The 144,179-nt window shown below is 44.4% G+C and overlaps 2 protein-coding genes across 3 annotated transcripts; one reads left to right on the top strand and one right to left on the bottom strand.

The window, feature by feature from the left end:
* Nucleotides 1–31,843: 31,843 nt before the first annotated feature.
* efna3b (ephrin-A3b) lies at nt 31,844–86,673 on the bottom strand. The gene is made up of 6 exons (XM_062398360.1): nt 86,321–86,673; nt 85,848–86,074; nt 40,941–41,233; nt 39,184–39,249; nt 38,012–38,089; nt 31,844–32,016 (listed from the first exon to the last, which is right to left on the bottom strand). Exons 2-6 carry the CDS (start codon nt 85,955–85,957, stop codon nt 31,898–31,900), a joined length of 666 nt encoding a protein of 221 aa, XP_062254344.1. The 5' UTR covers nt 85,958–86,074; nt 86,321–86,673; the 3' UTR covers nt 31,844–31,897.
* Nucleotides 86,674–110,750: 24,077 nt separating this feature from the next.
* On the top strand, nt 110,751–142,938 carry si:dkey-246i14.3 (ephrin A4). 2 transcript variants are annotated; one of them, XM_062400307.1, is made up of 5 exons: nt 110,751–111,325; nt 130,473–130,771; nt 134,545–134,613; nt 140,250–140,273; nt 140,955–142,938. In XM_062400307.1, exons 1-5 carry the CDS (start codon nt 111,207–111,209, stop codon nt 141,035–141,037), a joined length of 594 nt encoding a protein of 197 aa, XP_062256291.1. In that variant the 5' UTR covers nt 110,751–111,206; the 3' UTR covers nt 141,038–142,938. The 2 variants fall into 2 exon arrangements, with proteins under 2 accessions (XP_062256291.1, XP_062256290.1); XM_062400306.1 differs by having other exon boundaries at nt 110,756–111,325; nt 140,247–140,273.
* Nucleotides 142,939–144,179: the final 1,241 nt, after the last annotated feature.

Here is a 144,179-nt window from a genome sequence, read left to right as displayed (position 1 = left end):
ATAAAGAACAACAGGGACAAGCAGGCAAATTAAAAAATCCAGACTAAACAAGAATAAGAGTTAATGATATTTTCTCCTTATGCAAAACCTGTTATTCCGATTAAACCGATTCTTGTAACGTTCATCTTCTTTCACTTAGCTCTACTGGCATTAGAAACTGCTCTATACAAATACATTTATTGATTTCCTCTGCGGAATGACTGAGATGCAAATACTGTCGCGGCAGCTTCTAAACTAGCCAGTGATTCACCGGCTTCACATGACCAGCAACAGGATCCACCAGCTCTCACTTGCACACAATACCCAGGCCAAGTGTCAAAGTGTCCCTCGCTGCCAGCACACTTCTGCTGCTCCTACACGGGACGTCCTCACGAAGCGTTTATCTGTCACACGACCAAAGGTGTAGCAGGAGCAGGACATACTTTTGGAAACCACACACACACGCAAACACGCACACACACACACACACACACACCCCTCTCTGCTGCTGCAGCCGAGAGTCGTATGGCTGAGAAATCCCATCACACACACATACATATACACAAACACACAGACAAACATTTAGGTCTTATCTGCAGGCTCTTTTGATCGTGTTGTTGCCAGTAGAGACCACAGACGACTTTCAGAGTTAGACTCTATCCTCCCACACACACACAGACACACACAGACACACAGAGACACACAGAAAGAGAGACACACACACACGGAATACCAGGGGTTTCTGTGAATCACAGTAAAGCAGAGAACACCGGATGGCTCAAAAAAGCAACTCGCAGAAAACTTGTTTGAGCCGATGGAGAGCTTGACAGTTCTAAAAGTGGATTAAAGGAAGTTGGGGAAAGACCTGACAGCCGAACAAACCTTCCAGCAAAACGGTAGCCAGCTTGTTTATTGTCTAGGGAATTTGCTCCGGGCGTCTCAGTGTGTGCTGCGTGTCGGTCAACATGCTTTGGAATCCCCAAATTACATAACTCATGTAATTTAGTCAAAGAAAGCGTTGGTACTACATGTACATGGGAAAGTCTGATTCCACCAAATACAAAAGAATTATTTTAATTGGGGGGACAAAGGAGAGTTTTGAGGAGTGATGAGATCCATAAAACTAAAAACAGATGGCGTCAAAGGGAGAGTATCCGGCCAGATAGAAGACATGGTTTGATAAGAGGGGTTAAGGGTATGTGGGAAAAGAGCCATTTGAAAGAAGACTTGAATCCCCTCAGCCTATTAAATTTTCAGTCCTGCTTCTATAGTCAACTTCTTCCTCTCCAATCTCATCCCGTACACTGTCGGCCCCAGGCAGGGATCAGAGCAGGTCAGGGATCTCTGTGTCAGGATTTACAGGGGTTTTCTTCACACACACAGACATATGAGGCAGGAGTGCTTAACATAGACAGGAGAGAATAAATCAGAAATCAAAACGAGGTGGAGTGAAACTCAAAAGATCACAGTGACAAAAGGATAAAACACGGATGGAAACACTTGGGGCGTCAGCCACGCACCGAAACATAACAAGAACCAAACGTTGATGCTAGAGAAACTGCGAGCGTATATGAACACATCTGCCCAAACACGGGCATGTGCTGGCACAGGTTTCAGACAGGTGGAGTTTTTAAAATGTGCAGCAGGGCTCTGATCCCCGCCGCGTCTCTCCATTGTTGCTGCATTGCGAGGAAATTAGATGTTATCCTGTTGATCGCGTATCTGCCTTCTTTTTCTGGCCTGACTTTATCACGTCATTGCACATCATGCCCTCAAGCCTCTGGCTCAGCTGCTGATTTGCCATTTGTGCTCATCTGCCTAACCTTTTCCACGGAGAGAGCTGCTCCAGCAGGCGTTGGAAAGAAAAGGTCACGTGGATGATCAACATTATGATACAATGATTAGGGATGTAAAGGGGCTTAAAGAGGCTAGATCACTGAAATATGCTCCGTATTGACTTTGGTTAATCATAGACTGCATTTCAAATGCTTGCCTTTTGTCCACCCAACCTCTGTCATTACCGCGAGCTTTGGCTTGTTAACACTTGGCATTGTTTCATCTACACATGGACAGCTTGTCACCCCGCTGCCCTCTGTCCCTTTATCCCCCAGCCCCCTGTGGGCCCTTGGCCCTCTGGCTCATAGCGGCACACTCCGACAAGCTGCTCCTTCTCTGGCACCACAAAGGCATTTCTCCCGGCCTCCATTGATACCCATTCATCTGCATACAGGTGGTCCCACACGTGCAAACACAGGGGGACACACTTTTGCTTAATAGCGCTCCATGTGTCTGGATTTAACCCAGCAGGGGGGGGGGGGGGGGGGGCAAAAAGTGGGTTGTGGTGTCTTTTCCCTGAGCATCCTCTGGAAAGTCGCCATGGAGGGAGGAATTTCCCCACATTAGCAACACATGAGCTATGAGGGGAAATAAACAAAGTGTAAGACATTTTAAACATAGCAGATATAAACAAAACCAAAACAGTGTTGCCTGTGTGTTTCAGCTGGGTGCAAATGAGCCACCTCCTTCTCTCCTGGACCAACACTGTCTCACTATTCAGACCAGAGAAATCATTAACTTGCACAGTCAACAGGCACACTTCACCCGTTCCGTCTCTCCCTGCTGCTTTGTCCTCCGTTCTGTCTCCCAGGGACTGTCACACACACACACACACACACACACACACACACACACACACACACACACACACACACACACACACACACACACACACACACCCACACACCCACACACACACACATACATACACGAAAGCACAAACAAGTCCCAGTGAAATATTTAACCGCGCTCCTTAACTCATGTGGCCTCCACCATCATTTGTTATACTGTTTCTGCCTGTCTGTCTCCCCGCCTGTTCACTCTGCTCATCTGTTGTGTCTGCTGTCATTCCTTCCTTCCCTTTCTTCTGTTCATCTGTTCAGTTATTTCCGTCCCTGGCCAGAATGTACCGAGTTCATCTCTCCCTGATTGCTTTACTTTTTCTTGTTTTCTCTTCACATTCACCAGCTCTCGAGCGTCTGTCTCCCTCCCTTTACTACTTTTTTATCCTCTATTGCTCCCTTTCTGTTCCTGCTTCCTGCGTCTTGGTGTGGTCCAGCTCTCCCCATTCCCCTCACTTTCAATCTTTTCTCATCCCCGCCTCCCTCCTCCTTGCCACAAGTACCTCGGGCAGTGCATTTGTTAGGAGCGAATCCATTATCCTCATCCAACCTTCCACCCTCTGTCCTCTTTATCTCTCCGTCTCGCTCTGCGTCTCCTTCTGTATCCTCGCTCTATCCTCTCCTCACATGCTCCTGGCCCCGGCCCTATATTCATTAACATAGTGTTAATGATCCCAGATGGACTGACATGTACTCTACGGGGGCGAAGTGTGAATGGCTTCTTCCAAGGGTGTGTGTGGGTGGTTGTGTGTGTGTGTGTGTGTGACTGTCTGCGTGTGCATGCAAGGCTGTTGGCTACACGTGTACACGCATAAATGTGTATAAATATGTGCATGAGGGTGTCTACATGTTTGCACGTGTGTGGGTACATGTGTTCATGATCACGTTAGAGTAAGAAAGAGAACACGGGTTTTTCTCCTGGCAGTAAAATGCTCTGTTAATGTGATATTCATCTCGGATTGCCCCTTCTTTTTCAAAGCCAACAACAGTTTATCAGGCTGCAGCTGAGAGAGGATGGAGGTTGAGTCTCTGAATATAATGTGAGTGAAAAGAGTTGTGACATTCCTGTTCTTTAACCACGTAGTGAAATCTGACTTGTGTTTTTGAGAAACAAAATGTTTTATTCATCACTTAATTAGAGGACAATGGCTTTGTCATGCAGATCTGAGTCATATTCATACGTATTGATCGGTGCTTATAGTCAGGTTTCACCCCAATGGGATCATACTAGCCGGATTTTGTGACCAGAATCAGACTGGTTGTTTACCCCTGTTTCCAGCCCTTGTGCTGACCAGCTGATGACCGTAGCTTCATATTGACTGCATACATATGAGAGTGGTATTGATCCTCTCTTCTAACTCTCAGCAAGAAAACAGATGGGCTCTAGGCCATCTTTTAAAAATGTCAAGTGTTCCCTGTAATGGTCTGTCCACTTTAGTTGTGATTCAGGGTAATTATAAGATATTTGACATGTGTCCTATATGTACAATGCTGTTGGGGTATATAACCAACTAGTGTTCCTGTGGCTGGATGGGAGCAAATCCTGGTCCCACAATCTGGTGGTAATCCATTATCCCAGGTCCATATTTTACTTTAATGCTGTGTCCACTTTTGGTGACGTATACTGGTGCAGACGTCACAGTCAATCATACCAGTAAATCAGTGTTTGAGCAAAACCATTTAGTAAATGTACCCTTAGATCCATGAGCATGTATGCTATGTTAAATGTGTCTAAGGATAGGCTCGAAGGATCAACAAGTTAGAAGAGTTTAAAACCCTGCAGCTAACCAAGTTTAGGTCTTGTGGTGCACAGGCATATGCACACACATACACACAAACACACAGCAACATGCACCCACTGCTAAGGTTACACTGTTACAGGTGCAAGGGCAAAGTGCATATATGCGTGTCATGGATACTTTAGCATTCTCTACATGCATACAGACATTTCTTGAACCTCTCCAAGAATAGTTTACTGCGTATACTCACTAGTAGCATATTCCAACATACAGACCATTAAACCAAGTTTCCATTTAAAGTCAGTGCAACAGCAAAACCCAGCAACCGGCCTTGAGTCCTTGTGGTACAGCTTCTTCTCTCTCTGTACTTTCTTTTCTCACTAATTTGTCCGACCACAGTCACGCTGCTCCCTTTGCCTCCTGTTCTGTCTCACTGCTTTTTCCTTTGTCTGTCATTGGCATGGCCGTTTTCATTGCATAATCGCACAGTCGTGAAATTATCAAGAACGCTCAGTCTGGCACTTTCCATCTTCCACTTTTCCCTCTACACGCAAAGACACTCCACAAAAACAGTTGCACACACACACGCAAAATAAATCAAACTGTTCTTTTTTATTGTTGAGGAAATGTGCCAGTAGAAAAACACCTGTAGAGACAATTACAGAAAATAAGCTTCAGATATAACACAGCCAGATCCACCCACACTGAGTCACGCAGATACAGTCTTCATGCTCCTCTGTGCTCTGCTACGTGCACTTCATTTCATGCACTTTGTTCTCCGCGTATTTTGTACTTTCACTTCTTCAGGAAAAGATCCCTGAGATCTCATTGTGTCGATTATGATTAAGAAAGATATGGACCAATTCATGTTCGATCGAACCTGAGATGTGTATTCGTTAGTGTGTTTGTGTATGCACCTCATGGCAAAGATCTGTCACCATGGTGATCTCTGAAACCAGGGTCTCATTAATGACAGTGTGGGCGGTAGCACGTCCAGCTATCACAAAACCCTTTTTTCCCTAGAGAAGCTGTTTATATTGACAATTTTGATCAGATTTACAATATTTTTACAATGTTGGTGATAAATCCTGTTGATGTGATAAAATAATACGCACCAAGTTAATTGCCTACATGTGGGAAGACATTCAAGCGGTTTGATGCCACACACTCATGTCCTTTCTGTCTTTCAAATGTCTTTCAAATCGTCTGTGTGAATTCAAATTATTTAATTATAAAATAGCATGACACTGAGCAACAAATAGACAGTAACCCATTGATCAGCATGAGGTCGGAACGTCCTGATTAGATCAGTGAGCATTCTGGTCTAGTCAGTCCTCACAAGTCTACATGAGTAAAGCCAAACAACACAAAAACACACCCTTTGGAGGTTTGGTTGATCCTTGGCAGAGAGCTACATGCACAACATGCTCCTGAGGGATTTTCCACAGCACGGCAGAACCTGATCAACAAACAGATACAGGCATGTTTCATTCTAATGATTTATCGACCTGCAGGCACCGAAATTATCCATGTAGACCTGGGTGTGGGCAGGATGCGTGTCAATTTTTCTGACAACAGCAGTTGATTGGTTGAGGGAAGGTCAGGTTAGATTTTAGAGGTCATTGGGTGAGGCAACACAGGCAATGAGTTCAGTTGGGACAGTGGTCTCCTCCCAAGCTCTTAACAGCAAACAGATGGTGTCCTCTACCAGCATGGACTAATGGAATCAAAAAACCATGATTCAGTTAGACAGACACACAAACACACATTGATCCTGTGAGGAAAGGGACTCACGGGGATCAGATGGATGTTTTTTAGATCATTCAGCTACAAAAGAAAGGGAGGATCTCTTGCAGTAGCCTTCTCATCAGGGACTTAATTCATTCAAATAAAATGTTCTTTTCTGATGTGGGCTTTTAGAAAACTGTCGGAGACAGAATGTGCTCACGACCGAGACGTCTTTGTCACTGTGGTATGAGGCACAGTCGGTGCCGCCTCAAAAATGAATGTGTTACATTGTAAGAAATGAAGCACGAAGTGTGTCCCTTGATCATAGTGGACTTTGACAACGACAGTGAGGCCAGAAATCAACCAAAAACGAAATTTTGATTGTTAAAGTGCATGCAGGCAAACTTTGGGATGATATTTGGCTTCGATCGCCGCCATCTGCGAGACTTGCTTGCCAAACCTGACGAAAGGTTTGCAGAGTTTTCGCACATGGAAACACAGACGAATACAAGTCCCAGATTCGGGTGTAACTGTGACTTAAGAGTTGGAAAATCAAAATGATTATCCACTTCTTATTCTTCTAGCATTGATTTGAACTTAAAGCCAACGTTACCCTGGTTCACCTGGCCTATCAGTGTCTGAATTGTAGAGCCAGGTAATTTAAGAGGAACCTCTAGGTCAGGTTAGGAGAGGTACACCTGAGGGAAGGTCAGGAGGATGTAACAAAGAACAGCACAGGACAGGATTACATAGCTCCTGAGAGTCTCTATTGTTACTCTTACACGATTAAAACCAATCGCATTACTGTGTCCACGTCTTTGTGGGAGGATAAGGTATGGAGAGGAGATGTAGTAAGTCTGGTTATAACAGGCTTACAGTTAAGGGCTTTGAGCTTCAAAGCACCATGGATCATCACTCCTACCTCGCTCTATTTTCCATTGAATCCATACATACATCACCTAACTTATAAAATCACAAAGCTGCTATTGGTTTGACTTTAACAGGAGAGGATATGGAGAAGCAGGAGGGGAATATTAGAATGAATCCTGTTGCATCCTCAAAGACAGATTTTATGGTCGTCTTGGTTCACGTGGGACCCGTTCCCTCCTTTTACTCCTCTCTGCCAATGGTATAAAAGAGCTAATCTTATTATTGGATATTATACTTGAGTGGGTTAACGTCAGTGGTCGTGCTTAAGACAGGGACATATTTGTGTGTGTGTGTATGTGTGTGTGTGTGAGTGTGTGTGTGTGTGTGTGTGTTGGTGTGGGTGTGGGTGTATGTGTGCTCAGCTCACTCTCCAGACTGCTCTAATATGAATACACTGCAGCGTATATGTCAGTGCATTGGCCTAAATCAGTCAAAGAAAGGTGTCAGATTTGGAAATGATTATGGCAAACAAAAGCCAGCTTATGCTCTCATTAACATCATAGCAAAAACATTGTCTGGAGGCTTGTGTGTTCACAGTGTGTGTGTGTGTGTGTGTGGGGGGGGGGGTGTACTAAATATGTGCATTTCATCAACACAAACTCATTATTGTTTGCCTTTGTGGCTCTGTATGAATATATATAAGGTTATTCTGCAGTTGCGAAGGGTTACATGGTAGATGGTGTCAATAATAACACTAGGGTTGCCTTGAAATTACAGTTTGAAGAAGGCCACTTGACAAAGAGCACTTTCAATCCTACCCTGTTTGTACCAGACCTTCAGTTTTTTTTTAGTTTAGCCTGAGCCAAAATTGCAGGTTTGAAAGTATCCCTGGACCACAGTCTGCAGCAATGGACAAAAACTTAGGCCGACCAAAAGGGTGGTCTCATCAGGGTCAGACTACACCATGATGGTTGTAACACCTGACTGATATTCAAGTGGCAACAGGATTAACAAAGCAAGCCAATTCATATCTTCTGTCTATGCGAATTGAAATACGACTATTGACTTCGCACCAACCAACGGCAAGTACAGGGAGACGCAGCCCACATAGGTGACGCCAACAGGACGTACACATGTCATACAAAAGTCTGAAGACCACCCTCTAAATTACACTGTGAAACCACCACAGACATTGAACCACCACAGACATTGAACCACCACAGACATGAATGATGGACCAGACTTTCAGGCGTGAAAATGCCTCTAGAGAGCAGGTAGCACTGGGCAGAGGAGCACAATAGAGAGGAGTTGTAGATTAAAGTTGTCAGTCAACTGCTTCTGGGCTCCTAAATGGATTTCTAAAATAAAGTGATGAACAAACACGATTAAAAATGTTGGAAATACTGGATGAATAGTGGAAATACTTGATAAGTATAAATAGTGGTTTGAATTGATAGTCAATTGTTTTGGTATGTCTGTGGAATGTGTGACCTTCCTACTTACTGAACAAAATTGTCTCCTAAGAGTTTTATCTCCTCTTTGAAGAAGAACTTCATCACTCTCCCCTGCAAAATATCACTATTGACAATGTTGCCTGTTTTACTTTTGTAAAGAGGTTTCTTAAATCACTGGGAGCCGCAGATGCATTTAGTATCATGTGATCTTGTAAACAACGATGATATGGATTTCAATAAATGTCAGCGTTTCGAAATTGATTCGTACCACTGGCCTCTCCACACTACATTGTGTGTTTTGTGAGCAGAAACTAAATGGAACCAAGTTTGAGATTTTGTGAAAATAAGCCTCCCAGATGATATGAAAGCCAAATTCATCAGTGAACCCTGACGGCTGGGGAGAGCGCTTGAGTCTAACCCTCTCACGGATGTCATTTCCTGCAAGGTGTGTAAGTTTGCTGATAAGCAAGTAAACGCTAAAGCTGTCGGAGAGGTTTGATGTAATATATTTTTATGTTTAAAAAGAGATGAGTGCAGCTTTGCAGGTCCAGCACAAACTGGTTTTGTTTATTTTTTTCAAGTTGTGTGGTCAATATAAGAGTTGACATTTTTCTCTGCTGCTTTCTCACTGTTCTCAGAAAAAAGTCTTAATTGGCGTCCTCCACTGTGGTGAGCTCAGTGCGGTTCAGGGCTGCGCTCACACCACTCTCTCTTTCTGTTGCGCACACACTCGGTCATCGGACGAGTCCCTGTAGTTTTGCATCACCTCTTTGCTGGCCTCCACTCCATCATTACCGCGCTGGAAATAATGACCTGGGTAGAAATGTCTGCCAACAGGGTTGCCGGTTCAAGTCCCACTCCAGCTGTTTGTCCTGTATGCCTGTGTAGAAGCAGGGAGGAGAAATGGCCAAAGATACGCAATAGGTCAGCTCTGACATTTCTAATTACAAAACAGGACGTAGCAGGGAGAGGGCTGTTAATGCGCTGTGGTCCATTCAGACTGACTGCTATAATTACAATCAGGCTGGATTCAGCTTGCCATAGCCAGGCCCCGTCTACAGGGGTGAGGTGCTAAACCACCCGTGGCTCTCATTAGAGGACATGAGCTAATGAGAGCACCCCACACACATACACAGGGAACACACTCAAACACACACATTGTGTCCAGAGTTCACTGTGCTTTTACTGGATTCTGCTGAGCTTAATTTCACACTTTCGGCTCCGGTGACACGCACGGGCACACACACCCTGACAGGGTGTGATTTTAAATAGAGTTATTATGAATGGAGCAGGGAAAGAGCCAATTAAGAGTGTATGATTCTAATTATGCCACTCACTTTACTGTGCGCCAAACCACAAGGGAACCAGAGACCACAGGAAATGAGTGCGAGGGCAAAATTTAAGGAGGAAATAAAATGGTTAAAATAGGTAGGAGATGAAAGTTTCCAAAATGACCAGGAAATTGGGAGATTTTAAATGAGGAACAGGAAAAAAAGAGGAAGGGAGAACGAGAGAGCAGCAACGAGGGATGGGGCGAGGGTGACGGGGGGGAAACCTGATCTCTGTCCTGATATACCCAATTTATTTTGGAGGGTCACAGAAACAGCCCGTGTCACTACGCAGATCTACAGGGCTGGGCAGAGGAGGATCGTCTGAGTGGGGCATTGGGTAACAGGAGGTACAGCAAAGAAAATGTCAGATAAAACAAGACACTGTAGTGATGACAACTGGATGAATTGTTGATGCCAACTCAAAATGTTAAGCGAATGAAATCACTGGGTTTTGTTTTTAGACCTACACCCATTGCACCCTCTTTCATCAGGGTGATGGGTCTCTGGGGTCTGGGTGGTGTATTTCTAAGTGTCTGGGTGGGGTGAATGTGCCTCAGGGCTGAGCCATGGGGTGTTTGACTTGTGGATATAGTCGGTATTGTTGGCACTGTCAATGTTTTACTAGGATTGCTGTTGACTTTTCTGCAGAGACTGACTAAATGTGTTGGCGCAGCCAGAGCAGCATCATTCCGATTGTCTGTCTGGCCCGATAGAGAACAGACTGGATGAAATAAGGGTGCGTACACATACAGTAAGTTTCAGACTTGGCAGTGTCCATCCAAATAGACCGCCCTGACCTACATCTTACTCTCTCCCTAGTTGCACACAGTTAGCTGTAGGCTAAGCCCTACTTAAGAACAACATTACGGACACCTACTGCAGCTTACAGGATGATGGTGCGGTGCCATTAGCGTGACGTTAATACAGCTGTCGGAGAAAAACCAAAGCTGCGCACTTGCAAGTGTGAATTAAACCATAAGACGGTCGAAGGACAAACTGTATTTAGGGCAGTTTTCCTAGAGATTCAGCCCTGATCCCCGTGTCCTAAATGCACCGTCCGGTCCACCGGAGGCTTCATATATTAACCACTCGGACTGCTCGGCCTCTGCGGCTCAGGAGGATCAGACGGATTCAGACGGTCTGATTTTAATTGACAGATCCCTGCGAGACAGCGAGAGAGCAGACAACAAAAACTGCGTCTTACACATCTGTCCGTCAAACAGCCACATTTTCTTGTTTCTGTCAAGTCGGAGCGGTGGGGAGATGAAAAGATATGAGAGAATTATGCAGAGAGAGAGAGAGAGAAAGAAGGATGGATGTGGAGATGGACGGAGGGGGGGGGGTGGAGGTCGGCAGCTTGTGATTAGGTCCTGCTTCTGAATGGCCAGTCGGTGTGTGGGTTACCTTGGCAACAACGGACACAGCTGGGTGGTATTTTGGGATGTTTGGGATGTGGAACTCTCATCACACACAAACACCCGTCAGAATACAGTCAATAGATACTGAAAGATACTCTATGATGTTGAATGTGTTCATTATTAATGGGAGTCATTGTGTACGTGGGTTGTGACTTGCTGCATGTTAACGTGAAGTGTTGTTCAGTCACATGAGTAAGTCTACGTGCACTGGGGCATGTCGAACACTGTATTTATGAGAGCTATTACGTGTGTGTGCGTGTGTATGCACCTTGTTCAAGGAACAGATAAGAAGGTTTTACACAAAGAGATATAAAACAAGAGATATGAGAGCCTGGGGAAAATCATGTGCAAAGTTCACCTCTGTTTCTCAAGAGAGCGGTCTTTGGAAGTCATGTTGTTTTGGCAAAAACAGACGACGTGTATTGTAAACGCTGCAGAAACGTTTCTCACCGTGTGGCTCCGGCTGAAGTGGAATCCATTAAACTCCCACAGAGGCAGGCACGGCGAAGCTCACAAGGCTTACACAGGCACTATTGTCCCTTCATCAGACCACCATTGTCTCGGCGTGCATGCATGTGCATAGTTATTGAATTGTGCACCAGTGTGTGCAATGGTATTTATTAGTGTATACAAGCATGTGGGTGTATGTATGCATGCATGATGGCAAGTGAGAGGAGAGATCATATACTTCAGGGTCAGTAGACTCAACATGCATTGATGTTAGACTGTGTGTGTTTTAACAGGCAGACGGGAGCTGGAGACGCACAGCAAAAACCGAGTGGAAAAAAAAAATGGGAAGAAAGAAAGCAAAAGACGTTGAGACTGAATCAATGTTGATGTGACCAGTGAAATGTTACAAATCCATGTAAAAACAGTCCGAGTTGAAACAGAACCATCTGTCTAAACACAATATAATTCCAGATATCTGTGCCTGTGTGTATGTGGCTCACGTATCTCTATAAATGTTCATCTTATCAGCGTCACACTCACTATGTGTATTGGTTAGGACACATGGAAGTGTAGTGTCCATTTAGGTGCAATTTGGACCTGTAATACTTTCTAGAGTAATATACTTTGAATAAACAGGTGGCTCTATAGCAGTGACAGCTATTACCCATCAACAGTGACGTTGTCAATCATGACAACAGCAAACTAAATGACTCTCCAGTACGTTGCTCTGTGTAGTGAGTAGAGCTTCACTGAACTTTGATCAAGCAGGTGAACGGTGGCTCCAGGGTTCTGTGGACCGGGTCCAGCAGCAGGTCTTTACTTGCCGACAGCTCAATTACTGCAGCTCACCTCAACAGTTACAGAAAAAAAAGAAAGAAAGAAAGATGGCGTTCTCTTGTATTATCAGCCATTAAGCCAGGTGACATCATGCTTGCTGGTAAGGCGGTTCACTGATACTATACTATTTACATCATCCGCAAAACATTACTCCTGTTCTGACTCATAGTCCGGCCCTGGGTGATGGCTTAGTGTGCTCAGCATTATGCCAGGCACTGAAACCTGAAACCTCCCACTTAGCGCTACACTGTGTATGATACTGGATTTGTATCACCCCTCCTGTACGACTTCTAATTGTAGCTTGCCTGCTCTTGTTGGCTTAGATGTTTTTATCGGAGGTTTGATTTGGTTTCAGGAGACGAGCAGACGCAGCTGAGCAAACAGCGAAGCGCAGTAAATCTGTGAAGCCGAAGCTGCTGGGTATCTGACTGAGCAGTGAGAATTTATTTATCATCATAATGTATCTTTTAACCATAACACCCAAGGCCACTGTAACAGCCTTGGTGCGTTTGCAGCATAGAAATATGATTTTATGAACCCACTGATACATATAATACTGAAAATTTAAATAAAAATCTGATACTGCTCTCTTGTCTGTATAATAAAGTGGGTCCTATTATTTGAACATGAAGTCATAGAGCCTTTAATACTAAAACATTCTTCTAACTTGCATCTTTAAAGCAACACAGTCCAACTTTAACCTGAAAAACAGGTTCTAAATTATTTTGTGTGTACACTTACATGGACTAGGGACAATGTTGATTTTCTGTGGTCACAGCTTAAATAATCAGAATCAGGCCCAGCAAGTTCAAGAGTAATGATGAAGTGTTTAACAGTTAAACAATCTTAAGCCTAATATATGTTCAACGTTAGATACAGCTATGTACGGAGCCTGCGTTACCTGATCAGTATTTGTGCACGGCTTTCGAGAGTTTACAGATGAAGACGAAACAGACAAAAAGGAGCAGTACCACCGGATATCGTGGGGGGGCATTGTAGCAAATATTTCATTGAACTCCTGGAAGAAATTTCAACAATGGCGGAACTTTTTGCAAAGACACATCTTTAGGTTGGACGCCTGCTGTTTAACACAAGGCTGCATTCACCTCTTTCGTAAAATGTATATGTTCGTTGTAATCGGACAGTCTTGACTCTGTGCTGCCCTCTATTGGATGCATTGTTAAACCACTAATGCCGACATAAAGGAAGCACGGAAGTGTGTTTCAGCTCACTAATTAAATGCCGGTGTAACAGTTGTCCTTAGTTATCAATCTTCTCATCTAACTTTCATTAATCAAACGTTGTTTTTTTTTCGAAATGTTTACTTTTTCACTGGATTGATATATTTTTCCTCACTTTATTAGTTATTTAAAAGAAAATAGAGATAAGATTTTCAGACTATTTCTGGGTTCAGGTTTGTTAAACATCTGTCTGCTGTAAGTGTGATGCTTCATGGACCAATGTGGCCCAAGCTCTTGATTCTGGGTAAAGAGGGGATCAGAAACTCTTCTCTTCCAGTCCTCGCCATCATTTCTCTCATCCGTCACATGATCTCTGTTCGGCTCTGCTGGCATTTCCCCGTACCGCCGAGCTCCTTGTTTGTTCCTGCTCAGTGACGGATCCGAACAGAATTCTGTTTGTGTCCGAAGGGAAACAATCAGTTCAGTGTATGTGGGCTTGTGTGCAAGGCCTGGTGGGTTTTGTTTACCAACGTGAGAAGAGTGTTCAAGGCCGTCGCTGAATAAACTCATTAACCGGCCATTTGTTACGCCTGAGACAGGACCAAACAAGATTTAACCAAAAAAAAGAGAATAGGTGTGGGAGAAGGAAAAAGGAATTATAAACAGAAAGAGAGAGAAAGTTTGCTTAGGATTAATAATTATTTAACCTTTGCTGATCACTGTGGTGAGTGTGGAAATCCTTTTCTTTTGAGTCAGCGGTCACGACGGATACTCCCACTCACACACATTTACACACACAGATCAGATGCTTGCATAATTTTACAAATAATATGCATGTGATGCTGTACACGATGGAATGAATTGACTTTCGCTCCATATTAATGTCAAATGAACTGTGACAGTAGCCATCAGTGTCTCAGCGTGTTCCCAGAGTCGGCAGCTTCTCAAGCGCACTGTGACTTCCGAAGTGTCGACCATGATGGTAAAACAAATTCATCAACAGAAAAAGAAGATATTCTAATAAAGATTCTCTAATTAAGAGAAAAGTCTTTTTTCAAATTGAGTTGTGCAGCCCACTATAGCCCAAATTTTCGAAACTGCAGATTTATTCTTCTATTTCCCAAAGCATGGAATAAAAAAGTAAAAAAATCAGATGTTTGTACTAGTTAGCTTAGCTTCCACGTTCCTCTTTTCTTTTTGTGAGAACTCCCTAGAATTCTATGATTGGTTATGAACAGGAGACGGCAAGGAGAAAAATTCTAGAGGTTTAACTGAGAACAAGATTGTCAGTATAATGTGTTTCTTGGGGTGGGGGCTCAGGTTCCTTTTACCCTGGGCCCCCAAAGTCCCTTGAAACGCTCCTGAACCTGCTCTTTTTACAGGGCTAAAATATCTGCAGTGACAAAAGAGAAAGGAGAAACTGAATCATACTGTAGCCTGTTCTTTACTTTCTATGACCAATGGATAATAAGAGAAGTTGTGTATATTTCCCTGTTCAGAAGTGAAGATCGAGGCCACTCACCATTTAATCTTTCAATGGATGAACTCTCTGTAGAGAAGAAGAGAAACGCCTCAGTCGACCATGATACAACACAACCACCTTTGATAACTCTCTCTCTCTCCCCACTAAGGAATCGTTGCCGTTCATTATCAACATCCACTTTCACCTCTGCAGTCTGCACTGACATATGAACAAAGGCTAGATATGTCCAGGCATGTTCGCTGAGGGACGGTGAAGGAGGTTATGGGAAATGTAGGCAATGAGTCTGAATTAGTTTAAGGAAACAGAGGGAACAATACAACATTGTGTGAACAAAGCATGAAGACAAAGGGATGTGTTGGAGTCCATGTTTGTGAGAGTGAGACATCACTTCTTTGCTGGCACGTCCAGATGTTTCCAGATAATGATTTTCTCATCCCTCTATCCCTGCCTCTCTCTATCATCCATCATCCTTTGCCCTTCTGTCCGGCCCCACTGACTTACTAGTGTTGATATGTGTAATCCCCACCTTGTATCTCCCCTCTCCCTCCGTCGTGCCCTCATTGTGTATTCATCCGTCCATCACTCTTCCAGTTTAATCTCTTCATGGTTACACATGGTATTTTTGGACTTGTCATGTGTAACTCTTCTGTGGAGGGCACGGGTGTATTTATAGCCTGTAAACTAGAATGGGACCCACCCGCACCCCTCCCATTAGACATGTGTGTTAATATGCTGTTGATGCCATAATGAATCAAGGACAGCCTTCGGGATGTGTGTTAATGAGGTGTTTGGATTCATTCTAGCGTGTTGTAGTGTGTGTGTGTGTGTGTGTGTTGGCACTGTGTTGTCTGTCTATGGGGGTATGTTCGTCCTTAGTGAAGACCTGAGGGAGAAAACAGGATCATATGTCCCCTGGTGCATTCAACCACATCAAGATGTTCTGTACAATTCACATGTTCTTCATGAACACCTCGAAATAGATGTTTTTAAATGTCGATCATGTTGTCCCTGATAAAACCAAAGTTTCAGGGACCTATTTTCATGTAACTTTGGCATTGGCTGACATGTAACATGTGTTGATAGGGAAGGGAACATTGCTCGACATGGATGTTTTCACCCCTGTCTGTTGGATTGTTTGCAGGATTACACAAACACTTCAGGCAGATTGCCATGAAAGTCGGTCGAAGGATGTGCTGTGGGTCAGGGAAGAGCTCATTAGGTTTTGGTGCGGCTCCAGATCAGGGGGCGGATCATGGATTTTTTCAGCTGCTTTCTTTTAACATCACAATGATAGAGAATTTTTCAACATTTTCTCTGATTTCTCCGAGAATAATTCATGGATATGGATTGAAAAAATTAGGCATGTTTAGAGGACTGGTGTTTATGAGTTATGGCTGCAAATTGGTGCAGATCCTAATTAAATTGAGATTTAAATGTGGTTACATAACGGTACTATTTGGCCTTGGCAGAGGTATGCAATCCACTGAAGTGGCACTGGAGCATTTAAAATGAAACTATGCCAAGTTTACAACATAATATACTGCAATACTTATAGTAATAATTTATAGAAGTGATGGGTTTAAGTTAACCCAGTCAGAATATTGCTGATTCATCAAGGAGTCTTACTCCTACATCATCAGTTGTAAGAAGCTTACAATTTTGTCAACTCCTATTAACATGGTGATTGATTACTTTATCAGATTATTGGCTTTAAACATGAAGTCAAGCTGTGGAGTGCAATCATTCGTTTAGTATTTGATCATAGATTAATAAATAAATCACAATTTGGAGCTGGAGATGAAAGTTAAGGTTGTTAGAAATCATCCTGTGAGGCTGCAAACATCATCACAGCGATCCATATAAACCGTCATCCTAATGGTATCAGGGGAAGTCAGGGGATCATTGCAGTTATCAGGATTCATAACGCACGCCTGTACACAATCCCTCTGTGGGATTCACCTGATCGGTGTGGCGATACTTCAGTCTGACAGTCTGACATCCCCACAGCCACACCACATGAGTGCCTCACAAAAACAAGTGGATCCACACCACTTTGATACAGCATCAACAAAAACCATTACACGCTCCACAAACATGTTGTCTGTTGCTGGGCTGTTTTACGGCACTGCACTTGATTATGTGTATCTCAGCGTGCTTCATTCCTTCCCATTTCAAAGATATGAATATACAAAAACCTGACACACAAATATGTATCTCCACAGACAACATCCCTGAGGGCAAATCCCATCTGGCCGCAAACGGAAATTATGTTTCTGGAAAACAATTAAAATATTTATCAGCACGTTAACTGTGTGTAATGATGCACGTGATCCGAGCTTTTAGTGGAAGATGACGACTGACACACAAACCAGATGTGTGGTTCAATCTGAAGTGGCAGCAACATAAAATGTGATTCCATTATCCTGCTGGCTGCCTGTGCTTTATGCAACGTACCTGATTCAAAATGCTGGATTTGGTTAATGACTTTGTTTACGTTGATGCCTAATAAGCTGAAACACTTTGAGCAGTTGCGTAAACCGGCTGTTGTACATAATGATCCATTTTGCACGACTGATGGAGATATCTTTATATAATACAGAATAGTGCTGGGTAACAATGGACAACCAGAGTGGACCTCTGCCAAGGATGATTGGCCACTCTATCACCCTATTGCATATGTATTGAGGTCAGATACATGCACATTGAACTTTGCAAACTGCTTCTGCTCCACTTGTTCATCGGTATTACCACAATGCATTTGCCATATCTTTTTTCTCCCTTAAAGATCTCAGCATTATTTGATGATAAATTCGCAAAGCTGTCAGAAGACCCTTGCAATTAAAAAAAAACTAGATCCCCCCAACTTAATCAAATCTGCTTTAAAGACTAATCCATTCTTCCTTAGCCCATATTCCAGTGTTCAACCAAGTTCCAAGAAAATCAGATCAGTGGTATTTGCATAATCCTGCTTGAAGTCCGATACAGCAAAGAAAACATAAGCTCCTTGGCAGTGGTGAACAGCAGATATCACTGTGTCCAGTGTGACCCCCTGATTTCACATAGTCCTTCTCTCTTTAAATCCAAAATCAGTCAGATTGTGTTTATGTAGCCCATATTCACAAATTACAATCTGAAAGAGAATCAACTTTTAGCTGGGGAAAAAGAAATAGAAACCTCAGAGAGTGCCACATGTGAGGGACAACTCTACCAGGACGGACATAAGTGCAGCATTCATGGAAAAGACAATGTCAAACATAAATAAAGAGGTGTATCAATGTTTAGAGTCTTTGTGCAAAAGAACATGTGAAGCATCGTGCCAGTACAGCATGCAAAAAAACACCACAAGACATTTTACGTATATCTTCTTTTTTTCTGCAGTAGCCTGGAGTTAATTTGCAGGACTAACAGTGGAGGAGGGAAGTCAAACTGTGCTTTACAAATCATGGGCTGCAGATTAGAAACGAATACCTGTGCTTCAGCTGCTGCTCTCTGCACGACTATGAAAGGGAATATTTGCAGATATCCTGTCAGCGGCTGGAGATAAGAAATATGGGTACGAATTACCTCACATTCTCGCACAGTGCACGCGTAAGAGCCGGGGGAGTGATTTGTGTGCGAAGGTTAAACAGACAAGCACAAAACACACAAAATAATTCATGTGACTGTATTTCAAGGCTCTTTTGTTTTTACGAGCTGCTGCTGCTGCTGCTGCTGCTGCCTGCAACAGGTCTGCACCAAACCTGAGGAGGAGAGAGGAACATTATCTCGGATGCTTCACGGTGGAATTGCAGCGGCGGTGTTATGGTGGAGCAGCACTTGTGTGTGGGCAGAAAAAATATCCTCTTGTGCCTCACACAGTCGCCACTTGAATCATGTATAAAGGCTGCTATATTTCATTTGTGACCGGCAGGGAAACGCGGCCTCAGAGCCCAGAGCGGAAATGAGGCAGCATCAGAAGTGTTTCTTTTGATATCACAGCGCCCAAACCACTATGTTAGAATCCTGACAGAGAATCTGACGACCACAGATTGAACGGGGTGTTTTTCGGTGAGGGTTGTGAGTTACGTGCGTCGGGAAACCAATCAACTGCCGCTCACTTGTAAAAAGGATGATTGCACCTGATGATGCTATCAAAATTCACATTCCCAGTGATGAATCCTCCGCTCACTCCATTCAGATTTAATGAGCGACCATTAGGATGAAATGTTCCGCGGGCGGATCAAAGAGGGACCTGAGGCCTCGTCTGGATGCAAACAATTTAAACAGGGTCATGCTTTACAGATTGTGTAGTGGAACACCATTAGGTAAGATATATACATTAGGCAGTGCAGGAGTATTGTAAGCAGTTCATTACTAACTGCTGAAAAAACACAATGCGTCTAATACCTTCGACCTCTGGGTCAGTTGCACTATAGTGGCATCGCATTACTTTAATGAGACAAGAGAAGGATTGGCTCAATCTGTGTTACGAAATGCTGTGACCTGAATGCACCCAGCAGAGGTTACATCAACTGTACTGGCAGAGATTCATCACAATAATAATTGTTATAGTGTTATACAATTGTCATCGTAATACCAGAGCTGTGTGTATTTCTGGCATCGGATTGATGTGAGGGTCAGGGGTCAGGGCAGACTAGGGCAGAGCAGCGGAAAAGCCCACAGGCTGAGTTATGAAACCTAGCTTAATGAGCAACAACACATAACTGGATTCATCAGATCGTAAAAGAAAATTATTTATTTAAATATCTGAAGCTTTACTTGTTGAAATGGTTTGAAAATCAGACCAAAAATATGAACAGGAAAAATATTTTGTGAATTTTCAGTTTTGAGCATCTGCCATTTATCCTCACGTGCCCAAAACAGGTCTTTATTTCAAAAAGTACAAAGGGCACAGATTTTGTTGCTGTTCAAGATAATTCCAGGAATGTTTTTTATAAAGAGTTCATCTGAGGCAATTTACCCCAGTGAGAATGAAGGGTAGCCATGGGAACAGCTTTGAGAGACTCAATGTAAAGCCCCGGCAACCTTAAGCCAATGTTGATTTGTAATAACCCAGAGATGAGGAGATGTTTGGAGGTTTAGTGCACGTCTAAGTGAGACAGTTATTTGTTTTCCTGGAAGAAACCGGATGATCCGTTCATTCTCGACGAGATGGCTGCGCTTGTATCCAGGTTATATTGGTTTAATCTGGATCTGGATAGTGGGTTAGAGCCTGGTAGAGGTTTAGTAGCCAGTGTGTGTGGTGCTGACTGTCAGGCTTCAATCAACATACTTTGATTTGAGATCAGATTTCCCAGGGTGACCCCAGATCAGAGATTTGACATAAAAGGAAATGAATTAAGATTTGAAGAAACAAACCGTAATTAAAACAACAGACATGGAGGAGAGCTGAGGTGAAAATGACAAATGACAGCAGCGCCTCCTCCAAACCGAGCTGACAAACAAGCATCTCCATTCGTTTGTTAGAAGCTGGATTCGATTTAAATGAGCGTTCAATCCATTTTGGGAGAAACAGAGCTTGAGCCCTAAAATCTCTCCTTGCTGCAGAAACTGATACGGTTTGTTAATTAACTCCTGGGACCTGGGGTTCATTTAAAAACTGATTACAGTGCCAGGCATCTTGGATATCTCATGATATGCTAAATGACGGATTTTCAGTTTAGTCACATATTTTTGCGTGCGTTTATACACGTACTTTCCTATTACACATACAGTGTGACATCACTCCACCTCTGATAAGCATCAGTCTAGCTAGAATGTCAATTCAAAGTTCAAAGTTTCTCAACAGTAATCAAACAGATAAAGACTGGATAAGAAAAAATAAGTTATTAAAGGTCAGGACTCTGTTCATATTGGTCAGTGTATCACTGAGTTCTTTAGGGATCAGTGTGTTCTGTTACACACACACACACACACACACACACACACACACACACACACACACACACAGACACATGAATTGTCTCTGTGTCACACTAGCCCGTCACTTTTTTCTATATAATTCCTCCATTTGGCCAGTCGTGCGTACCAATGTGTGTGTGTGTTTGTGTGTGTGTGTGTGTGTGTGTGTGTGTGTTTGTGTGCATGTGAATCAAAGGCTCTGGGCGTAGGCTCTTGTTTAAAGTGGAAATAGGTTAAAAAAAAAAGAAGCTTTTTTTATGCAGGACAGAAAAGTAGACAAGTCAAAATGAGGCACATGAGAGATTAAGAGGAAATCTAGGGACAAAACAGCAGCTAGACGACACACCATATGCCCCATGGCCCATTATCCAGCACTTCAGTCAAGCTTGCACTAACGTGGACCCCATGGATTTTCAAAAGCTCAGCTTGAGCCAAACAACGAGTAAGTAGAACATTAAGCCTTTTATTTTTGCTCCTCACATCCAAATGAATAAATAGGACATGGAGAGCTGGGTTCTGTGAGAACCACCAGTGACACCAAACAGTCCCCCCCTGAAACCACATTTTAATTCAGGATAGAGCCAGATTTTGATTTGGCTCTGCATTGAGCGATCACAGCCACGTCACGTTAACCCTGACCCACTGAGGAGCATCTGCTGCCGGTTCCGTGGCAGCGAGTCATTCCTCTCATCCTGACCTGACATTTGGAAGGTGTTTTTTTTCTTCACGTGTGGCACAGATAAACAAATGAATAATGAATCGGCTGCAGGTGGCTGTACTGTATGTGGGCACATGTGCCGAGTGTGTGAAGACACTCACCACAGTCTGACGACCTCATGTGAGACACAATATGTCCAAACTGATGGCAGCCAAGAGTGTGTGTGCGTGAGTGTGTGTCAGTGTTTGTGTGAATGTGAACTTATGTACAGTAGAGGGTTGTGTGAGGGTGGGTATACGTGGATGAGCTTGTGCGTCAAGTCTCTGACGACCGAAATGATTCAAACAGACTTGTCACATGTTGTTATTTCCTTCTGTGTCCACAGATATTTTTTATATTTTCGCCAACACAGGCCTAATTTGTAGTTTGAATGGATCCATTGAATGTAGTTTTGCATTTGCAACTGAGGCATTTTAATATATTTCAAAACATAAATGTTTTAATTGTTAGTTAAGAGGTCAACATTAAAACTACAGGTCTCTTTGATTGTTTCTCACAAACAACAATCACACAAGTAAACCTTCAACAACAGCAGAAAACAGTAATTATCTCAGCAAAGTCAAATCAAGCTCGACATTGAATCCTGACTTGAAGACTTCTTTCCTGCTTTTACTGATATTTTGCGTTTATTCAGTTTACAGTACTGTTACAGTTCAGAATACTTATTTTAAAGTGTTTCTTTGGTAAAATAACAACGCATTAACTGAAGTTTTTACTTTGTTAGTGTTTCTCTCAGTGGCAGGGAGACCTTTTGTCTACATTGGGGGTCACACTGAGCTTTTAAAGGGATGAAAGATACTTTCTGTTAACTAATAACCGGGACAACAATCAGGACAGACGTCACAGGTGGCAGATACAGCAGCATCCTGCTGACTCTTCCCACACATGTCACGTGAACAGGAAAAGCAACTTATTGTTGTTGTCGTAAGTGAATCACAAACTCCACAGTAAAGACTGGTGGCTGTCAGTCCGGAAATCTCAGGGCAGATAATCCAGTGATTAGAGGATAAGCAACGAGGATGTGAGTGGTCAGAAGGAGAGCTAAACCACACGGCTACAGTACGCTGATTAATCAATTCTTAACTAAATCTATTAGTCTATACGATGCCTGGTCTGACCTCAAGAGAGGCTCAAATATACAGTGTGATACAGCATTAATGCATGCATTGAAATATGCACAGTCACAAACAACACAGGCGTTCCTAATAATCAAGTAACATTAAACTCCCCTCAGGCTCACACACGCTTCAAATGAACACGTAAGGAAACACTGTGTGTCCCGGTGCATCGTACAGTATCTGCATGGGTTGAAGGATTACATTTTCAATTTACATATTTACTCTGGAGTCTCAAGAGTTTTGTTCATGAGCCTCTCATCCAGTGTGCGTTGGATTTCTGCACAGCGTGTAAGTACATGTGCACTGAATGCATGTGTGTGTCAGACAGAAAGACAGAGTAAATATAACCCTCCCATCTGTCAGGGCTGTACAGATGCTGTCTCAGAAAAGAGAGGATTAGTGCTAAACATAGAGAAGAAGGGGACATGTGATGGGGGGACAAGGGTGGGATGGGGGGGGGGGAAAGCCGAGCACTGACTAACACCAAAAACCATAAATCTGAGGGCGTGTGACAGCGTCAGAGCAGCCGTTCAGAGGGAGGAAGAGAGAACGGTGAAGGGGCCGAGCACATTGCACCCATTTGAGGGATAAGAAAACAGGGAGCAGGAAAATCTAAATATGGTTCAGATAGATGGAGAAAATCTCATCAGTCTAAAATGTGTTTGGTTAAAATGTCTCCCTGTGTGGTAAAGTCACAGTCGTGTGATTAGTGGCGTGGAGGCGGAGAATGTGTTGCCATCTCCTTGAATTGGCAAAAAGGATCTCCAGAGATCGAATCACTGATGAACCAGAAATTCACACCAAAAAGTGAGAGAAGATAGGTTTCGGTCAATGAAAAATTAAGAGAATGATCATGCTAGAATAAGTCTGTATATGTAGTGTCGGGGGGTGCTGTGAACTAGTGGTTAGCACTGTTCCCTCATAGCAGGAAGATTAAGACAGTACCATGTGTAAAATCATATTTTTTTCATTGCACTGCCTTTAAACCTCCCAGACTCACAATCTACAAACTATCCCAGTTTCACCTGGGATAGGCTCCACCTCTCCTGTGACCCCCAAAAGATCAGTGGTAAAGATGATGGCCAGCTTGATGGATGGATGGACGTTTTGGATAGTGTAATGCTCTTCAGGCAGTGGAGTTTCTTTAAGTTTTTAGAACATATAATCAAAATACAATTTGTTTTGCACATCAGATGGAGTCATTGCTGTTCACTGGGGAAGGGAAGCAGAGAGGCCCAAAAAGTCTGTTTGCCTTTTCATGGCTGATACTCGGCGACAAAGAGTTCAGCTGTGTCCAAACTCTCGGTCGTGATGCTTGTGGGCTGGTGACATGTTACTGTTAGTGTTAGTGTGCGGCTCACAGTGAGACTGTGAAAGAGGGGCGATGTTTGCACTCTTTAAAACCAAATACATACAACTATCGCAGCCAAATCATTTATCAAGTGTCTTCTAACAAGACAAATATCGTCTGCAGCGAGGTTTAGGAGGAACAAGGTGTTCCCAGTGGAGCTGCAAGCTGAAACTCTGCATCTCTTTTTTCCTTTTCCTTGGATTATTTGTGCTGTAGTTTTTTTCAGTGGCTGTCACAGTGGCTGTCAACACTCATAATTGTTATTCCTTTCATTAATTTCTGTGTTTCTCCCCTGTGTATTTCAAAGAACTGAACGCTGCCTTTTCCATTAACAAAGACATATTGCTTGTCCAACAGATTCCAGGAAGGTGCGCGGCTGAATGAATGTAAAAGGCGAGAAGAAAAGAAAAACATATTCCTAAAGCAGGTTAAGAGTTGATTTAATATGAAAAAGAAAAAAGTGAAATGAATTTACATGAAATATTCTGTATCACTTTAACCTCAAGGCTTTCACCATGAGGTTTTCGTGGGACGGAATGATCAGCATCAGTGATCAGCGATGAAATTGGATCTTTGAAACCCGCTGGGATCCCTGCCAAGCGCCAGGGAGAGCTGTTTTTTTTTACGGCATCAAAATAACAAGGAATTATGGGCCCTACATACAAGTGGGGCTTCTTCTAAGACTTCATAGAGAAAAGAAAGTTTTGCTTTGCCTTTGATACGCATCCAATGAAAAACATGGAAAAACACCAAAATAAAGAAGAGCAGAGATGCTGAGAATAACTGCTGTAGTCCCTCAGTTAATATTAACAATACGATGGGAGGTTTTAACTTAAATCAGTCGCTTGTTCAACCACACCTGAGTTTTATCAGCACGCAGACTGGAGGACTGAGCAGTTGGCTGAGAAACTTTGGCCTCTGCTGCCACAACGTGACATCGGTGAATCACCTTCTGTGGCTCTCACACAAACACACACAAACACACACTCACACACACTCACATGCTCAAATCGTACACGTCACATGCCCACCACATACGTGAGCACCATGTGTGGACATGTTGATGCAGTTGCTCCTTATGTTCAGCGCTCTGACTAGAATATATTATTCAGGTCTCATTAATTACATGAATAATGTTCACGTGGCGGGGGGGCGGGTTGTGAAAACAGGAGACATAAGGCAGAGTAGGTGGGGTTTCCCCTGCCTGCCATGCCAGTCACATGCAGGACTCAGCACCTCACAGAGCGGATGGAGGGGCGGTGGGTGAATGAGTCAATGCAGAGGGATCATCTGTTTCGTATTGTGGTATTTCTGCTTGTATGTCGTTGGGTGTGTTGGAGATGGATGAGTGAAGGGACCTCTGGGAAAGGGTGGTCTTCCAAACTTTCCAGGCCCCAACTCCTGAAGTAAGTGTGCCACGGACAAAGGACCCCATTGTCGGAGGATAAGGCCAGTTCCCCCCCAAAAAATTCCCTATTTTGTGTATAATAGTATGGTGCCATAGATGAACCTGCTTCAAGGTTGCAGGTTGATGAAACATATTTACTTGCTTGGTTTTATCTTAGATTGAACTACTGTTTTATTCCTCTTTACTAACAATTATGGCTCAATATGCTTCGCTATGTTTAATTGATTTAAAATTGTACTTGATTTATGAAAAAAAACTCCCACGGTCTCCTCACCCCTAAATTGGGAACCACTGTTCAAAAGTATTTAGATTGTACATTAGAGTAAATGGACCAATTACAACAGCAAGTGTAGCTGAGGCCATTTGTCGCTTCTAATGACACGGCACTCAACCAAACTATCTTTGAAACAACGTGACCAATAGAAGAAGCACGAGTTGTCACATGATCACACAAGTGTAAACAAACATCTATTTCAGTCCCATTTATCAGGAGGAGACCAGACTGTCCAGTTTAAACCTGGGCCACAGCTGCAGCCTGACTTCTCGTTTCAACTTTGACCTCTTTTACTCGCACTTTCAGTTTTTGGGATAAAAAATTGCCCATTTCATCACACGTTGGTTTTTCCTCATTTTTTCACTTCATTGGGACGAATGCTGTATAATCAATAAGACAAACAGTGTTTATATAACATCAAACTGTTCTTTGCGCGTGAGCGGTAGGACTTGGGCTACACCCCTTCTGTTTATTGCCGTATAAAGTTAATAATACTATATGATTATATGACTGAAGGTTAACTGTGCAGTGGAGACAGTCGGGGTTAATCATAACATTAGACGTCCTTGCAGAGCTTGTTAATGTGTTTTAGACAGTGGTAGAAAGAGCCCATTGAAAACAGCTTCATGTTCACAGGCCTGCCCGTGCATAACGTGGGTTTCTCTGAAAAACCAAGACAATCAGAGAAGGCACAACTCTTTCTCTCAGGTCTGACTCATGGTGAGAAATGAATGCAGACAGACAAACTGCTTTCATGCCACTGACTGGAAAACCTTGAGGTTGAACAGTCATTTGCACAGATCTATTTTCACTGTGAGTGTAAGGTCCTTGGTCTTGCTCAGTGCAAACTAATCCACTACAAACCCGCTCCATGAACCCACCTGCTTACAACTCCTGCAAATAAAACCGTTATATCATAATTCATTGAAATAGATCTGCATGTTTAATCCCAGTGACTGATGTATGTGTTGAGATAAAGGATCACAAGGCAGGGCTGTCAAGGAGCAGCACCTCGCGCTACACCAGAGATGTGACCGAACAGCGGCACCAAGTGGTCAGCGTCGCCTCCTGCAGCAGGGATTTACAGGGAGGCTGTGATTTATGAAATCCACGAATTATCATCAGTGATTACACATTCATGTGTGTGCGGCAAAGAAGTGGGCATTTGATACAATTTGGATTTTCCACGTTAAACACGGGTTGTTCAGAGTTTTGTGGGTTTACATGGATAGAAGTGAAAATAAATGATTCTGACTCTATGACTGGCAATACGTCAGTTCCTCCAGGGTTTGGTTTGAACCCAGTTAGCCTAATGAGGTATGGATTCATAAGAAGGGAGGGGTGTTTGAGTTGTTTTTTGAGTTTTAAATCAATATCTGGGAGCTTGAGGTCATCCTACGGTGAGTCAGGGAGATTCTCGGGAAGTAGACTTTGGCAGAATAAGGTTTGTTGGGCGGTGTCGGTAACATTATTATTCATCCATAAAAAACAATGTTTTCGAATGTTGTTAATGTCTGAATCACTGACTGGATCCTGAGCTGGTGATGCGTTGTCTCCAAAGGGAAATGATGATGCTCTTTATTTTAATAAAACTGTAGATCAGCAGGATGAGAAGAACAACATCAATTCATTGAGCTGTTCATAAAGCAAACAGCTAATACTTCTGTGCCTGATGAAAAGCCAGTGTTTGGACTGGACAAGAAAACGTAAATATAAACGTAATATATCAGATGTCAGGAAAATATAAGACATTTCAAATGTCCTAAAGCACTTTTTGACATTGTTAAAAAAAAAGGTGCTGAAGTGTATTATTAATATTAAATCTCACTTAAACACCTTAACATTACTTTTGTTCTTTAATCAAACAGCATATTTACAATAACAGGTAAAGGAAACCAAGTAATCTTTTGACCTGATGAATATTAAGTAATTTTTCTTAACACAATATCAAGATGGCTGTTATTAGTCGATCATCAAACAGATGAAATTACTATTTTGGGGACTAGATGTTGAACAGACCATAATGCAGATGTTCAGTGGAGGAGTTGTTTGTGCAGTAGCAATGGTTTGATACATTTATTATAAACTTGTTTTGTTGTTTATTTTGAGTATAGGAGTCCAACCTTAGCTTATCTGATGAGCTCCATGAAAAGGTGAAATACCAACCTTTAAAGCCATACACATGTTAAGTGATTGACATTCAAATACATGGATTTTGAGTCATACTTAAATATATTATAACACTGCTCGGTGAAATACTTTGCTACCAGCACCCAGAAGGTATCTTTCATCAGCTATCTTCTAGCATCATCTTCCGCGTCTCAATCTCACGTCTCTCTGCTGACCTCTATCTGTCCATCTTGTTCCCCGTGCCGGCCTGTCAGTCAGTGGAGAATTCGTAACACCAGCTTTATGACAGACCTGTTGCATAAGATCAAAGACAATGAGGCCGGCTTCGCTGTGACATCCGCGGTGGCTTTATCCCTCCATCAGCCGGGCCAGACGTGCAGGTACACACACCGCCGGACTGTCCCATTGTCATTCAAATGTTGGGCCTGGTGATTGAAGCGCTTATCTCTCCTAATCGGAGCGTGTAAAGGTATTACTGCTGTGGGAGAGCGCGTCGCCCCAGCAGCTTTGATATGGAAAAATCACATCTGTGAGCTCACAAACAACATTATCTACAGAGAACTGAATAGCAGGTAAAACCTTCCCTGCCACCCCTCCATCTGTTGTCTTGGATTAGCTCCATGTTTATTGCCTTTTTCCCCCTTGGATGCTCAAAGGCAGACGGAGCAGGGAGGGGGGGGGGGGGGGGGGGGAGCAGATTAGAAATAAAGAGGCAAACACACGTCTTGTTAAAAGTAATATTTGTAAGCTTATTATTTTTGTTATCATGATCATTGTTATAACCTCTGTTATGGTTTGTTCAGTTTACAGTTTATTTTCAAGTTCATTTAAAGTCATTCCAGTCAAAGGTAAACATGATTGTAAATGGTTGTTTCCAACACTATTAAATGCTTTTGTTGTTTTGCCAGACAACAATCGGTCGCACTCGCTCAAACACACACACACACACGCACACACACACAAATGGAAAGAGCAGGAACAAAGACACCGTTTCTCACTGGCTTGCTCATTCATTCATTCATTCATTCATTCACTCACATGAACACACACTGACACCTTCTACACACCATGACACACAGCATCTCATGCTAAAGCTCCTGCACACATGACGTTGCCAAATGAACAGAAATTATGTCAGATTCTCCTCCCGGTCAGACACACACATTCAGATGATGGGCACACACACACACACACATACACTTTCTTGCTCTCGTGTCTAAGTTCTTAAGTGCAACTTCTTGAAGAGTGATTTACCCTCACACACTTCATCCCTTCCCTTTCACACCAGAACCCAAACCCTTCTGACCTCGCCCTCCCACCATGAGCCATACCTACACCTGGACTGGTCCCACTCTGTGCTCTAGTCCAACAACTCAATGATTGTTTACATTGAAGTAAATTATTGTTAGGGCAACAACAGTTAATACATTCTTAGAAATCTAATGGGATTTTGTTGCTGGGTTGCACTTGTCACACATGTTGTGGTTTAAACTGAGAATAACAGGATCATTTGACCCGCTTGTGTAAAAAGGTTAATGATCACATCCTGGACCAAACCTGTTAACCGGTTCTGATAAAGACGTAGCTTGGTTTGAAATGGTTTTCCTTTGAATATTAGTATTGCAAAAGAAACTGATTGAAAAATGATCAAAATTGGTAAAGCCGGCTGAGTAAATACTCCTAAATGTACAAGTAAATGAGCCAAAAAGTTCATGAAACCAAAAAGGCTCTTAGGTAAGAGATCCACAGAGCGCAGCCCAGGTTTACGTATGGCTCCGTAAACCATTTGTTAAACTCCTCCATCTCCCCACCTTAAGAAAACCAATGTTACACCAAAACAAACTCAACAGCATAATCATAAAAAAAACATACAAAAAATAATAAAACCACAAAGAAAACTGAGCCCACAAAGAAAGCTGAGCTTCAAGTTTGTATAAATGCTTACATCACATTTCACCTCGGCAGATTTCAGGATATTGGAATTCCATTCTGTGTCCATTGTGACATTTACACAGGTTCTTGAACGTCTCACGTGGCGTCGGCTCGCAGTACGTCATCATAATCATCACCTCCATCATCGTTATCAGCTACAATGGTAAGCCACGCCCCCTACTAGAGTCTACCATTGGCAAGGTAGGGTAACCATGGTGAATAAGGTGCTAGTTGCTATGGAAACGCTATCCTGAAGCAACCGACTGGTGGAGTTGTTTGAAGTTTGAGTTGCCGTGACTTCCCACCAAAGCACTTGTTTTGTTTGTATTACTTGTTGCTCTAGTTGTGTTCTGGAGGGTTTTTTTTAAGCTTTTTTTTTTTTTTTTTTTTTTTACTATTTAGCATTTTCATACTTAAACAATGTATGTTGATGTGTTTTCAGGCTGTTAGTACCATTTCAAATGTTCTCACTCGCTCTCTGGCACTCGCACGTGGCACGCTCCTACATAAGTTTTCTTTTTTTCTCTCAGGCACAAACAGACTCATTCAGTGACAGAAAAAAAACTGTTGACACGGGGCAACTGAAAAATGAGAAGTGATGAAATGGGCGGAGCAAGCCGCTACACCAACATGAACCAGTAGAGAGCTTCTTAATTGTCCTTTGATGCTCATGTGAGTGACAGTTCTTCCTCCTTCGTCCCTCCTCCCTGCTCTTCTTCTTCTTCTTCTCTGAACCGGTTAAGAGGAGGGGCTGTATTGCTGAGATATCCATGGCTGCTCTGTAGCCATCGTGTGCTTTCTTTTGGGTTGAGATGACGGAGGACGAACCGAACAAAGAGTGTAAACAAAAGTAACGCGAAAACATCGATACATCCTTGCAGTGTCTGTGTCAATGGCACATTTAAAGTTCCTCCTACCCTTCTCCCCCACCCCCTCCCCAGCCCCCAAAACGACATTTAAGTGAATGATTAATTGTTGAAAATGCTCTGAATATCCTCCTGAGCCCCGTCCAGTCCTGCTGCCTTCTAGAGACTGATGGTGAACACAGGATGAGACACGGGGGGGGGGGGGGGGGGGCGGAGATGGCAACTAAAACACTGGTGGTCTGTAGTCCGTGGTGTGTTTGACCTGTCGCCTACTTTGATGCAGGATCAGCCCAGTTTGTCCGCTTGTTCATTTTTTATTCCCTCTGTGGACTGGGACAAGTGCCCAGCATCAAGATCAACAAAGATAACATCAATGCAAAAAAGAAAAAAAGGCATTTCAGTTCAATTCTACTGAAATCTATTTCATTCAGTTCATTCAGGAGTTCAGTTTGAAAGCTTGCTGCAAGAAAATATGGCAACTAGCCCTAAGGAAGTGTTTTAGCCAATCAGATCCCGGGTCAAATCTTCATATGTTGCCTCGACGTACCTTTTTTCTTTATTTTATTTTTCTCAAATTAGGATTTCAGTCCCGCCCCGCTACAGTTAAATGCTTGTTTGGCGTGCATGATTCAACAAGCTCAGCCTGTGGCCTGTTCTCTCTCACACACACACACACACACACACACACTCTCAGACACACACACACACACACTCAGTCTACCAAACCTGCATCTGTGTGCACAGGCTGACTTCAATGCAACATAGAGTTCAGTCTGTGACACAGAGCAACCAAAGGTCTTTCAAGTCCAGAAAAACCACAGACCATCAAACACACACACACACAGACTCACACACACGTACAAACACGCACGTACAAACACACAATCACACTTCGATACTTGAAAACTCTCGTTTCAAACTCTCGCTCCTCTATTTGAAGTATCCTAACTCTCCTCTCCTGACCCCCCCCGCCCCCCTCCTCTCCCACCCACTGGTACTGTACAGCCTCCCAAGGCTAGTTGGCATGGTGACGCTGATGGGATGGCCGTTGCTAGGAGATGAAGAGGACGGCCAGGAGGAGCGTCGTCACGGTGAGGAGAAGGCGATCCCTGGACGGACTGCTTCCACTGACGCTCTTCTCCAGCTTGGGAACGAAAGGGTTAAATTCATCTGGAAATACAGAGAGAGAGAGCAGAGTCTTAGTTTTCATTTATCGGCACCTGTTATCATTTCTCGACATGTTGATTGTACCATGAAAGGGTTTACATTTAAAAGAGAAGTTTATCTGAGCCAGCGATTGTGCTGTGATCTGGTCTAAAACATGACAGACTCTGGTTTGAGTGAAGCAGCCGAGGGAACAAGAGGCCGCAGCCATCAGCACAGACAGTCTCACTCCCACTGAAATGTGGTTAGTCTGCTCCAGAGACAAGGCAGCAGCAGAGCCACAGCAGACTGCAGCTGTTATCAGAGGGCTCGCATTGTTTCGAATAAAGTGACACATTCCCCGTCACACACACACACAGACACACACACTCATGCACTTTTCCATACACTGTGAATATACTTAAACACCCCCCCCCCCCCCCTCCCCCTCCTCCCAGTCGAGCTGCATGTGCACCTGGTTGTGTCCCAAAATACTTTGTGGTATTCTGTCACGGGTTACACACAAAGAACATTGAAGTCTAGTCCGAGACACAACTCAGCAGACAGTTCGCTGCATGCCTGCACTCATGAGACACACGTGCGGCCAGACGCACCCTCTGTAGGCACCTGAGTAATGAGACTGGAGACTAGACAGAGGTGCAATTTTCTGTCTGTACAATAGTCAGCTGAAGCGGATTAGGAACTATTCTGAGGGCATCCAAGGATGTTCTCAGTGTTTCCACTGGGCACCATGTACAGTGTCCCAGTGTTTCCAGCTGTTCTGTGGGTCAGACAGCAGAGTAATGACTGGCTGACACCTGGTTTTGGAGATGGCCGCCTCTGGTATGCTCCGCAGGCCGATCTAATGAGGTCTACGCAGTGGCAGCGCTCAGGTTAAATGCTTTGACCGCTCTGTGACCGAGCATGCAGCCGAGGGGTCAGGACGCTGCGCAGCTCCGGCACTGACAGACTGAGGAATGTGGTGACACAAACAGCCGACAGCGGAGGATCTCACGCAACTGGTTCTGAAGTGAGTCTCTACTTAATGTGTCATTACAGACGGACATATGCTGCCCCTCTCTCTTACTACACTGTCACAGATAAACACATAATTATTAGTGTGAACAAGGGGGATATGGCGCATTGTGTGATTATCTGACGTGTGCATGTGTGTGTGAGTGTGTGTATAATACATTTTGGAGCAAGAGCGCAGACTGCATCCACCTGATAATTAAGTTCAGACACTCAAATGAATCTGAGTCATGTTGATAAAGACGATGAAAGTAAAAACCCGATTAAGTTCTAATTATGTCAATGGAAGATTCTGTCTGTGTGCAGTGTACTGTACGTTTGCACTGAACATAAGGTGCAGCTGCATTAGCATATATACACAACATGTGCCTGTGTGTGTGTGTGTGTGTGTGTGTGTGTGTGTGTGTGTGTGTGTGTGTGTGTGTGTGTGTGTGTGTGTGTGTGTGTGTGCAGGTCAGTAGTGGTTTCTGTCTGATCTGAAATGTATGAAAAACAATTGAAAAATATAGAATATAGGTCACTAATATCCAAGATACTATATTTGATAAATGCTGAGTCACCTATTAGACATTTATTGAACATAATTATCTTTAATTGTGTTGACACTCGGTCAGACAAGTGATTATTCGACTGTGTGGTAAACCTCCTTAAAGTTATCATTTGTGATGATTGGAACGTCCTCATTGAAAGGTCATGCAGTAAATTAACAGAGACAGAGGTTTAAATTAGAAAACTCATATGTGAGCGTCTTTCGTTAGATGTTTCCTGAGTGACTGGTGTCTTTCAGTAACAGGACAGAGCCACAGGGCTGAGTAGTTCTCTTTGTGCCAAGTATTTTGAGTTCAGCATTTAAATCAGTGCAGTCAGAGACGTCTCCACCTCCTACTAGTGGCTGGCTGCAGTACAGATCATAAACCCCATCTCCTCCATGTTAGTAGATGGGACATGGGCAGAACTAAAAAGTCAACGTTTTCTTTGTTGGTATATGTCATTTTTGGTAGTTCTTATCACACAGATGTTTATTCATATTTCCATATTTTTCTTGTTTGGTTTTAATTTGTTGCTTGTTGCAGTAAAGCAGGGTGACACGTCTTGATTGACAGCTGAGACTGACTCGCGATTGGTCAAACACCTGTATTGACAGGACCTCGCGACAGCAGCTCCATCCCTGATCGCTAATGTGTGGTGTTCACATCCTGGATATTTTGGCCTAATTTCTGGTCAGAGGGGGTGCAGATGCGTTGTCCATCTTTTCCTGCAGTCTATGACAACGAGCAAGTGTCTGAACTTGGTTGGACGAGCCCTGGTCGCAGCCGAGGACAATTAAATACGGGCTGGTTTTATATTTCTGACCTTATTTCTAAGATAATCTGCACGATATATCTCCAAAGATCAGTTGAGACAGTGCAGCGTTTGTGTAAGTCCTTTTAATTACCGCCTGTGGCAGTAAGCGAATAGATGCAATAGACTGAAGGATATAATTGATAACATTAAATTGATTCTGTGATCCATTCTTTTAGCTTCGTAATGAAAATCTGTCACATTTTTCTATATTGATATATGGGGCTTAGAGATCTATTGTGACATCCCTAATAAGCACGAGGAAGACAACTCATTTAAGAGAGATTTATCTACGAGCCATATAGAAATATATAACAATCAATTAGCACTGTCAGGTATAAATCTTCCTTTAACAGTGATTTAATAGCCTCATTTAGCAGGTGGTATTTAATTAGCACATGAAAAGGGTGTGTATGTAGGATGTGAGGGATCTGTGTTGTCATAACACTGCATAAAATACACAGTTTAGTGATAATGTTTATATTTAAGAGCACAGGCCATAAGATGGGATTTTTTATACTTACTGAATAAATCATATAAACACACATACAACGCAGCTGTTCCTACAGATGTTGAAAAGACAACAGAGTTTGTGTGTGTGTTCTCCGACTGACACCCAACCTGCTGTTGTGCTGGCAGAGTGCAACCAAAACACACGGTCACTTAAAGGAACTGGTAATCGCTACAATAAACCCCATTAAAGGAAAACGCTTCTGATTTCGCCGCTAATGGCCAGACCTGACCGTCAGATGCGGTAACCTGAGCCAACAGGGCTGGTAAATGAGCATCCTCCCACCGACAAGCCATCAGCAATCACATGGCTGCACGGGGAGCTGCTAGCGCCGTTCCATGTTGTAAATGAGATCTAAATGAAATCTAATACTAGAGGCCGTATTCAGGGGGGAACCACTGTTGAGCCGGAGACGCTGATTGAAGGGGGCAGCGGCCAGGAAATAAACTGTGAGCAGTGGAAGGGAAAGAGGGAGAGAGGGAGCGAGGGAGAGAGAGGAGGTGTAGAATATGACTCTGCAACATTGGGCTTAGTTAAACATTTTCAGACGTGGTAATCAGGCAGATTTGAACAGAGCTGCTTTGCAAGTCGTCCCGTGGTCGTGCGAACGCGCTGATGTGAATTCTGAATAACAGTAATTAAAGCTATGATGTGATGAGTCTAATCGGCGGTCGGGAGGACTGAGAACGAGGGAGGGGAATAGCAAGCCGCGCCGCTTCTTTGTTTTCGCTTCATTTCACAGCTCCCCGCTGATTTCCTCACTTCCTCCCGCACCACTCGGGTTATCCAATTAATTTAATTGGCAACACAGCACTACAGGTGGAAATGACCCACAGGAGCTGCGGTGATTTGTGCTCGGCTATTGTGTCAGACGCTCGCTAAATATTTAACAGTATTTGCATGTAGTCTGTTCCTCTTATCTGTTCGAGTGTATTGAATACATCTATTCTTCTGTGGAAATTATCTGTGCTTTTCATGTACCTTGTAATTAGGTGTGTTCTACACGTGATTTGAGTTCAAGTGTATCTTTTATGTTGCCATAATGAGCATCCTTTGCTATTTCTAAGTGTTTACAAGTATTTGCTGTAGAGGAAGGATAGAGTGAGTGATGGGTATACGTGAGGAGAATGTGCATCGCTCAGTGATATAGTGGCAAACAAAAGTATGGGAAACTAACTATAATCGGTTATCGCATGCAAAAAATCCTCATTAATCAACATTCAATCACTAATTTAGAAATTAAATTATGTCTGTTTTTTTAAGACAAGTTTTTTTCCACTGTGATAGCACTGATGCAAACATTATAGGACCTGAACAATTATTTTATTTAGGAAAAAAGAGGTGTAAAAAGTGTCAAAAACTCAATTTCACACATCAAAAGGTGAATAAACTGAGTTTCAGTGGCTTTCCCCTCCACTGCGTTCCTACTGGTGCTCTGGGAGGAAAAATGGAGGATGGGAATTAAAGGGGGGAGGATGAGGAGGGCATGGAGACAGGAGATGGAGGGAGAGAGAAACGAGATGAAAGAACGATGGAGAAAAAAAGAGTGAGGGTAACTCAACAAACTCATAGGACCTGCAGCCATTCACTGCAGCCAGTGATGAGTTTCCTTTTGACAGTTATGAGAACAAACTGTTTTACTCAGGTGTGCACATGCACATGTTTTAACAACAACACCGAGGCAAATCTTTCTGACAGTCTTGGAACAGAGCGTGACCCCGTGAAATGATGGTGATTGATACCCACATGTCCGGTTGTGCAACACGCGGCTAGGCCAAGCTAACTGTACATGTTTATTTGTGCTGCTGCACTGCGTTGTCATAACACTGACACTGAACCACATGATCATCTAAGATCATCCTGTAGTCTGTCACTTATTGATTTACTTTTCAGTTTCTCCCTTAAATCGCTGCCAAATCTCATAAAGCTGCAGGCGGAACCGATTCAGTGTGATTATCCTCACGATAGCAGCAGTTGTGTTTTCCTGACGACAGCAACATAAGGACAAACAACAGGCCCTTAGCAAGATCTAGATGTTAACTACAAGTGATCCCAGCAAGGCCCAACAGTCACCTTCAATTGAATCAAGCTGCACCACATTGCACACACTCGCAAATACCAGTTCCCTAAATGAGCTTGATTTATTTCATCCAGACTTATTATTTTATTTCCTGAGAAATCAGTTAAAATGTTGAAAACAAAAGGTGATGTGAAAGTGAAGGTCTGGATCCGAACCAGATTTTAATTTGTTCTTCCCTGAACCATTCCACATCCTTCCTGGAAATCCGTTCAGCTGCTGGGGTGATAACATAACCTCCTTGGTGGAGGGAAACTGCTGGCCTTGCTCTTGCCTGTCACGCTACGGGCTATCCTGACTCTATGATTGGCCATGATGATCGGAGCTGCCTGCAGCCTGAGGGGAGGCTCTGCAGGAACCAGCAGCAAACAAAATCAAATCACAAATCAAAGACAAGGCGGTAAAGGACAGTGATCATGATATAAAGACTTGATGATTGGTTAAAGATGCAAATACATTATTTACCGCTCGTGTTTTTGTATATTATAGATAATTGTTATTTCCTGTAGAGTTCAATTTTTTCAACAGGGGATCAATTAAGATAATTATTACTTATCTTAATTTATTTGGAACCATTAAATAATGAATGAGTGACCAAATTTAATGATCCATAGGCATTTTCCTTTAAAACAGATGCTTAAAACCAATGTGGATTTATCTCCAGCTGAAAACATTCCCTTAACAAATGAACCGTTAGCTCCCTTTTTGAATGTTTGATTTAGAAAAAGAAACATTATGTCGCAGATTTAAAAGTTTTACTTTTACTTCATCTTCAGAAGACACTAATGGGCTTTGGTGCTGTGTGACAAAGACAAGGAGGGGCGGTTGGAGAATTCTTCTGTGGGATTTGTGGATAATAAAACAGAAAAGAAAATGATTTCAATGGGCCAGCTTAAAAGTAGTGAATCATTTTGATTTCTTCCCTTTGAGACGGATGATCTGAACGACAAACACAAGTCTGGCTTTGTGTTTGTTAAACCCAGACGAGCCGGATGGATCCACACTCACATAACTTACTCACGTGTGCATGAGTAAGTTATGTTAGTGTGCGTATGACTCACCAATATCATCAATTTTTAGGCCTGGTCTGAGTGTGTAGTCTGGTTCTGTGGGCTCTGGCTCATTGTCCACGTCAGAGGCTGAAAGAGAGAGAGAGAGAGAGAGAGAAATAAGTGAGTGAGACAGAAAAGGAGGGCGGGCGAGGGAGCAAGAGGCTAAAACCATTGCTCCGACCGAGAGGATTTTAATTACACTCAACTTGACATCTTGAACGAGAAACGTGCAAAGGAGTGGAGCGGCAAAGGGTGTGAGGGTTCAAGATAGAAAAGAGAAATCCCCCAGAGCGGACAGACTGACAGGCCATAACATCAGCAGCAGCTCCGAGAGGAAGAGCCAGGGAGAATAAACGAATAAGCAAGTGAGAGGGGGGGGGGGAGGGAAGGTGAGGGGAAGCAGATCAAACTGAACAGAGGCAGTGTGTGAAAAGGGATAGAGAGCAACGGAGATGGAGGGGTGGCGGGTGAAAGAGGGAGGAGAGGTTAACACTACAGGGCTGTGGAAGTTAAAAGGACCGGACAGGCCAGGGATCAAAGCCTGTGTGTGAGAGATAGTGTGTGTGTGTCTTTGTGTGTATGTGTGTGTCTGTGAGGGAGGAGTGTGTGTGCGTGTGTGTGTGAGTGGAGTGTGAGAGGGCCAAGAGATTGAAGGATGGCAGGAGTGCGAGCGAGAGGTTAACACTACATATACATAGCCACCCACTGACCGCACACAGGAATAAATGGATTCTGACAGGGAGCGAGGGAGCGAGGGAGCAAGGGAGGGAGGAGAGGAGAGGAGAGGGGAGGAGCGACAAGGGCCTTCGGAGCTGGAGCTGCTCCTTTTCTGCCGCTTACGGAAGGAGAGAGAGAGAGAGAGAGGGAAGGAGCGAGGGAGGTTCTGTTGTGTGAGTGAAAATGCTGCAGGGGAATCTCAGCAGGAGTATTAATAACTCTGCCTCTTTAAGACTGTATTTAGATTGTATATGCATCTGTATGCAGCCGGTGTGTGTGAGTGTGTGTTATAGTGTGTGTAAGTGTGTTTATAGGAGCCCCGGTGGTTCCTGACAGATGGGGAGGGCAATGGTTAGAGCGACTGTAACCAGATGGGTGCAAGCGTCGCATTACAGGTCTCACACACACACACACACACACACACACAGACACACACACACATAAACACAAAGTGAGAGACGTACCCGTGGAGCAGCAGACGTACACTCGTAGTCTCAGGCAGCTGCGGCCGTGGTGATGAGTGGGCGTGGCTGTGAAGCAGAACGCACAACTGAACATCATGTGATTGTTCACAGACACAAAAGTGACACACAAAGTTACTTTTTCCCTCTGTCCAACAGCAGTGACATATTTAAGCTCATCAAGTGTTTTAACTTGATTCCCTTAAATCCGGAGTTAGCTTTAAAAACAGAATACAGGTTGTGAGACTGAGAGCGGAGCTAAGGGTTAACTCTGTTCAGATGACACTCGTTTCTCTCTCCCTCAGGGACACTGGACCCTACAACCCAGATGTTGTGTAGTGACAGGTTGTTCAGTGGTGGGCTTCTCGTGAGCAGCTGGCGAACACGCAGCACAACACAGACACACACACACACATTCTCAGGTTTCCTGCTGAGGGACAGATTTTTTCGTAGATTATATACCAGACTGAACGTATCTGATTCTAGATTTTTTTAGATTCTTTTAACATAAATAATAACAGTCTTGATATTGATCCCTCAGTTTTTGGAGAAAACAAGTTAATACTCAGCAGGAAACTTTTTTTTTCTTTTTAATGTCAGTTTAATGTTCTTCAAATCATTGTTAAAAACTCATCTCTTCCCTTTGGCCTTCTTTTCAAGATTTTATTTTATTTGTATGAATTTTTGTAATCATTAGTATTGAGACATATTACAGATTGCTGTTTTATGTGTTTTATAATATAGAGTTGACATTGACAGCATGAGAACACAGTATAAGGCCACTTAAAGGGAAAATAAATGTGGTTTCGAGAATATCATAGGTAAATAAACAAATAAACAAAAAATAAATAGGTTAATAGAAGTAATCATTTTAGAGTATGCGTCATTTTACAGGGGGAATATCAGATGGTCAGCAAATAACAATTGATGTAATCTTTTGGCTAATCAGCACCATATTATCATAAGGACTCATGGAAGTATCAAGACTGAAGAAAAGATTGTGCAAGAAACTGTGCTTGTTCTGAAGAAGGAAAAACACAGACTTGGAGGAAATGGCCTCTTTAGTTGAGGAAGAAATGTTTTGTGGTTTGGTTTTCGGGCGACTGCGGTCGTTACATCTGCAGGATATTTTTGTAGTTTCTCAGGATTTTGGATTTTGAGTCCAGAAGGAGGAGAACTCAAGATGTCTTTGCTCCTTAAAACGTTTTATACCCCTTCATTCTCACACTGTTAGTTTTTTTTTAAGATATTTTTCTTCAATGTGAAAGTCTGTCTTTGCAGTGAGCTTTCTGCTTCTCTCTGACTATGGTGCTGCAGAACGACTGCTTGCTGGAGACATATCTCATCAATGGATGTAGGTTAAATGAGTACATCACTCATTATACAGTAATTTTATGCAGGAGACATTGGTCTTTAGCATGAAAGGTTTGTTATACTTGTCATACTGGCACATGGCGTAGTGATAACGGATGAGCCCGTCCGACTGCAGGGGGATATGATTAGACGTGAAGCAGCAATTTGTTATCCAGAAATTACCAGACGACAAACTTTGGTTTATCTGGGTTAAACACATTTAACAATAAATACAATACACTGTTTAACATACAGAAGATCACAGCTCTAGTCTCAATATCCTCCTGCAGGATCAAGAATATTCCATCGTTATTTTCCATTCATGTTCTGGGGGTCATACATTACAATCGCACATAAACATAAATATGAATTGACATGATATTAGCTATTGGTTTGATTCCACTCACAGATGTAATAGTACTCCTGTCCCACGTTGAACTCGTAGCCCAGCGAGAAGGCGCTGTAGCGCTGGAACTTCTCAGAGAACTTGATGGGGGCGTGGGGGGCGTGAGGCCGGTTACACTCCCACCTCTTGAAGCCCAGCTGGGGGTCGCAGTTCCTGTAGCCACGGTAGCTGACCATGTAGAGGACGTACTGCTCCCCGGTGCCGACCATGCGCTGGCTGTCGTTGTAATGAGGGCAGTAGATGTCCAGGTAGTCGTTGACGTTCACCTGCATTGTGTGGCCCTCCCTGCGCAAACTGAAAACACACAAAACAAGGCCGGAGTCAATATAATTACAAAGAAGAAACACATACTTAAGAAATTAAATAAAATTCAATTTGTTTGGAACAGTTTCCTTTTCCTTGTTATGTAAAAGCAACATCATCAGTAGGATGATAGTACTTCACACACGTTTACCAGTTAATTTGTGGTGCTTATATTTTACACACATAAACACACACTCTACTCAACATTGTGTTTCAGCTCCTTTCTGCCTGATTGTGCACCCAGGGTCAAACAGATATTTGTTCGAGTTTTATCAAGTTATTAAAAAACACAGCAGGTGAGTGTGTGTGTTTGTGTGGGTCTGTGTGTGTGTTTGCGGCTGCAGGGCTGCTGCATGCAGAGAATGCGGAGCTGACTCTTCAGTAAAGGCTCAAGGGCCCCAGGGCCACAGCTCCTTCGCCTGGTATCAGTGTAGCCTCGTCCCCTAACCCCCGCGCTCGTACATCAACCTGAGAGCAACGTTGCGCTCATGTCAGCCGTCAACGTCCCGGCCACGTTCCTCCCTCCGCCAAAGCTCATATATCAGTGTCAGCCCTAAAAAAGACTCGTCCTGACAGGAAGATAAGGTCTGATTCTGTCTGCCAGTGCATGTGTGTGTCTGTTTGCATGTGTGTGTGTGTGTGTAGTTTGTGTGACAAAGTGAAATAGATGCTTTCCTGACATCCAAAAGCCCTCTTCCTCTCCCCATCACGGACACAGGCCCGTATCCGTGTGACAGAGACAGGTTGCAGTTGTAAATCATGCACACGTCGATGAGCACGTGCACATACTCACACACACACGCGCACTCAAATGTTCTGGCGGTGACACCATATGATCACAAGGGGGCAGCAGTGTGTCGCCCTCAGCCTGGCGCTCCCCCTCTCCCTCTTTGCCAGTTCTAGGTCATGTCTCCAGGGAGATTATTATTCAATTATTAAATGAAGATCGAAACACTGTTCCCAATGTCTCCCTCTCTCCATCATTTCTCTCCACTCTCTTCAAAACCTCTCCTTTTTTTTTTGCTCTCCATTTTCCCTGCTCACTTTATTTCAGAGCAACATGAACGCAGGATTAATTGCTCAACATCCTTTATTCTCTCTCTCTCTCCTCCTCCTCCTCCTCCTCCTCTTCTATCCTCCACTCTCCTCTCATTGCATCATTTACTCGCCTGCAGAGCAGATTTACTTCTCGCCGTCCTGGTGGTGGAGAAACAATTGTAAAAGGCGACGAAGAAACAATGTTTATAGTGAACGCAACAGAGATTGAGAGTGAAAGAAAACGAGGGATGAGTTCCACCAGGGAGTCGTGAATGCAAATAGAGTGGAGGAGCGGGGGGGGGGGGGGGGGGCGGGGGGAGCTGAGAGCGGAGCAGACAAGGAAAAGAAGGCGTTTGGAGTTTTACGCTGCCGAAGAAAAGCACGTTCTCCAAGATGAAGGGATAATGGGGGAAAAGAAAGAGGGAAAAATGAAGGGGAGGGCAACACTTGAGTAATCTTAAAGCAAATGACTTCTCGAAGATAAAAGCCGGCTCCAGGATTCCCACTGTGCATGTGTCTATTGTGTGTGTGTGTGCGTGTGCACCTGCTTTGGCTTGTGTCTGCGAACAAGCATTTGTGTGTGTGCGACATCAAAGCCTGTCACCTCTCTTCCGTCAGGCTTTTATATCTGACAGCGTGACATATTGACGAGGTGTGTCTCCGATAGAGAAATCCAAACACAAAACACAACAAAAGAATGAGTATTCATAAAATGTGAGTTAAACAGCAAATCCACTCTTGTGTAAAAGTGGAATCAGAATCCTTGACTGTTAGGAGAATCAATCAAAGCCCCCATCCGGCTGAAGCTTCTGGGCTGTGGAGAATCAGATGTGTGAGTTCAAGTATAGTTTTTAATCACAGCTCTGCAGGCTCTTTCCTGACAATGACATTGCACGTCCAGGAAGTTGCATCAAACCAAATGCTCCTTCACTGCACCTTCAGCTTTGCATTAAACTCTGCACAGAGGGTTTTTTTTTACAGGTAAACGGGGCAGAAACTAAAATAAATCTGTGTTTCAGACGAGCCGTCAAGTCCAACTCTCGGCTGGGCTGTTATTTTGGCCACAGCGCTGTCATGTGACGTCCCCGGGCCCACAGGAACATTTCGCAGGCCTTGTGCAAAAAGACAGAAGTGGCTACAAACTATGGCTCTGGGTATAAGGAAGGGTTTAAACTACAAGTCATGATTTTCCTCTGTGCCTGTTGACCATTGTACTGAGAGAAGCCAGAGATACAATAAACCGAACAGAAAATGATGCAAATGGATGTATTCACTTCAAGTTAGGAAAGAATGGATAGAGAAAAAAACTACTCTGATCAGTTTGACCAAGTTAGAAACACAGATTCAAACCGGTGCTTTGTATAATCCAGACTATTTCTCAGTATCAAGGGGAAAATTGAGACTGAGCCCTATTTCTACTGTAAATTTAGGATGCATGTGTCAGAGAGGTGTTGATTCTCATTTGCTGTAATTTCTAAGTTTGTTGTTTTTGATTTGTTTTACTGGATTGCAAAATATTGCAAAACATTATGCAATTCAGTTCAACACCACAATTACAACATATTCCAGAAAACTCAACTAATGTGCTGGTCTCAACAAAAACAATTTTTCAATTAATTAAACTTAATTAATTGCACAGAGAGCTGGATTGTATTTCAAGGGAGGGGGGTGTTTTCAGCTCACATTCATGTTTGTATGAATATCACTTCCAAGGTTTTTGATGCAAAATATATGAAATCATCTATTAAAAGCAAAAGTGTTTATGCTCATCACCTAAACTGCCTGTTGGGAATGTGAACTTCTCCTTCGTTGAAACTTTGTGCGACAGTATTCCTTCAGTGTGTTTCAAGACAAAAGATGATGCACAACATTTTGTGATTCAAAACTGTATTTGCCAAAGAGAATTTTTTATTCCCCTTTTATGATATCGGAGTTAATGCTGCCTGAAAATTCAATATAGCAGCTTATGAGAAGTCACAGTGTGCTGTTGTCCTCCGCTCTCCTCTGACTCCTTCCTTCCCTATTCTGTGGAATTACCACTCATTTCCTTCTTCATAACTGATGTCTGCCTTAGTTGAAGCTGCTGGAAGCCGGAGCTGAGATGTGGAGCGGGACGTTTCATCAGCAACACAACTCCGAGAGCAGGCGAACACCAAGGCTCCGACAGGGGGAAGCAGCGCCGGAGCGATGGCAGGAAAACGATAGGAGGATTTATAGGATGAGATGAGGGGTAGTCAGGGTTAAAAGCTGCAGAGTCGGGCCACCAGGGAGTGGAGGGTCAAAGCGGGTGGTGGTGGGGGGGGAGCGAAGAAGAAGCAACAGCTAAGAGCAAGATCAAAGTGGGCCGGGATCAATGTCACTACTATAAAATCACATCAGGGAGGGCGAGGGAGAGCAAAAGACACAGGGAGAGAGTATGTAGCCTATATAAATCAGCTGTATGCAACATAATGCCACAGAGTTACCCCCCCGCCTCACTATTATCTGGCTGGCCTGCCGGTGCGGCGTCTAAATAAAACACTTTGACAGTAACAGCAATCATTCCTTTAGTTCTCCGCTGGGGAGACGGAGGGTTTTGTAAAAGGAGGAGCTGTGACCGCGAGCTCAACAGATTTCAGACGAGGAAGTTACAGAAGTTACAGTTGGTATTGATTTATTCATGCTGACACTACAAAGAGAGCAAAATGGTCAACATGTTTACTTCAGCTGCTTTCAAACTCTGCACATTGTCCTGAAATGATCCGTAAGGGCCCGTATGTGACAACCGCAAACGTCCCAGTCAGCTGCTCTGGATATTTTCAGGAGCTCCCCCCCCCGCCCCGCCCCCCAGGTAACACATCCCAGTGAGACTATGGGAGAATAGAGCTGGAAAATTTGCGGGATATTCACAGCAGGCGAGCGGTGTGTGTTGATGCTTCTAAACCTCAAAGGACTTAAAACCAAAAACACGTGAGAAGCTGACAAAGATCAACAAGATTCAAGCGCTTTTGAGGATGTTTATTTTTATTTCATTGTATGATCACGTAATTGTTGCGTGCAATTTTCTTATGCGCAAGACAAATCGGTAACCACTATTATTTTTAAGTGTTTATTGGTTTCTTTCTTTTGTCGGATTGTAAACTTTATTTTCTCTTAATTTTCCCGGTATTTCAAATATTGCAGCTCTAAATGTCTGTGCTGCTCCCTCTTGCACACGTCCAATAGAGGCTTTCTAGTCTATATATATTTCTAAGTGCCTTTGTTGGTGTAAACAAAAACATGGGATTTCAGAAGAGGAAGTTACACGTCACGTCCTGCCTTCCACATCTCCCTCGCCTGAACGATCCAGATATTTTCCTGGCGTGGTGAAGGCGTCTGACCTCGACAATCCCCTGCGCCATTCTTTACTCGTGAAAAACACTTGTGCCTGAAAGAGCTTTTCAGTCTCACGTGTCCAGACCTTTCTCCACATTGTGTCAGGCCTTCATCTGTGATAAATATGTACAAGACGCCCTGAAAACAGAAGGAGGTCGCTCTTTCTCCCGGAGAATCTTCTGTAGCAGAACTGTAGAGGGCGGCGGGTGGGGAAAGCTTGCAAGATATTCTCAGGTGCTAAATGTTTCTGTTTCCTATCAGGGCCCTTTTTGTACCAAGTGTTATTAAACCCTTTCACCATTACAGGTCGGCAGATACAGCGGAGCGTCCCTTTACAGCAGAATTATTAAATCATCTCATTAGTGACCTTGCACATTGCCATGGAAACCAGAAAGAAAGGTTTAAGGACACTGCGAGAGTCGAGGAGGGAGACTGGACGAGGCTCAATGTCTTAATACCAAGATTGAACTTTTTCTTATTAAAAACTATTTATTTTTTGATGCATAAACTGAGGTAACACAAGTTATTCATTTATTAATGAGCCTCTTTCAACACAGAAGGTGATGTTACTAGAGCTGCTCCTGACAGCAGACATTTTGAATTGTCGAGGTCTGCTGCTGGATTTGTTGGATTATTGGGGAAGTTTACAGCGGCTTCTAATGTTCATCACCTTCATCCCCACCAGGGGGCAAAGGTCACAGTGGAGGGTCGTCCACCAACCAGAAGGTCATTGGTTACTTTTACTGTAAAGCTCTTTGACTGTTTGATAAGACTGGAAAAATGCTATATAAATACAGTGTATTATAAGTATATTTACAATATACTGCACATGCTATTTTTACATTTGCAATCTGCTATCTCAAAAACAATAAATTATTGAAGCCAGCCTTTAAAACAATATTCAAATATGACATTGTTGTCAAATAACACATTTAAATAATCAGCTCAACACTTGCAGGTGCCTCATCAGCAGAGCTTGAATAAAAATAGAAAATACCCACACGCTGTCAAAGTTGTTTGTGGTTGATATGTCGTTTCACTGTAAACAACCTTATTATACGTGAACACAGCGGTTCCATATATATGGCTTCTATAAATGTAGAAGTCTTTTTCATTTTTTGGTTAAATTCTCGTATATTAATATTGGCTTGTGTCTACTTGCGATTCACAAAACTCTCCCTCACAGAGCTTTGTAAGATTAAAAATCCTTAAGACTTGAAAAAAGACCATTACAAGACAAATTGATACTTTAGGTGTCCAGGGTTTGTAGTTCTTTCAGACTACAGCTCCTCAGCGCTGATAAGAACCTGCCGAGGTGAACGTGTGTGTGACCGTGAGCCTCAGCCGACTGCGGAAGACACGCGTGCAGATAAATCAAGGTTAAGGAAATCAAAGGAGACACTTCTGAAGGGCACGAGGTTGTGTTGGATTAATACCTGTCCAGCAGGGTTACAGATGAAAACAGGGGTGTTACAAGTGATTGCCAATCAGGACTTAAAGCACCACGCTGCCTCCTGAGGCCGGAATGCTTAATCCCATCTTGGCTCGAGACAGAGATGCTAACATTGTTGCGGGAGGACTCCAATCAGCCGGCGGAGCGCGGGTTGTAATTGAATAGCTCCCCCACTGAATGGAGACTCCCATAGACCTGTAGCATGACTGAAGTCCATGTCACACACACACACACACCAACTTCCTACTGAATCCTCTACTTTGTAAATCCTCTGCTCAGAATCTCTGTTTTATCTCCACTACCTGCATCTTCTCCCTTGTACGCTGTTTCTAAGTTTGCGAATAGAGAAATCGGGCAAACAAGAGATTAAAAAGAGCACGTGCGTGTGTGTGTGTGTGTGTGTATTTGTGTATTTGTGATGCAATCTAATTCCATATTGGACGGAATTGAAGCGTTTGATAGGCGTGACCAGCGAGTACCATCTTCCTCCTTGCACAGCTCGTCTCTTTGTTCTCTACCTCTGTCTGTCCCTCCATCACGTCCCTCTGGTCTTCAGCAGGAACATGCATGTGTCTGCAGGTGAGTGTATTTGTGTGTGTGTGTGTGTGTGTGTGTGGGAGGGGGGGTGTTTAGTGGTTGAGTAGGTTCTAAATTCTTCCCATTGAAATCAATACCTGTCTAGAGTGTGTCCAACAGACTGGAATATGCTGTCTTCTCTCAAGGCCGCCACACACACACACACGTGCACGGGCACACACACTGTCCTGCCTGTGAAGTGATGGCTCATCATTGGTAATTGATCAAAGTTTTACAGCGTACAGGCCTCACACACACACACACACACACACACACACACACACAAATACACACAGACACACACACTGACTGACATGATCCAACAACACCAGCAGCATTCTCCAAATATCTCTTTCTGCATCGGCCCCTCTTTTCTTCCCTCTTGTTTGCCTCATTTCTCTGCTCCTCTCACTTCTCTATCATGCTCTTAAACACTCTATTTCCCCTCCTCGGCTCCTTCCTCCTTCCTCCATCCATCATCCTCTCCCTTTCTCTCCGCCCGTGGATATTGACCATGTAGTGTGTGAGAGAGAGTGTTCGAGCAGCACCAAGCCTAATGGCAGGCGTTATTAGCCCCTTGAACCGAGCTGTCTTGCCTTCACAAAGAGCAGCGTTCAACAGACACGCTCCCGTGCCATTATGCACGGATACAGCGAGCGTGTTCTCCTGCACACGTGTGTGTTTTTGCGATCAATCACGCGTTCTTGCCTTTTGTGGGTTTGAAAGAGATGGATGGACGCGAGGAGAAGAAAACGAGCAACTGCGTGAAACGGCAGATGTCGAAAGCCGAGGCCGGAACACGTGCAGAGGAAGCGGACGGATAGAAGAAGAAAGAGGAGGCAGAGGAGATCAGAGATGTGGGCAGATGAAAGAATGAACGAGGAGAACAGGAAGGAGGAGAGGCACAACACTTCGATTGAGAAAAATGTTGTTTAAGCTGTGAACGAGTCGGCCACTTGCAGTCTTTACCTTAATTTACGTGTCTATTGATTTTGTCTTCAACTCTAATTTATCGTCAGCAGCATCCCACCCACACGGCCTATTTTCTGCTCCGAGGAGTTTGTCCTCCTCTTCTACTCCTCACACGCCCAAGTGCCATTCACCCACTTTTCTGCCAAAACCAACCAATCGCTCCTCCTTGTTCCATCACTTTGCTCCCATCCCTCCAGCCGGGGGCCGCTCGCTCTATCCCTCCGTTCCCTCTCCCTCCGTCTCTGCGCCCAAAGCCCTTACACGAGCAACGCTGATCCCATCAGACACCGGGCCAGCGGAGGCAAGACGGAGAAGAGAAAGTGAGTGTATGTTCCCTAAGCTCTCCCATGATTGATAGTGATCCTGGCTGATGGCTGTGTATAGACTCAGCACTCAGCGAGACATTACCCTCTGACCCAGCTATTGATTCTTGTATTCGCTGCCCCAAACACCCAACACTGGCCCTGACCCTGTCTGTGCGACAACCACACAGAGAATAACGCATGCACACACACACACACACACACTCGCCCTTGCGTACAGTCCGGCTGATTGATAGTTTGGCGGCGTCCAGTGAAACCTGATCAATCCGCTGCATAACAATGATTTCTCCCCTGCCTTGCTCAGCCCACTTCCTGGCCCCGAGTCACATGGCACCCTGGTCCCGCTGACGGATGTGTTTGGGTCAGGGTCTGGAGGCTTGGGTATCAGGGCCGCGGGGGACAAAGGGCTTCGATGCGAACAACAACATTACTCAGATCTCCGAGGTCCGGGCAGGGAAACGCTGCTCGCCAGGCAGAGGGACGATGCGGAATGAGAAGCAGTGCCATCCATCAGGCCGACCCGGGTTAGATAGAACCTGCAAATTATTCTTTATCTGCATGTGCTCGTTTTAACCTACTTGAACTGCGAGGTGGGTGGGGCCCGCCATACAGAAGAGATTAGCTGCTAAAGGAACCTCACTTTGCTTCTCTTCAGTGCTGCAGCCAACAGTGGGTGTGTATTTGGGTGTGTGTGTGTGTGTGTGTGTGTGTGTGTGGCCGACTTCGCTAATGTAACAAAAATGATCCCCTAAGCAGAACTCGCAAAGAGTGAAACAAAGGCTCACGATGATTTGCCAACCATTATTTGACCCATGTCCAATATCAGTGACAAGTTAAACACGGAGAGGAAAGTCTTCGCCATTGAAAGTCCGGGGAGGCGAAGCCAGAAAGAAAAGCGAGCCGGCGAGCAGAGCCGCCCGAGCCGCGGCCTAATGGGCTCCCAAAACAAAACCACAGCTGGCTTCCAACATTAGTCTCCATGGCGACAGAAGAAGCTTTAGCTGCGCAGCTATTGTAACAAAAAAAAGGGGTGGGTGGGGGGGCTACAGGGGTTCATTGCTTTGTGCGAAAACCCATCTATTCCCCCTTTTATCCACCATCTCTCCCCTGTCTCACTAATGGCTAATTAAGTACCACTTATTACGATTCCACATTATAACTAATCATGGGCTATTACTGTGGCTAACTCTGGTTTGCAGCGTTTTCAGGATCATTTTTTCTTTGTTTTGTTCCGGCCCAGTGAGGCTGCACAGAGAATGAAGGTTAGGAGCAGAACGGGGGGGGGGGAGCGGGGGTGTGTTTCTTATGGCGACAGGCAACATTTTAATAGGTGGCGTTCTGTATGAGAAGCCGGATCCGGAGGTCTGTGGCTAGAGTGGACAATCACAGGTGAAAGGACTAGAACATTTTATTTAAGTTTAGAGACTGTCATTTCAGTTGTTTTGCTTTAAATTGTTAAATAAAGTTCAACTGACCAGAAGCCAAGAGAGAAGTTGGATCTGCCTTGAATAGGTCTTTCCAACCGGTTTCTTTTTGTGCTGCTTTGCTGCTTTCTGACTAAAGTCTGGATATTTTTCAGAAATTTCCCCGAGGACGTAAACCGTATAAATAAGTCAACTGCTCCGAAACTTTCCTGCCCACCTCCAAGTAGATTTTCTGGAAAAATGGCCAAAGCACAGCAGGAAAATGTTGAAAATTTTTTACTAAATCACAGCAAGTAGGTGACATGACATTTCTAACATGTGACCGATGCAATACAAATGGCTCAGGATGAATAAGTGGAGTCACACATGCATAAGTAAAAGACGCAGGGAAAAATATCAAATGTGCAAAAAGGCCAGGAACAGAGCAAAACAGAAGTTCTGTTTATCTCAGGCAAAGACCGATGGACACACACACACACACACACACACACACACAAACACGAGACAGGGAGAGAAGCTGTACACTTGCTGAGACAAGCAGGCTCCAGCCTTAAGTCTTTGAGTGTTTAATCTAAGTATTCTTGTCAGATAGAAGATGACATTGAGCTCTAACATTTCAGGCATTATGGATTTTCTGTTAATGCAACGTGACGAGGGGAATTAATTCAATGTATTCACGTGCACTGGGTCACAAAGGCCTGAAATTAAAGCAGGCAGATTGAGACACATGCTCAATTACCCGTTTAGGGAAATAATTTTGCCGTATTAAATCCCTGGAGTGAAACAATGAAAGAAGAAAAACCCTGTGCATTCGAAAAGAAAAAACAATATTCAGACTCACGCCATTTCAACAGTTTTCTGTTTCTGCTCTTAATCAAAGCGGGACATGAAAGACGAGCGGAGCGCGGATGTTTCAGCGCTGAGGTCTTCCTCAGTGGCAGGATGTTTTGCTCGGTGATGAATGAGCCAAAACTTTATCGATGCCAGATTTGAACTTGTGAAATCCAAAACACAGGCTCAGAAGCGTTGATCCACTCAGAATGGAAACTTTGACTCAGTGCAGTATTTCTCAATAGCTGAGTGCGTGGCGGGGCAGCTGCTGCACATCCAACTGTAAACTCTGCCTCACTCTATCCAATCTGTCCTTCCTCCGACAAATGCAGGGCCTGACAATATCACCAGTCAACCCTGGGCTCTGAGTATCCCCCCCCCCCCCCCCCCCCCCCACCACACTCACTCAATTACCTGTCAGACTCCTACAATCCTGCAAAGCTTGCTACAAACGATAGTAACTAGAAAATAGAGCCGAACACTGATGACATTCCCAAAGAAACACGTTGAGCTTGTGGACAGACGACAGGACACATGTTGCTTCGTGGCAGAGGAAGCTAAAAAGAAGATGAACCGATGTGTGGCTGAGGAAAATGTGATTCCCACATTAAGATCTGCATCCAGCTGATTTCACAAGCCTCAGTATCTGTTGGTTTGTGAGTGTTGGTGTCAGTGCTCTATGATGTGGCCGACTCTCTCCACTGAACATGAGCCGACTCTGTCAGACTCGACAGTCTATCAGTGCAACATCCTTCTCCTGTTTCCCCCCCCCTCTCTCTCTCTCCCCCCTCAGTATCAGCTTGCTCTGCCGTCCTCTCCTCCTCTGTCTCTCCATCCTTATCAGTGTCCTTCCATCTGTCTCTCGTTCAATTTTTCATTTCAGGTTCAATCTTTTTGACGTCCTCGCACTCCTCCTCCTCCTCCTCCTTCTCCGACGGCTCCTCTCCCTCCCTTTCAGTCCTCCTCTGCTGGCTTGTCAATCTGTTGTTCCTGCCCTGCCTCTCTCTTTCCCTCTCACTTTCTTTCCCTTTCTCACTCAAAGTCAATATGCTTCTCCGCGTGGTGGCAACCTGTCCATCATCACATGACAGTCAGTAAAATGTGCTTTCATGTGGACCTTGATTTTGTGTGTGTGTGTGTTTGTGTGTGTGTGTGTGTGTGGCACATGTAGTAAATAAAAATATATCAGAAATAACATCTTCCTGCACATCCAGATGTTCACATATGAAGTTACAGATCGTGTTTTGTTCGCAAGCTGCACAAAGGACAATCACAAACACGTCAACATGTTTCCACGTCCTACGCAAATTTGTGAATAAGTGAAATGACAAGGGACTTCTATCAGACAATATCACAGACTTGAAAAAGTAATTTCACCAAAGCTGATAAATTTGTTTTTTTTCCTGGTCTGTGTTGGTGTGTGGGCGAACTACATGTGTCTCTACACACACTGCAGCTTTGCTGTGACTTACTGCTTTAATTTCCTCTACCAAGGAGGATGTGTTTTCACCACTGTCCCTCTGTGTATTTAGTATTTGTTTTTGTCGGCAGGATAACACAAAAATATTCGACGGATTGACACAAAACTCGACGGAAGGATGGGACATCACCCAGGAAAACCCCCCAGGTCAGATTCCCTAATTTCCCAGGGAATTATTCATCAAATTTGTTGAAAATCTGGCACGTAAAAGTGACTGATATCTGTGTGTGTGCGCAATTTGGTGTGAATCCAAATAAAAATCTGAACCTTGCGGATACAAATGTGTTTTGTCCAAATAGTTGGACAAAACACATACGGTAATACCACCACCGATATGTAGCTGTGCTAAAGTGGATTTAGTGAGGAGCCAGCAGTTTACATGTATCTCTAATAGTTTTAGAACTATGTCCATATACGAACATGACGGATGTGGATTTTAGGAGACTGTTGGGCCGTGGTGGAGGTAGGAGCTCTACTGAGTGCCATTCTAGTTTAAGAGGTAAGTGGTACACATCGACTTCCATTATTTTTTATTATGTTGGCTACATCTTCCACACTAACCGATCAGTGCTTCCTGTTGTTTTCAGCCTGCAGGTTCCATAGGTCTCGCTCTTCTTCTTCTTCTTCTATTAATCTAACCATTGAGCTCTTATCTTTAACTCCCAAAACAAACCTGTGCTGCAGCCGGGAAGCACAGAGAGACATTGGGTTCTGTGGTTGATTCTCCATAAAGAACAGGATATTAAAAACAAACGGCATATAAATGGGAATGGAAAGTAACGAAGTTGGCCTGTATTCATATGAAGCCACCACAGCTTATTACTTCCACTGAGCACATTCCTTTGAGTGACATGCCGACGTGAAGCAGTGACAACAGCAGTGAATCATACGGTGGGTGGCCACGAGGGTCCATTAAAGGTTTGATAGTCTATGGCTGACATTAAGCTTTATGGATATGTAGGTGTGTTTCCGAACTATAATAAGAGTTATTGTATTTATTCGTACTGGGGTATTTATTCAAACGGGACAAAACAGTGGGATGTGAAAATGAGCTCTCATAAAGTCAGCCCACGTCCCAGTGCAACATCCTGGCCGTATAAGCAATGCCTGCTCTGCTCTGGTTTGCTGCTGGAATATGAAATATGCATGGACCATAAAGAGCATATGGACCATCCATCTCAATATCCGCTACACAGGGCCATCAAAAAAGATCATTAAAGGCAACACACACACACGGGCGCGCACGCACAAACATGTACACACAAAATGGCACATAAACATGCACTCCCACGGCGTGCATAATGCTTTATCAGTTTCAGAGCCAACTTTCTGCTGACGGTGCAATAACAGGGAAAGGCGTGTGCTTCTACGCAGACACACGTCCGACAAGCACAATTAGGAAAAAGAAGAGATTTGATAATTATGTGCATTTGCTCGCTTCACAATTTCCAGTCTTAATCTGAATATATTATTAACAGATGACACATGATAACGCAGGGATGTGGTTTTTGCATAGAGAAACATGAACACTTGTCTCACACACACACCTCAAGACTCTGTCACTTTGCTTTACTACACCTCTGTCACTATCAGGCTCTGTGGCCCTCCACTGCAGGGAATTACAGTTTAATATGAAAAGAGAGAGAGAGAGAGAGAGAGAGAGAGAGAGAGAGAGAGAGAGAGAGGGAAGAGAGAGAGAGAGGGAGAGAGAGAGATAGAAATAAATAAAAGACAAATTAACAATAAACAAATAGGGATGGACGGATAGAGATAACAGACAGATAAACACCATGTGAAACTGTTAATAGTGCAGAAGAACAAAGGAAGGAGGGATGAAGGGATGAGAAAGTGAAGAGAGAGGAAGAAGAGGGAGGTGATGAGGAAGAAAAACAGTCAAAGGAAGAGGGTAAACTCTCATTCACTCAGAAGTGAAAACTTAAAACAGATTACTATTGGGTGCACACCACTGTATCCAAATATCCATCGGTCCTCTTTTATCTCTTCTTCTTCTTCTCTCTCTCCCTCTGCCTCCCTGAGCTCCCTCTCTCCTTGCTTCCACATCCCTCTAATCTCCCCCAGTATGTGTCAGCGAGGAGTCTGACACTAAGTCAGCGTCACATTCTATCATCCATGCAGACAGAGACAGGAGCACATGCAAACAGGACAGCTACGAGACGGGCTTCAGCTTTATCTCATCTCTCTTCTACTTCACTCATTCCTTCCGTCTTTCTTTCAACCCCCTCCCCCATCCGCCTTCCCCTAGAAACCTGTCCATGAAGGTGCAGCCATCATCAATCTGCTGATGGCTACTGCTGTCTGGTTACTTCAAACTGCGGCCTAAACATTCCTGTCTGTGAAACGCAAATTTTATTTGTAAAAATTAGGTAAAAACAAAAGTAAGACTGTGAATGTTTTCACCTTCACAGTCGGTGGTAACAATTATTTTTACCATCTGGAATTCAGTCTTTGTTTCCCAGTTCTTCCGGCAGGTATAATAATTCACTACCTTTTGCAGAGAGGTGAAAAGTTGGAGACATTTTTAATTGTGTATTTCTCTCCTGTCAGTTCGTATATTTCCTCAGCACAGAAGAAAATACTGTCAGAGAGAATCGAGCGATGATGTAGATTTATGTTGCTGCGGCCAAGTGTTACAAATGATTCAGGTTCAGTTCTGAGAAAGCCATCAGTTTGAGTTGGCAAGAGGCTCAAAACACTACAGTGCAGTATACAGAGGAAAAAATAAGCCGAGGTGACGAGTTGTTGCAAAACGGATAGGTAAGAATCGAAAAGTAAAGTGCTGAATTTAACTTTAACAAAAAGAAAAGAACATTTCCATCCCACCCGTCATTTGTGTGTATGCGACTACTGCACCGCTTGTGTTTAAATACCAACTGTGTAATTGTCTTTCTCAGAATCTGCAGCTGATAACGTCTTTACATGAACTTTGTTTGTAATTGTTCCGCCTCTAAAATCACACCATGTCTTCACTCCTCATTTTACGGTCACACTAGTAAAGTTCCTCGCACTTTTAACAACTTGCAGAGTTAAATGTTAAGCTCCATGACAGGAGAGTGGAAGTTTTAATTCACTTCTCTCCTGCAGTTATAAGTTCCTGAACTTTTGCACTGATGATTCCACCTCATCCAAAACCATGAGCGCTGTGACTTCTTGAACCATGGATGCCAAAGCTCACCACACTTCTAGATAGATCTGACACCAGCATCGGAAATGCCTCAGATACTGCCAGATCGGGCATTGGCGAGTACGTGAATCTACAAACCACTCACGTCTTAAAGTCTCTTAGTCTCACCAAGATAAAACTGCAAGTTTCTTTTCCAGAAATCATCTCCTCTTTGCTACTCCAACACAGCAGTTGCAATTTAGAAATATTTCATGTTGGAAGGCCCACAAGTAAAAAAGTGATATCTACCACATGCAAGACTTTGGTTGGGGTGGAACAATGATAACAAGTATCACTTCCATACAGGATTAGAAGCCTACAGCTGTTAAAATATGTCATATAACCTCTTGTTTTTTTCAAACACACTGGCATGGGACCAGTAATCCTCAGAATCAATATTGGGAAGGGAAAATGGTAAAGGTAAATTTCTACTTCTAGGGATATAAATCTGCAGTTTGCTCTAATAAACCTCCAGAGTACTGGATGCTGCAAGAACAGACATGAATACACCTACAGTGTACTTGGACTGTCACTGTTATTGTGCCGGTGTGAGGTTTAAAAATACCCAGTTTGAAACCAGATGTGCCACCTGCTCCCCTCGGCTGCCGTGGGACTCCTTTGACAGACTGACTCCCCGCCTCGTTAACAGCACTTTGATTCAGCCAATCTCAGAAATATGAAAAGAGGCTGTTACGTCTTGGGAGGCCGGCGCCGTGCCTCTTTCTTTACGGATGGGGGTGTGGCTGTGTGCAGCTGGCTGAGGATTAATGCTGGATGAGGTGGGACGTGCACGCGTGGACACAAACTGGCACAGCTGACATCACACAGAACACGAGAGACATGAATCGAGTGTTGGCCATTTGACGCTCTCGTCCCCTCTGGCAAGGACTTTCTCCCTCGCTCGCTCGCTGTCCTCACTCTCCTTCAAACACACTGTTTCTCTCTCTCTCTCTCTGTCTGTGTTTGACATCACCTGTTCCTCCGTTCTCCCTCCCTCCCTCTATATCTCTGTCTGCCACTGCCAATCTATCAACCCTGGTGTAAAGTTGTAATCCTTTCCCCTCTTTCTCTCCTGTCGTTTACTTCCCTCTCTATCTTGGTAATTATCTCTCTGCCCTGTCCCCTCGTTTCACCCCCTGTCATCCATCTATCTGCCTCGGTGTTAAATATCTCATCTGCGTTCACTTTCATACTTCATTTTTCATTCCGTGCCCTCCCTTATCTCGGCTGGGCTGACCCCTTCATCTCTCCCCTGCCTCCCTCCATCTTTCTATCTCCCTCTGTCTCATCAGCGCTCTCTTTCTGCCTCGCCTGCCTGCCTCCATCTTTCCATCCGTCCTCCTGCGTCACCGGCAGATTGAAATTCAAACCTGAGCTTTTATTGTCAGCCCATGCGGTCGGTGATTTGCTTAGCGCACATTCCCATCCGAGGCCGTGTGGGTTGTGGGCAGTCTGCCGCGGGGAGTTAGGAGTGAAGATAAAACTTCAGAGGTCTCCTCATCTATCCGTTAGTTTGCAGTAATGCTCGTGATTACCGCTGACCTCTCGGTGGCAGCCGGCAGCTCTCGCTCCTCTGTCTGAACTCTGAACTCCTCCCAGAGGCCGAGTTGCTCTAAATCGTTGGTCTCATGTGCATTAGACTCTCTGTCACTGCCACAACAAAGTGGAGGAGAAGGTCGAGCAGGGGAGGAACTGGTCGGCTGATTGGTGTCGGTCAGGTGAGTGTATGGTTAAAACTGAGCTACAAATGACATATAAATATGTTGACACCAGAAGCTTCCAGGTCAATCAAAATATTTATTCTGAAAATTGCAATACGTTAATTCCCATCCCTTCATTTCTAATCAATATTGACTCTCAGTGGAGTCCCTGTGTAGTCTTCACCCCCCCCCCCCCCGCACAAATCATGATTTTTGGGTCCAATAGGTTCATAAACAATATAAGAAAAGAAAGTATCTGTTCATAAAGGGCCTAGGCAATGCTGAGAGGAAACAAGATACCCAACATTCGTGAGGATTAAGTTTTAAGAAAATTTATCTTATCATTTTTTTAATCATGCTTAACTGCATTACAAACATCAAAGTACATTTAATACTTCTGTGTTCTTTTTTTACTTTTGACAATAATCAGACACCTGGGGCCTGTTGTGAAGACTTCTTTCTCTGGATCAATTTTGTTGTTAAGCACAATTGATCAAGAAAGTAATTTGCATTCTAATTAGTAATAAAAATAATGTGTATTTTAAGCACTAATTTATCTATATCACCCCCCATGTTTACATAGTGTAGAAGATTAAAGCGAGAGGTTGCTACACTGAGCGCCTTCTAAAGCTTTAGTACCCACATCAACTGTTAATAAAGAGATGGTGTGCAGATGTTTATGTGTGTGTGTGTGTTGTAAGGGAAAGTAATGTTTGTGTGTTAACATGTGTCGTGACCAGTAAACATGTTACACATACATTTGCAGGTATCACAGCTGCTCCTGTTGGCAACCACGTCCTCATATATATGAATGCCTGTGTGTGTGTGTGTGTGTGTGTGTGTGACAACATGGTAGCGTCTGGCATGTGCGTGTGTGTTCCCTGCGAGACTGTCAGCATGCACAGGACAGCTGCTTCAAAGATGGCAGCATGAGCTTTTATTCTGTCTCCTCAATCAAAGTGCTCCCCTGCAGCTCGGCTTGCCAGACAAAACCAAAGTCAGCCAACGCCGGGCGTCGAGCTCGGCTCAGTCGGCCGAGAGACAAACAGAGGGGGTGAGGAAAGAAAGAGAGAGACAGGAAGAGAGAGGGAGACCTGCGGGTGAGAGGCCACAAGGTCTGTTTCGGTCTCTGGTGCAATGAGATGAAACCAGCAGGCAGCCAATCAGACGCGGCGATGAGCCAACCAGGGAATAACCTGCAGGTCAGGTAACACACGGACACACACACACACACTCGTGTGCACACCCACTACCACTCGCATGTGCTTGTTTGGATCCCACCATTGTTATCTGAGCTCTGAGCTGAACGTTCCTTGATATCAAGTGTTGCATGTAGAAGGTAATTGGATTGGTTGTAATTGGCTGTGGTCGGCTGGTTTGAATAGCAAATGCTGGCTTTGCATAAACACACAATTTAAATCCTTGTTGGTATCATGTAGACACACTGCTGCTGTGGTTAAAACCGTTAGTATGACGACTGCAAAAAACACAGATCCTGGATACTTTACTGCATGTTGCATGGAGACAGAGACAGAGAGAGAGAGAGAGAGAGAGAGAGAGAGAGAGAGAGAGAGAGAGAGAGAGAGATACTGGTGATGAAACTGTGAAAAAGAAAGGACGGGTGAGAGATGTGTGAAACAAAAGATTGAGAGTGGTCAGGGAGATGGAGGGAGAGAGAAAGAGAGGGAGAGAAAGAGGCCAGAGAGGTCATGAAGAGAATGAGGGGAGGGTGATGTTTCCTGTGGCATAAACCTTCAAGCTTGGCTAATGTTTTGTGTGTGTTTCTGTGTTTATGTGTGTCTGTGTGTGTGACCCTTTGTCTGAGGCAATGCACCATTACAATGAGTCATGCGAGCTGTAACAAGGAACAGATTGCTGTTCATTTATAAGTACCAGGTGTGTCTATGTGTTTGTGTGTGTGTGTGTGTGTGTGTGTCCGTGCACTCTAACACCCCGGTCACTGAGAGGTCCTCTACATGGCAGTGGAGACGCGTGTCCCGTGCGCGCGCGCGCACACACACACACACACACACACACACACACACACACACACACACACACACACACACACACACACACACACACACACACACACACACACACACACACACACACACACACACACACACACACACACACACACACACACACACACACACACACACACACACACACACACACACACACACACACACACACACACACACACACCCTCAGCACTGGTGTGTTATTATGAAAGAGTAAATGAGAAACTTCAGAGGTGTGAGAAACACACAAACACTGTGGACCTCCCACTGAGCACGAATGAGCAGCGTCAGCCTTCATGCCTCTGCCTCCCCTTTATTATCCCCTCGTCTCCCTCCTCTCTCATTCTCCACTTGTTTACTTTCCTCTGCACTTATTCACTACCTCCCTCGCTCCCCTCGTCCTCCCCCACCCGCTTCCTCTCTGTGCAGCCGTTATGGCATCATGTCTCTCCAGTGCAACTTGCGCCTATATGAAGCCATTTGTTACATCGCTCTGCTCCCCTTGCCGTGCCTAGCAAGGGGCTAAACGCACCATTTAACAGTGACATGATGACGATACGATGTGTTGTGTTGAAGTGCAACCAGTGAGAACACACAATCCTATCTTTACATAACCACTGTGCAACGAGCAAAGTGGGACAAGCCAGAGAGACAGAAAAACATTAGGAATGTGTGTTTTTGGTCGTTGTGTGTGTGTGTGTGTGTGTGTGTGTGTGTGTGTGTGTGTGTGTGTGTGTGTGTGTGTGTGTGTGTGTGTGTGTGTGTGTGTGTGTGTGTGTCAGAGGTCAGATTGATGGGGAAAGGTTTCATGGAAACACTGAAGGAAGTGAGCGAGGGAGTCTGGATAGCGAGAGGAGACGGAGGAAGAAGAGGTTTCGTTCTTCATCGGCTCCTTCTTCCAGCAAACAAGAGCCTCTGTTTTCAAGCACATTTTAACTGATTCTCGGGGGGGTGAGGCTTTTTTTAAAGGTAGCCTGCAAAGAGGATGCACAACTCCTTAAAATTCCTCAGGTGACACATACAAAGACACTCGGCGTGGCACTTGAGCAATAAGTGTTACACAGGCTCATCTGTCCTGATCACCTCGTTTCCATTCTTCTTCTGTAAGTGGACAGAACTAGTGAACAAGGAGAGGATGCAAGTGAAAAACATGTGGAGGCCCGATCTGGGAAAATAAGAAACAAGCAGACAGTTTGGTTTAAGGAAAAAAAAGGGTCAATAAACAGTAAGAGAGGAGAGGAGATGGTGGATGTTGTGTAATTGCTTACTGATTATTAGAATTGTCCCTTCCATTGATTAGGAGCTCTGTCTTTCCCAGCCAACTTTATTTCATGTTTTGCAATCAAACCCTCTGTGCACTAATGTCAAGCAACATGAATGCTGAGCATCCATTTGTCGTGCTGGCTAATCTACTGTGAAGATTATAATTATGTTTTAAATTTTTTTTGCAATTATAATTTTCCAGCCATTTCATTATCTGTTTTCTTCTCTACATTTCCACACAGGTCCTGGAATGTCTGGTGAAAATCCACTGATGATGATTTATGTTAGAACAGGTTTCCACCATGTTTTCAGCTTTCTGCAGTCTCTTATTATTTTTTCTAATAACTTTAATTACTTTTCAATCCTTTTGTATCATTGTTATAGCTGAGGTGACAGTGAAGCTGCTTTCAGACATGCACGGCACTCATCGAGGGGCTGTGCATCTTTCAGAAAGTTTCCTGCCTGGCCCCTGGAAAAGGACTAGGAGGAAGATTCACGCAAAAATAACACAAACCCTTAAACCATAAAAATATCTCAGAATGGAAAAGAGGTGCCATGCAGGTGGGAGACGCTGATTGTGACGTCGACTTGGAAAGACAACAAGGTTCCACTCTGGTGACACGGGTCGACGCCGCTGTGGATGTGCCGTGATTTCCTTGGTGGAACTTCCATGTTACGTTCTGCCTCCTGACTGAAGGGCAAAACCCAGGAAATATCTGGATCCCATCTTCTGGACCAGAGATCAGAAGTGAAACCAGATGATTGTGCGGTTGATGTTCTCCTCCCCGACTTTTCCTGTCCAAGTGGCAAAGATTTTTAAGAAGCCTGGGAACCCGACACTGTTTCCATTTTGTGGAGAATGTGGTGGTCGAAGGCATTTGCCTGATTTAAAGTCTCTTTCAAAAAGTACAACACAGAGAATGCCTGTTTTCATCTGTAGCTCTGAGCTCTAATTACCCAAAAGAAGCATCTTGCCTTGGTTTGTTTAAAGATTTGTGTTGCCCGTCTGTTGGGTTGTGATTTTCACGCACGTCGAAGACAAAGAGGAGATTGTTTTTTTTTCCCCCTTAATTCACAATTTATGCATCCCTGCCTTCTTTTGTCTTCTCTCCTCCAGACTCACCATCTTCTTACAGCCTCTGCACATCTATAGTCCACCCACACTGCACTGGTGTGATTAGAAAGGACAATGTGGGTTTGACTGACAGCTTCACTCTCATTCTGCCGCACCTGTTTGGACTTGTTGACCTACCGTCGTTCTTATTGGTATACGTAAGGTGTTTTGTGACAATTCCCACAATGATAAAGTCCAATCAGCCAAAGGAATGAATCAAAAGAACCTTCTCTTTATTTAGAGAGGTGAAAAAGTAGAAACCCCTAATTACGGGTCTAGTTTTAAATGTGTTGTTTGTTCGTGCTTCGTCTAAAATGAGCAGATTTAATGAAAACAAAACCTGAACTTCTCGTTGGCGAAACTCCACATAGCCCAACGTGAGAGTGCTGATGCTACACTTTAAAAAAACAAATAATTATTGGCTTCCCATTCAGACTGACTGATTACTCCCACTGACTGAATAAGATGCCTCCACTGGGCTTTTTCTGTGCTGCTTGTAACTGAATGCGATTTAATGAGCCGGAGAGGTGTGGCGAGAAGTACTTAAAAATGTCTTTAACCATGCATCTTGAAATCGAATCAACAAAGAAGAGATGAAGATGCAAAAATATGAGAAGAGAACACCAATCCGATTGGAATCGCTCTTTAAGGTTAGACTAGGTGAGAATATCTACTGAGTGAGAGCAGAGAAGGATGCACCACCCACATGGTTCATATTGCAGTGGGGTAAATACAAGGGGTTGTGGACAAATTTAGCTTTCTTGACTTTTTGCTCAGAGCAGCAGCATCTGGCGACTCTGTGTGTCAACCAATCAACTACATCCATGTTACAAACAGCAGCTGCTTTCAGACGTGCACCGAACTGCGGATATTCTCCTGAAATGAAATAATATGATGCGTCTTGCTATGTTTTTTCCATCCCTTCCTATTCTTTCCTTCTCGTCTTGAATTCTCCTCTCTGGCTCTCTGCAGTCATTTTTTTTAAATCGCCATCACACATCATGTCCCTCTCTTCTCCGCCATATTTAAACAATTCATTAGGATCATCTTTCAGAAAGTAAAAGTTCAAAGCTGACGAATCGGGATCACACTCTGTGCCATTAGGTGACAGGGAGTGGCAGTCATTAGCCGGAGATATTAATAGACAGGCTATTCACGTAGGACGGAGCTCTGTGACAGACCGTGTTACAGTTACCCCGACTCTCCTTCCTCCGCCTCTCTCTCTCTCCGTTCGGTGCCTTCCCCTTCTCCCCCGACGCTCTGTCGTACCCCTTCGCCCGGCACCAGCTTATCCAGTCTGATTCCCTACCTTCACTCATTTATGCCTCATCTCTCTTCCCTCTACGTGTCTCTCTCACACACACACACGCTCTCTCTCTCTCTCTCTCTCTCTCTCTCACACACCGGACGTTGTCGCTGCAGGCCCAAATCACTTCCCCGTGGCGTTGGCCATCTAATCCTGTTTTCCATCATTCTGCTCTCTCGTCTCTTTCTTCACGCTCACATCGTCGTGCTATTTCTCACCGTAAATTCCCTACCACCTGCACTCCCCCCCCCCCCCCCCTCCCTTTTTTGGTCGCCACGCATCATTTAATAATACACTCTCATCCCCTCCGACCCGTCTTTTCCTGTCTCGCTCTCGCTCGTTCACTTCAGCCATGAACACACTGATGCAGATGTATTAGGAAGAAACAGACTTTGTGTCAATCCGACTTCTGTCCAGCCTTGCGTCTTCAACTTCGCCAGCCAGCCAACAAACAAACGGACAGGAGTGGAAAACCTCCCTAGCGGAGGAATAAGCCGGAGATGATAAGGTATAACGTTGCAGTGAGCTGCTGAGCAGAAGGAAGAAGATGATGTCATGTCCAGGCCCGAGCTGCCTCACTCAGAATCACTGTGGGTGCAGGTTAAATGCTGGAATGACTTGACCCCGGAGACCAGCGTGAAAGCGAGGAGCGTTCCCTCTGCAGCTACGGCTGGAGAATGAGAAACTAACGCTGGACTTGAACCATCTCAGTCGGTCTTTTATGAAATATTTCACCTTGAATATGTTTTATAAAATTGCACTAGACTGACAGGAGAACAACCGACTGCAATACTTCAAAAAGAGAAATCAGTGTGATTATATAGAAAATAAATAAACTTTATTTTTCAGGTGGAAATCATCTACTTGGCAAACGTCAACAAATAAAAAGCAATTCAGGTTGACATAAGTTCAGCCTTTCTCTCCATCCTTTGTCATATACCGCTTCACCCAGACACTCGCTCCCCTCTTTATTCCGCACTAACGACCTCTCTGTCAATCTCTCTATCTTTAACAAATTCCCTCATTTCGTCCCAATCATCTTATCGCCCCGCTTATCGCTCCTCCATTGTGATCTTGTGACCCCCCCCCCAAAGAGAGAGAGAGAGAAAGCGGTTGAGGGAGAGACGGTTCGAGAATGGGGACTAAGAGAGAGGGGGAACCCGGAGAGAGAGCGGCCGAGGGTGAGGTTTCGATTTTGCAGCAGACAAATAGGCTGACTTTACGTAGGTAACCTCTGTAAATGGGTTTTCGATCTCTAATTCTCAACAGATCTCTATAAACGATTACATAAAGAGGCGTGTGAGATAGAGGACAAAAAGAGAGACACAGAGAAGAGGACGAGGAGAGGCAGTAGAGAGAGGGAGAGCCTGAGATGAACAACTACATTAAAATTGACAAATCACCTCCGAATTTCCCGGTGGTTTCTCTCTCTGGTCGATGAATCAGAGAATTTACACTGACTCCTACATTTAACAACACACAAACAGATACACACATATGGTTGACACTAAATATAGTCGGATGTGTGACCCAATTGGTTTCCTATTTTTTTTTACATCTATTTTCAAACAAACTCCAGACAAATATGTGATCTACATTTTCTTTTGAAATGACTCATCTTAATAGGGTGTTCAAACTTTTGAAGGTGAGACACAAAGAGACACTTTCCAAACAGTAACTGGTGTTAACATCCATCCTGAGTGATCCAATCAGACCGGTTTGAATGAGTGGTTTCGGACACGTGTTGCCACCTACAACACAAATACCTCCTGGGCCACATATGAAAGATCGACAACTGACGTCCTCAGACCAGTTTTTAATCAAAAATAATTTTTCGCTTCTCAGTGTCAATAAGTTAGTAACCACTGTGTCAATATCAAGACTGATCACCCTGTAATTACAGATTCTTTTCTGAAATTGGTCAAACTTTTTTCCGACCATCCTGTCTCCTTTTACTGTCTCTCACACACACACTGTCCCACATTTACAAACACAAATGACACACATGATTATTTGCATGTAGAGCAGGAAAGTGAGACTTGACCACAGGTGCCACAGGAGAAACATTCAGGTGAGGACAGATAAACATGCTGTTCACTCGTGACGGATGTTGACAGCAGGTCTGAACAGGGCCTTGGAGCAGACATTCGAAAATATGAAATGTTCACCAGGAGCAAAAAGAAGAGTAGCAGACAGAGGGGGTCAAAACTTGTAGTGTTGAAAACAACTAGCCAGTGGGCACTTGACTGACTTAGAATTTCCCCTCCTATAACACGAGCAGACTCACAATGGATAAAAACAGGATGAAAATCAATGCAGCTGAACCAGAGGTATCGCCCGCCATACCTGCAATGCAACTTTACCAAACCATCATTGATCTATCATCCATTTTTTATGCTTATCCAATGCAGAGCGGTGGGGGGTTGAAGTGCATCACACCATCGATTGCACGTGAGGTGGGCTAAGATTCAAACTGACATCTACGAGCTCAAATAGGAGTTTGCAATTCACCTGAAGCTCTAGGAGACTTGTACACACACTGAAAGGATTTCATTCAGAGAAACAGAAAGTAAAGAATTGATTAGTGTATTTGTTTGAAACACTATCATTTCATGTATTATATATAATACTTTTTAAGATACAGTCGAGAGGACAGAATAATGAGTGTGAAAGCAGGAGCATGAGTGAGGTAGACATGCAGCAAAGGGCCGGGTCGGAAGTGAACACATTTTGAAGCAGGGCGACCCCATTTCTATATTTTTACCGAATCATACATCTGGTGCTGATCTGTCTATGACTAATGAATCCATTTTGGGTTAAAGTAACTAATTAAGCTAAAATGCTAAACATCACCAACAATTTGCCACCTTGGTCTCTGCAAAAGCGCAATGGAATTTTTCGCAATTTTCTATGGTCTTTCTTTACAGTTAATCTAAAAAAGAAAAAGTAATCAAAAGACTGATCAATAATGGAAATAACTACATCTAAAAACTGCAATATGTTCTAGATACACGTCAAAAAACATGCACATTAACACGCAGGTAATCGCTCAGAAACCACCTCTATCTCATTTCAAGGAGAATTTCTCTTTGGTTCGTCAGTGTGTGAATCAGCAGATATAAAGACATAATGACGGAGAGTAGGGAGGAGGTGGAGAGAGGGAGAATGATACAGAGAGGTAGCGATCGCCTTCTTCCCCCTAATAAGCCTGATCAGTACTTTCTGTTTATTCGGTCTCCGTCCCAAATTGCTTCGAGGTGCCGCTTGTTCAAAAAGTAATTCTCCTCCACCATATTTAATTGTTTTATTGTGTCATTACTTCATGTTGCCGGAGCATTAACACGCCGCACATTCCACCGTGCCTATTAAACTGTAATGGCCCTACAAAGCAATATACGTTGTGATCAGATGTACACACGCACACAAACACCGGCACGACGCGCACACGCCATTAAGCGCCAATGGTGCTGGGGATTGATATGAGGCAATATTGCGGGTGAGCAATCTGATGAAGTGTGCAGAAACAGTCATTAGCCGAGTCCTCGTCCCAGCTCAGTTTACCACACACTTAACGTCTTAACAAAAGGAGCCGCGTGGCTTTCACACTGCAGCGGCTTCTAATCATTTGCAGAAACACTATCAGAATTACACCATGCACACTTTGTCACTCACTCACACAACCTGGAACACACAAACACGCCCGGTTGCTCTCGGCTGTGGGGGCAAACTGTGGAGAGAGTTTGAGAGTAAGTGCATACATTACGGCGCGTGTCACCTACAGAGAGAGAGAGAGAGAGAGAGAGAGAAAGCCTCAAATGTTTCTGTGAGTGAGAGAGGAAGTAATAAAATGAGTGGAGTGCGTTTGTCTGCAGCGAGAGGGATGATGGATTGTTGAGGAGCGGCAGGTGAAGTCGAATATCTCCCTACAGCTCCGGTCATAAAGCAAGAGAGCAGCCTCCTCTGCAACAACACAATGAGATCAAATAACCTCCAGTGCCTCTGAGCACACACACACACACACACACACACACACACACACTCACACAGACTTACACTCCGAGGTGAAAGCAGCATCAGCGGCTGGCACTGATATTCAGGCTTCCTCTGTTTTGAAACATCCATCATATTCTTGAGCAGAAAGAGAGGCAATGAAACCATAGAGGCGAGCACTCTGACACACTCCTCCCCCCATCCCTGGTAAAAAGCACATATAAGCTTGCATGCACGGGGAGCCCTACACACACACAAGCAGATAAACACACAGCAGTCCGTGAAGTGTGCAGCTGAGAGGAGGTGAAGTAAGATGAACAAGCAGGAGAGGCAGGTTGAAGTAGAAGAACAAATCCGAGTGAGAAGAGGGGGAAGGAGAGAAAGAAACCAGAGTGCTCGAGCGGATGGGGGGTCACTGATGGGAAACACTCTCCAGCACCATGAGGGGGATTAGGACCCGGGGAGCGTGTGTGTGTTTGTGTGTGTGTGTGTGGGTGCGTGTGCGTGTGCGTGTGCGTGTGTGTGTGTGTGTGTGTGTGTGTGTGTGTGTGTGTCCAATTACTTGTCCAGCTTTGAAGTGGTTAAATTTAGGGTTAGGTTATTGGTAAGTGTTAGCGTGAGATAGGCACTGGTCATGGTTTGGGTCTATATGTGTGTGTGTATGTGTGTGTGTGTGTGGGTGGGGGGGGGGGGGTCTATGTCTTTGTGAGGACCATATTGAGCCTGGACCTTTGGGAAGGAGGACATTTTGTGAAAGTGAGGGCATTTTGGTCTGTCCTCACATTCTGACCAACTGAGCATTAAGCGGCCCACTGTGGTCCTCATGACGTAAACGCTCGAATACACTTAGGGAATAAATATATCCACCTATTGAAAAAGGGATCTGTGGAATCTGAGGAACGCCAGTCCGATGGAAACTCTCATTCAAGTATGAGTGGAAACATAACATTGAACATGTGACCAGACCGAGTATGAGTCTGGTGATGGACAAGGACGGTTGAAAGTAAGTAAACGCTTCAGGGTTAGGTATTTAGTTGTTATGGTTATTAGAGCAAAGGGCTAGGGAGTGTTTTCACTAAGATAGAAGTACAAGGTTGTGTGTGTGTGTGTGTGTGTGTGTGTGTGTGTTGTATCTCATACTCCAAACTCTAACCCTGACTAATTGCTTGACCAGCTTGTCAGTGGTTAAGTTTAGAGTTAGATCATTGCTAAGTTAAGCATTTAGGTTAGGAAAGTGGAGGTCATTGTTCGGCTAATCTGTGTGAGTGTGTGTGTGTGTGTGTGTGTGTGTGTGTGTGTGTGTGTGTGTGTTTGTGTGAAAAAGACCGAAAGAAAGGAGGAATGGCATCAATCTTGCTCAGTCTGATCGTTTCTTTTTTTCATAACAATAAACCTTTGAGCAAGGCATTTTACAACCAGCATCCGTCACAAAGCCTTGACACCACCACAGTCCTTCTCCCTTTCTGTCCCCGACAGTCATTAACCGGCCTCTCTGACTTCTCACTTCACTGGGGCATTGTGTGTATGCGCTCGTTTGTGTGTGTCCTTCCACATGTGAGACTCCCCATTGCTATACAATGTGTGTGGAATTTCATGCTATAATCGGTTGGGGACCGGAACACACGGCAAACAAAGCGACCCACACAATCCCTTCACATACACTCACACACACACTCACACTGCTTTACAGAGACACACACACCTTCCGAACAGGCCGGTGAGATGCAGTGAGCGTTCAGATTCTGCACTTTGCCCTTTTCTGCAGATGGCCAATTACATGATCAGATGTTGTCCCGCTACAGCACGGCCACACACGAAATGCGACATGTTCAAACGCTCCCCCGCCACAGAAGAGACACCCACACACACACAAACACACAGAATCAGAGAACGCTGGATCATACAAACCTCCACTAGAATGGGTCTAAGGGGCTAATTTAGGATTAGGGTGCCCGATGCTAAAACGGCCGAAAACATGCTCACATTGATATGGAAATGGGCCCAATGTAGTGCCGGCGTTAATGGGTAAAAACAGTTATTTAACTGGCAAAAAAAAATAATAGTGGATAGTACAAGCGAGCGTAGACACGGAGAGAGATATATGCATATGAATGGCATGCGAGAGATCTGTCCCCAGAGCTTTTGGTTGTGCCTATCAAAGGCTCGACTCTCCCAGAGACCAGTCGAGGCCCAGCATTACACACTTAGCATTAGAATACATCAATGGCAGAGAAATGGAGGCACGCAGGCTTTCATACGCCGAGGACCCACCTTCAGCCTCGATCTTCCCCTTTTCACTCCCCCCTTTGGTCCATCCCAGCCCTCCTCCCCCACCGTTAGCCCTCTCCTATTATCTCCCGCTCCTCGTACCCCCCTCCCCATCTCCCTCTCCGTCTTAAGACTCCACCACCGCCCCCTCCTCCTCTCCCGAAGGAAGCCTTTTTAACCGTGACCACAACTCCGAGCTGCATGGACCGTGACCACATAGCCATACAACACCAGATAGGCCGTGTGTGTGTATGTGTGTGTGTGTGTGAGTGTGTGAGTGTGACTGACATAAAATAGTCATCGTTAGGCCTGCCACTGCTCGGTCACCCTCAGTGTTGTGAGCGTCCGAACAGCCTGTCTCCAGATCCCGTTCAGCTCCGTGGGACTCGCTGCCTGGTCATCAGCATTCAGCCCGACACCCCAGTGACTAACTGACAAACTCCTCTTAATGGAATCAAACTTGGCCCATCAGACGTGTGTCAGTGCATGTGTTTGTGTTTGTGTGTGTATGGGCCCTCGTCACTCGTCTGTCGATACCCAGAGACAGACTTCAGCCGGAGAGCAGACGGGAGGAGCGAGAGAACCCAGCTCTCCTTTTCTCTCTAATCACTAATGACAAACCTGCTACCATGAGTCAGTCTGGCACCTGACGACGCATGATAACCTCTCAGCTCACTGCCAATACTAAGTGACGGACTGGAGGCCATCTGCAAGAGTGTGTGTGTGTGTGTGTGTGTGTGTGTGTGTGTGTGTGTGTGTGTGTGTGTGTGTGTGTGTGTGTGTGTGTGTGTGTGTGTGTTTGTGAGTGTGTGTGTGGGCTGAGTGACAGATTCAAACAAGAACGCCAAATCAAACTGCCCCCCCCGCCCCCTTGGGCTCCGATTTCCAAAGACAAAGCAAGAAGTCTATGGCCAATACCTCACCTGTCTTCCTCATCTTCCTCTCTTCGTTGCCCTTTTACTTTCCCCATCCTTTACTTTTAGCCATCGATTTTCTCCTTCCTTCCTCCCGTCCTTCCACTCTATCGCATTCTCCGCTCCCTTCTGCATCATTTAGAAACCCGCCCTTCTCCTCCAGATCATCCATTTCCTCCCCGTGGCGTAATAATGAGGTTAACACTGCATTGTGGCTTGTACTCTGACTGGCTAATATCTCTAATTGCATTGTAATGATATCACAGGCCATCTACAGAGTGTGTCATGTGATCTAATAGTCCCACAACGCAGGAAGGTTGAAACCGGTGCACTCTTCTTTACATGGCCTCCACTCTGCAGCTTTAGTGTTTTTCCATGTGATGGAAACTTGTGATGTTGTGGACGTGATGCAGGAGGAGACATGGCACCTGGCCCCCATACTAAAACAACACTTTCTTTTTGGATAAATAAAATAGCAGCAATGTCCATGTTCTTACTCATGTCTATCAGTTTCAGCAGGTTAGTTCAAATTTCACATATCAACATTAGAAACTGGTTCTTTCTGGCAAGTACTGGTCGCCTGTTGAAAATACTGTGTGTCCGAGTCGGACAACAATTCTCAACAGCAACTTATGAACTGTTTGGATTTCAAAGTTAAAGGGGGTAATGGAATATGGTCAACACATGTGATGTCACGCTTGATCAAAAAAGAAATTGCATTTCCTAAAAAGTAAATAACATTTCAAAGCCACATGTTTGTTTAGTGTAATTGGTTTTGTCCCACTTAATCTAAACTGTATGAATTCAAATATCTATTTATGTATATATAAACCCATATCTACATTCACAAATGTTTGGCAGATAAGTTTAACATTTGTTTCGGTTGTTAAAGTTATTTCAGAACTACTGCATCCACTTTGGCTTTGACAACACCGTTTACTAGAACACGACTTCGCCCTTAATTTAACAAGCAGTGACATCGCTCAGGTTTTACTGATGCAAACCAATTTAGTCAATCATTTGTCTGTGACATGAAGAACTAATGACAAACTTAATAAGGGGTTCATGAAAAGCTGGTGCAGCTCAGCCCACAAGAGAAGTTTGCCTGTTTGTCAGGGAATTATAGATCTGTTTTTCTTCCTCATGTCTTTGATAACTTTTGTTTTTGATTGACTAAAAGAAGTGGTAATCGAATGTCTGAAAACAAAGAAGAATGTTAAGCATCGTCACAAAGCTGTACCAAATTAAATAAAACAGCAATCTGTAAAATTATGATTGAAGCAAACTGTGACGAAGAGCAAGCAATCAATGTCATTGTTGGGTATTGGCAAGTTTTCGACATTCCCTGCTGCTGATGCATTCTGGTTGAGGTTCAAATACACAGCCTCACACCAGAGAACAACTTTGAATGTGAAAACCAGAGTAGGACAGAGAGATAAAGCAGGAACGAGACGTATACAAACAAACACTGGCTTGAACGCGCCTCGAGACACAGGTTCATGAGCGAGCTTACACTTCTTCCCATTCGCGTTTAGCATTGAGTTAGCATTGACTCCCCACTGAATAGCCCTGTGGAGGCGCGGGGGCGATGCTAACCGGGAGGCACTATCGCCAGCGGCCCTGCTCCTTGGCGGAGTGGCCACGGCAGCATTGATATGGTAATGACCGGGACGTTTCAGGGCCAAAGCTTGGGACCGGAGGCGCTCTGTGATCCTCCAAGCCCAAAAAGGACAGATCCCTAGGGCATTGTGATTTCCCCAGTCAAGGCCCTGAGTGATCAGGATAAGCCCGTCCATGCCGCTTTAGTGCTGTCACTCAGGCGCTATTGTGGTCATGTGAACGGCAATTTTCATCACAATTGACCTCAGTTTTGGCAGTACTGTTCTGCAGGGCCCTCCTTTCTCTATTCTTCGGTGCCCTCCCCTTCTTCCCCTTCCATCAATGATTTTTTTTTTCTCAGTCTACTCTTTCTTGTGTGCTCGCTCTGTCCCCTTTTTTTCCCTTCAGCATCGACAGAGGCCAAACAGATATGACCAGCGCAGAGTTAAACTGGTCTCTTTGCTTATCCGCTCCCATCTCTGCAGCAGGATCCGCTCTTAGAGGAGGCCGTCGAGGAGCCTTTGATTATCTGAACCGATACTGTCGGAAAAATTACAATGTGGGATGCCATACATATGCTGGAATCTACTCTTCACCTCAGGGGGGAGGAAATACACCCAGCATGTGTGGTTTAAGAAACAATTTATAACCCACACAGCGAGTGGGCGGATGGGTGTCATCATTTGGCGTTTTATTCATTCACAGTTTTGCAAACACAGGAGTGTATGGTTTGTGTTTTCCTGTGCTGAGGGGTGGATGTGATGTGTGTGGTTTCGCCTCTTGCTCCGCTTTATTTGATCAGGGCTGGAAGAAAATAACAATGAACTCCCATGAGGAATCTGGAGGAGGTAATGACAGATATTGTCCCCATGAAACGAGTTTTCCCAACCTGTGTATGTCTGTGTGTGTCTGTGTGTGTGTCTGTGTGTGTGTTTGTAGGTTCGAAAGTGAGGAATATGCATATGTATGGGTCTAATACATCTGGGTAATGTGTGTGGGTGGTATGCTTGTAGGCTGTGGGGCCATTCACATGGCTTTGCTTTCTGCACCCCCCCCCCCACACACACACACACACACATATTTATGCACATACTAGGGTGGGAGGAGAGTTTTCCTGGCTGCCTATGACTCCGCTCTATCAACACAACACATCCCATTTCGCAACATCTCCTCCCACATCTCCTCCCCCCCCCTCCACCACCTTTATTTCTCCCTCTCCCGGGAAGTGACACAGAATTCTTTTTAACTGCAGTACATTCATTACACCCCCCCCCCCCCCCCACCATGCACCACCCCCTCCGCCGGCTTTTCTCCGCCGTCAAGCCCTTGTTCTCTCCCCCTCGATCGTACATGTTGAAATGTAGTCAGAACTCCGGCAGCAGCCCTGGACTTTCATTAAAAGCACGATCGAGGTGCAGGAGCGAGACGTCGACTGTGTGAGATAGTAAACACTCATTCATATGCAGTTCTTACCACGGCGGTGCGAGCAGGATCCCTGTGCCTCAAAGCCTCGGAGCAGAGAGCAGCGCCTACAGACAGCGTGGGTGTGAGCACTGAGGCCAACCGGCATCACCAGCTCTCAGACATCCTCATGCTACCTCCCTCCACCGACAGCCACTGACTCTGTGCAGTGTATATATAGCTACACAAGTAAAAAGCATGTGCACGTAAAAAAAATACTACTACATTGCAGATCAAAAGGTCATGAGTATATATATATATATATATGAAATCATGCAAACACCCAAACACATTACACCTCACAGATAATGTTAGAAGAATGGAGAATACCTATAAACAGCAAGTCAATAGACATTTGTCAATTGTCATTTAACGCAAAGTTGCAAATCAATGGCCGGTGTTGCGTCGTGGTGGATTTTTCAACGAATGCGAAGGGTATTTTGCACTGTTCAGGAATTTAATTAACTGCATGACACGAAAGCTACTTTTCAGTTTGGGTATTTATTCAATGGATGATGATTTCTCAATAAATTCTGCACCTTAAAAACATTTGTAGTACTTGATGCTTCCCTTTTTAACCAAACAACCCCCTGTACTCATCTCATTAGCATAAATCAAGTGGGGTCACAATGGATCGAAATAACATTTAACTTTCTTTCCAATATTTTTTCTTAAATGTCAATATTTAAGTGATTATATAAATATTGGTACTCAGTAGGAAACCTCCGACAAGGCCCAACAGTCCCCTTATGAAACCACATAGATCCAGATTTTTATTCGATCTGCACCAACTAGCACATACTCATCAATATCAGTTCCATAAACCTGCCTCATCTTTTTCAACAAGATCCAGCAATTATTCTGATAAATCAACGAGAATTTGAAAAAAACTCCATCTCACAATGTTAGAAAAAATTGTGTGGATCTGCCGCAAAATTTCAAGGGTTCTTTATGGATACTCACACCAAGTTTTGTAGTATAATCAGTCCAACAAACAGGAGTGAAAACATAACTTCATTGGCAAAGGTAGGGCTGCACATCATTATTAGTTTTTGTATCAACATTTAAGCAATTATAATATTAAGCATTTAAATGCTAATAAGAACTTTGTTTGCATTAGCTTAGTAAAACTTTTTGTTGATTGACTTATTGATAAAATGACTGCTTCAACCTACTAACATTTTACCATAGTAATTTTAATCCATATAATTGCTTCTAGTCACAGTAGAGCTATAACTAATGAATATTTAATTAAATATTAATCTTTGCACTTTTTAATGTATTGATCAGGTCTTACCATGGCCTTTCTAAAAATAAAAAAATAAGTATCCAACAACGATAAATAAAACTGAAGTATTTGAAGACAAATCCTTCAAAACTAGCGATGAGAAGCAGCACATACTGGCTCCTAGCACAGAAACACCCTATGGCCAAGATGTGAGGCCAAGAACAGGATCCCTGATAAAGAAATAGCAAGAATCTCAAGGAAATAACCCCCCCCCACACACACACACACACACACACTCACACACACAGTCTACACACACACGTACACACTAAGAGGCTCATTGTCTGATCTGAAGAGAGACTCGAGTAGTACGATGATGCAGCGATGGACAATGAGGACGAGAAGAGGAAGTGATGGCGAGAGGCTGAGCCAACAAAAGAGGCAACAGGAGAGACGGAGAGGCAGAGCGAGGAAGGGGGAGGGCCGAGCAACAGATACTCAGCTAGAGAGAGAGAGAGAGAGAGAGAAGGAACAGGCTGAAACATCCAGGAGGAGTGCAATGTCTGTAGGACGCCATCGATCCAACACTGACAGAAATAGACAGCCAGACCATAACCAACAGAGACACTGAGACACACTGACACACAGCAGTGCCGCTAACCCCCCCCCCCCGCTCCAACACACACACACACAGCAGCAAGAGCCATTCACACATGAGCCAGCACACACCCTCTTAATCCACACATGAGCAGTAATACACACATTCACATGAATTCTGAGCATATTGACAGTTTGAGACCAAAATGAAATGTTGCATTTCCACAGGTCACAAAAGTCTCTTTGTGTTCGCCAGATATTCAATATATATAAATTTGGGTTTGTTGCACCTGAGATCAGTCACCAGCGCCACGTGAATTATTATATTCTTCGTGTTACCTGTATATTTAAATTTGTTTCCACCTTATTCCAATCATGCTCCTCACTTCTGTACTTCTCGCCTTACACTGCGAAACAGACTCATTTTCTAACGACAGTTTGTGCACTTACGTTAAAGTGAATCTGTGCACTTCAATAAACACACGAGCCTTAAACCCTCAGCGGGACCATAAAGATAAAAAGTAAGTTAACCCTATCATTTGAGGGCACTGTCCCAGTCTGACATTAATCTTCTTGCAGCAAAACAGACTTTCTGTGAGTAAACAGAGATGCCAGACTGCAGCACTGTTCTCAACTGAAGTTTATATTTACTTTGCTTTTTTGTACTTCCACAGCAGTGATAGGTACAATTTGAGAACATAAGATACTGTGCAAACACAATAACATTTTGGTCAATATGACGGAAATCATTATCACAATATCAAAACAAACATTTATTTTTCTATATCACAATATGGAAATTAATAAAAAATAAGTCAAGATAGATTCAAGTGCATCAGTCCAACTTCTTTACATCTAAAACCTACACTTTAAATGATTCCTGTTGTACTTTTAAATTGCAATCTGCTTGGAATAAGGAATATGGATCGAACTTATATTGTTAAATCTATACTTTCTCCTGAGCTGAAATGATTTCCAACAGAAAAATAACCTGCAGCTATTATATATAATAAATGTATTGTCCAAGTTGTGTATTCAGCTAAAAAATTGCATAATATTTGATGGTTCCAGAATTTTTGAACAAAAAACCCTCTTCTGTTATTACCATTGTGAACTGAACGTTTGGAGGTTCAATGTTTTGAAAGAAAATAATTGGTAGTTGAAATCAATAATCTACATAATCATTAGTTGCACCCCCGATGACCTTACTTTGTTATTCAAAATAAATAAATCAATGCAGAGTTTATTTTGTACCTACCATTAAGGTTCTTGCGATAATTAAATTATCAGAAGAAAAACGGTCAAGTATTTTGTCAAAACGATCTTTTCAATTATTATTCAACAAACATTTTCTTGTTGCTCTGGGAAATTATAATTGCCTTGTGTCCTCATATTTTACTGACAAATGCAACAAGTGAATAACTGTCACAATAATCGATTATGGAAATAATAATTGGACGCAGCTCTACACACATGACCCCTCACTCTACACACAGAGACGACACACAACAGACGACCTCACACTTTAGACACCAAACAGGACAGCACTGTGAACCACGTCAGCCTGATGATCGAGCCGTAATCTCCCGTCCTGAATCACAGATGTACTGACTGGTTTCCAGTGACACACATCAGACCAGTTGACTGTCAGTTTTACCGACTGGAGGAGAGTGCAGCGGGTCTAGCGAACCTTTCTGCCCCCCCCCCCCCCCCCCCCCTCCCCTGGCCTGGCTTGGGCTGATTAAAGCCCTCTGCTGAATCAAGGTCATAATTCACTTAGCCATTTCCCAATTTCCGCATAATTACCCTGCTGCTGCACGAGCGCGCACGAAACCCACGCGCACGCACACACTCGCACCGACGCTCAGACACAAACACATTTCCTCTCTGATTTGTGTCATTACTGAGAGGAGAATGGTTAAAAGGTTCCAGAGTTGGCGTCTTAGTGACAGCTTAAATGGATAAAACCTCAATTAAAAGACTCTGCCGCTCTCTCTCTCTCTCTCTCTCTCTCTCTCTCTCTCTCTCTGTGTGTGGATTGAAAAAGCATAATTCTGTGTCCTCTGCAGTCTAGTGAAGAGAGGACCCTGTCTTACCCCCCCCCCCACCGGCTGCTAAATCAACTCTACAATCACAACTTTCTTGGAGTTCGCCACAATTGATACAGAAAAACCTGTTACAGGGAAGCCCTCTTTAGAATAACACATTTCCTGTCTGCTCACAGGTCAGATCTGAACATGTTTTGATGAACCGATAACGACGTCCATAATCAAAGCTCAGCAATAAGCATCATTTCTGCCCAGCGAGCAGCGACAATAGACGTTTTTTCTGCCAATGCAGTGGCCCTGCTGCGTCTCTGTCCATGTCCTGGCTGTCGACAGTTGATTCCTGGTGTGCGTGTGTGCGTGTGAGCGTGTGTGTGTGTTTGTGTTTGTTGAAAACAGATGCATTCTCACATGCGACTGTATTGTCGTTATGAGGACGATTCCTAATTGTCACGTCAGTAGAGTTTGTTAACGCTAGATCACGCCGCTCTGGCTCAGCATATGGCCTCAGACTGCTGCTACGCCGCTATCATTAGCCACATCTCCAACACACCATATGAGCATCTGGTGTGTGTGTGCGCGTGTGTGTGTGTATGCCCACCACCACTAAAAGAACCCCCCCCCCCCCCCAACAGTGCTGGCAGGGAATACAGTTGACATCACATAGAGCACACTGGCTTACAAGTACAAACACACACGCAGGTTTACATGCTTAGGCAGGACCTACGAAATTAAGGTTAGTCTGATTGGGAACAGGGACTGGTCCCCATAAGGTCTACTGGTTCTGACAAGGTCCGTGCTTACCGGGTAAGGTCCTAAGAGGTGACAAAAACAAGTACACACACACACACAAACACAAATATACACGTGTGCTCACACACACACTCACACAATGAGCGCTTTAGAACAGCTTGTAAACCTCACAGCCTTATGAGCACCTGATTACACCGCTGCAGCTTAAGCATCAGCTCAGAGAATAATGTTAATAACAACAACATTGGGTGTGTATCTCCCAACATGTGTGCGTGTATGTCTGTGTGTGTATTCCTGTTGCTGCCTCCTGTGCCCGACGCTGTGGGATTTGTTCTCTGTGGATAATTTGTTCAAATTTAACACCTGGCTGAGGGAAGATTAATTCTTTACCTAAAATCTACAGCGGTCATTCAATGATTTGGCGGTCAAGAAAAATCCATCCGCCTCACACGGTTGTTTTTTTAACTTAGAATCTGCACAACTCTTCTTACTGCAAAGAGAGAATTTATTACCAGGAAAAACGAAGAACATAACCGACCTGAAAACACACAACAGTAACTTGAGTTTTCACATGAACCCTGAAGACACTGTCCTGTGACGAGCATTTCACATAATCACTGGGCGAGTGAAGAGGAAGCAGAGAGGAGGTCATCAAAAGTCAGACATCATAAACCATGTCAACAAAGTCTTGGAACTGGACGACAAAGAAGTAGACGTAGTTGTTTGCGCAAAAGATTAATGGAGAGGCTGCAGAAAATAAAATGTATCTACAGAAATCCCATAAGCAGCAACCTATCCTTGTGTGAATATCGAGGTCCACTGTGAACTGGAGGTGAACACAGAGTCGGTCTATCCCCTTATTTCTGTGCCAGTTGTTTTTCAGAAGTTGATTCCGATTTTGGCCGCGATCTTTACAGCTTTATCTGTGGAAGCAAACAGCCGCTCTGCTGCTGCCAGCGTGAATTGGACCGGTGCAGCCAGGCAGTTAATGTGGACATTGACAGAGTCGGGGACAGGAAAGGGATTGCAGCACGTTTGTGAGCTCGCCACGTTTTCACACCTGTTCACAGCTGGACGGGGACAGGCGAGCTTTGGACAGCCGCAGTGGTTTTTGGCGACGTGGGCCCGGCCTTGTCCTGACACCCGAGAGGAGCTTTTAATCACGTTCAGACTGTCCAGACAGCGTTTCTGAGAGTCAACGGCAGCCGTAACACAAGGGAGAGCGAGGAGAGTAATCACTCACACTCTCAGGTCACACCTTTGGGTAATTTAGACTGTCCAATCTAGCTGACGGCAAAGGGAACTCCACACGAGAAAGAACCAACGCGGGGATCGCATTCATCAAGCATCACAGATTAGGAAAACGTGTGTCGGAACCCATTCAGAAGTCTCGGAGTGTTTCATACTCAGCCGCGGAGATAAAAACATTTTATCGGCTTTTAACTGACAAAGAAAGTCTGTCAGCCTCAGCGCGGCTCTATAAGCTGTGAGCGGTTCCCAGCAGGTGGCAAATGATAAACATACGTGCCCATTTCTCCAGACGCCAAAATATGAAACACAAGAATATTTGATTTCAAACCAGAATCTAAAGACGCCGACTGGATTTAATATTTCCAATTTAACGTGACTGATTTTATCTGGGGTGCGGCGCTCCATCCCAAGTTAAACGCCGTTCATGAAATATGCAGCAATTAGATGTGATGGGGAGAGAGAGATTCTGCATTCATTTATGACTTTCTGGGATTTTGGCAGTGTCATGAATCACATGAATCACCACTCTAAGCTCTGATAATGATACCTCCCCAGTAGATCCATATCACTTCGTCAACACACATTGGTTCTGCATGCACTGTTGTCCTTGACGCTTCAGCCAAACGACACACAAACCTGCGCAGGCCTTAAACCCAGAAGGACAGCAGCACCGAAATATCATTATTTAAACCTACAGCTGTAAGAAAGTACTGGACCAGAAAAACATGTTTTAGCACAAAAAACGTTTCTCATATACTCAATTTATTTGGGTTGCTCGTCCATATATATATTTCCACTTACTCAGACCTATTATTTTTGTATTTTTCACTGTCTGGCAGAGCAGAAAATGTGTATGCAGCTCTCAGCTTGTGAATTCAGTGCAGCCCACCAGGCTACACCCCCACCTCCCTTGAGGCTGGCTACCAAAAATAAATTCTCAGAAGGTGGGAAACACTAGTGACACTATTTTCTGTGTTTTATTTCCCTTTGCCTGCAACAACTATCTCAATTCTCTGGCCGTTGTACATTGAAAATTTAACTAATCACCACTCATTGTTTCACTTGATGATTAAGATTATGATTACAATAAAATAGTAATTAAAGCCAAATCGTCTTTATTGCTCAGCGTGTTTAGGATAACTCATTAAAAAAAAAAATCTAAAAGAGAAGCAGATTAATCCTTGTCTGAGGTAGAAACGTTGCCAATTCCAGCCAAATACACGGTTAATACAGCCTGCAAAGCATCTCCACCGAGCCACCAGCTTGGAATCAGCAGTCGCTTAAATCAATACCAATCCTCGACCAGGCATTTATACCTGTAAGACCCTTTACTTCGTGACAGGCTTGATCGGAATTTACCCGACTCAGTTTCTGCTCTCTCATAAGCTTAGTCTTAGCGCCGTAACATCCCTAAAATCCCCAAAATCCCTATGAAACACACTCCTTGGGGTCTAAACCATTACACTGACCAGTTAGCGTTTGATTCAAACCAGCACGGCCACAGAACATCCGCACCCAACGCTACGCTTCAGATTAGCTCATATGAGCAAAAGGGCCTTTGAGGAAATGAAAGAACATCCGGGAAAACAGGGTGGGCTTGTGCTTGTGAGAATCTTGTGTGTGTGGAAGTTTATATTGTATTTGAAGGCATGATGAGAAGAATGACCCTAAAGAGGTTTTGGTGAAAATCTAAAAAAGTGTGTTTAAAAGGTAAGGAAAAAAGAGACGTGCAGGTGAGCTGAGGTGAAGGAAAACCAGAAACCTCAAAAGCGAGGCGACATATTTTCCAGCACTGGAAAGATTTAGTCCAAGTTAATTTGACAGTGAAGGAGTCTCACAACATTAAACCGCACCGTTCCAAAAATACCAGCACCCCAAGAGTGCTTTCCCATCAGGCAATCGGAGGATGAGAGAAGAACAGAGGTGGGAGCACACTCCTGAAATATAGCTCATCCACAAATAGAAAAGAAAAACAAGGATAAAGGACAAGAAAATAATTCATTTTTGAACTCCTTACTTGTAAATGTCCCTTATTGCGAGCAGACAACCTTAGCCGTCCAATCAGAAAAATGTATTTACACACACACACACATACACACAAACACACACACACACACACAAAACCACTGGATCTTATTATGCAAACAGTAGTAATCCATCACACAGGTGTTCCCTACTGTTTCTAATTAATGATGTCTCTATGCAACTGTCTGCAAACACCACACACACATACACACACACACACACACACACACATTTTCACACACACACAAAGCCAAGCAAACCAGAGGCCACTCACTCGTTCACTATTTGGCCTTATTATTCGTTACAGCTATCATTGGTCTGATCACTCGGCGTAACTGTTGTGATGATCGAGGAGATTGTCGGTTTTTGTAGGTACACGTCGCGCACACACAAAAACACACACACCATAGTGGTAGCTGACATTCTTAGCGGCCGCACAAACGTCTGTGATGGACGGGTTGTACACACTCGCTCAGCCCGGCCTGGTGATGGTGAGTGAGTATTACGCTGCTTTGTGCAGATATTCATAAATGTAAATGTTGTTGTCCTAAGTGGGGCTTGGAGACAGATAGGGTTGTGTTGCTGTCAATGGGGGTGGTTGATTGGCCTGTTTAATCCTCACGTCTGCATCTATGTTTCCCTCACAAACATACACACACACATACCAATGACACACACACATACATATGAACTAGGCCTGTGCTATGTTATGTGCTAATGTGAGAACTCAGTGTGTGGATCAGGGCACCAGCCAAGCATTATCATCATTATTATGATAACTCTCCTCCCCCCGCTGTATTACAATTCAACAGAAAAACCAATCTGTACTCCTCCTGATTTCCTCCCTCCTCGAGTCAGTCCCACAGTATTTCTGCCTCTCTTCTCATATTCTTGCATTATTTCTCTCCTGCCCTGCGTGACGTGTCTCTGCGAACTCTGACGAGCTGGATGAATATAAAACAAGTTCCACCTTGGCTTCGATTACCACACATATGCAGGTGAATTTATATGAGGGGGAAACTCTGCCTGCCATGCCTGGCTTAATTCCAGTGGCAGGCGCTGAGGTGAGAGTGTTATGGATACACACACACACACACACAGACAACCACACGAAAACATGTAAACCACAAGCACACAAACCCATCTAGACAATGAGTTTATTCAAAACCTTAATCGCTTCGGAAATATACAACTGATAAATTAAGAGATATCACCAGAAATCTATTATGCAGATCAGTCTGCTGCGTTATTGGATCACACGCTTGCACACGTATATGCATGTACACACTTGTGCACACGCACAGACCCACACTCACAGCAGTGGTTAATTGCCAGGTGGTGGGGGATAATGTGTGATTTAACGGACTGATGGATTTGTTTTTGTTTGAGTCACACATGAGTGAACAGAGACATCTGTAATAGGGCAAACACACGCACAAAATAGTGCACACCATTATGCACACATTCGTGCCCAGGGATATCAGTGACAAGTGACTGATAGGCACCGGCAAGAGCCTCTGTGCAAGATGCAAACACAGGAAATGATCCATCTTCTCAAGTTTAAAAAACTGTGTGAGTGTGTAACACACATAATCCTAAATTTATGCGAATACACTTGTAGACATGCACAGATGTGAGCATGTGTGTGTGTGTGTTTGTGTGTGTGAAGCAGTTAATCCTTGGTAACGGTCTCAGCCTGTCTCTCGTGGTTGATGAGTCGCTCGGGGTCAGACTCTGGTTGAGGAACTGCAGGGTCCTGAGGCTTTGCAATGTGTTTACCACTCAAACTGACAACTATACTACAGCTTATTACTGGCCTTCGAAAAAACTCAACACTGCGAGTTAGAGAAACTCCAGAGAGGCCCGTTGCCAGCGGCCAATGACGCGCCAGCCAACCCTACAAACGCTGCATGGTGAGTGCCGTGGAAAAAAATAAAAGGCTCTGAATCGGATCTCTGCCATTGAAAATGGCTCAAACGTGTGTGAAAGAGTAGATTAGATAGGTTATCCTGCAGTTTATCTCTCTTTTGTGTGCCATGGTCTGTGGACCCTTTGTCTCTTGATTCACTAAGTGGACTGAATTGAAAAAAAGTTATCCCCATGCACTCACTGCTCATACATTGTCATTGTGAATGTGTGCAGTGAGACAGCGAGAGAAGAGAGAGTGAGAGTCAGAGACGGGAGGATCAGGGATGAGGCCGGTCCGCTGAGATGCACGGCTCTTTAATTAACCGCAGTCTTTTATAAACGACACACAGACACGAAGGCTCACACTGCAGGGGCTACGAATATTCTGCCGCTGGGGTGAAAACAGTAGTGGCAGTGGACGTGTGGAGAGAGAGATGAGAGACTGCGGGCCTCTGCAGTGCTCTGGACGGTCAGGTTAAAGGTTAGTGCTGCCCCAGACGCCTCTACTCATCCCTCTGCTTTGCCTCAAACACCAGCTGCAGCTTCATTCCAAGCAGTAAACAGGACGGAGAACAGCTGACTGAGGCTACAGACCAACCAAGGTTAAAACTGCTGGCGTTACGTCGAGCTGATTATACCGAGGTCCCGGGTTCATCTTCCTTTCCCTTCATGCCTTGGGGCACTTTTTTCCCACACATTTTATCTTAATCAACTTCTGTCTCTCATATGAAACCCAAAGGTGGAATTTCATTAGCATCAAATTATTACTGAGGGAAAAAATATTGAAATTGAAACCCTGAGAACTCTTTACATTAATAGTTGCAGGAAGATATCAGCTAAAATGCACCAGAAGCGACTACGCACGGAATATTAGTTTCTCGATAATGCGCGGAAATAATGTTCTCACATTCCAGGAAACTAATATTGTTTGCAGGATCGCAGCACAACCAATAACCTTATTTTTTTCCTCCCTTCCCTATTACTTTACGCAGCTCTTCGTGTAAAGTAATTCTGCTGCGAGGCATAAATTCACTGGCATCTCCTGGTTTTATTTCACACAGTAAACTAAAAAATCGTTAGCTTAGAGTTATTGTGGGAGAAAACAAATTCAGTTTTCGCGTGGTTTACGTCTTTAATAAGCCGGGGGGTCGTAAAGTGCCTGTCGCTGTGCATGTGACCGCTCATCTCAGGACAACACTACTTTCTAGTGAAGGGGTAAATTCCACACGCTGGCAGCCGAAACACAGCTCACACATGACACAGGCCACGCTGCAAGATGGAGAGCGAAGTGGAAGGAGTGTGTCGGTGTGTGACCTGCGCTCTGGTGCATCACCGAGGCCGACAATTTAGGTGGGTTTTTATTTTTATTTTGTTTGGTTTCTTAACTCAATGTAGCGGCCTTTGGGTGCAATCAAGGGCTCTATATAAATCCAAGTTCTTTTTATTGATTGTTGCACTGTTTTTTGACCTTGAAATAGATGGAAACTTGCTGAAACGTCCACTAACCCTTAAAAATCTGAAAATATTTCAGGATATTTTAAGCATTCGGTTACAAATTAGCTACCACAATGTCTTATAGGGCCAATTGGGAATTTAACTAATGAAATGTGGACAAACACATTCAAACACGGTGACACACAGATAGTGCATGAACTTACACGATTGTGAATCCTAGGAGGAGAGGGGATCAGTGTGTTGCTACAGACCGACACTACATTCTTAGGAATCCAGCAGCAGAGCCATGGACTCACAAGGACAGTATTAAAAAGGCAGCTTTCAGAAAAAAGAAGAGGGGGACAGAAGAGAGAAAAGCTTTTTCACTCGGATCGAGATAGGGCCGAGGAGCGAGGGATTAGAGGGATAACAAAAAGGCCAACGGACTGGGTGTAAACAAGAAAGGGGGGTTAGAGGAGGATAGAAGGAGAGAGCAAGTGTGGAGAGGCGGCGCAGAGGAGAGATTGAACGGTGACACTGCTACAACACAATGGGGTCAGGATGAAGAAGCGCTCCTAATTGAACCAGATAGAGGAGAAGACAGAGATAGAGCCCCTGAAAGACTGAAGAGAGGAGGAGGAGGAGAGGAGGAGGAGAGGATGATCACATGGGACTCTTTTTTTGCACTTTCTACTCCTCCAACAAACTTGATGAATGGCAGTGAGTCACAGATTGGCTGGATATGGCCGAGCAGCTGTGCATGGGAGGGTGTTGAGAAGATGCTTAGGGAAGCATCATGACCCTAGGAGGGGGGGGGGGGGGTGGGGTGGGGGGTTCAGAGTAGTGTGGCTCTAAATCAGTTCTTCCACGCAGAAGAAAGAAAGTTACATTCCGATGGAGACACATGCAAGAAAAGAAACTGCAATGAATCACAAAGGTCTGAAGGTACGAGGCTGACACATCTGGCAGTTGAAGGCCCAACATCTGTATTTCCCTTCCTCTTTAAAAACAGGTGGAGGAAAGGGATCATGGGAGATCACACACACACAGACACGCACACAAACACACACAGTAGGAAACGGGGTCTTACTGTATGTTGGAGCTGTTCCAGTAAACCGAGTGTCTGTTGGCGGACACCTGGAGCACGCTCGCCCAGGTGAGACTTGTTAGCACCCAGAGAGGCAGCGCCGCCACAGCCATGCTCCCCGTCTCCTCTCGCGGCCTCCGTCCCCCTCCTCCTTCCTCGGTCTCCCTCCGGCCACTCTCTCGGTCCCTTCACCCCACCAAACCACGCCACTCAAACATCCCAGCAAATGCCTGGAGCAGACGGGAGGAGACACAAAAAGGAAGAAAGAAGCTTCATGCATGCACACACAAAAAAAAGACAGGCTCTGGTTAATAAGTGTTGTAAAACTCTAAAGTCTATTGTCCCCCACATCAACCCCCTTTTTTTCCTCCCCCTATACAGCACACACAGCCCTCCCCTTCCTTTAAAAAAAAAAAAAAAGATCCGTGGGGCTTCTAACAAGGGGAGGAGGGGGGTCCTTGGTCCTCTCTTCTCACCGGGATCTGCAGCTTCTGAGCCCGCCAGAGGAGCGTGGGAGGCCGGTGCGCTGGATCCGAGCGGGAGGTCGCGCTGGCTTCCCCCGGGCATGAAACGGATCCCGTCCGGCTCCCTCTGGGAAAAGAGTTGCTTACGTGAAGATGAAATTTGAAGATATCAGCTGCAAAAAAAAATGAAATAGAAGTCCTCCTCTTCTTTCTTTCTTTCTTTCTCTAAGTCTGCTGCAGCTCTCTCGCCTCCTTGCTCCCCAGGTGCGCGGGGATGCGCTGCACGCACGCCGGGCTCAACTGAGCTTCAGTGGACGCTGCAAAACAATTCAAGCAGCTACTTTCATTAGGTCTCCAGGACTCTATCCGACAACCATCGTTTACGGTGTGTGCAGCCTGCCAGCCCGTCTCTCCTCCCCTCTCTCTCTCCCTCTCTCTCCTTCTCTCTCTCTCCCTCTGTTTGGTAGGCAGCACTCGTTCACTTTGTGACTCCTCCCCCAGCCAGCGACAAAAGCGCATTCCTCCGATATAGTGACCGAGCTGCAGACACATCAGGCATCACTGCGACTGCAAGTTTCTCTCGGTCTTCCACCGCTTCTTAGTTCTTCCATTATTCGTCCTCCACTGCAAAAGTAGACAGCTCTGAATCCCCCCCCCCACACACACACACTCTGTCTGCAGCCACCATCTGCAGCCCATTTTTCACTCACTCACACGCACACACACAAACCCACGCACGCTCACACTCCTTGTACTTTTGCATTTTGATCTGAAAAACACCTCTGATCACGCCCCCCCCCCCTCCTCACTGTGGATACCCAGACACCGAATCTGTGTTAATGTACAGCACGCTAACACGCAGGCTCGTGGACGCGCGCACGTGCATATGTCCCAGCACCTATAATCTCCACTTACCATGAGGCAAACATACAAACTGTAGATATAAACTTGATTTGTATAAGTCATCTGTGCGGTACGAATTTCACATTCATAAATGCAGGGGGGCAAACGATAGCCCTTATTTAACAGGATTGCTATGTCTATTAAAAAAAAAAACTTCAACTTTTTTCAACTTAAAAACAGCTGTTAAAATTATTACGACATTTTCAAGGAACAATAAGAAACATTTTTCATCCTTTTTTATTTTCTTTCATTTATATTATTTCAAACATCATCTTTGACAAATGCATCTATTGTTTCATTTAATTAATTCAACATTAATTCATTTACACATTTGAATATTTAACACTTTTCTGTGTTGTGCACATATTGGCAATTTGTATATATAAGTTTGTAAATAAAGTTGAAAACAAAATGCAAACTGTAGATTATATTGAATTTTACGAATTTTCACTACATGGACCCTTGATAGGATGTCTGTGTGTATAATTGTGAGTGATCCAGATGTTATGTTGTGCACCTAAATCTCTTTAAATATGTTTCCCTGTGATATTTTAAGTTGGACACATGTTTTAAGGTTATGTTAAAGTTAGGTTTGGCTTAGGTTTAGGTTAGGGTAATGTTAGGCAAGTCTGGTTAAGGTTAGTCTGCAGGTAATCAATATTATTCAATGTAATGTCCCCTGAAGTCACAGAGACTCAGCTGTGTGTGCATGTGTGCTTGTGTGTGTGTGTGTGTGTGTGTGTGTGTGTGTGTGTGTGTGTGTGTGTGTGTGTGTGTGTGTGTAAGAGAGAGAGAGAGAGCAAGAGGGAGGGTTGGTGGGGGTGTAGGCCAGACATGTGAAGTCATGGAAATGAGGGAGTGAGAGAGAGAGAGAGAGAGGGAGAGCAGACAGAAGAGAGACTGCATAAGATTGTTACAGTTTTCTCGCCGCCTGCTGGGAATGAGTTGGTTAAGGAGAAGTCAGAATGATTTATTGGGAGAAAAAAGAAGGGATATAGGGAGTAGGAGTGCAAGAAAGAAAAGAGAGATGAGATGCCATTGGGGACTCCCTCTGTCTTCTCCAGTCCCCTCCACCACTCTCGTGAGCTGTCCATTTAATCCCCCCCCCATCCCACCCCTCCGCTCTACTCTTCTCTTCTCTTCTTCTCGCCTTATTCTACCATTTCGAATGCAAAGTTTCTCCGCTCTGAGATTCCTGATACCTGACTCGGGTGTTTTGCCTCTGTCTCTGGTGGTCCACACCCATCTCCTCTGTCGCTCTCTCTCCAAATCTCTCCATCACAACAGGCACCCAACTTTTTAATGAGCACTCCTCCTTCGCCTCGTCTCCCTGCTCCTCTATCATTTCTCCTCAGCGGCTCCATGTGGTATTGCTGTTCATCACAACACTGTATTCATAGCAGTACAGTCAAGCACCTGGTACAAAATGCATCATTATTTACACCAGTGTGTGTGTGTGTTTGTGTGTGTGTGTGTGTGTGCGTGTGTTTGTGTGTGTGTGTGTTCTGCATCTAATCTGAGCGTATATATTTTGTTATCTTGTGTTATTTTACTCTAGTTTTCCATCATCACTCTCTATATAAAACCCATTACTTTCGTATTTGCTGCTTCCGGCATTTGAAAGTTGGATTAAAAGAGTTGGTTTGACTTCTTTAAAGATTCGAAACAGGGGGAAACTGCTCAGTGTGGACCTGAATGTCTAATTCCTGATTCCCTATTATGCCTCATAATCAACAGAGAGACACGATATCGATCTCCTCCTCTAGCTCTCGGGCAAGAAAGTGAATGTCTATTTCCCCGAAAGGTCAAACTGTTCCTTTAAAGAGAAACAGACTTTTCAGAAAACGTGAAAGGTTGATCATTCTTGACCTTGAACAATCATGTTTATATATATATAATATTCCCTGACTCAACAAATTCTAACAATATCCTTAATGTCCTCTCTAGTGAACAGAACAGCCTGGACCTTCTCTCATAAGAATAGGAAGACCACTTGTCATCATGCAATCAAGTTCCACACTGACTCCATCGTCACAAGCTGCTAAAAGTTAAAAGTTAGTACATTCAATTATACCAATAAGAACTGTTATAAATCTGTTATTTGGGTTGTACAGAGTAAAATGGGGAATGACTGTGAAATTACACTGTTGTTAACTATTATTATGACTACTTTTGTTTCTAGTAAGTGATTGTGAATGGTTACTGGATGGATAGATAGATGGATGAATGGATGGATGGATGGATGGATGGCTGGATGGATGGATGGATGAATGGCTGGTCAAATTCACCCTCATACTACTGGGGAGATGCAGCAGAAATACAGAATCAAACCCAATCTCTCTGCTTGGTTATAGATCCCAGAGAACTTACTGACCACATGTGTTTCTTTTCCATTTAGACGAAACGACCCTTTAATTCCCGGCCTGTACCAAACGGATGATTGACTGTACGGAGACGTCAGACCGGTTATTGGAATGTAAATGTAGTGTATGTCTACAACTCAAAACAAACTGTAACTCAGGTGCAAGATGACAAAGTTGGAAATCGGACACCTACAGGAGCAGGGATTTGGTTCTTTTTTTTCCCATTTGTCGCTTTTCCATTCGGTTTCTCTTAAACAGACGCCGACATGTTCTGTTCCAGCAAACACCCTCTGTCAATTCTAATCACCCAGGTTGGATTTTCCAGGCATGTGTTGCAGTGCTATTGGATTACTTTTGGTATTGAGGTTATTATGAGGAACGACCTGGAGGCTGAGTGCGTGCGGTGACACTGAGGCTCTTATGACATTTCCAACCCAGAGCCGGCCAACAGCACATCTGTCAGAGCGCTACTTTCTGCAACCTCGAAATCTAATCGGAGCTTTCTCATAGCGCCGATAATTTGATATTAGGCTCCTGTGGGGCCCGCATCCCTATCTGGACCCCCAGGAAGTCAACCATGTCCACATGCATTCAGCGGGACCCTTGAATGTGCACAAACACAATTTTAACATACACTAGACACGTTTTTTATTCTGGTACACTTGTATGTACGATGAATTTCCCTGGCATTCTTGAACTAGGAGTCTCTTTCTCACTCTCACTCTCTCTGTGTGCGTGTGTGTGTGTGTGTGTGTGTGTGTGTGTGTGTCTTCGCCTGCTTCGCTGTTCACTGTTGTGTTAGTAAATTGTACTGACACTCCCCCCGCCTCCTCTCACTCCCTCACCACCTCTGCTGCTCTCCATCCCTCCCCGTCCCTCTCTCACCCGACTGACTGACACGAATTTTCAATCTCTCTGTTTACCTTTCACTGCTGTGCCTAAAACAACAGTGGTGCTGGCTAAGAGCGAGGAGCAGACTCGGGGCGGGTGGGGGCTGGCTGGGGACGCTTGGGTGGTGGAGATGGAGCTGAGTATAGGGCAGAGCGTTGGTGGAGGAGGAGGGGGGGGTGAAAGAGAGACTGGAGGATGAGGAGGAGAGGTGCCACTGAGATTGGATGGGAGGAAGAGATCGGCGAGATGGGGGAAGGTGGGGAGGGGGATGAAAAGAAAAAGAAAAAACCAAAGAGGTGCAAAAAGAGAGAACAGGGCTTTCTGTGTGTTTTGGTGGAAGAGCAATCCGAGGGGAAAAGAGAAGGAGGCGAGAGGGGTTAAGGGAAGGAGAAGAGGAGCTGATACTTTCGAACAGTCACGCAAACTGAGCCATGCAGGGGGAATGGAGGAGAGCGAGAGGAAAGGAGGGGAGTGGGGGATGGAAAAAGGAAATGAAAGGGTGGAAGAGAGTGGAAGTCAGGTTTGGGAGAAAGAGTTAGATGGGGCACAGAACATTAGGAGTGCAATGAGATATAGAGACGGGGGGGGGAGATTTATAGAGGTACAGAAGGAGGGAGAGGACAGCAAGAGTGATGGGTGGAGGTTTTTTTATAAAAGAAGACGGGAGGAATGGAGGAAGAGAGGGCGTATATATGTAGAAAGAGAAAGAGAGAGAAAGAGAGAGAGAGGGAAAGAGAGAGAGAGAGAGAGAGCTCAGAATAGATATGCTCTCAACAGCATGAAATATTGAACGAAGGAGACTGAACACAAGGAGGGGCAAGGAAAATGGAGGGACTGATAAAGACAAATACAATCATTTTGTTACTGCGTGTGTGTTTGTGTGAGGGAGAGAGAGAGAGAAAGAGAGAGAGAGAGAGAGAGAGAGAGAGAGAGAGTCCGAGGATGATGAGAGGGAAGAAGAGTAGGTGACAAGAATATGAAGAATAGTTGCTAGTGGTTGGAGACCACTCACACACACAAGTAGCTCTGACGCTGCTTTGAGTTTAGATTACTCCCATGTGTGGGGGAGATGGTGCGGAATTCGGTGGTGTTGAAAATACCACACTGCAGAAAAACGTTTCATCACACACACACACACACACACACACACACACACACACGCACACATGCCCTTTGATCTTGCCGCTCACTGATCTCCTCTCCTTCCATGTCAAATATTTAGGCTACGTTTGGCAGGTTTGATGAAAATTAGCATGGAGAAATCATTTTATTTATTTAACTTCCACATCCAATGTCGGTAGCTCCGAGAGGATGAACCCCGAAATTCAACGAGAGGAAACGGGCACGGATCCCAAAATCCTGGAATCTGCTGAGCTGCCTATTTCATTTCATTATTTTTAACAGAAGGAATCCACCTTTTTAAGAAAAGTAAATGGGGAAAAAGTGGGAGGAAGTTTGGATGGTTTAAGGAGATGCCACACTCTCTCTACCTCTGTCATGGCAATATTTTTATTTCTCTTATTTGTGGAAATAAATGTATTTTTAAAAATTAATTCAGACTGTGCAGCCCTGGAGGGGAATTTTTAATCTCCAGCCCAGCTTGAGGCCTATCATTCATCCAGAGCACCGCTAGAAAGATCCCACTAGCATTAGACACAAAGAACGACGATGTAGAAAATCTCTTTTATCAAATCTCTCTTTTACCCCTCCCTCTCTCTGTCACTATCACACATCACACACACACACACAACCACACACACACACACACACACACATACACACACAAACAGACCTGTAGTCACTTACTATGCATTTTTAACCCATGATCCTGACATAAATCAGACAGTGAAGCAGTGAACAGAGACATTTGTTTCTGGCAGCGGGAGGAAAAAGAAGACAAAGGGGAGAAGAGAAGAAGAGCTGCTGTGATGATGTGCTGGGCTGAACACACGAACATGACTTAAATGCCTTCTGGATGGTCATTTACACCTTCTTTTAAAAGAAAAAAAATCTTTATTTTCTGTGGGTAAATACAAAATTGTGGACAGATCAAAGTTATATATTTTAAAATACCTAAAAGAACGAGTACCACTCCAGATGGTGATAAAATGACAATGTCATAGTTCATGCTTGTAATTCAACATCATTTTTTCTTTCACAGATATCCTCTCATTTGACGTTTTAAAGGTGGTGGGAGAAGTAGAGTTGAGCCCAATCCCATTTCACCCCTAAACCCTTACCCTTAGTTTTGCGCGTTCACGTGTAGGGGTAGGCCCTCCTAATACCTGTTTGGACCGAGGGGTGGGGCTAAGGGGTGGGGTTTTATAGCCCAGGAAACTGAGACCTTCAAGACGCTCACTTAGAAGTCAAATTTGTGGAGTGTTGTGACTAAAAATGTTCAGTTAATTTGATCAAATTCTTTTCAGCAGCATTTCACAAACCAATTGATGACATCATGGTGACGAAGCTACTTTGTGGTACCGTCCCCCCAAAAATTCTAAACTCCCTGGGTCCAGACGTGGTGACTGTGGTGACCGTAGAATTGTATTCTCATTAAGTCTAAACTCATCAAACCTTTCAGTGACGGCTTGTGTCTAAGAGTCGTTGGTATTTTGAGGCTATTTAGACAAATGTTCCTGATGCCTCATACATCACAAGTCTCAGCACTGTATCATCCCCCCTGAGTGTACTTCCGTAGACGGCAGAGAAACCCTGTAGACAGCCAGTGCGCACACACAGAGAGACAAGCGTGCAGACACACAACAACAGACACACACATGTACACACATGGAAAGAGAACAGGTGCAGGTTGAAAAAGCCAGCTGCCAGCCCTTCTTTGTAACATCTACATTTCATCAGCAGCAGCAGCGGCACAGGTGACGCTGAGCCCAGTGGGCTCCGAGATTAGGGGAGTGGGAGGAGGTTTAAGTTACGCTGTTATCTAAGGTCAGATTTGCATTTTCCTTTTATTGTTAAAGGTTAGGTATTCCAGTGACTACGCTGATCTGACATCAGTACCCAGAGCCACCTTGCAGCACCCCGCAGCTCCAGATGGTGACATCATATCTGGACAGGAACTTAAAAGAACAGTGGGGAGATTTTTTTTTGCCATTTTGGACGATTGTGATTTGGTCTACGTCTGCATCTCTGCAGGTCGACGTCTTTCTTCTTTCTCTCCCTCTGTCTCTTTCTTTCTCTCTTGCCTGTAGCTTCCTATTTCTCATTCTATCGCAATCCCCTTATTTCTGTCTCCGCTGCTATCTCTGTCACCCTATTGCTCCTGGCTTCCTCCTCCCTCGCTCTATCTCTATTTGCCCGCTGCTGCCGGCCTCCCTCTCTTCCCTCGGCTCAGATGCTGTGAGGGAATGCTGTCAGGTGAAAACCAGGCAGATTAACCTCTGACCCTCGGCAGGAGGTGGGGACAGATTGGCTTGTAATTGCTATCAATGTATCGTGTGTGTTGGTGCGGGTTCAGCATTTGTATGCCTTTTCTCCATCTGGGCAGTGGGATGGCAATCTGACCCGGCACAGGCAGCCATCAAATTTAAAGGATGAAATGCATTCTGGGTTGTGATGGTGCATTATGGGTGTAAGTGGGTGTTTGGTGTCAATACCAAAGAGGACGAGGAAAAAAAAAAACCATTACTGCTGTTCTCAGCAAACTGCAGCTTACTGGTGTGTCCAGAACATCAGTACATGGACATGTTAACACACCCACGCACAAATGCACAGACAGACACACACATATACAAATTAAATTTACCTTTTTGACTTTGAATGGCAACTCATTTCTGCAGCAGCGTGTGTTAGGGGACCTCCACCGCAGCTTATCTCATTGGGTTTGTGTGCATGGGTGCCCATGTGTGCAGAATATTTGCGTTACGCATGTGTGCAAGTGCGTGCCCACGCGTGTGTGTGTCTGTTTGCTCTGAGACAGAGGCTCTGACTCCCAGCCGTCCTTTGTCACTCTGACTGAAAGGCTGAAAGCAGGGAAGCAATTTCAGACTGTGTGGCTAAATGATGGCAGGTACTGGGATCCATCTGCCGCTCGCTACAATAACACAACAGCCCCGTCATCTCCATCCATAAATGCATTTCACACAGTCCCCTCCTCCTCCTCCTCCTCCTCCTCCTCCTCCTCCTCCTCCTTCTCCTTGTCTGTCTGCCATTCAAACCCTTGTGTAAGTGCTCCCTAAATCCAGGTGGGTTTAAGGGTTTAAGCTGAAGTAGAGCCAGATTCAGCGAAAGCATTTTTTGTCCCTTGTTTCCTTGTTTCGCTGTCTTCATGTCGCTCTCAAATTGTATTTGAGTTATTGCAGAATGTATAGGCTAGAGGTTTTTGGTGGTGGTGTGAGGACGGTGCCACTTGGCCTGGATGTATGACTCACTCGGAGTCGCCATGTATACCTGGTGATGTCGCTGCCACTTTTGAGCCCGCTGATGAAATGAATGAGCAGGGCGGCTAAATGGGGCGTCACAATACTCAGCGCTGGAGACTCACAGGGGCGGGCGGGCTCTCTCACCGGCCGAGGAGCTGCCAGAGAGACAGAGAAGAAGAAGAGAGAACAAGAGGACTGCCGAGTTTTCTCAAGGTGAGTCAGGAAGGGAGGAGGCAGATGGAGAGATGCATCAGATAGCAGGAGAAAGCACTGAGAAGAAAAGGATGGAGAGAAAGGAAGGGGGAGTAAAGGCGAGTGGAAGGGAGGGAAGGAGAGCTAGTGAGTGAGTAAAAAGCAGGTCTGGTCCAGGTGGGGTTCACACAGTCAGTATGTTATTTTAGGAGGGAGAGAGAGAGAGGGAGGGAAGGAGGGTGGGAGAAAGCGATGGATGGAGGGAGGGGAAGATGAATGTAGTTAATTAAGATGAGCAGGCGGAGGAGACAGTGTGGAATTACACAAACACTAATTAGAGTCTTCGTTAGGGGGCACAAAATGAGAGCAGCGCATCCATCATCTCAACCCTCCATCCCTCTTCTCTTCCTTCTACACCTCTATTTTGTGCTCCCCTTACATTCATGTGGCAACCGTATTTCCTCTCGCGGTCCTCCTCTCTGCCCCTCACCGCCTCCACTCCTCTGCCACTGTTCTTCTTCCCGCACCTTCACCTGCTTCATTTTCTCCATTGATCCTATATCAGCAGTTAGGTGCAATTTAACATCTGGAATCATAATCGCCCTGGACTCTATTCCGCTCTTCCTCTCTTTCTCTCCTTTCACTTTGATGTCTCTTCTTTGTTTTCACGTCATACCTTCTTCTTTTTTAATCACTGCTCCAGGAAGGTTTTTTTTTTCCCTCTCCCACTTCCCCCTGTTACATGCTGACAAACAAACACACACACACTCGCACACATATTAAATGTACTATGTCAGCACTATTTTTATTGTCAGTCCTGCCGCTCCTCTTTTACTTCTCCTACATACAGTAAACACAGCACTGCAAAGCACTTACCTCTTCCCATCACACTTTACCTCCCTTTGTCTCTCTTTTTAGCACCACTCTCTTTATCATTTCACTGTCCTCGTCTGGCTCATCCCTCATTCTCGGCTCGAACCAAGGAGCAGCCCTGCCTCTCATTGTAGTCGCCTGCGTCCCCCTCACCTCACGAGGCCGCGGGGAATAATGAGGGATAAGGTTGGATGGAGCTCAGGGTGGTCCGTGCCAGTTCTCCTTTTCTAGCACTTGATTACACAATATAACACCATGAAGTCACAATACAACTGATTGCAATTATGTACTTGAGTGGACTATTTACTGACTTTACATGTTCTAGCCGATTATCTGCACATTTGTTGTGATCAAGTACGTGCTCACACCGAGTTGCTTCCTCTCACGGAGCTGTTGGTCCCAGTATTTATCAAATCATTTCCATATTGTATAAATAAATCCACTTATAGACATTAAACTTGCAGGAATCAATCACAATGATCATTTATTGAACCTTTTTCTATGTTATCAAAACACGTTTCACATTTTCACCTCTTGTCAGCCTTTCAGTTGAGGAGTCTGATTATATTAAACCAACTTTTCTCACAATTTATTCACACATTTTTTTTATAGCCATATAATGAATTTTGGAGTTGAGAAACATTCGAGGAATAAAATGTTCATTCTCTCTATGATCTTTTCACAGACGATCGATTTCAAAGATCTATCCAGGCGCACAAGACAGAAAAATACTAATTGCACGTCTGAGGCAAGTCCAATCCCTAAAGGATAAGCAGTATAGATAATGGATGGAAAAATCAAAGTCCATTCTCAATGTTTAATATGTGCACTGAAGATTTCAATAATAAACATGTAAGTTGCAAAGGAGACCATGACTGATCTTCTAAAGTTGTGACATTGTGACCTCCTTCAGCTGACGCACAATGATGAAATAACAACTAGCAAAACTAAATATTTGTGTGATTTGCTGCATTGTCCCATAGAGCAGAGTCCAGTGACAAGCTGCTGCTGGTGATTTGTATGTATGAAGATCTCATATCGAGTAGAGGGACACAAACACACACTCACGTTATTCAGCAGCACCATGCTGTCATGACTCAACAAGGGATCTGAATTAGAGCCAGAGAAGCTTTTTGGTGTTTTACAAAAGTTATTGTCCGTGTTTGTTTAGCGAATAGCAGTGGTGAGTTAATAGCAGTCAACATAGCACGATCAAATATAAATATTGTAAAATGTTGTTCAAGAACCTTGTGTCTTCTCTTCAGGGCTCCCTGAGTGAACATTTATTATTTACTTCTCACTCCCTGACCTCCGACCCAGACCTGGACTTTGTCGGAGCGTCTTGCTGCAGGGTCACAGACAGACCGGGGGGGACAGACAGGAGGACCACCAGCCGTCTCGTGTCAAAGGTCACAACGCGCTTGCTGCTGGAGCCTACTAACAAGCTGCTGTCCACTTGAACCTCATGGCCAGGCGACTCCCATGAACACCCATGGCATGGCAATGCAGCAGGTACACCTTGAACACAAAACACCTACACACAGATTATCCATGTAGACTGGTGAAGAAAGAGCAGTGGTGTGAAACCTGTGGCTTTCTGATGTTATACAAGCCGGGGAAATTCACTGCTGTACATCATCATACATACTGGTTTTCCAGCCTTGTTAGTGCTATGGGAGACTGCTGAGTGCTGATCCACCACGTTAAATATCTCAACCGCTTTTAGAGCGATTGTCATAAAATTCTGTGTTGACGTACATTGGCCGCAGATGATGAAGGCTACTTACTCTGGTGGGCCCCACTTTTCCTCTAGCGCCACCTGAGGGTCGCCATTTCAGTTTTTGGATGGATGGATTACTCAAAAAGTTTGATGCAGACATTAACAGTTCCCAGATGAATCGTAATGACTTGCATCCTCTGACCTCACAGATAACTTTTGCATCATCGTGTTTATGAACAAAACTAAGAATGCAAATAAGAGCATTCCCATCAGCCTTGGTTGTACTCATTAGGGCTAATTAGCGGGTGTTAGCATGCTAAGAGTGAACATCTTAAACAAACCCGCTAAACACGAGTAGGGTAACATTGTTATTTGCATTCTGCTGTGAGATTTTAGCTCAAAGCACCACTGTGCCTAATTACAAAGCCGCTAGCATGGTGCCAGATTCTTAGTCTTGTTTTCAAAAGGCTTTTAAAAATTTGCATTAGTGTGATGATAAATGTGAATCACAGTTTTAGGACCTTTTTTTCCATTTGAAGGCCCAATCACTGCAGCAGATCATGTTTTAAAACTTAAACCTTGCTGTAATGGGTGGATCTCAAATCTTCACCTCACCCCACTTACATTATTGCTCCATAATTCCTTGTTTCTATGACCTTTAACCCCAGAACCCTAACGGCTGGTGTTTTTTACCCGAGCGAGTGTGGTCAAGGGATTTTCATTGTGTTGCTGCTGTCTGAGTGGCGTTGGTCCTTCAGTCTGCTCACTCACGTCATAGAAGGTAGGGTTGTTTCCCTGCTCCCATCCCTGTTTTTTTCAATAGAGATAATTGTCACCCGACGTTAGTGTTATAGGGTAAATAAAAAAAAAAAAGTGATATAAGTTGTAAATGATGCAGGGAGACTGTGCCTTCACCTGACATGTCCCGGGAACAGCAGAACAAGTTCCCAGCTCTATTATATATATATTTTTGGAATTTTTCTTTTACAACCTCCTAATTTTTTAGCCTTTTTATAGGGTTCCCCCCATGATACCTTTTTTTTTTCATTTTATGAGATGTTGTATCAGGGAAAATAAAAGAAGAGAACTTCAAATTGTCATGTATTGTTGTACATTAATATGTTTTGATGAGAAGTATTTTTTATCGGGTACATTATATTAGGTCAAATCTACCCGACGTTAGTGATGGTATAACTGATTTTACGTTAGTGTTCTACGGTTAAGGCTATTTACTTTATGATTCATTTGCATCCGTCTTGGAGTCCACAGTCAGCAAGGCGTCTTTTAGCACATCACTCAGTAAGACCTGTACCCTGAGCCTCACCTTGTCATCAGCAACCACTGTGGCTACATTGATAATTCCTCCTGGCCAGCACAACGGCAGCATGCAAATGCACTGTGAAACGCACCGTGCTGTGTCCCATCACCGCACCTCCTGTAATCCCTGCAGGTGAGAGGGAGAGAGGCAGGAATGGATTCTTGAGTATTTGATTGAGCAGCGCACGAGATGAATAATTGATATGTAGGTTCTCCATGCCAATGAATAAATACGCACAGATGCACAAACACCAACTGTCTTACAGACCATGCTTTCACCACTCTCTCAGGCTAAGCTAATCCTCCAGGAAATGTAATACGATATTCAATTAGTAGCAGCGTATCGTGGCAGCTACCTTCTGTGTGCGACATGGCAGCGTGTGTGTGTGTGTGTGTGTGTTGAAGTACAGAGCTAAGTCCATACTTAATGTAAATCCATTTATTTAGACATGGTGCTTCCCCACATCTGTTTCAGATCCTTGACCGTGAAGACTGTAATATGTTAATGTTAGGACAGAAGAATGGATATACATGTGTTCAAATGTAACAAGTATATTGAGATTCTGAAAATATTGAATTAAACTTTGTGATTTTGCTTTGGAATCGTCCGAATATACAAGCTCACGAATCGTCAGTACGGCAAACAATAGCCTCAGCGCGCAGTCTCGAGCTAATGTTCCCTCCAAATGATCTCTGTTTGCTTCTCCATTATTCATCATCCTGTTTTCATGCACTCAGTTTCTCTCTCTCCTCGCTCTTACAACAGCAGGATGATGCCACTGTCTTTTAAATCCATTTTGAAAGGGTCAAATCCCGCCTCAGACCCTGGAGTTGAAACCAAGGTCAAGATAAGTTCACAGAAAAACAAACTGGGGAAAATAAGCTTCCTTTAGATTTGAATTTCTCTGTATTTCAAAAATACTGATTCGTCCTTTTTACTGACTGAAAAAGATTCATAATAACATTTCACTTTGAGTTTACAATAGTTTATATGTAACGGTGGTATAATTATTTTCTGATACACCTTTGATTAGTCATCGAATTGAGTGTTTGGTTTTACTTAAGACAGTATTTAGATCATATAATCATCACAATAATCATATATCAGCTACAAGTTGGGAACAGGGAATAATCTTTTTGTTATTAAAAGGAGAGGAACTGTCAAATCCTCGTCGGAAGTTTCCCTTGCACAAAGTCTTAGCTCCGCCCATGATACATAGTTTGGATCACTAGCTCTCAGCTGGGTGATTCCTATACTCTCTATTTTTTATCATCAAGTCAGATCTTCACTGTAAAAAGAAGACTACTTCAAAACACAGCCCTCTATGTGGACGCTTGTTAAAGATTACATAATTACTCTCCGATTTGGCAAATAACAATTGCTTTCTTCTTGAAATGCACGTGGTGAAACTGAGCCCATCTCATGGTCCAGTGGGGGAAAAGATGGAGGAGAGAAATCAACGGTGTTATTGCTCCATCTCTCTTTCACGCTCCCCGAATCTCTCTATTACCCTGCAAGTCTCCTGAATCTCTAAAAGTGCACACACAAGCACAGTGTCCATATGTGAAAACTACAGAGTATACAGCATGTGGAAGGGAATAATGAGTATGTGTGTGTTTGTGTGTGTGTGTGTGTGTGCGCCTTTCACTGTGTATTTGTGTGTCTCTTAGTTATGATTGATGTCTCTCTTCTCACATTAGGCATTTAAAGACGAATGGCGTAGAGGAAGGGAGCCTGGGATGAAGGAGGGAAGAAAAAACAGCCACTTAAGAGGGTCTGAACCATTTAACCACTTAACCCCGGAGCCCTCTCAATGTCACGCTTACACTGCCCCCCCCCCCCCCCCCCTCCCTCCTCTGCACTGCCCCTGTCTCACACCCAGTATCGCTTTATGGCCACGGTCATCATTGATTAAGTCAATTATTGCCACAAAGTGTCGTACAAGGTTAAGAATGTGCACTGAGGAGAATTTGATTTGAAATGTATGTAAAGACAACCAGAGTACACCAGGTGATGTATTAATCATTGTACACTCCTTAAAATTGAGATGTAACTAATATTAATCAATTAATGTCAAAGCCGACTTTATCCATTCAGCACATTTAAAACATCTTGGTCGACCAAAGTGCTTTACAAATATTGTTTGACATATTTTTTTGTTTAAACAATAGATCCCCAAAAATATATACATGTCATGTTTATTATGTACACATAACAATTGTTGATGAAATAAAAAAAAAATCCAGAATAAGAGGCAGATTTGTGTATATATATATATATATATAGAGAGAGAGAGAGAGAGAGAGAGAGAGAGAGTATGTTTTCAGCCCTGGTGCTGAATGTCTTGTTCCAGTAGTTCACACACACCTTGTTGAGAAGCCACACCCTGACCAGGAGTCAAACCCTGGCCCTCTGTACCAAAGTCAGTGTTGTTACGAGCAACGTTGCGTGTGCATACGATTTGTCGATGAAAGTTTAAAAATCGAAAAGAAGTCGCTGCTTCAATGACAAGGTCATTTCCTCCCTCGAGTCATTATTGGGTATTGTTGTGGGTTGAGAATGAGTCAGACTCTTTGTAGATGAGTTTTATTTTGGTGAAGAAGTTTTGTCTCCCCTCTTCATGCAGACTGCAGTGGAGAACCCAGCATCAAGCATTTCTACCATTTGTTGCTGCAAGTCACGAGATTGTAATAAATAAATATAATTCTGACAGGGTTCTGAGGTTGTATGTCAGCAAGTGACAAATGTAGGTGTACACAGAACTGTGAGCATGCATACTGAAAACACCAGATTGGAGAGTTATGCAGTCTGTGTAATAATAATATCATCATCATCATCACATCTGACACCTCCCACAGTTTTTTAACATCAACTCTTCGACTCCACCCTTCACATTATTTGCTGAAGTCCCATAGGACACAACCTGAACAAATATTTACCTTGGCCTTGACAGTGAGTCACTCAGTGACTGACTGAGGAGTGACGGTGAATTAACCCTGATTGGCCGGCCTGTCTGCCTGTAATCAAAGTGGATGAGTCCAGGTCAGGCTTCAGACCCTCCGGATGAGACTAATTATTTTACTCTCCACTTTCCTCTCATCCCTTACATCCATTTATAATATCTCAAGTCTCCTCTCCCTTTCTCCCAAGCCTTCTGCTCGTCAAATCCCACTCCTCGACTTCTACATTTCCTATTTTCATTTCCACGTTCTCTCTCTCTCTCCATTTCTGTCTCTCTCCTCTCTTTCTCCCTCTCTCTCCCCTGGATATTTAGTTTGATTTATTGCCTCTAGTTGGAAAGGTTGGCGTTTTAATAACTCAGCTCCTCCTCACGCCGAACGCAGCGAGAGGGAGAATGTGCGAGAAGAAGAACTTTCGTAAGCACAAAATAAACGTGCGGACAGACAGTGAGGCTTTCCTCTAGTGCTTGTCTTCGCCGTACTCTCCAGCTCTTTCATGTCTTTGCGTTTCTCTCACCGTTCAGGATAGCGAGGATATACAAGCTAAATGGGCAGCAAAAACGGATTTCAATTTAAGCTCATCTCTGATCTGCGGAGAGAAAAATATACATATCCACATGCACTCGACAGCTTGTAATGGACCGAGGATGAGAAACCCGACAAGCACGTACAAAACAGCCAGATGGTCTGTTTGAGGAAGAGGGAATCCTGGGAGAAAAAAGACTTTACCTACTTTAACCAGAGATTCAGTGATGAAAGAGGGATGCACAGTGATAAAAAAAAAAGCTGCGTTAGAGACGTGGAAATCAACATAGAGAAAGGAAGATGAGGCCGGAAAAGTGGCTAATAGGCCGGGGGAGAGTAAAAGAGAGGAGGAGTGAGGCCGAGAGAGTGAGAGACGGACTGGGAGGTTTCTAGCACCAAACGGGGCCTTTATTTAGATGGCGATTATTCACATTGGTCATTAGAGAACCATATCACTTTCCCTCATTTACTGAAAGACAGCGAGGGAGAGGGGGCGAGGGGGAGGGGGGAGGGGGGGACGAGAGGGGTAATCATTAGAAGATATCACTTTCACCCATCGCCTGATGAGGGGAAGAGCGGCACAGCAGACACAGTCTGAGAATCCACATCCTCAAGCAATAAAACAATAACTAGCGATTAATAATTCAAATCACAAAGCAGCGACACGTGGGCGCTGGGGAACCTGTCAACAGAATCCTGATCCCCTCCTTCATTTAGCTTTCTGCGTGTGTGCATCCGAGGTGGATCTATGTGATCAGGGTAATCATGTAGTCTTAGCTATAGGCTGGGAACATTGTTTGTTCTTTTACAAGAGAAAATTGAGTTAAAGTGTGTGTAGAGTTAATTACAGGGCATAAAGTGGGATTATTGGAAAACACGTGTGCGTTTCCCATCTAATTAAATGTTTGCAGGTATTCACTGTGTTGTGATGTAAGGAGAGAGAGGAGGCGTTTTAATGACACACTGATCCACAGTCGCACATTAAACACACAGACACACACACACACTGTCGATCCCGCAGTAATAATTTAAAGGAAAAATTGTCGATGGGAAAAAAGTCATTGACAGGGGGAGAGAGAAAAAAAAACTGCACTTTTATCTACGGCCTATAATTTGAAGTGGTCCGGCCTGTTTCAAAGTTTCCTGAGGGAACAATTAACTTGCTTTTAGTTCCTACCACATGAGCATGTCTGCCAAATCCCCCATCAGATCAATGCCCACAAAAACACACACTGACAGTCAGAGATTACAGACACAAAGACACAAACACTGCTCTCAATGAATAAAGCTACTAGCAAGAAATGAGTGACTGCACAGAGGTTTCAAAAAAACAACAACACAAATGTAGGTTTGTTTGTGTGGCTCTCGCGTCTAACAGCTTTGATTCTCCCACAAGCTTGGAACCGCTTAAATGTAGATATTATGACTTTACATCAAGGTGTCACTGTCACCATTGTGGCTTCTCTGTATTGATATCTAAAGCACGCATTTATAAAACACACAAAAAGACACGTCTGGGCTTGTATCTGTTGGCCTCTCCTGTCTGAAGGGCACATGCAGCTAAAAAAAGATGGATGTTCTTCTACTCTCTGTTCTCTTTCATTCGGAGTCACATGACTGAGCAGGAACTTTGATGGGGTTCAAACCGGAATGTGTTGTATCGGGACAGACCCTTAGTTTTTGACACTACTCCTCTTTGACTATATTTAAATGGAAATTTGTAGTTGGCACTGAACAGAATTGTTCGGAGACGCCGGAGCATGAACTGAAGACGCTGCGAGTCACAACAGCGAAGTGTCTTGGCAGTAAATACATCAAGACCTAACCTTCAGTGCGCTTTTTGGCAGAACACCACGCTGCATGTGCAAAAACCCGTAGCCTCGTTCATCTCAAAGTTAATTTAGCTACAGAGAGTTCACTTGGTCCATCTGGGGCGGAGAGGGGGAGTGGAGGGAGATGCGATGCAGCAGTTGGGACAGGGAGGGAGAGGGGAGGATAGATTGTGGAGGTGTTCGGGGCAGAGGATGACTGTTGGCTGGCACGCAGACAGGATGGAGAGAACGCGGACGGAGAGGCAGAGAGAAAGTGACTGCAGCGAGCGGGCCCTGGTGAATGGAGGGAACAGAAGGACGGATGAATATGCAGAGCGGGCCGCGTGTCCTCATCTTGCTTCCATCTGACTCTACTAATCATCCACAAACGCCGTGAGAGGACAGGAGGGGGAGGACAGGGGAGACAGGAAGTAGGTGACTGAGAGGAAGGTGGAACGATATGGAAACAGAGCATGAGAGGGATATATGATGAAGAGGAGAAGTGGAAACCACTTGACATTTTGTGATACAAGTGGACAGACAACAGTTGAGTTAAGGTACAAATATTTAAATATACTTTTTGATACTTCCCATTGAGGAATATTAAAAGTTTCTCTATTAATATTAGCATAAGAGTCAACAGTGGAATAATATCCTTTTCCAACATGCTGGTGTCGTGCATGCTGACTCACTCCGTCAACAGCTTATTTTGAACACTTGATTAGAACTATAGAGAGTTACTAAAGATGGACGATGCATTTCCATGACCATCGTCCCGCTGACACATGCACTCATGAGGCAGTCTCAGCTGTCAATTATAACATTTGAACCGATTTTTACAGCAAATCAAATTATTAATAAAAGAAATAAAAAGGAAAACACTTGCACAAACATAAGTGTCATTAGACCGAAACGACTTCAAATGACCGAAACAAAAATTATTTTGATTTGGGTTTTGATTCATTCACTAACATGGAACCGGGGTGGTGATTGAAACACTTTGGCTTCACTTTGTGGTCCATGTTGTCCATCTTTATATATAGTGTATGATTAGGACTGAGCCTTAGTTATTTGTAATACTAGAGTGCAGTTCATACTGACAGTGCGAAGATAGTATCTAAAGGCCTTACTTTGTATGCTGAACATATTCTGTCAATAAAAGTACCTATACAACTTTATATATCAAACCCCGACCTATATAAATTGTTGCATCACTTGTCAATCAGACTGCAAACCTGTGTGTAAACTCAGATGTAAATGATTACTCTGGGAAGTGGGTAAAAAAAGTCATTTTATAAAGATGTTATTGCACAAGCCTTCTCTTTACTTGGTCTGGTATGTGACCAGTAGCTAATGGTGACTAATGTAGGAGCCCTTTGTTAAAAAATATCATTAGTATTACTAAGTCGTTCCACTTAAGACCCATTTCTACTCGTGCTACTCCCCCACTCATTTTTAACCTTTACCTTTATCCTGACAGTTAAATATTCAAACTCAAGGTTGTTGTCAGACTGCCAAGAACAGGAACTGTGCAAGTATTTGACGGAAGCCTCCGGTACTGGCAGTTTAATGGACATATTTCCATTAGACAAACAGCTGGATTTCCACCTGTATTGAGCATATATTGCAGGAGAACATTGAGAGAAGGAGCTGCTTTGAGAAGGGGAACGAACAAGCACTGAAAAGAGAATAACCTGTGGAGAAATACAAAGAAGCAGATTGGAGACTGTATCTGTGATGATGAGGAGGAAGAGGAGACTCAATCTGACTGCTCGCATCCCTGATTGTTGTATTCAGTCGGGGCCACTTGCACAGTCAATAATAATGGAACGCACATGACATACGAGTACAATAAGACACCATCCCTTGTTTATCTGCTCGAATGCAGTACATCGCAACAACAATAGCCCCGACTACTGCATTGAAAATCCATCCTACATACTCAGTCTTCCTCTCTTACTTTGCTAGTAGCAACTATTATTCACCGAAAGTAGTGGAAGTGACGCTGCAGACGGCAAAAGAGAGAAATGAAATGAAGGACGATGACCCTCGATACACAAGGGTGCGAGAGAAGAGTAAACAAAGAAAGACAGGTGGAGCTGAGAAAAAAAAAAAGGGGGCTTCAGGGGGAAGCATGAAAGAGTGGCAAAAAGCATTCAATAAACACGTCTCTATAGTAACCAAGATGTAATTTGCTTGGTGAGAAAGAGGGAGCGATGGAGATTGCGGGAGAGTGATGGAGAGAGGGGAATAGAAAAGCATTTACCATCACTGCTTGAGTCCAGAGCTGTAATTACGGAAGTGAGACGCAGCGAGAGAGAGGGGGAGGATAAAAAGAGCGGGGGTGCACACACACAAGAAAAGTGCCGCACACGGTGTACTTTTACAAAAGGGAAAAGGTGAGAATGAGAAACTCATACAAGTAAAGTGACGACCTCATGCAGGAGGCGTGCAGGAGAAAAGCAGGGGAGGAGAGCGGCTCCGGAAAGTGCACAATGACAAACATAAAGTGGAGGAGAAAGTTTTGAATAGGGGCTAATTTTGTAAATGTCTGTTCAGAAAAACCACTGTGGATGGAAAAAAACAAGTTAATCCTGACTGTTCTGATTAGGTACAGATGGATCTTAATGTTGAAGAGAGAGAAACGGACGGATGTGAACAGATGAACGAGAGCATGAGGAATGGAGTAAAACTGAGTGAGAGGAATGAGTGACACGCGAAGACGAGATGTGTTATGGGAGGAAGCAGCGCTCAGATGATGAGTGATAGACAGGCCAAGATGTGTGTGTGTGTGTGTGTGTGTGTGTGCGTGTTTGTGAAACATGCAGGCATATGGCCGATCAAAATAGTAAGAGACCACAAATAGCTGGATTACAGAGTAGATGGAGAACGGGGCCAGTCCCAGTGTGTGTGTGTGTTTGTGTGTGTGTGTGTGTGTGTTTGTGAGTGTGTGTGTGTTTGAAAAAGTGATATAACTAGAGGAGTGTTTGTGTTTGTGCTGTGCGTGTGCGTGTGTGTGTACAAGACTTGATTACAGCTCTGGCGAGTGGCTCGGTGTCAGCCTGTATATGTGGAGATAACAGGATTAAGAGGCTACTGACACTACTGTACAAAAGCAATGGAGAGGAGAAGTGATGAGAGGAGAGAAGAGGAGGAAACAGCAAGAAAACAACAGTAAGGAAAACATCCCCTTGGTTTCCAATATTAAATAATGGGTCAGACGCTGATGCAATAGAACCTACATGTTAGAGATACTGGGTATATGTGCCAGGGATTATTGTCCTGGTGGCCCCTACACCTCATATTGCCCGTTCCCTTAATTTGTAACCCGTGCACGTGCCGACCAGCTACTTCCCTCATCCCTTAACACAAACAGTAGATATAAAATATAGATTAGTGACAGAAATCAATTCTTCCTTTCAACATGTTACAGAAAACTGGATTGAATCAATACAGAGTTGTTTTTAATGGATCTAAAAAATCCTTCTTTTTCACAGTCAGCCTCTTACAGTATGAGGCTCTCTCGTGAACATGCAATCGTCTGCTAACGTTACAACAGTTTGGGTCATTTCAGGAGAGATCATACCCACACAGCCTCATCGCAGGAAGGCAAAAATAGTCGTGTTATAATTTATTCTATTTATAAACTGAAAGATTTCACACCTCCACCGAGCCACTGCAGTCCCCTTATGAAACCACATTTAAATTTGCAGGATTTAGATTTCTATTTGGATCTGCACCAACTTGCACCCACTCAACGATATCAGTCCTGAACATCTGCTGGAATTTTGATCATTGAATTATTCTATGAGATTTCCAGAAAAATGTTGGTTAAAAAAAGTTCGGGGGAAAAAGTCCAGGATGCGCTCCCTGATCCAGATCCACATTGAAATTCAATGACTTCTCTCCTGACCCATTCTGCATATTCCAAGTTTCGTGGTGATCCATTTTGTAGTTTTGGCAGCATCTTGTTTACAAACAAACAAACAAACAAACAAACGGACAGGTAACTTCAGATCCTTTCCCACCAAACCTAAACCTACCTGCACATTTAGTCGCAAAGCTATGGAGGAACAGCTTATGTAAATCGTGATTTAGTGCATAGTTCCTCTGATGTGACTATAACAGAGAATGTTTACTGAGATAAAATGTGCCAGGAGACGGTGGAGAGGAAAAACAAAACATATTCGACCAGTAATGAGAGGATCAATGAGAGCAAAGATTAACACGGATGATGGATAGAGAGCGAGGAACAAAGAGGGAAAAGATTCTGGAACGAGGGATGATGATGATGAATAGCTGACACGCGGGAGCTGAAACTAATATTAAGGAGAAAACAGGAAGGAAAGAGAGAGAGAGAGAGAGAGAGAGAGAGAGAGAGAGAGAGAGAGAGAGAGAGAGAGAGAGAGAGGAGGTTCAAGGCAGAGAGAGACCATCAGCAGCCATGCAATAAACAGGGCTTTTAAATTAGTGCATCTTAACTGTAGCGCTCAGTGGGGGGGGCTTCCAGGAGGCCAATGAAAACACTTTTCTCTGCAGTTTTTCTCCAAGTCGGGGGAGGAAAGTAGTCAATCTCAAATCGTGTGCGACAGAACAGTTAGCTCCGGGGCCACTGAATATTTAAACTGTTCTCAACACATTGCCAAATTGAAAGTTAGAATAAAATGAATTTTCTCAAAGCTTTATTAACCTCTGGCTCTCCGACAAACTTTGTTAGCGACTGTCTGGTCCTGTTGATCAATCAAAATGAGAGAGCGAGCGAGTCGCCCCCCCGCAGAGTGAGTTACTCCACGTTCGCTGAGGGAACGTTAGCACACCGGGGACAAATTAGCCACACAGGAGCACCGCGGCATCATGGGAAATTAATGATCGGGACCTCCAGGAAGTGAGCTAATGAGTCCTAGTACCGCACACATGTGTGGACTGTGAACCACACGTACACACTGGTGCATTAAACAGGAAAAAAGATGGGGCAAACAAGAGGAGGAGGAGGAAGAGCAGGACGGGGGTCCTTCAGAGAGGAAATAACCAGATGTGCATGTTGCAGCTGTTAATAACACAAAGCTATCGGTGTGACTTTGTCTGAATGAGCGATACTGCTGGTGCAACAGAGGAGTTAGTTATCTCTCACACACACACACACACACACACACACACACACTTAAAAGAATAAGATAATTAGAGAGGACCACCAGTGGCTTTCTCCCATGGAGGCGCAGTGATTACTGTCACTACACCTTCCCCTGGGGCCGCTGACAACAACCACCGAATTAATACCTATCAACACACACGCACACACACACACACAGACACATGTTTACACACCTCAAAGTGTGGATGAACTAAATGTGGATCTTCCAGACTACAGTCAGAGGTGTTGTGTTTCCCGGTTTGATTATCTTGTGTGTCGGTGTACCCGATGGTGTCTAGCGTTGTGTGTGTTGTGTTATGATGAAAGGAGTTGCACCATGAATGCCGTGTTCAGGCAGTCATCTCTATCTGCACCGCTCTGATCATGTGATATCACACACGCCATTTCAATTTGGCGGTCAATTTAAACTGCGAAGATCTCTCATCTCTCCCTTTGTTTGTGTACACAAGTTGAGTTCATACACAAATTAAACAACATACTACACAGTAACTTAAAGGGAGTAAGTAAACAATTACAGTGAGGCAAAAATGTGGACATTTACAAACAAAAAGTCACGTACCTCTCCTGTAGAGTACAACAGCATAAAGGGGGGAGGTGAAGTGGAAGTCACCCCTTCAGAGGTGAACAGAGCGGTACAGAAACTGTCTCAAACGATCCACGTGTCGACTACAGAGGCTTAGACATGTCAGGTAATACGTTAAACTGATGTTTGTGGGAATATAACATCAAATTTTACAAATGTATGGTGGCCCTTAAGTGCAAAATGCAACAGTCAATTAGAAAAAAACACACGGGCCAATAAGAAAGACAACAAAACAAAACAAAGGTGGCTGCTATTGACAAGACTCGTCGCTGATTGGATGTGTTTTGTGATCTGCTGTTGTGTTTGTCTTATTTGACATTGGGGTTTGCACTTGCACTGATGTATAATGGACTCTGTTATCATATTGTTAACATATTACTTCTCTATATCATTGATTCTTGAAAAACACAACTTGGCCATATAATAACTCTCGGTGCTGGAGGGGGGGTGTAGGAGGTGATGAAGTGGGAATATGTCCTATCCCTGACAGGGTTAGGGTTAGGGGTCTGTAAGTTGTGTGTTCACAGCCCTCAGCTCCAGACCAGTGGTCTGAGAGGGTCTGTACTGACCTCTCCTGAATAACTGGATCAGTGACAGACTGGTCTCCTCACACCAGTCGGCGCACCTCCCAAAGATTTAACCGTGCACTACAATAACACACAGACACACACACCCACCCACATCACCACACCCATGTCGAGGGATTGGTCCAAAGTTCCGCCTGGTACCGCCCTCGGCTCGGAGGCTCCTCCCTCCTGGCGCTGTGCAATCTGTCGCTGCCAGTTTCCATTTACTATCTGACCCACCGCAGCACCACGCAGCTCATCCTCACCTTTAAACTCCCCTTTAAACCTCAGGCTACAGTGTGGGACTTTGCTGGGGGGGGACCTCAGCTCGCGGGCTTCATGCAGGATCATGGATAAAGTCTGGAGAACTTCTCCCAGTGGAGGTGCACTCCTTCAACTCTGCAGCCAGTGACTGTTTAAACCTTTTAAAAGCTCCTGTGCTCACTTGTATGCGTGAGGCCAGGCTGCAGCAGCAGATGACAGAAGTTTGGAGCCGGTTCCTGAGTTAGTGAAGCCGCTGAGAGGAAGTCGTTCACCGGGTGTCTCCTCCTCCTCCTCCTCCTGCTCGGTTCTTCTCCTCACCTGAAGCGCGCACCCCTCCCAGCCAGGCCCCGGCGCACAGCCTCTCCCCGCGGGCCTACCCTCCCTCCGCGGCGGTCAGGATGGCCCCCCGGACACTGGGAGCTCTGGCCACCTGGAGAGCCACGATTTTACTCCTCCACCTAATCTCAGCCGCGGTGGCCAAACGACACGTCGTGTTCTGGAACTCCACCAACACCAGGTGAGGAAACCCTCCCTTGAGGAGAGCAGTTTCTCTGAGCTCCTTCTCCCCCGCAGGCCACGAATCAAGGATTAGCTGTGAAATAGGGACAAGTGGTTCAGTGTCAACACTTCAACACCACATCAAACTGAAACTGGTCACAACTTGTGCTGTTGCGCAATAGTTGCTAATGACTCAGGCTCTGGCTCCTGTGAAGAATCTGTGCTATGCAGCAGATCACGTCCCTGTGTGCAGGAGCAGGTTTGATCACCTGAAACCTGCCCTGAGTCAAAAGTCATCCCACATGTTTCTCCTTTTAAGATAGAGAGACTTGATCTCTGGGGCCTCCTCTGAGGAGAGAGCGGCCTCCTGCAGGTGATCCTCTGGCTCATAATAGCCACAGTCTAACCAGAGCTTTCACCTACACACTGCCTTTTGGCGTTTAGTGATTATGCTACTTAAAGGAAAGCAGAAGTAAGGGCTTCTTCTTAAGTGTACTGAATGGTGCCCTAGATAACATTCTGAGGACACAGGTGTATATTAAAGGGAGTATGTTGGGGTGTGTTTTTTGTGTGTAGTGTGTTTATTGGGACCATTAGCAGGCCAGAGCCGAGCTCACCTGCTGATCCAGGTGTTCCAGTCTGGCTAATTGAGGGGTTGAGGAGGGAGGCCTGCAGGGCGAGTCGGGCCTGATGCCCAGAATAACACGTCCCCAGACCGCCTCTCTCTTGACCTGCACAGTTCCAAACTCCCGCCACAAGGCCTGATTTCAGTCAACACTCCTTCACATGAGTGTCCCCATTACTGGATAGCCACCAAGACCTCTTTGTCAGTCACAGCGTTGTCTTTTTTTTCTACATTTTCTGGTTGCACGAAATGTGACAGAAGTATGAAGCCCAGGATTTATAATTTCCCAAAGGGCTTTTTTGTCGGATCTGCAGGACTTTCCTGTACTAGAGTCAGCGGAGGTTATATCCAGTGTGTCCAGCTGGGTAAAAGCCAGTCTTGTAATTGGGATCCTACAGAAATGCGGTGTGGCGAGGATTAGGAAGCATCTTCTTGTTCCCCAGAGGTTCAGGGATGAATGGTCGCACCGCCTGTGGCAGGGCCACACAGTCGAGTGCAACACCACACAATCACAATGCCATCAGCACCACGGTGGAGGGTAACCCACTGTGGCAGAGAATCACTCTCATCAGCAGCACCACCCAATCACAAAGCTATCAGTGGAGCTGTGATGCTGCAGCCGCCCCACAATCCCCTGGGTTTACCACCAGGACTCACTTTCTCCTCCTCTCCTCTCCTCTCCTCACCTCTCTTCTCCTCTCTCATTCATTACCTCCCTTGTTACATCCCACTCACCATTTCATTTTTTTCCTGGCTCTGCACTCCTCCTTCAGCCGTTTATCTCTCACGACTCCCTCCTGCCCAGTGATGGATATTGGCGTTGTGATTAGTTGAGCTTCATTCATTTTCCCATACCATATTTTCTATTAGCTGCCTGCCAGCCAGCCAGGCTGTCCTGAGGCCTGTAAATGTAGCCTGGTGTGGGTGAAGGAGCACAGGGACAGGAGAGAGTTGGCATGTTGGCATGAGGCTGCCAGGCAGGGTCCAGGGCTGGAGTCCAGGCTCTGGGCGCAGGCGGCACATTATTCAATCGAATAGCCACATTTGGCTTTTTGGTTATTTGTCCACAATGTTGTAGTGAAAATTAAACCATTTTTATTTACTTTATAACTCCCTTCTTTAAGCTGCTTTCATCATTAGTTCATTACAAATGATGGATCAGCTGAATCTCTCAGCTTCACTGAGCACTTTATCATCTTTCAGCGCATTGTTGTGATTTAACAGCCAATGTAACTGTTCAGACTCAGTTTTGTTTATTGCAAAAATAGCTCAGACTAAGTAGGGCTGGTTGATTTTAGCCAAAAGTCTATCAGTAGAAAAATGTCAATATTAATCGATATCAATAATTTTCACAATAAATGTCACATTATCATTGTTTCAGGTTTAGAGACACATTTTTACTTATGAGAATGTTGTGGTTTCAACCGTTGCTATAGGCAGAGAATGAGTAGAATAAAAACCGCTGTACATCTACTACATGAACAATGCATGAGCAATATATAGTTATATATTTAACTTTTGTGATATTGATATTTTTTACATTATATTGCGATAATTATTGATATCGTTTTATGGCTCAGATCTTTGACTAACTGCTACCTGGCCAGCATCGAGCTGCAGACATTAAAACTGAATAAGTATTATATATATATATATATATGTCCAACCAGATATTTCCTTCCGGCATTGATGGAGTAAACTAAATAATAATAATATAATAAGTAAATCAACTCTATGTTGATTATATCAGAGCTCTGTTCCTAACAATCAATTAATTTAAGTAAGTTTAAAGAAATCACCTCTTAGATCTAATGGAATATGTTGAAGGGATCTTGTTGTTGTTCAAACCCTTTTTGCAAATGTTGGCGATAAAGCTTTCAACACCTAGAAGCTAAAGAACCGTGCAGAACAGGTTAATCGTGACTTACATGAAGAACGCTGCATGAAAGCCAGAGCTTGTTTTCATACAGGATAGATCGAAACACAACTGTAGCTGCTGAGCAAACAGGCTCTTATTTAATACGGGTGACAGGAGACATTCTCTGGCCGTCACCTTTCCGTCGACATCTAGATTTATGGTTTTAATGAAGCCGGGGCAGTGAAGTGGAGACTGAAGGGTCTCGTTGCTCTGGTCTTTGATGGCTAATATGGCTGTAACAAAGGCTCAGTGAAACACTTTAACCGGCGCACATTTAGCACCCTCCAGATTGAAAAATGGAGCTCTGAAATGGATGTGATGGGCCTGACTGCAGGGTCAGCGTCGGGCGCGGTGGAGTCAGATGCCCGGCCTCTCTCATTGTTGGGCTCAAGTGGCTCGATTGCCCTCTTTTACGATTTTATGGACGGAGTTTATGATCGCTTTCATTTTACAACCGCGCCTCTCCCTCTGTCTCTCTCTCTCTCTGAGCAATAGATCCTTATTAGATGAGAAATTCTTTTTTACTTCCTAGAGCAGTTAAAGGTTAGTAAAATATCATAACCTCAGCTTACCTCAGCTTGGTTTACGGGTGTGTGCAGCCCCCTCGTGTGTGCTTTGAAACCTATTGGAGCGAGTGGGTCGAGCAGCCGACTCGCTGATTCAACAGTGTCTGCGTCCTGTGCCACATCCATCCTCATAGATTTACCACGAATGTGTCAGGAAGTTTACTCAGAGAAACTTTGCACGAGCTGCCTTTTTAGATTTGACAAGAATAAACATCACTCATACCTGAACCACCAATAAGCTTCTCCATTCCTCTGTCCTCTTATTGACCTTGTTCTTGGCTCCTCGACACCTTTTACCTTTTTGTTTTTACCCGTCGTGGCAGGAGTTGAGCTTGTTACAACAGTTTCCCCGGATCGCTGCTCAAACTTGAATCTCCAAGTCTTTGCGTTCTCCTCTCCCACTGTCTGTCTGTCTTTCCAGAGCAGTGAATCTGTGGGGTGTTAACTGGAGATGACAGTATTTTACCATATGTGCACAGTAAGAATATTACAACCAATGCTTCTTACCATGTATACCCTGTTGCTTGTACTTGAACTCACTCTTTAAGTCTGGACACGGACCCTAAAGCATTTTAAAACAACATCAGACCCCCTCCTCTGCCTCTCTCACTCTCTATTCTTGCACTCTGTCTTTATCTCGCCCTCCCGCTCCGACAGGGACTGAGGTCGGGCTCAGGAGCCAGTGGAGCATGTTTAAACGGAGCGTGCAGCAGATGAATATTTGTATTGGTTTTCTGTATCTTTATTGAAAGCAGCCCTCATAAGTCTTCCGTGTAATCACCGCTCTGTTTATGCATCATTTCTCTCCGTGCGCGCTCACCGATGATCCCGTTTAAATACCAGAGTAAATCACATTCTGCATACCATACCTCCACACATGCAGACACATGCACCCACACATCCCGGTATACAGTAAAGTGAAATCAGACACTGCTTGTAATTGTGTCTTGTCAGGGGAGATGATGGCACATTAAGACTGATTTCTGTTTGAATTTTTTGTCTTTTTTCTATTAAGTCTGCAGCCGCAGGTCTGCCTGTGTCTATTTCTGCTCCGTCGTGTGTGTGCATGCAAATGAGTGTGTTTCTCGCAGTGGCGGCTATCTCCTCTCTCTGTGTCTGTTTCTATACTAATCTCCGTCTTCCCCTGGTAAATGATTAACATGGAGAACCTGGCTGAACTATAATCAACAAACCCGCAGTGAGGTAATTACCACTTTATTCCCTGTCCTGCTAACAAAGCAGCTCCCCCCCACACACACACACACACCTCACTCTATCTCTCACAGGTTCTCTCTCTCTACTCATCTGTCATCAGGCTGTATCAGTGTGTCTCTCTCTCTCTCTCTCCCCTCTTCTGTCTTTCCTTTGTCAATGCTTATTGTCTCAGCTGTGGTCCGCGTTAGATGCAGAGATGTGTTTGTGAGTTTGTTTGCTCACCTTATCGCTCTTTGTAAATGTGCCTTCTCTGTTTGTCGGTGGTATTGAGCGTATTATCAGGAGGTAAACTGCGGATGAGTTAGGTTTGTGTACACTTCAGCTTCTTCATCTCTGTCTGAAAACAAAGCAGGGCAGTGATTTTAGTGATTTGTCTGCCTGTGAATTGACATTCTGTGGCATTGTTGTCTGCTGAATTGTGTGTGTGTGTGTGTGTGTGTGTGTGTGTGTGTGTGTGTGTGTGTGTGTGTGTGTGTGTGTGTGTGTGTGTGTGTGTGTGTGTGTGTGTGTGTGTGTGTGTGTGTGTGTGTGTGTGTGTGTGTGTGTGTGTGTGTGTGTGTGTGTGTGTGTGTGTGTGTGTGTGTGTGTTGCATAAAAGGAAACTCTTTGTTTCCGTGAGAAGAGATGGTGTGATCAATTTCAGTTCTGGAAAAACAAAGCCTGAAAAAGTGGCAGGTTACCCGGCTCTATTCAAATACTTTATTTATTGTTTCTACTACAATCTTTCAACTTGCAGAAGGTAATGAAAGTCCTCACTTCCAGCCAGCGGCGGCCGGCTGTGGGAACATTTACCAACCACTGTGCCGTCCTCTCCACTAAATAGCTCATTGTTTTGTTTCCACTTGCTAGTTGAGTTTAGGTGTGACTCAAGTGTTGGAAGGAACAGGCATGTTATTGCCTTTCGATGCTTGGTTTTTTGAAGGTGCGGCGTGCTGATAGAGCATTGTGCAACTGTTCCCTTTGCTCTAAAGTGTCACATGGCCTCATTTTAAGAATAATTTCCAGAGAAACTACACAGATATGGTTTACGAGTCACTGACACAGCTTCCTGCTTTCTTTTATATGTGAATATGTCTTTATTGAGATCATAAAACAACATAGAAAAGCTTTGCAATTGAAGTGAAAGAAAAATACATTCTCACACACACACACACACAAGAAGACATAAGCGCACGGTCTAGAAAATGAGGTTTGGGCAGAGGCCTGGACGTCTGTGTTCAAATGGATCAGATAGTCACAGTGCAGCTTGGAGCCGTCGCAGTAGACGTGGTGTACAGGCATGAAAGGACGGCCTCTCTCTCTCCTCCTGGTCAGGATATTTAGTAAATCGATACCAATTTAACACCCAGATATTATCGCCGGCTTCTCGCATTATCGCCAGACTGCATATGGGCCCATCTCTTTCCCAATTTCTCACTCCACGCTGCGCTGTCTCTCTGTGTACACACATACATCAATATTAGGCTGCATTAAGCTGTAATAAGTTGCATTGTATGAATGTCTCCAAGTGAGGTGGAACAGCTGTGGAATGAAATGAGGTTCGACAGCGTCTGCAGCTCGGGCTGGCACGGCACAGGCATGGCTTTGGCACAAAATGGCCGCCGTGCTGCCGTACGTGTGGGAAGAGGCTGTGGTGTTTAGGGGCCGTTGGTGAGTGCCGGCTGGGAGCGCATTCATTCATCCATCCATTCATGCGTCCGTCCATGGCACAACAATGAGCTGGCATTGTTGTAGGTGTCAGGCCAACTGTGTATTTCTCTGACACACAAAACAGCAATTACACTGTGTGTGCGTGAGAAGGTATGAACTGGAAATGTGGGAAACGCTGCAAACACGAGCTTGACCAAAACAATACCGTCTGCTTGTTGTTGAGCCAACATGTGCATTTTAGCCACAGACAGACAGACACTCTCACGTACATAAAGAGCTCACACAATGCTCTTCCACTCGGCTCAGAAATCTTGCCAAGAGGCGACCAGGGAATTTCCTGTGACAGAAATTGAATTAGTATTGACCCAGACGGAGCAAAAGGACGTATCACAGGAACCTGGATTATTGTACCGTACAAGGTCCTCACTGCCAGGAGGACACTGAGACGTGTTTGCCATCATACCTCAAAGGCCTCGAAGGTGCTTAAGCACAGTCCCCTCAAAGTTCTTTTCTTGAATTGCCTCTGTCTTCTCACGTATAAAGTTCACTGTAAAACGGTTTCTGCAGTTTTATTTCCTGATCTGATATATAGGAACTTCAGCGGAATTTGGTGCAGTGATGTTTTCCTCTGACATGGTGACTCTTGTTGTCGTCACCCATCGAGAGGGCGCTCTTAGGAATGTGTTCATCTAGGTGTTGGTGCTAGATTATAATAACTGTTTTGTTTTTATTAAAGAAAAGCCATAAATCTTTAAAAATCAAGAAATACTCAGACCATGGTTTAGTGCATCTTGTGTGCAGTAGATTGACCCAGTTAGATCAGTAGGTTGAGAGCCACAAAAACATACATGTCCATGTTTGTTAAGCGTTTAATTTCCTCTTCTAGTGAGTGCAGTTTGTCTCTGGATCAATCTTAAGACTCAGGCTCCACTGTTCTTTTTAGGTAATTGTTCTTGTCACAAAGCGTCTGGTATAAATTAAACTGATGTGATTTTAAGAGACATTTCTTAAAAACTGACTTTTTTCTGATCTACCTTCATAATCCTGCCATGGAAAGACATGATGGAGGATACACAGATACTCAAGCTTTTAAATTAAATCACTCAAATCCACTCGCAGAAGGAAATCGAGCAATTCTCTAGAGTTAAGGGAATACGCTGCATTTTTACTAATGTTTGACATTTGGAAGTCTATATCTATACTGTCCATGCAATGTACAAGCTGCAGTACAGTGTGTTCTAAGTGTGTGAATCCAGAAGCCATATGTTGGAACTTGATGTTCTTACAAGCCGGAGAGAAATGTGCAGCTCCAAGAAAAATTTTGATAAAAACACTTAAAGGTGTGTTGGCATGTGTGTTTAGAGGGAGTCTACTTCAGTGTAGTGCACCTTTTCTTTTTTTTTCTTTTTTGTATAAACAATTCTGCTTATCAGTATGACCTTCTCATTGCTGTAACATACAGAGCTTCTAGTTCTCAGCCTCCTGTTCCTAATAACCCCTTTCATCCCGTACTTTGTGATTCCTAGACATGACAAATGTTCCACCATGTAGATCTTTCGAATAACCGCTGTATGATTTCTGGAGTCTTGGTGGAACGAAAGAGCTAATATTATTTTGGCAATAGCCTCCCAGATGTATGGCAGCACATCCCCCAATGATGCGAAACACACTCTTCTCAGCTTCTTTTTGGCACACACACACACACCACATATGAATACACACTCTCCATGCCTGCTTCTTTTCTCGTCGGCCCCCAGAGATGGTAAAAACATTAGACCTGCAGTGGAGGGAGCGAGGGATGGAGAATGCGTTGAGGAGCGGCTGGTAGGGAAAGAGTCAACAGATTTCAACTCCCAAAACAGCTCGGAAAGACCCCTAGGGACGGAGGGATGAGGTGAGAGGGAGCGAGGGATGGAGGGAAGAAAGGATGTCAGCAGGTATTACTATCACTGTCACAAGCAGGCGTGAGGAGTGGACCCTCCCCTTAGCCCCTCCCTTTGCACAGACACAGACACACACACACACACACACACACACACACACACACACACAATCTCTGAAGCATGATCTTACACAGGTGTGGTGCAGATATCCACACACATACTAGTAACAGTACCATTGCCCTGGCTGCATACTTTGCACACACATCCCTCCAGGAAGTTTGTATGACCCCATCTTTTAAAGCTGGCACTGCTTTCTGTCAAAACATGAATGGAATGTGGTATCAGACGCTTATTTAAACATGCCAGTGCTCAGATTGTAGATGATAGTCTGTGTGTACACCAGCAGATTTGGTTTTGTTATTTTTGCAGCAATAACCAGGACCACATGATTTTGGGGTGTGCAGTAAATGCAGACCAAGCTTGATATCCTGGTTCTCTTGACTGCTACTTTTTAAAACTTATTTTACTTCCTCTCAGATTTAGTTTTTTGATCAGCCTGCAGTTGTGCAGCTACAATAGGTGGTATCTCTAGGCGTATAGCGACTGCAGGAGCAGTTCCTGCCATCACTAGAGAACCCGACTGGGCTACTTTTTGGCTTGACTGCAGCAGTAAACCATAAATTGTCTGTATTTCTACAGTCTTATCAACACTCAAAGCTCTTTAGAGGTGTTCATGCATACACTCCTCTATGAATCACTTTTTCTTTTGCACACCATCCACACAATGTCGGCAGGAGCAATTTGGGGCTCAGAATCTTGCCAATGGACTCTCGGAAAGTACTGGACGAGCCAGGGATTGAACCACGACCCTCTGGTCAATGCACAGTCCTCTCTACCTCCTGAGACGGCCCATAGTGGATATATATCCCTGGCTGACACTAAGTGAGTGAAGTAAAGCCCAATTCATGCTTCTGCATGAAATCTACATATAGCTCTGGCGTAGCCTAAGAGTAGACGTGAACCCTACACAGAACCCTGACGTGTACTTCTCCAAACCTTTAAATACGAGTTACTATTAGTCGGCCAACTAACCTGTAACTGAGTGATGTTTGTGATGTAGCTAGGTCTTTGTTTCTACATGTCTAACAGTGGCTAACTATGACGCTAGCATCTTTCTTATGTTTGATTGGCTTGTTGTGATGTTGACAACTAGGTCACTAGTTATTTGACCGTGCATCTGCCTGTCACTGCCTATCAACCATTCATCTCCTTTAAAACAAGATTGTCTGACAAATTGAATTCACTCTACGTTTTTATAGCCATTGTCTCCCTCGGCACAATAAGTGATAATTAGCGTTTATGGATGTGACTGGTAAGAATATCAGCTCTTTTTATAGCGATTCATTTCAAATGACTGTCAGAGGGGCCCCTCAAGAATGCTCTGCCCCCTCCGTACAGAGTCTAGTTGCACCTCCTGGTTATATGAATTCAGCCTCTATAGTGATTGTGTCCATCTTTTGTCACAGAATGATGCTTGTTACTGATTTTACATGATCACATTTATCATCTAATGTTGCATTGACAGGATTCTGCTGTGTTTAACTGCAGATTAGTGCCTTAAATATTGTACATAGTGTATAAACTTTCTATAAGGAAAACATTCTTCCTTGTCAATCAGTTCAAATTTTCTATCAACTCTCCGCCTTTATGTTTATTGACATTTCTTGAGTCATTTTGAAATCATCGTCGCCCAGTCACTGTCCAAACGCATGTTTTGTTATATTTGTCAGAGTTGATCAGACGGTTGTAATTCACCGTCTGGGAGCATCAGGAGTACTGGTTGTATTTTTGTGCTGAATGGGAAAAGGTGAAATAGCCTTGTCCCAAATCTCCATAGCTCTGGCCTTGTAGCAGCAGAACTCATGAATCTCATTGCTCTTCCATTCAGGTGGAAATGGAGTTCTTCTACGCGGCGCACTCCTCCAAACACCGGCCCAGATGCTCCCTGTTTATGATTGTGGAATTAATCTGTGCTTTTCTAGAATACGCCCAGTGACAAAAGCATCATCATTGAAGTCAGAAAATCCCTTACTCGCTACATTTTCTTTCTTTTTCTACATTTAAAGAGGTTCCCTGGCTCCTTTCAGAGCAGACAATTATTCTGCACAGTGTTGTTCCTCATCAAAGGTCGATAGTGAATAGCTAAACAAGTGAAGGCAGTTTTTGTTGTATTTGCAGCTTTACTGCACAGACGATCAACACTGGACTTTTTTGTTACTATGAAAACAGAAGCACACACAATCACATGCTATACCTCCTGTGTGTTAATCTTGTAATTTGTAGGTCATTACTTAAAGTAGAGACCAGTCATCTTTAATCCCAAATTAATCAGTTAATCCCTGCAGTCCAGTGTGGGGCTGTTGTTAGTGCGATGTGAGACCGGAGTCGGCCCCTCTCCTCCTGACCCTCGCCACTTCCTTCCCCTCCACTCCTAAATCCTCCCCCCTCCTTCCTTCTTATTGTGCCTAACCCTTTTATCAGTGTTGTTGAACTTAACTGGCATTTCTAAGAAATTCAGGGGCATCTGGCCATGAGGTGGACCGTGCCATTTATTTCTATCAAGCAAAATGTCCAAAGCATGTTTTATTTCACACGGTTGAGCTGATTTACTGAAAGTACTGTAACGAATTTCTTTATAAAAAACTTATGTTCAGCAGCCCTGAATTCAAATGGATATTTAGTTTAGATACCTTTAGTAATTTTCTTTCAGGAATTTGTTGATTGGTATTAGACCTCAATGTGACCACCTCTGGTGTGAATGTGTTTGTGTGTGAGGGCTGGCGGGGGGGGGCTGTGCGTGACTAGAACAGGACAAAGCTGGCTGCCTTGAGGGTGAATGGGGGGGACCTTCCAGACCCCTGATGCACAGTGCGATATGAATCTCAACCGTTGTGACGGAGAAAGATGGAGAGGGAGAGGGAAGCGCGGATCGCCTGCGAGGGAGAGGCGAAGGGGCCAGTTTAGACTCCTGGGATTCCAAAGCAGTGACCGTGAAAGTGCTTAGATAAACACAGAGAAAGATGGCAGGGGGTGGGAGGGAGGGAAGGTGAAGTGGGTGAAATGGTGTTGGAAAAGGCGATGGAGGGAGGAGAGGACGAGGAGGAGCAGCCACGCTGACAGGGGAAGGAAATGAGACCCGCTGAAGATGGGGTGAAAGAAAGCAGATGGGGATGAAACCAAGTATAGAAGTTTTTTTGAATAAGTTCACTGGGAGTCAGACGGACTGAAAGGGACCAGCGTTACCTCTATTTACTCCTTAACTCTCTTTCCTCTCCAATCTCTTCCCCTCCATATTCTCCTTTCCTCTTCCTTCCCACTGTTTAAATAATTCAGGGCTGTTGGCTGTATTAGAGCTGGTTTCCTTGACATGTCTTAACGGTGTGTGTGTGTGGGTGGGTGTGTGTGTGTGCACGATTGTGTGTCAGTGAGTGATGGACTGAAGGACAGCTCCAGTTCTCCCAACTGGCCAAATACTCCACTAATAACCACCAGTTAAACACATATGGAGGGAAAGGGTGAGGAAATGCACACCTGGGATGTATAGAGTGTGGGTGTGTGTGTGTGTTAGTGTGTGCTGCCCATCCAGCACTGACCTTCAGATCATGGAGAGATGTAAGCAGAACAGAGAAAGAGATGGTGTCTACGGCATCTGAATTGTGACCCACTTAGCAAATAATGGATTCTCAAAGCCAAGTCTGATTTATTGTTTTGAGTGTACTTGCCCTTTTCACTACGGTCAAGAGTAAATATTCGTGTGCTTTTTTTTTAAGGGTGTTCCTCTCATATAATGGATGGAAGAGCAGGGTATTAAGCAGGAATACTGTACTAAAGGGATTTTAACATTTTATAATAAAACTAAAAATGCGTTATTAGGTATAGTAATTTATGGTGTGATGTAGAAGAGGACACCAACCATATGCGTCCTGTGACAAATCCAGTTTTGCGGTTGACATCTCTGAATTGGTCATTTTTACGTAAAACATATATTTACATAAGATGTTTTGATTGATTTGAAGGCGAAACAAAAGCTTTCAGGTAATGACAGCATACGTAGAAGTTGAAACCAGACAACATGAGATTGCAGCAGATTATTATTATATGTATTCTATAAATCAACCTGGTTTAATGAATCAGTTTGTGTTTAAAAAGTCAGGAAATTGTGAAAATGTTTCCCAGAGCTCAAGGTGAAATATTCAAACTGCTTTGGTCGATCAGATATCAATAAAGCTGGAAATCTGAATGTTAAAGATGTTAAAGAGGTTTTTTAAAGAGAGTGTATCAGTTTTTTTGTACTTTTTAAAATAGAATATTTGTCCCAGTCCCCTCTTAACCTTATGCCACCTGTGCAATTGGCCTGCTCCCAATACAACCCTCATTATGTGTAAAGTTAACATTAATCTGTGTTCACTGCAAAGATGGAGGCTCCCAGCAGCAAAGTTAGTCCACAAACATGAGACGAATGATGTTGACACAGTAAATAAGCCCAACTGCCACTTCGTTGCAATACACTTTGATGGATTTCATCAGTAGTTTGAATCATTGCTTTCGGTGTCCACCCATCACAGCTGTCTTCCTCCCCGCTCCGTCCGTCCTGTCAGCGTCGCAGCGAGTGAGGCACTGCAGCTTTATTCAGGTTTATGCATCGGAGCCTGGCACCTGCACAAATCAGCCCTGTAGTTACACTGCAGCTCCATTTAGACTGCAGGAACATGGAGAGCAATCATTACTCTGAGGTTTTTAGGCTGTCCGAGAGAAGGATGCGAGGGGAAAAAAAGACGACCGTAGTGAAGGATGGTTGGGTGGGGTGGGGTGTTGGCTTGGCACCAATCCCAGCACTGGATTGGTTGTCGTGCTGGCAACGGCACGTCTGACCTTATTTACCCCCTCGCACGCCCCTTCAGCGTAGGCACACCGCGTTCTCTCGCCCAGGCTCATTTCTTTTGCCGCACACTTTCCCCGTCACTCCTCTCAGCGTGAGAGCAGAAACTCTTCGTCTCCTACTTCTTGTGTCCTCTCGCCTCTCGCACTTCCCACACAAGCATGGCCACCTCCATGCTGAGCAGGTGAGGGAGTCAAATCAGGGCAACACTTACAGTCGGCGCCGTGCTGGTGGGCGCAGCTAGGCAACATGCAGTGTTTTTCGGCCAAACGGCGAAAAATCCAAATGACTCTCGTCCACTTCTGTTTTGGACAGTGATTTCGTAGTCACTGGAAAGCTTATTTTAGGATCAGACCGGACCACACATGGAGAGCTGCTGCGATGCATGACAGAGCTCCGCCACAGAGGGGGAAGATGGTTTCCACAGACCTGCAGCCATATCAAAACGGCTCCGATAGATTCGTTTCCATACGGATCGGTCCTGTGCTCCAGAATCATGCAATTTCCCTCAGCTCTGGCGGCCTTAGCTGTACATCCTGTTGTGCTGCTGAGTCCCACAGAACGGAAACAAACACACACACACACACACACACACACACACACACACACTCTAACGGAGGACATAACAGGCAGAAAATAGGGTCTGTCTTCACCTGAGGTTTTGGTTCCTTTAGGGCCTGAAGCAGCAGGTGTGTGTGTGTGTTTGTCTCTGTGTGTGTGTGTGTGTTTGTCTGTGTGTTATCTTTATTTAAATTGATGGGGAGTAGGGGTCTGTGAGGCGACCTGCTGATTCACACACTTTGAATCAGGGGTTGAGTGGTGTGTACGCCCTGTGCCTTCTGGTCATTTAATGGAGCCTGCAGGGCAAGAAGGCTGCAACCAATCACTTCATCTCAGTTACACACACCCACAGCTAAATAAATATCCACAGAATTCAAGCTGTGCGATGCATTGCATTGTGTAGACCTGTGCACTCGTGCATCCTCTTTCCGTATGTGGGCAGGAACTTTTGATTTGTCCGATGGCAAAGGCTTTTCTCCAGGAAATTGCGTAGCAGGGACGGTAAGCCACTAAGACCCTGATGCATATTAATATAATGGGCGAGCTCAGGACTTGTATAAACCAAAAAAAACTCTTATGTGGAGATGGAAGAGGGGGGAAGAGTAGGAAGTTCACGTAACATCCACGTTTGGTGAGAAGGAGTCCTTGAAAAGAAGGATATGGTCTGATGTAGGGTAGAGGTTCACTTCCTGCTGACCTTGAATGAAGCCGACATACACTCACACACACTCACACACACTCAAACACACTCACACAGACATACCAAGGCAGGAAAGAGCAGATAGGAGCAACAGCTTGCCCCCTTTAAGTTGCTCGCTCCTCCCTGAGAAGGAGCCGTTGATCACAGTTTGATTACACAAAGAGACGGTGTATCTGCAGAGTCTTGAGAGAGTGGGGTTCGAGGAGAGGGGAGAGGGGAGGCTTTTGGTAAAGGGGTTCCCGTGCCAGCTGGGCATGTGAGGTGTTTGGGGGGGCCCCAGATGGTCAGAGGTGGGGGGTGAGGTCCTTGTTTGTGCGCGCCGAGGGGAGTAAGCGCCAGGTTAGACACAACACTGGTGTTTGGGCTCTGGACACAGCGTGGCTCTGTGTGGGCGTGGAGTGGGGCACAGCGAATGTAGGGGAGATGGGGGGGGGGGGGGGGGTGTTATCCTGAACCTGCTCTGTATTTACATCCAGAAAGATCCTAGAGGAACTGGAGAACAGAGAGGTTTGAGCCTTGCAAGTTCCAGTGGTAATGAGTACCTGAAGTCCATTTCCTTTTGTTGTATAATTCATTTTCCTGTTTTCCTCTAACGTGAGGAGCAGGAGGGGGTCACTGCAGAGCTCGAGGAAACAATGACTTGACTCGCTGTAGTTTTCTGCCTTCTTCCTTATTTTCTCCTGCCCCGTCTTCAGGTCTCTCTGTCAGGAACTCCTCTCGTACTTTCCCATCAGTTATTCTTCACTCTACGCTGCTGCCCTTTAAACAAGTCTGGTTCTATTCATCTGCTCAGATCAGTTTTCCTTTCTGTCTAACCACTGTTTTAAAACACTTTTGTTTTTTTTAAATCTGTAGGTGTGCTCTGATGTGAGACGTTTTTGTATTTGTTGTTTTTGGTGCAGAATCCCAAAATTGTTCAGTTATTTGTAAAATGATCCTTTTAACAATTTGTTAACGCCATAAACTGTATCACTCAAGAACTACTTTTCAGATTATGCATTTCTATGAAACATGGTGGAAGGATGGGACATGGCCCGAGAAAGAAACCATAACATCTTTGGTGCACAAATGGATAAAGGAGCAGTTCCAGGGTATTTTGGGTTAGGGTTAGGGTAACTAGCATTTTGGATGTTTTTCCTAAAAAAGAATCTGTGTGTGTGTGTGTGTGTGTGTTTGGTGCAGCCTGATTAAATTGAAGAGGTCTGTGCTGCCTTGCAGGAGATACGTGCGCTACTGATTATCGTTAAATTCAGAAATAGTAAATATCACCTCTGTACCTGAGAAAAATCCCTCTCTGGGGTTAAAGCATTGTGCATTTCTTCAATGTTATGAAGTTGCATTGACTTCACCTCTCTGACTTGAATCTATTGATTTCAGAAATAATTTTTACATAAACAGATTTTTGAGGTGACTGGATTAAACAAACACTATCGTGACGCCCTGAGTACTGAGGTTTGTCTTTGTTAAACTTGACACTTTTTTTCATTGAGATTAACGACTTTCTGTAAATGTTCTTATCTGTCAATGTCCTGAAAAAACTGAAATAAGCAAAAAATTAATTCACACAATCATCATCTTATATAGCCCTTAACATCCTCCTGTGTTACTACAGCCCATAGAGGCTGAAGCTGTGTCATGCTATGCCCTGCCAAGGCAGAGCGACCACAGCGTGCTGTGCCCAGTCACCATGGTGACCAGAGTTAGTGGTCACCATGCTGGGATCGACCACGGACAAACTGGGACTCCACCGAGCCGTTCGGCCTCCTGTCGTTGCTACGAGGAAGTAGGAGCCTTTTAATGTGGGCTGGTTAACACACCATCACAGGCAGGAACGTGTATATTCGAAACCGCTCTGCCCTCAATGTACATGTTCCGAATTCATTGGGGATGCCCGGCACAGTGTAAGCATGTTGTTAGCATTTTCATTGTAGTAGAATATTTTATCTCCAGTGTTTGTGTGTGCGTTGAGGGCCCCAGCGTGTTCAGTATGCGTAGTACGCAGCTGCCGTGCGTGAAGGAGAATCTGTTCTGTATTCCCGAGGCCGTGTTGTGGGATTGTTGCTCCTTTAATTATTCTCTCATATTAAAGGATCAAAGGTCTCTGCCACAGTCGAGCCCCTGAATTTCATTATAACAGTGCACACCCACTTAAATAGTCTTCTGTATGCATGTGCATTTACATGGACACACATGGGGAGGGTATCGGCTGTGTTCACTTTTTTTGAATTTTGAATGTGATCTCCTGTGATTATAGAAGGGGGTAAACTCTGGCCTTTTCAAGTTTCCCACTGAAGAGCCCAGCGTGTTAGTTTTGATTCGGCTCCTCAGTCCGAGTTTTCTTTATCAACCCAGCTCTTGCACCAGAACTCAGAAGGGTGTCACTGATCACCCTCTGGCAGAAGGAGCATGTTTTATTCTCCTCAAGTACTTTCATGTCCTGGTGTGTGTGAACATCATGTGTTTGTGTGTATTCATGCCTGCACATGCTTAAACTACACATGAATTTGCCTGTGTGTGTGTGTTGCTCTGCGTCGTTGCCCTCTCCCCCTCTTTTGCGGCACTGGACCAAACCAGTCCTCACCTCTGCGTCCAGAGGATTCTCCCACTGATGGCTGGCTGCACCAGCGCTGTGTTCTTTGACACTCACAGCTCCTCGGTGCTCCCACGATGCCCCGGTGCTGTCACCACTCGGCTGCACGGTGGCTGGCAAGAAGGGGGAGTGTAATTAGGGCGTATACCCAAGCCTGTACCAGGGCCAGAGAGAGGGAAAGGGAGGAAGAGGAGAGGAGGAGGGGGGGGGGGGGGGCTGACAGTTTGACATCACTGGGGCACGGCGTCTCTGTAATTGCTGGCGTGCATATGGCGCGGGCCGATGTTGGAGGCTTGTGGGAGAAAGAGGGGTTGGTGGAGTCAGAAATAGGAGGGAGAGCACAGACGGGATGCAGCGTCAGAAGAAACGGATGGGGGGATGAGTTTGTGTCACAGAAAGTGGGGAGGAGAAGGAAGGAGGGAGGGAGGAGGAATGCAGATTGGGGGGTTGGGGGTTGGAAACACGACCTTAGCAGTGAAGAAGAAGATGGAGGTGAATGACATGTGTAGCAGGGGTGCAGCATGTTGACACAGCACACGCCTGTTATTACATACATGCACGTACACGCACATACACCTACACACAGCTGGTGCAGCTACGAAAACATTTCCGCTTGTGTATTGCCCGTGCGTGTGTGTGTGTGTGTGTGTGTGCGTGCAGATGGTTACACTGGCTCATGTGCTATTGTGTTCTCTAGACCAACAGTTTAGTGTCTCTGTTTGGCTGTAATTAGTGCACACAGGTAATAGAGGTATCGTACGTGGCCACACACACATTCGCTGGGGGGGGATATTGATCACAGGAGTGTGTGTGCGCGTGTGTGGGTGTGTGTCCAGAGCAAGGGACCCTGATCGATTGTGTTCCGTCCGGTTGATAGATCACCAATTTTGCACGCTAGCTATTGAGCAGGAAGCAGCTCTGGGGATACCGGCCTCCCGGGTCTCCCACACGACTCACTGTTTCTTCTTATTCTGAAGAAATAGACGACATCACAGGTTCAGCGTTAACATGGATTTCTATTTCAGTTTTAGTTGTTATTTTGTTGCACCATCCAGCCCCCCCCCCCCCCCCCCCCCCCTCCTCTTCCGACCGTCTCCTGTCATACCCCCCTCATTGCTCCATCCATCTTTGAAACCCTCCGCTGGAGCATCTCACGGCTCCCGTCACGTCTATCTCTTTCATTTCGGTTTTCATCTCTTCTGTCTCCTCCTTTTTCACTCAATTCTTCCACTCCTTGATCCTTTTGGTCTCGTCGCTGTCCGCCTACTTAACTCCAGACTCGTTTGCCAGCCACTGCCACTGCCACTGCCGCCTCCTCCCCATTCCACGGCCCTTTTCCCTCCTGTGTTCCCCTCCAATGGTTCCCAGCACTCTCTTCCTCTCTCCTCCGCTCTGTCACCCCTCCATAAAGACTCCCAGTGACAGACCAGCACCTTCTGCCCAAGCCACATTCGGCCCCTCATTCTTCTCTCCTGCGCTCCAATGTCAAGGAGAGACCAATTAACGTCGGCTTCCTCTCCTCGTCCACGCCGTTGTTGCCCTCTCTGTGTCTCTCACTCAGACTCTCCGGGGTCGCTAATTAAAACACTTCACTTTCACTTTTATACTTTTTTTCCACCTGTTCATGCAGCGTATCTCCTCCTCTGACTTTCTTTATTCTACCTTTCTTCTTTAACAACTCTCTGTTCATCAGTCTCTCTCTGTCTTTCTCTGGGCCTCGTCTCACTTCGCTCCATCACTCACATTTTTTCCGTCCATTTCTCACAAATGTCTCTCATTTCTTGTCCCCCCCGTTTTGTCTCGTCATGCTGCTATAATCAATTTACCATCTACGTACCTCTCTGTCTTTGTCCTCCATGTGCCTCCCTGAGTCTTTCTCTCATGCTCCCTTTCTCCATATTAGTTTGTACATGGGTAACTCTTTATACTGTTGCTGACAGGAAGTCTAAATGAGCATACATTATGCAGCCCTTCTGTTCTAATGATGCGGTCTTGTCCAGAGTTGTTGTTATGCCTGAAGCCAGTCAACCTTGACTGAAGACACGGTTGTGCATGCACACGCACGTCCGCTTCAGTCCGTACACGCCTGTGTGTGTGTGTGTGTGTGTGTGTGTGTATGTGTGTGTATATGTGTAGAGGGAGAGGGAAGAGCGGAGCGAGTCGGCTTTATTTTACACTGAATTCCCCTCAGATGTTTTGATTAGCATACAAGGATTTCTATCTGTCTCTAAACACTGCTCCCTTGCCAGTCCGAAAATGAAATGAACCTGTATCATTGTGCATCAAATCCCAAAACATCCTTTAACACTCGCACTCCACTTTATGACCCTGTGTAATTGTTATATGTAATATTGATGAACGATCAATCTGCTGGAACTATCCACCTTCCTCCAGGCGCAAAGGAATTACCTTCTCTGTCTGTCTGTGCTTAATCAACAACTCTCTTTTCCCTTCAGTCACGTATCGCTCGATGTGATCGCCGCGTGAAATATTAACGACATTGTCATTCTGCATTCCAGGTTAACGACGGGTGATCTGTCCATCCAGGTGAATCTGAACGACTACCTGGACATCATCTGCCCCCACTTCCCCAACAAAGAAACCCTGGGCCCCCGGCAGCCAGAGACTCTGGCCCTCTACCTGTTGGGGGAGGCAACGTTCCAGGGCTGCGTGGAGACCAGAGGGGCGATCAAGAGATGGGAGTGTAACACCCCCTTTGCTCCATTTGGACCAGTGCGCTTCTCTGAGAAGATCCAAAGGTTCACACCCTTCTCACTGGGGTTTGAGTTTCTCCCAGGGCACCACTACTACTACAGCTGTAAGTAGAGTATACATGCATACATCATAAAAAAACTATTTACCTCCGCCAAGGCCCACAAATCCCCTAAATTCAATCAAGCTGCACCAAATTTTATTGACAATTACAATTTCCTAAAGCTCGAGATGACACCCCAAAGAGCCAACAGTCAAATACCGTAATGGTTTCAGTTTCACTCTACCCGATGTTCCACTCACCAACGAATCTGTGCAACTCACTGACAAAAGCCCCAGATCAGAGCCGAATCTGCATTCTCCAATCACCATGAGTGATCTCTTGAAAGACGTGATTAGAGAGGCTCGTCAACACAGCACTTCCTCTAGCAGGCGGAATATCGAGACGACAGCAGCCAATCAGAGCAGACCACACGTACTAGATGTGTATGTAGTCTAAAGTTGAACTTGGCAAAAGGCGAGAATAAAAATTCATCAATGACCTTAATGGCTTATTAAACAAAAATCTAGCTTTTAAAACAGCTAAACTTATATCAAATCCTATCAGTTCATAACAGTCCACATTCAAAAAGCACTGAAGTTTAATACTCAACCCTGATCACAAGACCTGTGTGATTCCAACTAGGCTGTAAAGTGTTTTTTAGAGTTTTTGTGATAAATGTATTTTTTAGTGAAACAATGATCATTCGCTCCAGGCTCCATATCCTGAGAGCCGAGTAAAACGACCCAAAAAGAGAGAAGATGTGTAAATATTTGATGTTTCACTTCATCAGTCTGTGCAAAGACACCGGTGTTAAAGCATGTGACCAGGCAGCCCCAGTCCTTTTAAGGGGTGAAGCGTCTTTAGCCAGTGTTGAGTTCTTGGAAACAGCAGCATATGGATTTAATACTTTTCCATAAATTCACATTGAATCACATCTTAAACCTTTCAGGCCCTTGCACAGTTTTAGTGATGCTCTCCTGTTTCTCCAGTGCAGCGTCTGTGCTCCTCACTCGTTTATTTCAACCCAGTGGAGGAGCAAAGGGAGGGAGAGAGACAGAAGATGGCTTAGTGGCTTTAAAATCAGTTTACATTTTCTTTTTTCCACTTTCTACAACTCCTGGTGTCAGTCCAACCAAGAGGGGGAGGACATGAAACAAGGCAGAGAATGAAAGAGTCAAGTGAATGCGCACTATGGAAGGGTGACAGCAAAGAGGCAGAGGGGCCGCAAAGTGTAGGAAGAAATGGAGATCAATACGTGACGACAGTGAAGGGGAAGGAGAAAAAAGAGGCAGGCAGAGAAGCAGACAGAGGTAGAGAAGCGTGGAGGAGTGACAGAGGGAGAGAAAGAGCAAAAGATGGACACAGTCTGACAGTACAGGAAGGGGAGGGGGGAGAGAGGGATGAGAGAGGCCAGATGAGTGGAATCCACACTGGAGGAAGAAAAGGGAGAGCAACAAAAGCGACGGAGAAAAGGGATGGATGAGACTAAAGGAGAGAAAGAATCTTTACATAAATTACTGTTGCGCTCTGAAGGACAATGGAGCATTGTGAGGGCATGAGAGAGTGGTTCCACACACACGCTAACACACACACATGCATATATGTACACACACACACACACTGGCCTATTGTGGTTGCTCAGGCCAGTTCACAGAGAAGCAACAATGGGTGCCCCCCCCCCCTGGTCGGGCCGCATCAGGCTCAGAGCGATTGTGTGTGTTTTGTCCACATCAAAGATAAGGCGTAAAGTTGGTCCAAATGTCTGGCTCTGGGCTCTGTGAGCTGAATGGGCCTGCAGCACTGGAGACACTATAAGGGCATTAGCCTGGGAGAACAGTACAATAGTATTAGAAACACTAATGGCATTAGTTGGCTCAGTCTGAGCCGGGCTCAGCTCCTCTCACTGGCTCCCACAGACTATGACACTGACAAGCCACTGGGTCTGTCGGTCGCTGACCCGCTGCCCAGTGGATCTGCATGTCTGGATCCCCGCAAACAGGAAACACCTTAACATCCTCTGACAGTCAGCTGCTGAACCAAAGAGTTCAAAGCACCAAAACCTTTTAGTTTTAGCATTTTAAAATGATGCAAATAACTAGTCCAATGTTCCAAACCACAATGAAAGCAGATTTACAGGGGCACACAACAAACTCAAGTATCCAGGACACACTCAAACCTGATGAAGACAACAGTATTTTCTTCAAGGCTAATGCTGAATCACAAAGGTGATCAGAGTGCAGTGACATTTTCGATAATGACAACGGCCCAACAACGGCAACTTCTCTACTTCAGACTTCTGCGTACTGAGTTTCTTCACCAACCTGTGGATGAACAGGTGAACAGCTCTTTGTGCAGCAGCGGGGGTGCAGGGTTCTGTGCTCTGAGTCCTGCTGCACTCTTACAACTCTGAAAGAAAAACTGCTGAATCCATCCCTGTGTGAAAGTCTGAATTCTGAGTTAATAATCCACTAGTGCCCTCAAAGTGCCACAATGGAACAAAACGGATATCTGCCAAAGACTCCAATGACAATACACTTGTCAGTGATGACAGGAAATGACAGTGATTAATAAGCTCAGTGTTTGAAATCTTAATTATCCGCTCAATGTACCGTAAACTACTAATTGTCGATTATACTGGGAGTGGTTACTGAATGAGTGAACAAGAGTCTGGGTGTTTTCAATACATTTTTAATTTCCTTTCTGCTGTGATATTGTTCTGCATACTGTAGTTCTTCATTCTTCTGCAGTGTTAGTTTCCTAAATACAATATATTAAACTTCTCCTTAAAGTAATGAGAATGTTTAATGCCCCTGAGGCTTGTCTCTCTGTCGGTCTGTCCCACTCCTGTGGACCTGATATTTCAAGAATGCCCAAAGGGAATTCCTTCAAACTTGGTACAAAGGTTCAGTTTGACTCCAGGATAAACTCGAGGTGATGGTGTCCTCGTGAAAACCCTTTTTTAACCTTGTGAACGTGTCATGAGAAAACCCTTTCAAATTTTGCACAAATATTCACCTAAGATTCACCAATGAACTAATTCGATTTGGGTGGTAAAAGGTCAAGTTCAAGGTCGTCTCACAAAATGGGTTTTAGGCCTCTTGAACATGTTATCTGAAGTCTGCATTTTTGGAATAATTTCAAATTTGGGAAGTTGTTCAATGCCCTGAAAGATTTTGTCTCAGGGGTCAAAGGTAAAGGTCATTGTGACCTCATATGAGTCGCCATGACCCATGAGTTCTGTGCATGTGTGTGCGTGTGTTGATCTAAACCGTTAATATTGACTAATGCCGTAGTCCCACCTCTAGAATTGATAACCAGAAGTGAGACAGACTGTTTGCCATCGTAGGCTCAGCTTGTGCACCGGGTCCCTGTTGAGTTAGCAGCTGTTTGTGAGTTATTCAAATATAAAGCCCCTTTTTAAATGCACTTTCCAGACAGATCTGTTTTGTAAAAGCAATGCTGAACGGACAGGTAATGTAGTGGATGTTTTCCCATGTGAGCCGTGTTCAGAACTGATATCGGAGCTGTCGCCTGCTTTCATGGCTTCACTCTCAATTGTGTGTTTTATTGTTTTTATTTAGCTGCATAGAGATGTGTGTCAAGTCTCCGTGACACAGCGAGGTGATGTGATTCTTTATCCTGGTATCATGAGGTATTGATGTTGTGAAACCAGGAAAACAACCTCGCTGTTGGGCTCATAATCACAATTTATCACAAGTAGAGATTTGATGGAAGCACTCCATCCAGCACATATCTTTTATTTAACACTTTTTGAGTATATGTTATTGGCTTCAAGTTGCTTATCTACACCTTTTCTCCTTTTTTGTTCTTTCCAGCTCTACCCACAGATGAAGGGCCTCTTCTGCCATGTATGAAGTTGCGTGTCACTGTGTGTTGTGAGCCCAGTGAGTACACTCCTCTTTTCATCTGCTCCTCCTTTCATGCTTCTCCTCTGTGCACCAAGAAACTCTCAGCAGCTCAGATCTCTGCTATCAGGACGGTCCAGCATCGTGCATAAACCGCAACTTATCGCGTTACCCTTCTCTCCTTCTCACAAATTCTGAGGCTCTAATGCTCCATGTTTTTTGCATCGACATCACCCGGGGGGATGAGTCTTTTAAAAACAGCACTCATCTCTCCATTTTGGCTTTTTTAGCCTAATCAGATAAAAAAAATGTAAAGTGCAACCCTCTTCTTCTCTCTTTTTTTTACCTCCTTGTCCCCCACATTCTCCCACTCTCCATCTCCCTGGGTGGAATTCCCAGAGTTGATATAATCCAGAGCCCGCCTGGAGTAACGTTAGTCTTCCAGTCCAGTGAGCTGCCTGTTCCGGTTGGGAATGTTGCCCAGTCACTGTGGGAATCCCTGTACAGTTGTTAGTGTGTGTGCATGTGCGTGTGTGTGTGAGTGTGAGTGAGCATTCCTATGATGAGTCTTGTGTCTGTGGACCTCCTGCATGAGTCTATGGTTCTTTGCGTGTGTCCTCTGGCAGTTTGATTTGTTCAAGTTGGTGTGTGTGTGATTTCCGAGACGTCTGTCCCAGTTCCCATCCCAGTGCTATCTGCAGGGTGCTTGTCGTGCTGCCACATTCTGAACTAACACACTTTGGTTGTGTGTCCCTACGTGTGTGTGTGTGTACAAGAAGTTACCACTACGTTCCCACACGCCTTCAATAGCAAATTCCTCCCAATCCCGCCACCTTGATTAACTGTGATTCAGTTTGGCATCAAGGAAAAGAAAATATTATAAACCTGGAATAAAAAAAAAAGCCAGATCCGTCTCCTGTGGATTTGTAAATGCCATCCCGGTTGCAGTGCGAGACGAGGAGTAATTTGCTCAGTTATTACCAGAGTGAAGGCTGATGACTTTTTTTTTTAATATGTTAATTATCCTGCTGTCATTAATTAGAAATACCACAGATAGTTGTGCAGTGTGAAAATGCTAATGTGGTCTTGACCTTCTGACAGAATTCCCACATCAGCGCATCTGAGCAGGAATGAATCAAAATATTTGATATCGCGTGGATTATGTATGCTGAGACACACACACACACACACACACACACATACACACACTTGACTTTAAAGCTGACACCCTTTTACATTAAAAACAGTCTTCTACCTACAAAGACGCTCAGACTTCTATCCACTGTTTTCCTTTTTCTCTCTTCCTCTCATCCTGTCCCTTCACCAAAACTAATCCCGACTAAATTTGGGGTTCTCCCTTTCCTCGTCCTCCCCCGTCTGTCTGTCTGTCGTCCCCCCCACTGCTCCAGCCTCCTGTTCTTTCTCTCCATTCTTGTCATTCCTGAAGTGGCACTAATCCTCCCCTTCTCTCTGTCTCCTCAGCTCTAACCTCCCTTCCTCAGTTTTTATGATCTTTCGCTACCGGAGCAAAACTAATCTAGGCACCATCCATGGCGAGTCTCATACACTTCCTCGCCGCCCAGCCCCCCCCCCCCCCCCCCATTTGACTCCGCCCCAACCCCCCCCCCATCACCTTCCCCCATATCTGTTTTACAGCTATTCACCGACTCTCCCGAGCCGTCCCTGTTTCTGCGCTCCATCTCTGTCGGGTACACGCTGCAGCGGCGAGTGCGTTGGGACGAGAACACGCGCAGCTGGAGAGGGGGGAGCGACCGAGATGGATGAGGGAGGTGATGAAGGAGAGTTGGAGGGTCTCTCTCTCTCTCTCTCTCTCTCTCTCTCTCACTCTTTGACTGTCCATTAGTGGCAGTTTCCCCACAGCTGTTGTTGTGTTGTTCCCTGTGGTAACACCTCACATACCCCCTGGTTCCTTCCTGCTCAGGTTCCCTTTTATCTGACAGGCAGCATGGCAGGCAGGACGCACCGTGCCTGTACATCCAGTGTGTGTCTGTCTGTGTGTGTCTGTGTCTGTGTGTGTGTTTGTGTGTGTGAGAGAGAGAGGGAGGGGAAGGCAGCGGCTCTCGTCCTTCAGCTATATCTCGTCTCTTATCTGAACTTCAAAACGTGCACCTCCCTCCCTTCTTTTCTACCCAAACTAAAAAGTAGTTCCACTTGGGGATGCCCTGGTGTGGGTGTTTAAATTAATTACCACTGGGTGCAGACACACACATACCTGCTTCACACTGGTCTGAAGGACAGACTGGTGACAGTGCAAGGGCCCGTCAGGTACACTGTCATTGCTCCAAGGTCGGCTACCTCTCTCCGGTCCCTCTGCTTCCTCTCCAGTGTGTGAACGTGTGTGTTTATCGCCTTAATTTAACACAAGAACACGACACACCAGGCAGGACAGTTGCAGTGACACAGGAGGCTCCTAATGACATTGTGTGTGTGTGTGTGTGTGTGTGTGTGTGTGTGTGTGTGTGTGTGTGTGTGTGTGTGTGTGTGTGTGTGTGTGTGTGTGTGTGTGTGTGTGTGTGTGTGTGTGTGTGTGTGTGTGTGTGTGTGTGTGTGTGTGTGTGTGTGTGTGTGTGTGTGTGTGTGTGTGTGTGTGTGTGATGTTCCTTGTTTTTTTATTCTTTCCATCGTGGCTTTTGCTTGGAGTACTGTGAAGCCGTTTCTTTTCTTTTTCGTTGGGTTTTTTCAGAACAGCGATGTGAGCGAGGATGTGATGTTTGTTTGAACTCCACGCTGTCATGAATCACGCCAGAGAGCGAGGCTTCGCTGAAAGGTGCTGGAGCCTGTGTTGCGTCAGGAAACAAGCCTCTGAATCGGCAGAGTGCTGCCATGTGAAATCTCCGGCACCCTGCAGCCCCTCTATTGCGTCTTTGACCTGCTCGCTTCGCCTCTTACTCCACACTTACCTTCTTTTTTTTTGTTGTTTTTCTTCCTTCTTTTCACTGCAACTTCTCCCCAAAACTCCTCCTGTTGTGTATCCCCCTGTTCTCCTTGTCACTCTGTCTTTCCCTTTTGCTGCCGTCCCACTGCGAGAAACCATTATGGACCAACTCTCCTCCCTCTAATTGATTCCCTTTTTCCCCTCCATCTCTCTTCTCGTTTTTTTTCTTCTCGTTCCCCCGCTGTGACTCGTCCATTGCTCTCATTTAAGTTTGTAGAGCTTCACCGTTTTCCCCACTTTGTGTCTCCTTTTTCCTCTCGCTGTTTTTTTAGACTTCCCTCTCTGCCCTCCTTCACCCCCTCCACTCTCGCCCAAATACCTTTGTACCCTCTGAACCTGACACACACACACACACACACATCAACTTAAACACACACATGAACGCGCACAGTCTGCCCAGCCAAGCTCTCTAAGACCAAGAACTCTATAAAAATTGGACTTTCGCCGCTTTTGCCGACTCGCTGTGTTATTTTGTGTTTCTTCTCTTTTTGCAAATGTTTCTCTTTTAGTCTGGTTAGCAGTCAAGCTGGGTTAGCATTAGCTCCTGTGTGTGTAAAATGGCGGCGTGTGAGGAGAGGTGGAATGGTGGAACAGTGTCTGTCTCTGCAGTGGGGCGTTCTGCTGACTGGAGATACACACACACACACACACACACAAGCGCGCGCACACACATACACACTTAGCCATAGTTGTGCATGTACAGTTACACAGGCTGCATGTTTCTGACTGCAGTGCAGAAAAAGGCACTGCTCTCACTGTCACGCCACCGCGGACGCCATTTTGTGGTGGAGCTCGCCATGTCCAAAATTAAGACGTTGACACAAATGGGCGTCCTCCGATTTTTGCACAAATGATGAGATCAAAGCCGGATCAAAACACACATATCACACACAGCCGGGTAAACACGAGGCATTTTTCATGAGCGCGTTCGCCATTTGAAAACTTGCTGTGTTACCCACACACACACACACGCTAAGTGACAGCGCACACTATAGCTTCCCCTCGGCTTAAATATAAGTCTGATATTAAAAATATATCTTTGATTGTCTTTTATACAAGCTTTTTTTTTTTATACATAATCGTTGGCTCATCCAAAATATCTCAGATCACCAAAACGTAAAGTTCGAACTTATAAATGTTATATTTATATTCGTTATTTGAAGTTTTATTAATTTTTTAAAATATTTTGTGCAAAAAAGTAAAGATTTGACACTTTCTATGTTACCGCTTTATCAACACAATTTGAAATTAAAAGACATTTTATTTAATTTGGTGATTAAATTGCATTAAGATACATCTTGATATCAGAAATACATATATTCTTAAAATTTAACCTCATTGACATCATTTTGTTTAATTTTATGCAAGTACAGCAGCCGCTCTATTACACAGGAAGTGTTTCGGTATTATCTTTTCTGTTTGCTTTGATTTATTTTTCCCCCCACAAACACGCACACAAACCCTCAGACACACACACAGACACACACACACTGTGGCCCAGCGAGGGGCCCAGACGCAGCATGCTATTTAATGCTTCGTTAACCCCTCGATGGTCGTTAGCTGTACAAAACCTGGGAGTAATTTAGTGGCTCATGTCTGTGGGAGCGACGTGTTGCTGCAGGGACCTGTAGCTACAAGACAGATATTACAGAGACAAACGCTGGGCTCCTCTGCCAAGCCTCCATTTCATAAACCCTCTGTCTCTGCGCGGCTCTACTGTAACAGATGAGATAGAGCGTCCCATTTCCTCTCACGTAATCTCAGTCAATCGCTTTGGGACGCGGAGAGGTGGTAGTTTTCTCCGACGTTTGTGTGTGTGTGTGTGTAGGTGCGTGTTTGTGTGTCTGTGTGAGGTGGGCTCGGGGCTGTAGATCGATATAATAACAGCTGTGATTGTGCAGCCTCATCCGTGTTTCCTGACCCCCCCTGTCCTCTCTCACGGACGCTCCACGCCGCCTCTCCTTTCTGAGGAGATTTAAGCGTTTCCTCTCTTTCAGCCTCACTATACCTGCATTTTCCCCTCCAGCTCTCCCACTCCTCCGTCCCACCATTCCTCCATCCGTCCCCCATTATTTCCTTTTAGTCCAGCCCCCTGCTGAGAAAGTGACGCCCAGACACAAACAACCCCCCCCCCTCCTATCCTGTCTCCTTCTCTCCCTCCCTCCCTCCCTCCCTCCCTCCTCTCGCTCTCTCTGTCTGACCTTGTTTCAATCTTTCCAACCTTCTTTTTTCTTCGCCGTACTTTTCTCACTTGAGTCTCCACCACTCTTCCTTTCATCTTCTGTCCACTTCTTGGTTTCGCTCTGTCATTTTGAATTTTCTTGTTTTTTCTCCCCCCGCCCTTTTCTTTTTCATTTCCTATATCCGCTCTTTATAATCTCGATCACTCTTGCTCCCTCTCTCATTTGCATCACACTATATTTTCCTGTTGCCTTGCTTCTCGAGCTCTTTTTTTATCCGACCTTTAAGAGAATTTGCATGGGGGACATATTTAGGATTGCACAGCCAGTCAGGACTCATTTTTCAGGGTGTTAGGCTTTGAGTAATGGTAAATACCTTCCCCTGGTCATTTGTCTGATTCTTGCTCCTTTTTGTTCCACAAAGAAGAAGCTGTATAGAAAAAGTTAAGCATGCAGAAATGACTTATCAGCAACTTGTTTCTTTGCCTCAACTTTATATGAATCTCTCTCTCCCCCTGCTCTCTCTCTCATTACAGCAGCAGAGGGTTCGAAACAAACACAAGGTGAGATGCAGCATTTTAAATCCAATTTTATTCTTGAGTTTCGGAAGCTTTAAACGATAAACCGCTTTATCGAGTCTCATCTGGGTCTCTCGTCTTTTTCTCTGAAGTTCAAATGTGCTTGATTTAATTACAGCAAGGGCCGGATTGTGGCACATAATATGCCTAAAGAAGAAACACAAACATGTATAAAGCAAATGTTGCCTAATCAAGTAACAGAAATAGGTTTAAACGGGAAAAACTTCCCAAACAGAATGTGCACAGCCACTCATTACGCCCACATGTGCTTCTTGAACTCATCTGACCAAAACCATGAGCATTAATGCACTGCAATAACAACCTCCTCTCTGCTGGGAAGTTGTTCTACAGTAATTTAGACCCTGGCTGCGGAGATCTTTGATCCCATTCAGCCACAAGACACATCACTGTGGTCGGCCACAGATGTCGGGCAATAAGATCTGGAGCGCTGTCAGTGCGACGGATAGGATTGAGGTCAGGTCTCTGCGCAGGCCGGGGCAAGTTAGAAAATGAAGATCCTTCCCCAGACTATTGAAGATTTCAAAAATAAGATGCTCTTAATTTGGAAAACAGCCACAGATCAGAAGAAACTCATGTCCAGTCACTTTATATCAAACGCTGTATATCACACGCACGTTCTCATGCAAGTTTCCATCTCTCTTTCAGTAACCGCACCTCACAGTAGTGCTTCCTCACTGCGGACAGCTCCACTCCTCCTCATCCTCAGCCTTCACCTGCTGACCACCTGACCCCCTCATCCGTCCTCGCCACCGACCTCGCCCCCTGCTCCCCGTAAGGATCAGGGGTCCCTACTCAGACGATCAAGTACACAATGCAATCTGCGCTCAGACAGCGAACGACACAATGCAATCTACACTAAGCTATTGCAAATGACCAACATTACCTTGTGAGTGTTTGACCTGTGATATTCCAGGAAGAATCATGTTGGGGATTTCTCTTCGGAAACGGGGGCCACGGTGACTCAGGGACTGATTTACCGAATCACTGTGATTCATTTCTTGTTTTTTCCTCCTGTCACTTGTTGTGTAAGTAGCAGCTCAGAATAATATACACAGGGCTTTGGCCTACTCATGAGACTCATATCCCAGTCTGCCTCTGCCAGAAGAACAATGAGTCTGTCCGGATGTGTTTCAACAAAGTTCTCTCACTTTTTCATTTCTGTTTCTTATCCTGTTTTTCCTTTTGTACTTAGTTTCTTTTATTTGCTTTTTTTGTTTGTTTTTTCTAGACCAGTCTCCAGTTGAGAATTGGCCAAATAAACACAATCTATTGCACTGAGTGGCTCAGGTTGGAGGTCGATCAGTCAGCTGGCGACTTTCTTTTCTTTCTCGTTATGCTGGATTTGGGCAGACGCAGATAATTCACTTGTTTTAAAACTGCCTAGTTTACATCTGAGAATGTTAAATGTGTTTTTAAATCTAATTAGATTTCTTGGAAAAGGCTTTTTAAGAAGAAATGGGGAATATTCTGGAAAAGTCAGGAAAAGCTCCTGCGCCCCCTACTGGGATCAGACTGGTTTAACTGGAGTTGGACTGGGTTGGCCCTGAACCCAGAAACTGGACACTAGATCGTGGTGGTATACGGTAATAATGGCACCTGGGACTAAGATTGTTCCTCTCTGACTGGACCCCCTGTTGTTCTGCCTCCCCAGCCCTCTGTCTGTTCCAGAACAGAGGGGGTTATGGGTAAACGGAGAGAGCATCAGCATGTTGATCTTCACTGAACACACTGCAGACCACTGAGGAGGACAACCATATGTGTAGATGTACACACAAGCATTTTGTTCCTTACGTTGTTTATTGTTTTCACAGGATTCTTTGTTAGCTTTTGCTGTATAGTTAATATATTCTGCACAATAAGATGTATTAACTGTACAAGTCAGTGATTTAGTAAGATCTGATATTTGAACTTAAACATGTGGAAATAATTGCTTTTTTACCGACACAGACAATGATTTATATTCTGGGTAAAATGGATTTACTGGATTCCTGTCAATATGCTTTGCTACAATGTATTTTCCCAAGTGAAAGGATTTAACAATGGAATTTATTTAATTTGGACTGCCATTTAGTTTTTTATTAAGAAATGGCTCTAATTGACTGTCATTGATCGAGGAAATATTATAATTAATTCAATATTAATTTACTTAATTTTAAGATTGTAATTGAAGAAAATAAATCAGTGGATTTCCTTAATGAAATTAAATGGAGCTTTATATCTATATCTATATATATACAGTATATACGGTAAAATAATTATTTCCCCACAATATTTTTGTGATTTGAGATCAGAAGATCTTTAGATTAATTATATAGTTTATTCTAAGAAAAATACTACATTGTTAGCACTTAATATATTTTTTTTTCCTCATCGCACCAGTCGTGCCGTTGTTTCATGTTTTTTTCCAAAATGGGTTCAGAGAACGGATGTCTGAAAAATGTTTAATTTGAACGATGTAGAGTTTTACAATCATGTACTTTTAGGATTATGATGTTGATTTCTTTATGTGTGTTTGTGTGACGCGTTTCACATTTCCGTGAAAAATCTAGCTTCTTCTGTGAAGAGCCAGCCGCAATCTGAGCCTTTTCTTTTTACGTGGCACGTCAAAATAAATTCTTTTGCTTTAAAACACTGAGTCGGTCATAATTTAACTGTTGAGAGTGACAACACACTCACACAAATAGCTTTATTTGTGGAACACACACTTGAGTGTAATACACAGGAGTACGGAGATAAGGAGACTACGGGGACTGGAAATGACCTTGTGGTGTAAGAGGCCATTGTAATCTGAGTAACCTCGTCGAATATTGAGCTGAGTTTTTTATCTACAGGCCGCCTGATAAGACTCAGATACCCAATGGACTCCCGGTATTAATAGACCCTGAACACCAATACACAGACCTTAAAGTGCTTACTGTATTTATTTTCACCAGACACAGGACCGGGGGCTGAATACAGAGAGAGGGGGGGGGGGGGGGGGTTGCGATGTTTGTTTTGTGCTTTAAATATAGAAGTCTATGTCCAAATTAGCTATAAGTACATTTCCATTTATATAGGCTGTAATGTTGAGCCTCTTGTGAAGCCAGAAAGGCAATTTCCTGGATAATAGAGCTAATGCTCCTATTTCATGGTTTATGATCCCTTCTGATGACATGTTTGTCACTGCGGAGGCATGTTGTTATGAACTGGCTTTGATTCTGACCTTCATGTATACATTTCCGAAGCCCATGTTTTCATTCTTTTCTCCGTCGCGAAGGAGGAAGTCAGCGTATAACTCATCGGGGGGGAAAGGACTTTAAACGCAGCGGCAGTCCACTCCCATCTCGTGTGTTGCAACTGTTTGTTCCAGCAACAGCAGGAACAAACCAAAAAACCTTCAGATGAATCTCTGACAGAGATTTTTGACGCTTTAACTTTGATATTCCAACAGGAAATGTTTACCAAAGGTCTTTCTCATGTTAATAACTTCTTCTCTTGTAAAACTTCTGCTGAATTAACTCCCCCCTTCAAAATAAACTTTATAATTATGGACAGATGTGGACAGATTATTTAAATTTAGAAAATCACGAAATTCCCACGTCAAAGGTTTCCTGGGACGACTGTGATCATAAACAATTTCTGGCAAAAGCAATATTAATTTGGAACTGTCTGACGATAGAAAAGAAAAAAAATCCATATTGCATATCCACACTGCAGATCTCTTCTCCACAAATTACACTGTAATTACGGTGCATCAGATTTCAGCACAGCAGGTTCTGTAGCCACAAGTCGGCCTGTATTTAATTGCTCCTCTGAATATTTAAGGCTCGGGTTCCTGGTGTTGATTACGTCGTCAGAAATACTTACCAGTGGCTATTAATAGAAGCTAAT

The sequence above is a fragment of the Platichthys flesus genome, chromosome 11, assembly GCF_949316205.1.
Source record: "Platichthys flesus chromosome 11, fPlaFle2.1, whole genome shotgun sequence".
In the NCBI taxonomy this organism is placed as follows: domain Eukaryota; kingdom Metazoa; phylum Chordata; class Actinopteri; order Pleuronectiformes; family Pleuronectidae; genus Platichthys; species Platichthys flesus.
Note: the sequence above shows the minus strand (reverse complement) of the source record. Positions and strands in the feature narration are given on the sequence as shown.

Bases quoted from the DNA above. Each gene is read 5' to 3' on its own strand.
- efna3b (XM_062398360.1), bottom strand. From the start codon at position 85,957: ATGGCTGTGGCGGCGCTGCCTCTCTGGGTGCTAACAAGTCTCACCTGG. The intron at 41,234-85,847 runs GTAAGACCCCGT...GTGTGTTTTCAG, and splicing joins TGGAACAGCTCCAACATACA to TTTGCGCAGGGAGGGCCACA. The intron at 38,090-39,183 runs GTACGTCTCTCA...TCTCTCTTTCAG, and splicing joins GTACGTCTGCTGCTCCACGG to CCTCTGACGTGGACAATGAG.
- si:dkey-246i14.3 (XM_062400306.1), top strand. From the start codon at position 111,207: ATGGCCCCCCGGACACTGGGAGCTCTGGCCACCTGGAGAGCCACGATT. The intron at 111,326-130,472 runs GTGAGGAAACCC...TCTGCATTCCAG, and splicing joins TGGAACTCCACCAACACCAG to GTTAACGACGGGTGATCTGT. The intron at 140,274-140,954 runs GTGAGATGCAGC...TCTCTCTTTCAG, and splicing joins GGGTTCGAAACAAACACAAG to TAACCGCACCTCACAGTAGT.